Source organism: Tiliqua scincoides, chromosome 1 (assembly GCF_035046505.1).
Source record: "Tiliqua scincoides isolate rTilSci1 chromosome 1, rTilSci1.hap2, whole genome shotgun sequence".
Taxonomy (NCBI): Eukaryota; Metazoa; Chordata; class Lepidosauria; order Squamata; family Scincidae; genus Tiliqua; species Tiliqua scincoides.
In genome coordinates, this window is record NC_089821.1 from 214532085 (window position 1) to 214639857 (window position 107773).

General features: G+C 42.9%; 2 protein-coding genes across 4 annotated transcripts; one reads left to right on the forward strand and one right to left on the reverse strand.

Moving 5' to 3' along the window:
* Positions 1-2512: 2512 nt before the first annotated feature.
* On the forward strand, positions 2513-73193 carry TAB2 (TGF-beta activated kinase 1 (MAP3K7) binding protein 2). Of its 2 annotated transcripts, none has more exons than XM_066611287.1 (7): positions 2513-2735; positions 45650-45840; positions 49912-51412; positions 66150-66310; positions 67190-67283; positions 69723-69803; positions 71164-73193. In XM_066611287.1, exons 2-7 carry the CDS (start codon positions 45739-45741, stop codon positions 71310-71312), a joined length of 2088 nt encoding a protein of 695 aa, XP_066467384.1. In that variant the 5' UTR covers positions 2513-2735; positions 45650-45738; the 3' UTR covers positions 71313-73193. The 2 variants fall into 2 exon arrangements, with proteins under 2 accessions (XP_066467384.1, XP_066467385.1); XM_066611288.1 differs by having other exon boundaries at positions 71167-73193.
* Positions 73194-85334: 12141 nt separating this feature from the next.
* Positions 85335-105311, reverse strand: ZC3H12D (zinc finger CCCH-type containing 12D). Of its 2 annotated transcripts, none has more exons than XM_066615577.1 (6): positions 105065-105311; positions 99655-100084; positions 94673-94812; positions 94166-94400; positions 91913-92019; positions 85335-89590 (listed from the first exon to the last, which is right to left on the reverse strand). In XM_066615577.1, exons 2-6 carry the CDS (start codon positions 99945-99947, stop codon positions 88527-88529), a joined length of 1839 nt encoding a protein of 612 aa, XP_066471674.1. In that variant the 5' UTR covers positions 99948-100084; positions 105065-105311; the 3' UTR covers positions 85335-88526. The 2 variants fall into 2 exon arrangements, with proteins under 2 accessions (XP_066471674.1, XP_066471664.1); XM_066615567.1 differs by lacking the exon at positions 105065-105311 and adding an exon at positions 100853-100931.
* Between the last annotated feature and the right edge of the window lie 2462 nt (positions 105312-107773).

A 107773-nucleotide genomic window follows, 5' to 3' on the forward strand; every position in this document is an offset into this window, starting at 1 on the left:
AGACAAAAGGGCTCCTTCCTTTTGGGAACTGGAACCCTTGCCACAGAGTGACTTTGATGTTTACTTTATATGGCTGTCCTCTTTTCTCCCATCCTTTGCTCTGCTGTAGTAAAAAAAGGTACAGTAGATACTCATAGTACATGAAATTTTTGCCAAGTAATCAAGCTCCAATTCTCACTTTGCCTTATCTCCTGGTCAATCAGAGGGCAGAGCCTTTCCCCTCTGAATAGTTTCCTTTCTCAGCTGAGCTGTTGCTCAGCTCAGGCAGGCACCTCCTTAGTTGCTATAGTTACTTTCCAGGGACATTCCAACCAAAGTTAACCTTTTATTCTTCTTCCTTCTGCTGCAGCCTGGTTCTGCTTGGCAAATGCTTGCAAAGCAGGTCTGTTTTTTGAAACACCAGGATGGGACACTCCTTCCCAGGCTACAATCCAGTGCACCATTACTTCAGAATAACACCCATTGAAAGCAGTGGGTCTACTTCTGAGTAAAAAGGGTTGCAAATACCTCGTCTCTCTGCTGTGAATTGAATTGCACACTCTCGGTTATGTGTTATGGGTTGTATGTTGTATGTAGAGCTTCTGGCTTAACACACCAGACACCTTAAAGGTGTCTTTGATTCATGGTTCTCTTCATGTCCACCTTAAAGGTGGATTTGATTCATGGATCTTCTGCAGTGGTTCCCAACCCTTTTCACTTGCTTATCCCTTGGCAATAATTGTACCCTTCATATTAGCAAAATGTTTATAATAATACAAGCCCTCATCTCCTCTCTAGACCTCATGTATTTATCACAGTGTTTTCTCTTTTTATCTGTTTGAGGAACAGAAGACTCTGCCTTTGCATGGTTTTGCACCAGAAGTGTGCTGAGTAATTCTGGGTGATTGATCACTTTCCATATTATGTTTCAGTTTTTTTACTGGCCTGGTTTTCAATCACTGGTTCATAGATGACCAAAAACTAGCAATTGGTGGGGCTTTCACAGCCAACTAGCTACCTCCCTTCCTGTCTTGTTGGTCCTTGCAAGGCATTCTGGAGCATGACCTGCCTTTTTCTACCATTATTCCATTCTTTTTCAAGTACCCCTAAAGGTCATGTTAAGTGTCCCTGGGAGTATATGAATACCAGGTTGGGAAGCACTGTTTTACTGGTATGTTGTTTACAGAGCACTTACTCTGATAGTGTTTACAAAAAGGTGGTGAAGACCAGAATTTAAAAAGAGTAAAAATGTATCTTATGATCTTTTACTATGTTTTTAATAAATTGGAGACTACAGTTCTTGGGTAACAATTAGTGGTAGGTTATTTTTCAGAATCTGGCCTGGGGTAAAATCTGACAAAACTATAGTCAGACACCCCCCCCCCCAAGTTCAACATCCAACTTATCCAAGGGTCAAAGAAAATTCCATGATTGTTGGCTCAAAACCTGCCCTTGACTTATCTGTGCAGTCGACATAGGCGAGTGTCTGCGGTGTTTCTGGGCTGTGCATGTTTCTGTGAATGGCACAAGTTATTGGGAGGGCTATGCAGTGTGGTGTCACCTGGCAAGAGGTCCGGTGTTCTTCCTCTCCCCCTTGTGGCAAATAGGCTTTGGATACAGTGGTCCACCAACTGTTGTGCCACTGCTATGATGCTGTTGGGGCAGAGTGACTAGATACAATGGAGGACACGGTGCCTGTACCTTTAACCACTGTACAGAAGAGGGATTTTGGCAGGTGCTGCTGGACATGGAGGAGTGCAAAAAGCTGCACCTGCCAAAATTCCCTCTCTGATGCAGTGGTTAAAGGTATAGGCACTGTGCCCTCCATTGTACCTGGTCACCCTACGCTGCCATGGGATTGGGCTGCAAATTAAGTTTGTGGTGCCATATCTACAGTCCCTTGTAAGTGTAACATCTTCTCCTGATGGAGAAGAGAATCACAAAACTGCCTTGGTTGTCTCACTGGGAATGCATTTCCTCTCCATTCCACTGCACTGGCTTCATAGTGTTATGTTAGATTTAAACTGCTGGAGGAGCAAGCAGAGCATTAGAGCCCCATCCCAGGCATGTCTTCTCACAAGTAAGCTCCATTAGCGTTGAGGGGGCTCACTCCCAGGTCAGTGGGGCTAGGACTGCAGCGGACTCTCGCTCTCTCCATCTGCCCAGTGCTCCCAGCTGCAGTCCCACCCACTTTCCTTCGCGTAAGCCCCACTGACTGCGAGGGGGCTTCCTTCTGAGGAGACACGCCTAGGACTGGGCTGCCAGGGAGCGCGGAGGACCTCCTCCCCTTCCCTGCTGGTGGGAGAGCGCCCAGAGCTGCTCCCCGCGGGAGGACCGTGCGGCGGGCGCGGACCGCCGTCAGCCCGAGCCCCGCGCCGCTGAGCTCGGCAGTGCCCGCGTTGCCCGGGCAACGGGCGTTCTCTCCCCGCCTCCGCTCTCCCGTTCGCACCCGGCCAGATCTCGCGAGGCTCGCCGACGGCGTGGCCGCCATATTGTGTGACACTATTTTGATTTGGACTCGGCTGGCCGAGACGCGCAGCGAGAAGGAGGGGGAGGGGGAGGGCCGGGAGCGACTGGGAAGCCGGAACGGTTCCGACGCTCGCAGGCGCCCGCCACCGCAGCAGCCCCGGCACGGCCCCCTTCCTTCCTCCTTCCCTCCGCGGCGGCGGGAGGCGGAGGCTCCGGAGTGGCTCGCAGGCGCCCGCCTTGCCGGTCGGAGGCGGCGGCGGCGCGGGCGGCAGTGGGCGGCTGAGAAGGTAAGGCTGACCCGCCGAGGCGGCCTGGCGCGGCTGCTCGCCCCGCTTCCTCCGAGACGCTCGGCCCGGAGGCCTCCGAGGGCAGGGCCCCCACCTCGGCCGGGCCCACCTCCCATCCCCGGGGAGGAAGGGGCGCGACGTCGGCGCTGGCCCAGAGGGGCCCCCTCAGCGGTCGCCCTGCTGCGGAGCTTGAGGGGGTGGGGGCGCTGGTGGGGCGCGGGGGTCTCGTTGTGCTCTGTGGTGCAGGCTGAGAGGGCACGGCGTGCACAGGGGTCGGCTCTTCAGGCCAGGGACGGGGTAGGATTCGAACACAGGTCCCCAGTCCTTCCTTCGAGCAACCCGCCTAGGCTGCAGCCCTGTCCACGCTTTCCTGGGAGTAAGACCTGCTGCACACGGTGGGACTAATCTCCGAGTAGACATGCCTAGGATTGGGCTCTGGGGCTGCAATCCTATCCACACTTACTTGGGAGTAAGCCCCACTGACTACGATGGGGCTTCCTTCTGAGGAGGCATGCATAGGATGGGGCTCTGAAGCTGCAGTCTCATCCACACTTACCTGAGAGTACCTGAACGCAGTGGAACTTACTTCTGAGTAGACATGCATAGGATTGGGCTCCTACTCCATTGTATACGAAGGGCATGTCCTCAGAACAGCTTCTGGAGAAGCCACTATACAGTATTTTCCTTCTTTGATGTGCTAAAGGATGGGCTTGGGATGGTGGGTGTCAGCCTGCATCTTGCATTACTGCTATACTTCCCCTGCAGTGACCAATCTCCTTCATTGACTTGCAAAATGTCTGGTTTGGATGGACCCAAAATTTTGGTTTTAAGTGGAGAGGTTGGTTGATTTTTGTCTCCATAAGTCTGTATATACAAAGATGGTATTTAAAGCAGGCAGCTGCATTCCCTTCCCACTGTTAAGTTCTCAAACACTGGCAAAACTCTGGGGTGCCTTCTGAAGGCAACATTATTAGTCAATCTGTATCTGAGTTAATCTTCATTTGTATATACCCAGTTGATGATCATGATACTTTTGAGGAGGGAAGTGTATTGCAAATATGCATTGGTTTCATGCCTGTATTTTGGAATGGTAAGATTTTCCTTGTTCAGGTTAATTTTAGTTGGCTAAAAGGGATTTCTGCTTGTTGGAACAGCTGGTTTGCTTCTTTTATCATGCTGTTAGATCAAGTGTATCTTTTGGAGAAGTTCAACCCTAGTTAAAAGCCATATAAGTAAACTTCTCAACAATTTAAACTGAAAAATTGTAGTTAAGAGTCACTTCTTGCGTTTGATATGGGATGGGTAAAGCTGTGTTACTACGATTGACAAAGTGTGAATGGTAGTCTTCTAAACTGTGTGCAAATGTTTGAAAGTTTGGGGGGGGGCCTATGTTTTTAAAAGACTGCACCAGTAAGTGCTGTATTTACAATTGGCTTCTGCCTTTCCATTGGACCATTTCAGCGATGTGGAGAGGGGGGATTTGCTGCATGGGAAACAGTCTATCCTCCATATCTACTTTACCCAGGCTTCACGAACTGGAGAGGACACTGTTCCAGAACCACCATTCAGAGCGCAATACCATAGTCTTCTGAGACTGAAGGATGCCAATGTGGTGCAATTCTGTATATTCTTACTTAAAAGTAAGTTTAATAAGACTTACTCCCAAGTAAGTGTGCATTGCATTGGTTGTGTATAGCTGTGTAGTTTAGGGTAGTGACTTTTAGGATTGTAGGCACAATTAATGGTTCATTATTTAAATACAATTGCTGTGGTTTTAGGCCTTTGGTGGAAGAAATTATGAGTAGCCTGAAATATAGACAGCACCATAGACACCTTGTTTCTTCAATAATAACAATATTTATAATACATTTTTGGAGTTTACTAACAAGATTTTGAATTTTAATGGAAAATCGTTTTGACTTGTTGAGAGATCTGTTGCCAACTTGTGAAAGTTATGTTTTACTTAAATGTGGAGAATTTCAGTGTTATTACTTGAGTGGAAAGATGGTATCACTATCCTAAGACTGTAAACAATCTTGTTGCTTCTGCTGGTACTCCTTCCTTTTTTATACTTGAAGCAAGAAAGATTTAAACAGACCCAACATTTTCTTAGGCCGTAGAGTCATAGTATCTTAAAATGTATGCTGTATGAGCTGAGTAAGTATTGATACAGGACATAGAGCAGACATTCTTTCAGCTAGCAACCACAGGTTTGAGTACGGTTAGGAAAGATGTTAACCTCTTGCTCATCATTTGCATGTATCATTAACTTGAGATAGTGTTTGATCCCAGAAACTTGGTCTGCAACTCTTGATTGATTGGATTGTAAAGTGGTATAAACCATGCTTTTAAGAAGTGCACAGCATTTTTTCCTTGGTGTTAAAACTGGTCCTTACATACTTGTGCTGGTGGTGGGGGATGCTTTCAGGTTAGAATGTAACTTTCTGGGATGCCTAAGTCCAGAGAACTGCAGTTAGTTGCTTATTAACATATCTGCTCATAGTCTTTCATTTTTCTGATTATGGCAATACTTTACTGTAGCTGGAAGATGCTTAGTTTTGCTCTGTGTTCTTTCAAACATTTCAATCTTACCTGTTTAAAAAATAAAAGTTGAAGAATACAATGTATTTGGACTTTGTCTTGTGTTAGTGTGTCTTCTGCTTTTAAGCACTTGTAACTAACACACTTTCCAGTTTGTCTCTGTAACTATGAAGAAATATACTATTAAATCAAATGAATAAATGAATGTTTTGATTCTTAAAACCCACAACTTGAAAAAGTGGCTTGTAATCAAACTGATACTTGGACATAGGTTGCCAGTCTGTGTTAGAGATGCTTATGTTTTCCTTTTGTGTACTCCATTGCTGTATATGGAGTGTGAGGCAACCGGAATTTTTTGCGACGTGTATGTAGCCTCTGAGTGTGTTTTCTGATGTGGGGATATTCCATGCAGAATGTCACATATGAAGTAGCTGTTGGTTACAGAAATGCATGCCTTAGCACACCATAATCTGGAATAAAACACGTTATAATAAATTATATCTGCAAACCTAATTTTAACATTTGTTGGATGAAAGAAATTCCAGGTATGTGAAAGTTGTGTACTTCAGTAGTATAAATATTGTTGCCTTTGCCAATCTTGAATATCTTTTGTACTCACTATTTTTTATAATTGGCCTCAGATTTGTTATCTACTTGAAGTTGATTCAGAAGATGGAATTATTGACTGGAGTTCGCAGATAATACTTTTAAGAGTTTAGCCACATCCCTGAGGAATTAGTTCCTGGGGTCTCAGGACATTGCCTTAAAATCTAGGAGGCCACTTGGCTTTCATAATTTCTGTTTAGCACATCATTACTGGTACAGTTTAAGCCTAATATAATAGTTACTTTCTACTTAAAGTATTTAACATACTTTCTTAAAGTCCATTTTATATTTTACAATAATGAAGTGAAACTTTAGTAAACTTTGAAAGTATGTTAAGGAAGAAGTTTAAACTAGAGGAGTTCATAAGGTGACTTGGTAGAAGGAATTGTGGTTAGAAATAAAGGGATAAGCATGTTAGATATTGCAGCTTCAGAGTTCATTTCAGGTTCAAGATTGAGGGATCAAACGGACGCTTAAAGTTGCAATAGCATTCATTGTTCCATCACTGTTGGTGTTTTTACAGGAAATAGAACAAAAAAAAATTCCAGTGATTCAAAAGTTGCATGTTCTTTTTAGTTCTACTCAAAGTGCAAATATTTAAAGAGCTAGACAGAAGTTTGTTTACTTCAGCACATGGCATAAACTACATCCAATGCTTTTATTACTTCATTTGCACTACCTCTGTTTACTTAGCTAAGGAGCTAGATAAGAAAATCCAGCAAAGATCTGGCAAGATCAAGCTAATCCTAGTTGGTAATAAAAACAAAAATGGACAAGATAATTTTAGTCTAACTGTTCTGGGAAATGCCAATGATGGGAAACATTTCAATTAAAAAGAATTTTCATATAATATTCTTGGAGTGAAATGGATAATCTCATTAAAAATTAGAGCCTTTAATAGGTTCGTTATATACACACAGTAGACTAACAGCCCAATCCTATACACACTTTCTTGGGAGTAAGTCCCATTGACTCTAATGGGACTTGCTTCTGAGCAGACATGCATAGGATTGAGCTCTAATTTGTGTTAAGTACATACAGTTTTAAAAATATTTTATCATTGTTCACTTGAAAGTAAAACACATGCCTTGGTGGAATGTCTTTCCAAGTACAGGTACTTAGAGTTGTAGTTGGTAGCAATTACTTCCAACTATGTTGTGGTCATAACCTATACTGTGGTTTCTTAGTCATGTTCTAGTGAAAACTGTCAAGTAAACTGATTGTAGTTGATAGTTTTGAAGTACTGCATGCCCAGTAGTAGAGGATATTTTGTTTGTATGTAAAATTCCCTACAAAAAATTAGAATAAGAAATGGTTAGGGGTAGAGATTTGAATTGCTTGCATACATCCTCTCCTAGTAGATGATAGTTTAACAGTTCTACTCACTTCAAAGAATTATGAGTCGAATGCAAGAAAACCTGCTCTCAGGAGCCCAATCCTATGCATGTCTCCTCAGAAGTCTCATTAAAGTCAGTGGGGCTTACTCCCAGGAAAGTGTGGATAGGATTGGGCTGTCAGGCTTAATGTGCACACTATATGTCAATAACACTACCTTGCATGACCAATTTTAATGGGTGTTTGGAAAACTGAACCCCATTGATTTTTTAGCACACATACACATCAAATTTCACTTTCTTTAGTGATAAGCAATTTAAAAGTAACTCAGTCCTAATAACGTGTGGAATTAAGTCTACTTTTACTGCAAGGAAATGAATGCTTTAGAACAGTACTTCAGTTGTTGTGCTTAATAGTTAACATGAGGAAAACTTGTGTTTTGTAGCTGGAGGGCATGGCATCCTTACAAAAAAATGTCAGCGCGAAAAGACAATACTCTAGTTCTAACCTTTACACCAGCTACCTATAAGTATAATTCCTTTGGGTTGGATCCCACAGTTCCCTTTTTCAGGACAGAAAGGAAACTTCGGATTCCACCCATTGTCTGTACTATATCTGAATATAACATTCAAAATGAGAAATTCCTTATAATACACAGAAGACTTGTTAGTTTATTTTTGAATATATTTTTGTATTACTCCTTTTTAAAAACTTCAGAGTAGTTTACAAAAACTAAAAGAAAAAATAAGATGGACCATAAAACGACTTTAAAACAGTGATACCAGGTAAAATCCTTAAACATCAGAGATAAAAAAAAGCTAGATTCAGTTACCAACCAGACGGAATAAATGTTTTGCGAGTGCACTTAAAAACCATCAGAGTAGGGACCTGACAGACAAGTTCCATAATCACAGTGCCACTACAGAGAGAGCCCCATTTCCCTTTTCTACCAGATTCACTTGTGTATGGCAGGACAGAGAGCAGATCTTGAGAAGATGGCCGTGGGTGGGATCATGTAATTACAGGTGTCCTTAAGGTAACTTTATCCTAGGCCATATACCATAAGTGATGCCAGATTTAAATTTTAGCGTATGTTTAATGTATGCAGGCAGATTCGGTGGTACTTGGAAGTATGAATGCAATAGTGCAGGGTTTCTCAAACTGTGGGTTGTGACCCACTTTGTCAGTCCTGGGTTGAGCCTTTCCACCTACCCTTGCATTTTGCTAACTCCAAAGTGGAGGTCTCCAGATGCAATTGGAAGCTGCTCTGGGCCTCTGCAAGCCTCCAGAAGCAGCCAGAAAGTAACTTTGGATTCTGGGTTTGTGAAAGTGACCTGGTTTCTTCCAGAGGCCTGTGGAGGGCGGGGTCCCAGAAGGTGGATTGTGGTGCCCTTTGAGAACCCATACAGTAGTGCATAGGGTTGCAGCCTTAGTTTAGTGATAAGAACAGCCCTGCTGCATCAGGCCATAGGCCCATCTAGTCCAGCTTCCTGTATCTCACAGCAGCCCACCAAATGCCCCAGGGAACACACCAGAGACCTCATCCTGGTGCCCTCTCTTGCATCTGGCATTCTGACATAGCCCATTTCTAAAATCAGGAGGTTGCACATACACATCATGTCTTGTAGTCTGTAATGGATTTTTCCTCCAGAAATTTGTCCAATTCCCTTTTAAAGGCATTTAGGCCAGATGCCGTCACCACATCCTGTGGCATGGAATTCCACAGACCAGCCATATGCTGAGTAAAGAAATATTTTCTTTTGTCTGTCCTAACTCTCCCAACACTCGATTTTAGTGGGTGTCCCCAGGTTCTGGTGTTATGTGAGTGTAAAGAGCATCTCTCTATCCACTCTATCCTTCCCATGCATAATTTTGTATGTCTCAATCATGTTCCCCCTCAGACGCCTCTTTTCTAGGCTGAAGAGGCCCAAATGCTGTAGCTTTTCCTCATAAGGAAGGTGCCCCAGCCTATTAATCATCTTAGTCGCTCTGTTTTGCACCTTTTCCATTTCTACTATGTCCTTTTTGAGATGTGGTGACCAGAACTGGACGCAATACTCCAGGTGTGGCCTTACCATCGATTTGTACAACAGCATTATAATATTAGCTGTTTTGTTCTCAATACCTTTCCTAATGATCCCAAGCATGGAATTGGCCTTCTTCACTGCCGCCACACATTGGGTCGACACTTTCATCGACCTGTCCACCACCACCCCAGGATCTCTCTCCTGATGTGTCACAGACAGCTCAGAACCCATCAGCCTATATGTGAAGTTTTGATTTTTTTGCCCCAGTGTGCATGACTTTACACTTACTGACATTGAAGCATAGCTGCCATTTTGCTGCCCATTCTGCCAGTTTGGAGAATCCTTCTGGAGCTCCTTACAGTCACTTCTGGTCTTCACCACTCGGAAAAGTTTGTTGTCTGCAAACTTGGCCACCTCATTATTCAATCCTTTCTCAGTAGTTGTTAGTTGCATATGAAATATAGGTGGAGCCTCTTTATTCGCAAAATTATTTTTCTCGAATCTGACTCAATGCGGGTCCCCAGGACATGCATCGAGCCAGACTTGGCACCACCAAGACTTGGCCTTCTGGAGTCTATGCACAGCCTCCATGAGCCTCACAATGGTTTCCAGAGTTCCTAGAAGGGCACTTCCAGTTTTCACCCTTCTAGGACCCTTCTAGGACCTCTGGAGGCCATTTTGTGGCCCACGGTGGCTGCGTGCAGCCTCCACAGGCCTCGGAACAGCTCTGGACATGACCGGAGGAAAACTCTGGTCGTGTTTGAAGTTTGGTGGAGCCTGACTTTCGTGTGACTTGGTTTTACGTGAAATTTGATATTCGTGTGGGTTCCAGGAACAGAATCCTTGCAAATAATGAGGCTTCTCCTGTACTCTTACTACATTCCAAATGCTGTTGTCTTGGGTATATGGCTGTATTTTCCTCATGTGTTTGTGCAAATCTGATAAGAATGTTTAGAGTCAGGATTGTATTCTGTGGAAACCTGTAATGTATACTTATGTATTTAGAAGTTCAGTGGGGCTTTCTCCCAGGTAAATGTATTGAGGATTGTGGACTTTGGGCAACAAATTGCATATGGTAGTCATGCAAATAACATGTGGGTTGTAGCTGAAGTTCTTCTGTTTATGTAAGGGAAGAGGAACACATTTGCTTACCTATTTTTACCTCTGCAGGTCCCTGAACTGCAGGAATCCATCTTCTCTTATGGATTCCCCAGTCCTCCTGAGGAACAAAGTTTTGTGTGTGTGTGGGGGGGGGGGGGGTTTGCAGGAGACTGCCAAGGAAGGAAGAGATCAGTGAAGATTGCCTCTTTGTTGGGTAAATAGGAATGCTTCTGTGAACAGTAGATCTTAAGATGCAACCCATGTGAAGTTATCAGCTCACAAGAGTCGAATAGCCTACTATGACCTGTGCATATGTGCATCAGTCTCTTGTGGCATCTTGACATATTGGAAGAGCAAGAACAAAAAGCAATAGTTTGCCTGATCACCTGGAGGCAATTCTTGCAAGACTCAGGTGACCAGGCAAGTTCCTGCTTACAAATCTGATGCAAACAAACTTGGAAGCATTATGAAATTTTGAAGTCTGTCGTGCGCACTGGCTTGGTCGTGGGAGGGGGTTGCTTTGCATGAGAGGCAAGGAAGTGGGTGGGGTGTTTTCTCCTCATCTGTCCATATAAAAATAAGATGTTCTTGGGAAGAAATATGGAACTGGGAAGTGATTATATCAGACATTTTCGTATAGATTTCAAAACTATACTAGGAATTTACTTATTGACCCTGGCTACTGTTTCTGGTACGGATGTCCTGTGGAATAATAACTGGAACAGTGTTTTCAAAATGGCCCAAAATGGTTCGGTTCTAGTGTGTCTGTTGTGTAGTCTGTAGATGAGGCAGAAGGGGAGGCTACTAGAGTGCAAGAAGGTTCAATGTTTTATTTTTAAAAACATTAGCAGAGTTATTCTGTGAAAAACTGTTAGTGGCAGCAGAAGCAAGAGGCATCCTTATTTTCTGTTGCCACTGGCTCTGCAAAGTGTTGTCCAGCAGAGAAATTTTGTGTGGGGTGCAGTTAAGTGAATCTCTTCTGTTTCCCCTCCTTCCAGCTTTGGTTAAGCAGTGTGGGTTATCATCTGCTTGCTTTAACAGACTATAGAGAAAATTGGTTCTAATTCAGTTAGAGGGGAACTTTTGGATACTTTAAATTCCTGTTCTGTTTTGGAGATTGTCTTGTCCTGTTTCTCTGGATCAATTTCAAACTGTGTAGCCCACTGAGACATAGCTTGTGCTTGAGGCTATGCAGGTGGCTATTTGTAAATTGGAGCCATGCCAGTCCTGGCTGGTGAAAGCCAACTGACATAAACTGGGTTCTGAGCTGATTGATTATCTCAGTGTGGCTTTAATGAACAGTAAGGTTTCTGACAACTCAAATCTGCTGTTGTTGGTATGTATTAATGCGGATTTCCCAGCCAGGTGCCACCCTGTTCATAAGCTTATGAGGGTAGGGTGGTAGATGTTCATCTGGTTTCTCTGAAACCTAGGGAGTGAGTTTAGTTCCTTGATCTGTGCCATTGATCATGATATTAAGACTGTACATGTGATTCATTTACCAGAGTTAGGCATAGATACAGTAAACCCTTGATTTAATGGATAATTGGGGGAAGGGATGTTCATTAATGCCAAATGTCTGTTAAATCCCAATGCATTGAAGTCAGCAGACACATGCAAAAAACTTATGATTCGTTTAATAGAGAACGTTTCATTTGATCTTAGCCAAAAGGCAGAAGCAGAAAAAGCCTGTTTCTAGAGTGAGTTAAACTGAGGGTTCACTGTACTTTAATTTGTGATGCCTTGATTTAAGGATAGACTATTATGTGCTTGCAACTGTTTAGAAGCTGAAGCAGATGAAGGCAGTAGCATTCCTCCTTAGTGAGATGTATCACTAAGACCTTATTACATTAAAACTGAGAGTTAATGTTTAGCTGTTACAATTCAGATAACGAAAAGTGATCTCGTATGTTTTGAAGCTTAAAATATTATATAAACGAGTTGTGGTAGCAAATGTTTCTCACTTTTAAAAGGAGCAGCATTTAGAGCAGGAAGCTTTGTTTCAAGTTGTAATGTATGTATCTTCTAATGTGAAAATATTACAAGTACAATGTATTTTTCCTCTTCATTCAGTGATAGAACATTCAAAGTATCAAATTCCTACCTCTAATTTGCAGGTACCTTTTCCAGTTTTTGATGGTTATAGCTTATCCTTCTTAACATAAAATGGGTTCCATGATTATAAATTTAAAATACATGCATGTTTCCCAGGTTCTTATGGTGAAATTATTGATGCTGAAAATAGTGCTTGAATATTAGGGCACAGTCCTGACCCACTTTCCTGCACAGACATAAGGACAATGCAGCTTCTAGATAAGAAAACATTCCCTTACTTTGAGGACTCCATGAGTGCCCCCCAACTGCAGGATGCAGCATGCGTCCTATTGGTACAGCTATGCCAGTGCTGGAAAGTGGGTTAGGATGTGGCCTCAATCTCTTTGGGTGCAGTCTTAACCGCTTATGTCAGTGCTTTCTAGCACTGACAGAAGGGCAGTGTAGCTCTGAGGTAAAGGAACAAACGTTCCCTTTGAGGAAGGCTTGGTGAGTGACACCCAACTGCAGGATGTAGCACACGTTCCATTGGCACCACTATGCCAGTGCTGGAAAGTACTGACATCAGGGGTTAGGATTGCACCCTTAGTGATTCAAAGGATATGTTAATGACGATTAAATTACTTGTACCTAAGTTCAACCTTACAAATAAGTTCACCAAAGTTACTATTTTACAATTTCTGTTGAACTGCATTATATATTTCAGTATAAACACATGTATATCTACATTGCAACTACTTTGATATGCACCATTAAAACAGAAATTTCCAAGTAAGTGTTAATGGTGAGCCAATCCTGATCTGTTTTAGATGGATCCCCATTGCCACTAATGAATCATATTTATTTGCAGTTTTGTGTGCTGCTTGATTTTCTCATGGCGTTGGTGCCCAGAAAAGCCAATTGCAGCCCTCTTGTTGTAGAGACAAGGTATAGGGTCAGTCACTCATGGTTTGATAACTGCATGCTTAGTTAGTTTGCTCTGGTGCGCTCTATGCGCTGTGTTTTAAAGACTATTAGGAAGCTGTAGTTGAAACAGGCCTTTGTTGGTTCATTTTTTTAAAAGCATATTTTTCTTACCTTGACTCTGCTGCATTGCTTATCTGAACTCAGTTGAAAGTCCTGTTATTGATCTTCTAAGTACCTGAACATTCTAGGTCAGCGATTTTCAACCTTCATTACATGGCACAAAGTGGTAAAATTACCAAGACACACCTGTTTTTTAAGGGTATATTTTATCATGTAAAAATGAGCATTAGATTGTGTTTTTAAGTTCACTAACTTAAATTTTAATCATTGTGTTGAGTGTTTCAGTTTCGGTCCTCCGTTATTTATGACTTTTGTGAGCTCATCTTCTGCAACGGTTAATTTTGCTGACTCGCGCACACACTTAACACAAACAGGTCTCTCACTTAGTCTAAGGAAGATGCATAAAGTGATGGGAAATACTTTTTAGTGTTTTTACTCAGCAGTGACAAACTGTGGACAAAAATTTTATCAATTTAATTCTACAATCTGTCACTTTTGTCTGTTCAAACATTTGTTTTTCGCTTTTTAAATTCTGATTCCCCACAGGATAGTTTTTCCTTAAAGAAGATAAACCCTCTATATTCTCAAAACCAGCAAGTTAAAATAAACATTTTTGGTTGACAGAAGAGCCTAACCAGATAGCAAGTGAAAGGATTACCCCTTTTATTTTTTTGACAAAGCACACTAAAAAAAACACAACTTTTTTCTCCCAATACCAAAAATCCACAACAGTGTCTCTTCTGGGTTTTTGATTGGTCTGTCTTGCTGCCACTCATGCATGGTTGCTGTATATCAAATAGGTCCACCACTTCCTATTTGGATGGGAAGCTTAGTGCTGCTGAGCCACCTAGCGTTTCAAAGGTTTGGAAATAACCTGGTGAGGCAAAGAAGCTTCATGGGTCAAAATCTGTGCATATTCTTTTTCTAAGATCACAGAATGTCTCACATAGAAGAGAAACAACTAAACTTTTGGAGAAAGTAAGTAGCTCACACTAGTAGTTGTGTAAATGGGGAGCTCGATGGCTGTAGTTGGGTGGATTCCAGCTAAATGGGAGTACAATCTCCGAGAACATAAGAAGAGCCCCGCTGGATCAGGCCAAAGGCCCATCTAGTCCAGCTTCCTGTATATCACAGTTGCCCATCAGATGCCTCAGGGAGCACACAAGACAACAAGGCACCTACATCCTGGTGCCCTCCCTTGCATCTCCTGCAGCAGACTTGCGGACCGTTGACAGCACACGGGTTGAAAATAGCTGATCTAGGTTGTATATATCTTGGGAAACATATTTGCTTTATATTTCAGCAAAAGCTCTGTATCCTGTATCAGGGATGGCATAGAGCTGGTCTGTCTCTTGTATCACCTGCACTTTGGAGGTCACCTATCAGGGAGTTCTGCCTGGCTTCAGTCATTCACTGTTGTGGCTGTTACAGTGATTCTTGCAGTTATTTTCTGTTTTAACATATATCTTGTCTTGAGATTTTAAAGAAAGGAAAAAAATTTTAAATGATGGTGCAATTTTGTTTCATCACGTTAGTTCCTTCCTAGGGGCTTATAATTGGGTAAAATGATAACAGTAAAATGTTATAAGATATTGCATTTACATGGCAAAATGTTTCTTCAATAGGTCATTGCAACCATTTTTGTTAATAACAGTTTCTTATGTAATTTTATTTATTACTACTGCACATGCCTTAAGATTTAGAAGCTTTGCTCAGTGAAGATGCTTGTGCTTGGTTCTGTTTCCTATCCCACCCCATTCTGCTCCCAAAAACCTCCTTTTTTTTGGAGCAGTGCTTAGTGTGCTGTGGGAAAGGGTGAACAGGGAATTGTTGCATAAGTTGGACTTCAGCCCTGTGATACTTTTGTGCTGGTTCAGCTTCTCCAAAGTTTGGTGTGGTATGACTGTGCCTCTGCCACCCTTGCAAGAGGACTTGGAGGTGAGGTTGTCTTTTGTTATGCTGGTTTGTGGAGCAAGTAGGTGTGTTTGTCATTGTGCCCATTCCAAAATTCAGAGCAGGAGACAGAACCTGTGCACAGGCTGAGTGAAAGATCTTGTGTCATTGAGATCTGGAGCAGGCAGAAGCCTCTGCCTGCTTCAGATTTCGGCTTACATAAAATATATCTTAAAATTTCTCAGCATTTCATTTAGAACTTGGGAGAAGGGTTGTGTTTTGCTGGGCATCTTGCTTTGCTAAAAGGTCAGGAGCACTTACCGCTGCCAAGCAGATGTGTGAAGGCTTTCAAGTTTATCATTTCATTCTTTAAAAAGTTTTCATACTATAGAAAACTTTGCTATAGCCAACAGCCTTATTTTGCCAGTTTCTATGGAAAAGCCCACATCTGTGTTTTTAAACCAGCTCTGTTAAAATCAGCAGGTTAGCATTTTTGCTGGGAAAGCATTAGGAAATTGGAAAGGGTGAGATTGGAATCTTAACCTTACATTTGAGATATAATAATAGTTACATTTTTATTGCTTATCTTAACATTTAGTTAGAACTCATCCCAAAGTTGATTTCACATTTTTTGTGACACTATAGCAGTGGTTTTCAACCATGGTTTCACTAGTGTGCCGTGAGGCTGCTTCAGGTGTGCCGCGGGGCCAAGGAGTCAGGTGGCGGTGGCGGCAGCAGCAGCAGTTGCTCACGCAGAAGCGACCGCTCGGAGCCTCGCACAGCAGCAGGAGAAAAAGGGGCAACCGCAAAGGGGCTTGTGCACTCCTGCTGTTGCTGGTGCCTGCCCCGTGTGCTGATTGGGCAGCCAGCCAGGCAGCTAGAGAAGCCTGGAAGAGTTCACAGTGGGCGAGAACGAGGAGGGTGTGAGAGTGAGCCTGATGGTGGAAGCAGGTAGGAGCCAGAAGCAGCTGGCTGGCAAGGACCCTGGAGAGACCCTTTTCCTTGCCTGCAATGCCCCAAAGTGACCCTCCCTGTGTTTCCTCCCCTGGCAAGGCTTTGGCAGGATGGGTGCTGGGCCACAATCCTATCCACTCTTATTTAGGAGGAAGCCCCATTGACTATAATGGGGCTTACTTCTGAGTAGATGTACAGAGGCTTGGTTGGTTGCACTCTTTCTTGAATAAATGAGCAGGCAAGTGATGCTTTTCTTCTCCCCTACCCACTTCCTCCCATGCATCCCCCCATCATAACTGCAGTTAACTCCTCTGAATGCCCCATCCCACCCCTCCCTCTTCCCAACCTTCCAAAGTTCAAAACCAGTTGCTTACCATTCATTCTTTCTCCCCCTCTCCCTTCTCCCCCCCCCCAGTGAATCCTGCACTTGTTTCAGCCACAGCTCCTCACTGTCCCACCAGTATGCTCAGTCTCATCTCTCTTTGCCAACACCTCCTGGCATATCAGAGCATATCAATTGATAACAGTTTGAACAGACCTGCTTCAAAACCTTTCCAGAAACCACATACACCTCCCTCTCCAAGCTTCTTGGGAATTTCTTTCATTGTCATGTAATGATCTAAGGCTGCAATCCTAACCACACTTTCCTGAGAGTAAGCCCCATTGAACAAAATAGGACTTCTGAATAGACCTGGATTGTGCCCTTAGTTGTATTATTTAAATTAATTGTAACATAATAATGTAATTAAAAACTAGTAATGTGCCTTGACAACTTTAGTGCCTTGTCAGTTTGCAGTGAGCTGAAAGGTTGAAAATGGCTGCACTATAGTGTAGTCTCTGTATGTGTTTCAGTTTCAGAAGATAGTGAACCTCTCTAAACAAATTGACTGTGTTTGATCATTGAAGGCCTCTTTGCATATGTTATCTATGCAGATATGGAGGAAATGAACAACCACCTATGCAGTCATGCCTAAAGATTACTCATATGTATTTTGCTGCATGTGTTTGGAAACTGCAGCTGGCAGTTCCACTGTTTGGGATCATATAGATCAGCACTTCCCAAAATATGGGTCATGACCCACTAGCAGATTGCAAGCCTAAACACAGTGCTTCATGATCTGGCCCTTCTGCCCACTCTATTGCTGGTTTGGCTCCAAATAGGAGCCATAACTGAAGCCCCATTGCTAGAGTTTTGATTTTTTTGGGGGGTGTGTGATAATGAAATACACATAATGCCACTTTTTGCACTTCTTGGAGGGAAAAAACAAAACCTGCAAAAAAAAAAATTAAGAACACCTTTACCCATTGTTTACTGGAGCCTTCAGAGGCCTCCCCTGACCTGGCAACTCACTCTACAGACCTATATATAGTTTAGTTTTCGAAAACCATTTACAGTTTGCTTCCAAAAACTGGATGTAGCTTACTGAGGCTTCTTGGGTCTATTCTAAGACTCACAGAGGCCTGTAGAGTGGGTCAGTGGGCTGAGAGAGGCCTCCAGCACCACCAGGAGTGTTGCAACCCACTGCAGAGGTGGGTTGTGGCACTGCAAAGTTTGGGGACCCTTGACATAGATACATGGAGATGTATGACTTTCCTAAAACCTGTGGATATACAATATTGTGTGAAACACTTTTTTTTTTTTTATGGTGATAAAACAAGCAAGTTTAAATCTTCCTGGCTTTCAATGCACTTTGAATTTTCATTTAAATCAGATTGGAAATTCATTGGTGGCTACGCAGTGAATGTATAAGCACATCATCAGTGTGTATATAGCTTGTACATCATCTCTATAACCAAGACATTCAACTTATGTTTGTAACCTCAATTTCCTGTTACTAGTCACTTATTTATTTATTGAGGGGATTCATATTCTGCCTTTCTGTTCCCAAATGGGGAACCCAAGGTGGCTCACAGCTTCTTGTCTATGGAACGGTGGCAAAGAAATCTTCTAAATTGAAAAAGCAAATTAAGCCAAATAAAATGCAGTGCTGTATAATAAAATAGCCATTTAAGCAACAGTGATGAAACAGTCAAAGCAGCTGCAAAATCTTAACTTGCAGGTAGGTACGTATGGGAGAAAACTATTTTGTTTATTTCCTGTCTTTAGAGGTTTAAACTAGCACTCTGAATTGAATCTGGAAATGTACTGTAAACCACTGAAGGTGTTGTAAGGAGGGTGTCTTGGTTCCAATAGCCAGCTATTTATCTATTTATTCTAGAACAGGGGTGTCTAGAATCTATTTATTCTAGAACCCTGGCCCTGGGACCACTTGCAACTCTCAAAGATGACCCAGTCTCCAATGAGTTTCTGGCCCTTCGGAGACTTGCTGGAACCCACACTGGCCTGATGTAACTGCTCTCAGCATGACGGCCAACTGTTCAACCTCTTGCATGAACTGTGGGACGAGGGCTTCCTCCACTGCTTGCTGTTTCACATCTGTGATGCAGCAGAGGCAGCAAAGGAGCCTTGGGCCTTAAGCTATTTCAAGACTTTCATTCATTCATAAAAGTTCCATCTCTAATATATTCATTTATGTAAATTTATTCAAACTTGAAATGTAAATTTTTTCCCCAGCCCCCGACAGTGTCAGAGAGATTATGTGGCCCTCCTGCCAAAATGTCTGTTCTAGAATGTTGACTGTAACATCTTGCAGGTGTTTAATCAGGAATAACTTTGTGTAGCCATGTATAAGATCTCTTGATATGAATTTGGAGCAATACAACTTGATTGCTGCAGCTTGTTTTCAGGATACAGCAATTCTGAAGTAATTGTGTGTTCTAGTTTGTGGAGTTAAAGCAAGTGTTTAGAGCAGTGTTTCCCAAAATCCTGCAGGAAAGTTGCGAACCAAGTAACTGTTTGCATGGGCAAACAACAGCACTGCATGAATTGTGGTTCTGCTGCTTTCAAGGGTCTTTTTTACTTATCTGGGGGGGTAGTGCTGGTCTCCTGCAGGGTCCTGGAGGCTCACAGGCCCCTCTAATCTCCTCTGTGGCTGCTGTAAACAGCGCTTATCTCTGATCTAAAGCTAATTCCTGTCTTGGGGGGTTATTGAAAGTTACTTTGCTAAATATTTTAACTTTGTTCCTTACTATCAAGTGCAGACTTACCCTGCCTTCAGTGGCACATTAAAATGCATTTTCACATGGGAATGTGGGGGCAGAAATTCATCAAGTGCCTGTGCTGAAGTTGGTTGTATGGATAAGGATGGGAAAGGTGAGACTTTTTGTATGGTAGGACAGTCTTTGTTTTGAAGAATGTTGAAAACGCTATAGCACTAGAGGCCCTATAATTGCCTGATGTGTTCAAATCATTCAGTCTCTGTGACCTTGAAGATTAGTTACTGAAACTTATGTCATAGCAGAGTTCTTGGCATTCTTGTAAATCCAAGGTAGATATTTCAGTGCTTAAATTCATGTTCTGATGGTTGAATAGTTTATATATTGTTCTGTGACTATGTAGGTTTCTGAGAAGGCTGCATTTGTGGATAGCAATTAAATGGAACAAATGGAAGAGAAAGAACTCCCTCTCCCAGCATTTTGCAATCACTGAGTGTGGTTCAGATAGAACTCAGGAGGGTTATGTGAGTAGGAACTGGCTCCTTCCTCAGTGGCTTCCATTCAGTTCTGTGGAACTCTGCATTATGGTATCATCAGAGCCAGTGGGCAGATCTAGCCCATACCCCAATCACATCCCTTAGGGCAGTGATGGCGAACCTTTTAGAGACCGAGTGCCCAAACTTCCACCCAAAACCCACTTATGTATTGCGAAGTGCCAACACAGCAATTTAACCTGAATACTGAGGTTTTCGTTTAGAAAAAACAACTTGTACATTAACATCTTTTGTCTTTAAAGAAAAACACAATAACAGAGCTTTCAATGATACAAACTTTGACTTTTCAATAAAAAGTTGTATTTGGCCTGCTTTTGAACCATTAATGTGATTTTTGCTGTTGTATGCATGCTGATAATTTGTCTAACCTTGGCTCATACTTTGTAAGTTTGAGAGCAACATGTGCAGCACCACTCAGGTCTTCTGTTAGTCTGTTTCTGGTGTCAGATTTGATATCATTCAGAGCTGAAAACAGTTGCTCACAAGCATAAGATGATCCAAACAAAGCCATCCTAAGTGCTTTCATTGACTTAAAATTATTTGGCAGAGAATTCCACACTTTAAGGATTTCATTTTCAGAACTAACTGTGCTGTCCTTTGTCATCCCTTCTATCTTCTCAAATGTTTCACGCAGGTAAAGAGGGTACACGGTCGCTCTCCCCTACTTTAAAAGATGACTGGATTGCCCAGGATCCAATTAGACAAGGTTAAACATAAGGAAGTTACCAAAGTTACACTGAATAAGAAGGGCATTTCCACTCACTAGGGAGAAATGAACCTTAGCAAGTGTCGTGTAGTGGCTAAGAGACGTTAACTATCTGCAACAGGAGGATAATAATACTGACCTACCTGAGAGTTACTGCAGGTATGGACAAGACAATGCCAGGGCAGCATTTTTGAAGTGCTGCATAAATACTTATTAATACTTATTACCACCCCCTGTATAAATACAACAGCAAAGGAATAGGGCAGCAGGCACAACTGAACAGGGAATATGCAGAGTGATCTTGTGACACTTTACTCAGAATTCAGTTTACATTGAAAAAAGGCTTACTTCTGAGAGAGCCTGCACCAGATTCACGCCCAAGTGAAAGAGGTGGGGGTGGAATGAGGACAACTACAGACTTGGGGCCCAATCCTATCCAATTTTCCAGTGCTGCTGCTGCTGTGCCAGTGAAGTATGCACTGCTTCCTGTGGTGGGGAGGCAGTCACAGAAGCCTAGTTAATGTATGGGAACATTTGGTCCATCACCTTGGGATGCACTGGTGCTGGAAGGTTGGGTAGGATTGGGCTCTCAGGGCCTATCTACTCAGAAGTAAGCCCCATTATAGTCAGTAGGGCTTACTCCCAGGCAAGTGTGGACAGGACCGCAGCCTCAGGGCTCAAGCCTATGCCTGTCTACTCAGAAGTATGCCCCATTATAGTCAGTGGGGTTTACTCCCAGGCAAGTGTGGACAGGACTGCAGCCTGAAGCTTCCACCTGATGCCCAATTTGTGGGGATGAAGCCCCCAGGCAGCTAGTGAATGTGTCCAGGACAGAGACCGAGAGCCACTGAGGAGCAGCGACCCAGCTTTGATGGCAATGACATGCTCCAAGATCTAAGCACTGGATCTCTGCCTGGATGGCCTAATGCTGCTAGTTCATGGCGGGGGCAGGCTCTCCCGCGACCTCGAGGATTTTGCCTCGAGGTTGACTCCAGAAGCCTTTTCCATAACTGGATGTAGCCACAAGGCAGTGGAGGTTTGGGATCAGAGTTTTCCTTCTCTCAGATGTGCTGTCTTCCCAGCTCATGGAAAGAAGTCCCATCTTCCCGGTGGCTGTTCAGTCACGGTTTATAGCGTGGGGGAACCTCACAGAAGTTCCCTCACAGAGGAGGCAGCGATAGCCCACGGGGGTTGCCATAGCAGAGGTTTGCCCCAGGCATGGGGCTGCAGAGGTCCACAGCTGCTGTAGGGAGAAGGAGAGTGGAACTTGCCTGCACACAAGAGTTAGGATAAAAACCCAATATAAAGTAAAAAGTTATTTAAACACTCAAATCTCAGGTTTTTAAATTTTTTTCTGATTTAAAATTTTTGTTGTATTGTCATGGGTTTTGTAACTGAAGATTAGAAATTTATCAGGTAAAAAGACAGGTTAAGGAACCTCATTAGGGTTTGCTAATCCAGAAAGTGCTAATAGTCCATATTGTGATCTTCTGATATAAAGGATTGCTGAGCAAAAATGGAGTGTGCATTTCCACCCCACAAAATGTGCATGCATTGGTTGGACTCAGACTCTTCCTGTGTATTACTGGTGGATAATGAAATTGCCGGCAAGGCAGGGGGCATTTACCCAGTTGCATGGGGAATAATATTTGCTTCCTGTCCCCTTTCCTACGCACTGCTGTGTACAGTCAATCCTCTTTATAAGCTACTTTGCAGATAATGAATTCACATTTCTGAGAGGAGCAGAATTGTCACCTACTCTTGGTATCTGCGACTCTGTTCTCATTATCCCTGAATACTGTGCCAGTGCACTTGGGGAGGGGACAACTTGACACAGGGGGAAAGAGGTTGTGGGAGGAAGAGACTGGCTGCCTCACAAGCAGAAAGCAGCATGGGCATCATGTAGGGGGAGCGAATGAGATGCAGTACAGTATATGGCCTATGGGAGAAGGGATATTGGCCTGTGGAGAATTGGACACATTTGTGTCAGCTTCCAGACTTGACTCACCATCTTAGACTCCATCTTGTGGATTCCAGCTGAACCTTCACAACCCTGGCAACGATCACAGGTGAATGGTGAGAGGCCTCTGGAAGGCTGCCTCTGGGACTGGGCAAGTCCCAGGGAAGGTGCTAAGAGACAGGTGGAGGAGTAGGATTGATAAAACAACTCCCTTCCCACTGCTGAACTCTGAGGCCTCATTGGTGGGCCAGCAACCTTCAATGATTTGAGGGATAGTCAGCACAGAGGAGGAAGCATTAGATGTCGGAGAACCCTCACTGTCATCCAGCCCTCAGACTTCAAGTTAGGATTAAAGTTCAAAAAGTTCATCGAGCGTATGGTGAAGAGGATTCCTTGAAACCTAACCCCATTTTCCCTATATGCTCAATGATTCAGGGTCTGCTAATTCAGTATCCACTCGCTTTTCTAGGAACCTAACCTTAGTGGATAATGAAAACTGACTGTAGTAGCAAATTGAGACAACAGTGGCTCTAAATAAACATAGAGAACATGTATGGAAACAAATGGTAGGGGTTTTTGTAAACATTTTTGGTGCCTTGGAAATGCTGGCTTCCAGTGAGAATGCTGAACTTCAGAAATTTGATGTAGTAAATTCTTGAACTTTGGTTATGGTTCTCTTTGCTTTCTGTTTTGGTGAGTTCCCAGTCTTGCAAGATAGAGTAGTACTGAGCTGCAACTTGTTTAAATGGAAAGTGGTAAATGTACACAAAGTTTATCTATATTATGTTTTATTTTACATAAGAGTGAGTTTCCTAAATAAAGTCTCTCTTGCTAAGACCCTGTCATTTAGAAGCTCAAGGCATTTTGCATGTAGCCCTTAAATTTGATCATTTATTTGCTATTTTCTTCAAGAAGAGCCAGTAGAAGCTAAGTTTTGTCGGATAAAGAAAACCACAGTATTTCAAATGTTTGAGATGATTCCTTTCCACATAAGGAATTAACTATACCACCTCATTTAATGTAACCAACTGTTCATTTTCAACATGGTGGTGACTTATTTTATGGAAAGAATAGCAATTTTCATTCCTTATTGGGGAAAATTTTTTACTTTAAGAGCAAAAAGGAATAAGAAAGTTTTAAGACTACTTCAGTGAATTTGTATAACTTGGAACTTCGCTTCCAGTAACAATGCAAATATACTATACTTACCCAGCACAGACTACTTTCATTGTCCTTTGTCAGAAGGATTTTTCCCTTCCTTTCTGAAGAGTTCTATGGTACTCAGATGCCCAGACTACTTTGCAGATTTTGATAAGGCTTAATAAAGGTTAAGGTTTTTTATTGATGAATACTATTTCCTGTGTCTTGTTTACATGCAGCTGGATCAGACTGCAACTTGGGTCCAGATTGGAACATACGAGGTGTGTTCGGAAAGTAATAATAATATTTTCAAAATTCGTTTAGTGAAAAACTTTACAATTGAACATTGTCTCCTTCAAAGTTAGCACGTTGTGAGTGTACACAACGCTCCCAGTGATTTTTCCATTCTTCATAGCATCCCTGGAAGTCGTCAAGTGGGATGGTGTTCAGAGCCTGTGTAGTGGCTCTTTGGACATTGTCCACACTATCAAAATGGTGTCCTTTCAAACCATTCTTCATCTTTGGGAATATGAAAAAGTTGCAAGGAGCCAAGTTGGGGCTGTAGGGTGGATGGGGAAGCACCATGGTGTGTTTTTCAGCTTTAAAACTCTGACAGCCAAAGCACTGTGACTCAGTGCGTTGTCATGAAGGATCTAAGTTGAACCAATCTCAGAACACAAACATAAAAAACTTTGTCTCAAGCGTCCAAGAACTTGTGCAGATAGTGCAGCTTCTCCATAAGCTTTCCTCACCATTTCCAAAGTTTCTGATGCACTTCTACCCAATTTCAAACAAAATTTTATTGCGTACCGCTGTTCCAAACATGCTTGCATTTTTCTTAATACTTGAACAGGGCGTGGCAAAAAAATGTCTTGACAGGACTGGAATGCAACTGATCAGTGTTCTAACATATACCTAGCACCCTACCCCAAGTGACCTTGGCCATCTTCGCCCTTCTCGAGTGTAGGAACTTCATTCTCATTACTTTCTGGACAGACCTCGTATAACTGCTATATTGCTGATGGGAGCTGTTACTGTGGCTCCTCATCCACTTCTGACCCCTGTTCAAAGTGGTGATGTTGATTTTTAAAGCTTAACTGAATTGAATCTTGGATGCCTAAAGAACTGCTCTTCTGCATATGAAACAACTTGGTTATTAACATCCACAGGAGAGGACTGCCTTGGTGGCCACCCTCAGAATAAGCCTCAGATCATGGGACTAACTCCTTAGAGGTTTGCTTCCAGGCACCAAGATGTTTCTATTTCAACAGGTTTTTAATTGTTTCTGTGGTTCAGTGAATTCATGTTGCTATTGTTTGGACTTCAGTTAAATTTTGCTGGTGGTGGTTTTTCTTGTTACTGGTTTTATGTTATGTTCTGTTGCTTTGGGCTACATTTAGTGGGAAGGCAGAATGCAACTGTTCATAATGATTTAATAATAAATGCTATCACAGCTACTAGTTGGAGATCTAATAATGAGTAGGCTTGGGTTTATTAAATTATTTATATCACACTTGTTTGCAAGTTTTCCAAGGTGATTGACAATAAAACCAAACACTAAATATAGAATTGCGCATTAGACTACACCAGGGGTCTCCAAACCCCGGCCCGGGGGCCGGATACGGCCCACAGTGAGATTCTATCTGGCCCGCAGCCAGCCTCTTGTCCCCTGAAAGCCTCTGGCACACTTGACTGAACATGACTGGAACTGTGCTCTGGTTGCATCTGGAGGGTGTTCTAAGGGCCCGAGAGTTTGAATGAATGAGCCCATTCATTTATTCACACATCTAAGTTCCATCTCTAATTTATTTATATAAATAAATTATATTTATTTATAAATAAGGCAGGAGGTCTGGTCTAGAGGGTAGAGCCTCCGTTTGCCTGAAGATAACAGCTGAAGCTCGCCAGTTCGAGGCCACTGGCACTGTGAATGGTGAGACCTTGAAGCAGCTGACAAGCGGAGCCGAGTTTTTCCATCTGCTCTTTGGCCGCCCTTCAAGTGAGATATGAAGGATTGTCAGCTTGCATGGGAGGAAACTGGAGGCCAGAATGTGATACCAGATCACAAAAGGATCCATCTGAAATGTTGCAGTTCTTGAAAGACAGAACCTTCGTCAATTGTTAAAATCTGTATAGGGATTTAGTATAGCCTGCCTGTGTAAACCGCCTTGAAATAAGTCTGAGGAGAAATCTGAAGACCATGAAAGGCAGTATATAAATACCTGTATTGTATTAAATTTTATATTTAAATTTTTTTCCTGGCCCCCAACACTGTGCCACACTTTTTTGCGGCCCGCTGGCCAAAAAGTTTGGAGACCCCTGGACTACATCTTTGAACATCTTTGAACAAGGTCTAACAGTGATTGAACAGATTATAGATGGGCAAGATGGGCAACACCAAATTTTAAAATATATCTAGTAACTTGTTCATAAATTAGGGTATTGTCATACTTCCTGATAGCACATGGCTGTTGTGCCAATACACTAATTGTAATTTTTACTGAATTAATAACTAGAGCTGTAATACTTCTCATAGTAAGTTACTTCAGAACTTCATGACAAATGCAACTCTGAAAATTGCCTGACTGTAACAGAAGGTTGACCTTGCCCATTCGTATAGTCATTCTTGAGCATCCTCTTCTATCGTATCACCTGCCTGTCTTTATGGGGAACAGCAGTCAAATGTGCAAACTACAATGTTGCCAAGTTACAGGTGAGACCTTGATATCCACTGATTTGACTCACAGCTAGTACTGGGGTCTAGCTTTAAATGCCTTGTAACAAGGAAAAAGCATCAGAATCCCATTTCCTACCTTTGCACTGTTAAATAATTTCATTCCATTATTTACTCTATCTAGTGGCTGAATGTGGTATAGCATCTATACCAATGCATTCTGGGGTAAGAATGGGTGCGTGGGAAGTGGGTCTTTAAAGCTATTTTTCCACTGGTTTGGTATCCTCTGATTTTTTTTAATCTACTTTTTTAAATCCTCGTATCCAGTGGATAACAAGGCACAACCTGTATACTATTGTGGCAGTGGAGTGTACTTTGGGTATTGCAAATAGAAACTGCTGTGCAGTAGGTAACACAGGCCTACAAAATTGAGGGTCAGAAAAGTTTTTCCCAAACTTTATGGTGGTTTGATATGAATTTGGGGTGCCGATTCCAAAAATGGCATCCATTTTGCCCTATCATTTCTAATTTTGGAGATACGGCATAGCCTCTTTAGTGAATGGTTCAAGCAGCTTCCTCATGAGGAAGCCATGGTGTAGGCTTCCTCATGAGGAAGCTGTTTGAACCATTCACTAAAGAGGCTATGCCGTATCTCCAAAATTAGAAATGATAGGGCAAAATGGATGCCATTTTTGGAATCAGCACCCCAAATATACCCAGGAATTGGTGTAATGTTTAAGGAAGCAAAATGTGTGTTGGCCTGTGTAATTGACAACACGTATAATTCCAAGTGAAGGCAATGGGTGGAAGTATTACTTCCTTCACATTCAGAACCAGCAGTGATCCCCCCAAGTCATCACTTGTGAAGGTGGGCTGTCCTAACGTCCTCTTCTGTAGTGCTTCCTCTGCCAGAGATGAGTTGTTGCAATTACATGGAAAAGTGCCCCAGAATTTGCACTTAATTGGTATGGTTATAGCATACCATAGACTTCAGGGTGTAACTCATGGGTTTAGTTTTGAGTACTGAGTGCTTATTACTTTAAATAGCTGAAGTAATGTACCACTAAGATCTCTTCCCCATGTCACCTCAGTAGCGTGTGTTGTTGACTTGTATCTTCTCTGTACCAAGTTCATGTGCTGTGGAGGTGGAAAGCATTCTTGATGCCTGCCTCAAACTCTGAAGTTCTTTTCCATTGGAGACCTATCTAAAGCCATGCCAAAATATTTTCCAAAAGCAACAGAAGACCTTTTAGTAGAAATCAAAATATGAGTGTTCTTTAAAGCATTTTACTTGTCAGTAAAGGACATGATTTTTTTTTAAGGCTATTTAAAACCCTGTGGCTTTTTGGGACACGTGCATTCTGTATTCCTTGCTTGTTTAAAAGTCAGAGAAGGTGTAATTTGATCTTTGAGCCACGTTTGGTAAATACTAGTTTTGTGGGTACATTATGTTCTGCTCTTAAGAGAAAATCATTCTGCCAAATATTTGTTTCTTCTATGTGCTTAATTTTTTTCCTTCTCAAATTTTTAGCCTGGAATTAATGACCTACATATAGTCTCTTGTAATTTCTTATATGAAATTACTTCTTGGTTATAGCTGCTATATCAGTTGAAGTATTCTGAAAAAAATTACTACCTCTCAGTCTTCTGTAAAAGTCTTCACTAAAATCAAACCTACTGCTTTCTGCTTGTTAATAACGTCTTTTAACTGCCAGGATTTCTGTATAATGCTTCCTTTTCAAATTCCTGCTTAAAACCCACTGTTTCCAGTGGTTCCAGGGTAGATATCTCTTGGATCCTCTTAGCATGCCTCCCCAGCAAGAGGAGCTTCTCAGATATGGGAGGAGCTCTTCCTGGTTCCCCAGACTGGCCTCGCCTCACTGCAAGTGGCAGGGTTTTTACTCAATTCAGTTGAACTATCAAAGAGTCCTCCAGGCTTACCGTAGTAGATACTTGCCTATAAGGTGAAAAATTTGTGCCCAGAAATCACTGGTGAATTGTCCTCGTCTGCACTGTCACGCAGGCAGACGGAGTGGGTGAGGGGGCCATCTGTAGCGGCCCAGGTTGTGGCGGGCTGTCAAGGAGGACAGCCAGTGGCGCCTCCTCTGGGCCTTGTGTGGGGTTCCTGGCAGCTGCACCTCCCTTCTGCCTACACCTGACCAGTCCCCCATTGTGCTGGGAGCCAGAGGAGCTCTGGAGGAGACAGGGTGGTGTGGGGGCAGCCTGTTGGCCTGGTGTTCTTCCAGACCCTCTCGGAGCCCTCCACAATCCTGCCGCCTGCGTGGGCAGGGAGAGGAGCAGGGACATCGTGGCTGCTGCCACCCCTGCCAAACTGATGGAGGGCAGGGCGTGTGTGGAGAGCATCCTGCACTGCCTGCTCCTGAGTGTATGGCTGCAGCAGGTAGGGAGGAAAGCTATGCTTGACTTATCTGTGAGATCAGCTTATAGGCAAGTATAGGTAATTAACTTTGGGCTGGTTACCTCCTGTTCCTTTCCTGGCAGATTGGTGGGGCAAGGAGCAAGCCCAGGGATGTCCAGGCAGATGAGAGCCAGCAGTAATGAGAACTTCGGCTTACCTGCCTAGTCATTTCCCCCTTAACTGTGGCAGGGAAGGCTGTGAAGCCATGGAGAGCAGCCTGAAATCTGGCAGCCTCATATGGTTTCATTCTGTCCCCCACCGTGTATGTATCCTCATGCACCCTCACGCTCCCCCATTTGTGTCCATGATCACCTCTCCATTGAGGGAATTGATGCACAGGATAGTCTTTCTAGAGGGTATAATGTCAGCAAGAAGGGTTTCAGGCATCAAGTTTATTCCATGAGCAAGAAATTGTGCCTCTTCCATAAGAACTGGGATAGTGCTCCAAACTGACCCTCCCGTCTTCCTGAAGGTCTATTCCGCCTTCACTGTTCAGGAGACGTAATCCTCTCTGTTTGCCCTCCCTCTTCTCCTTACCTCATGTAAGAAGGAATCCTGGTTTGGAGGAAGAGGTGTCATGGGAGTTTTTTTTTTGGGGGGGGGGTCAGTGACAGAATGAGAGTCAACTCCGTTGGATCTGCCTCACATAGTCCAGTAGTTTCAGCTAAACTGGTCATAGGTTCCATGCTTCTCTAATTTAAATGATGTTTTTAATGGGACCATTTCTCTGCTTTTGAGAATGTTTCTTATCGCTTTCAAATGTGACATCTTGCACTTCAATTGTTCATGCACCGGAATATTTTAATTATGTCTGTCATTATGAAATCTGTTGTACAACCTGATGCACGCACGTCATGTATGCCAATATGTTTTTTGGTGGGGGGGGGGGAATTTAAGAGCAGTACTGCTGGATCAGTCTGAAGTAGAGAGAACATTTCTGCAAGTTTGGATGCCATAGAAAAATCTGGGGTGTTCTTTTTGGGGGAGGGGCATAGAAATTTTGCAAAACTGAAATGTATGCCGGAGTTTTCATATCAAGCCCAAACTATTTTCCTGCTTTTGCAGCATTGCATGTACCATTTGAGGCATAGTTAGGATATTAAAGAATGTACTATATGGCATACATATGAGATTCAAATGTAGAAAAGCTTTAGTTCTGTACATACGCAACTGCAAATATGCCCACAAGAGAGCAGCAAATGGCTGCATCCTATGCTGCCTAAGTGTGTGTATAAAATCTCAATATCAGTTTTTGCCATGAGAGAAGTAGGGAAAAAATGAAAGCAGACACTACAAATTTTGTAATAAAGTATATTTGGACAGAAACTGGCTCATGCACAAACTTTCAGATTGCTCCCCTGAGGCTTTGGTACTCACAAGCTTTTTGAAAAGTGGGTCCTGGTGCTAAAAACCATTGGGAACCATTGTACTAGAATATCCACTATAGTCATTTAAAAGGAGAGGTGAAAAGGTTGACTGGGCCTAGGTAAAAGGACAGTAGTTGCAGGACAAATGAACTCTTCACCAAAATAGAACAAAGGTCACCAGAAGAAGGCAAGCCGTGATCCACAAGTAACAAATGCCCTGTTTGGTCCTCTTTTGGCAGCACCCTCTAGGTACAGAACTACATCTTGGATTTGAGTACAGGTGAGCACTGCTTTGCGACGCTCCGACCCTCAACAGGGCCACATATGCAATGCTGCTGCTGGTCCCTGCATCCCCCACCCTCCAAAGCCAAGGAGCGCTCTGCCCACCTCCGGAGGCTTTTCTGAGCCTCCTTTTCTGAATTGCACGAGAAATGCAACTTCCCGTTCCTGTCGAAACCAGAAGTCACATCTCTCATGCAATTTGGGCATTCTGAGCCTTGCAGAGGCTGCACACGGTTACAGGAAGACTGTGTGGAATGAAGAATTGGTCCATTGGTCTTACCTGATGACTATTGCTTGATTGTTTCTGACTAAGCCTGGAGTCTCTACAGACATGGCACTGATATGCTATTTGAGGACAATATGCTGCTGTAGCACCGCATAAGTAGGGAGCATCTTGTATTGTGAGGTTGTGCAGGATTTCCTTAGCTGTTGCTATTTGCACAGCTTTGGCAGATTTAAGCAAAATTTATTGATACTGTTAATTGAGGATTTATATTGTACAACTTCCCCTTTCTCTAAGAAAGGTGCTCAAGGTGACTTATCAGAAAAGCACCCCATTAAAACTCTCGAAAGAATAAAACTAAGGATAGTTAAAAAGTGCAAAAGAAAAAAATGAAAAGTCAGCAAAAATCACAAACCGAAAGCTGAATGGAACAGAATTCTTCAGCCAGGACTGAAATTGAGTTATGGATGGTGCAGACCTTAGTTCCTGTAAAGAAGGTGCTGTTGCGGAGTTCATTTCACATATTACTGCTGAACCACCTTTGACTAATTATTGCACATGCAAAAACAAAAAGTCTCAGAACAGCTTAAGGGATTAGCTGATCAATGTGGGGGAAAATTCCAGGCTACTAAGGCTTTAAAGGCTAAAACCAGCACCTTGAATAGCACTTGGATATGTTAGTAACCAGTGCAGATGACAAAAAGACAGGTACAATCAGGCCAATAAAGGTCACAGTTGGCACATCAGTCTTAATTGGGCAAAAGCATTCCAGACTGTGGCTGACACCTGAACTTTCAGATTCAATGCTGGATCCAGGGGTATTCCCTGGAAATGTTTATCTCTGTGTAGTGCAGAATCCTGAAGTGCCCTTTCTCAAATGTCCAATCGGTCAGGAGCACATGGCTGCAGTGAGTTCACTTGTAGGTGAACATGATGAGTTATTCTGATTGGATTCATCAAATATGAAAGTTGTTGGTATTTGCTCTGATCTGGATTTTTGCAGGACTTTCTAGCAACAACATATTCTATATCCCTTTACTCACTAAAACTAGCTTTGATTGTCTGACAATTGCTTAAGCTCTGTTCAGATATCCAGCACAGATATGTAAATTGGATGTCCTTAAGTAGATGACTATGTTACAACTTAATGACAGTCAGTGGCGTCGCTAGAGGTGGCGGGCCGCACCAGGTGGCGTGCACTGGGGGGTGACGCGCTAAAATTGCAGTGGTTAGGAGTAACCCTATCATAGTATATACCGTTGGATGTGGAATTTTGAGCAGAACGCAATGCAAAAAACCAGAGTGAAATATCACCTTTCTATCAAAAGTTATGACCAAAAAACTGGAGAACAAAAAATGCATGGATCCCTATGGAAAGTGAAAGTGAGCTGTATCGTGTGTTGACTCATGAGTAAATGAACTTGCCTTAGTCCATTGGAAAGGGCAGGCTGAGAGGAATCCAATGACACCAGAATGGTTGTGATCCATTGAATGCAGCCCCCAAAAACACCTGAGAAGGAAGTCCCTCCCTCCAAGCAGGTGAATGTATTGAGCCCTATGAAAAGCAAAACTAAATCTCATGGTTGCATTTACTCTTGAGTAAGCAAACATGCCTTGGCTGGTGTGGAAGATCAAGTGAAGGAGAGTGCAAGGCTACCAGAATGGTCCTGATCCTATGCACCTGCAGCTAAACAAGTGCTCCAGAAGGCAGCCTTCCCCCCCCCACTAAAAAGGATCAAAACAGAGGCTTCTGCTGATAAGATGAACTTTTTTGAGACCTGCAAAGCCAGGTGGATCCTGACAGTGATCAGGTTTAAACAGAAGTTCTTAAATTGAACTGGGCACTAGGTAGGGCTGAAAACCTTCCTGATTTTTTGGGGGGGGGGCATTGCAGGCAGACTATAGAGGAAATTCACTTGGTGGAATGGCTGGCTTCTGCTTATTTAATTTTTTTTTTACTTTAATTATTTATACTTATTTATTTTAATTGGCCTGATGTCACTTCCACCATGACATCACTTCTGGTGGGTCTTGGACAGATTGTCATTCTAAAAAGTGGGTCCTAGTGCTAAAAGTTTGAGAACTGCTGCAATAAGGTATGAGTAAGTTGACACCCTGGGGGGTTGTGCGTGACACCACTAGTGACTAAAATCACGTTTTGGAGGAATAATACCATTGTGTTACATATCAGTGTGTAATTTCATGCAGAATGCAATGAAATAAACCGAATTGACATATCTTTGTTCTATCAAAAGGTACAGCCAAAAAACCAGTGGGGATGGGGTGATGGTACATCACCATGCCCACCACCTGGGTTGTTGCCCCGCCCACTGCATGGGGCGTGATGTGCTGGCATCCTGCACTGAGTGGCGCAAACCCTAGTGACGCCACTGACAGTTGTTTTGCCTAGGTGTATTCCTTCCACTCTGATGTTCATTCACAGGAACACTGTCACAGGAACACTGTCACTGAGGAACATTGTCAATAAGTAACCTTTGAACTGGGGATGATACTTTTGCCTAACATTGAAGAGAGCTGGAAGTTCATCATGAGTAAGGGAAAGTATTCCCCCTGTCCAACTGATTGGTTTCAATGAAGAACATTATTTGTCTTCTAACATCAGATGTGATGAGAAGTCTGACCTCTTGATAATGCGCATGGTTGCGGTGCAGCCAGCATTGCCTGAGAAGGAGCCATAGAATCACTTTTTAAAACCATGTTGGTGTACTGTTCTTTGGGAAATGGGCGCACACATGCACAGGCATGTAATATACCTACAAGTAATTTTTGCTCAAGATCCAAGTAGTACACTCAAACTTAAGAAAATACTTTAGTTTTCAAAACATAAAAAGCTTGTCAAACAATACAGCTACTGACTTGAGATGCCCTGAAGGATTTTCCAAGTATGTATACAATCTCTCTCTTAAAGGGTTTTGTCACTTACTGTAGTCAGAAGTATCTGAACATTTTGAACCCAATCCTATGCATGTACATTCTCTTGCACAAGCAGCCACTCGTGCAGGGAAGGTATATTTCTTAATGTGGTGCTTGAAACATGGGGCATAAAACTGATGGAGGTGTATAGATGCTTTTCTGTTAATACAGCCTTTTGACTGCTTGAATATGTCTTACCTGTTGAGAAAACTTTGACCCAACTTTTGAGACAGCCCCTTGCAAAGTCAGGAAATGAAGAGGAAGAAGACAATGTAACTATTGCAAACCTATATTGCCATGCACAGAATGCTAGATACTTTGCACTGTAGCAGAGGCTGGCAACGAGTCAGGTATGCCAATTAGAGATGGCAATGCAGTAGTTCCGTATGAGAGAAACCTTTTTGTGCGGAAATGTCCAACCAGTTTTAGGTCTGAGCCCTCATTACAGAACTGCAAACTTGTGAGACATACGTAATAAGGTGAAAAAGTGTGTGACAACAGCTTCACAGTGCTGGGGTAAAGCACTGCTTTGAAAGTTATGAATCTATCCTATTCTGATTGAGTTGCAAGGGTCTAGGAGGCGGAGGGAGTAGTAGGTGAAGTCTCGTCTGTACAGTTGGATTGTTCAGTGCTATATGTGGCTAATCACAAAAGATGAAAATGTTTACACGAGTGCTAAAATTTGGCTTCCTTGTGTTGAAAATCATAACTATAAGTTTTGCCGAAATGAAAATGAACAGACCTTGGAGATAATACTGTGCTTGCCAAAAAATATCTCTGAATTAGCGTGATGTGAGGCTTGTGATTGCAATTTAGCTATGTGATGCACAATCCTTTATATTGATTTAGATCAACTGGATAGAAGGCAGTCTCCTTTGGGGGAAGAACCTGCATGATGATTACCAAAAAACACCTTTAGTCAGCGGTTTTCAATCTCTCAGGGAGAGTTTGAACTGAAGTAAGTCTTGGTGGGGGTGGGAAGGAGGCAGTGACATGCTCCCCAGGATCATGTTGCTAACAGGACTGCAGGGACTGGGATGCACTCACCAGTCCCTGCAGCAGCCGTCCTGGAGTACAAGGAGCCCTGCGCGAGCGTCTGCAGGGCTCCCCAGGTTGTCAAAAGTGAAAGTGGAGCGATTGCACTCCACTTCCAGGAGATTAAGGGAGTTGGTAATATGCAGAGGAGGTGCTTTGACACAATGCATCTATGGTCCCTATCTCTCCCCAGCAGTATAGCAGTCCAGAAATAGCCACTTCTGTATCCTGTGTGGCCAGGGAAGATGCCAAACCTTAGTTCCCTACCATATGTCAAGCATAATGGGCCTACCTGAATCTGTGCCAGCTCTCAAGCTGGTGCAAAACCATGGAGGCCCATGTCAGGCTCCTGGGAAGGGGGCGGTAGGATCTTGTGGCAGCCTTTGCCACTGTCCTTGCTCCTTCCCAGGTCTGATCCACCTGCTTGCTCTTCTTCCCCCACCCTGAAACACCTCACCACTGAGCAACAGGGAAACTTACTTTCCGGTGTTCCAGTGATGCATTCGTCTGGTGCTAAGGCCCAATGCCTACTGCTGCTGGCCTGTCTGCTGGCATCAAAGTGCCTTATGGCACTTTTACTATGTCCAGTGCCAGCATTGGGCAGCGCCAGATAGAGCTGCCCGACAGTTTACTATTAAAGTAGCATGAGTCTAGATAAAATCAACTGGACAATCTAACATGCACTCTGGAAGAATTTATAAGTCAGTAGATGGATACTGGAGGAATTCCTGTGCAACAAACCATGGTCAAACCCCTGATTAAAACTGATACCATGACTGATGACAATGTGCAGCTATCTCACTTTTTCATCTTTTCATGGAGAGTGGTAGAGACCTTGAACAATGTCTGGCATTGTAGAAACTGGATAGGGAGAACAAGCTGAAACTCAATTCAGACGAGACAGAAGTGCTATATATTTGGGTGTTCTTCCAAACTGGGAGATGATCTGTGCGCCTGTCCTTGGTGCAGTCTCACTTTAAAGAACATGTTCAGAGTCGGGGGGGGGGGGCTTCCTAAACCAAGCTGCTTGTGGAGGCCTGGTGGCTTCTGTGATGAAAGCCTTTTATCAGCTTTGACAAGCCAGCTACACATTTTCTGGAGAGCTCTGGTCTAGTTATGGTTATCCACACTCTAGTTCAGCATTTCTCAAACTGGGTCAGGACCCTCTAGGTGGGTCGTGAGCCAACTTCAGGTGGGTCCCCATTGATTTCAACATGTACTTTATTTTTAATATGTTAGACTTGTTGCTACCGTCATATGGGACTGCATTTGGGGGAATGATATAGATCTACTTTTAACAGGCTATTATGTATGTGCTTGAACAATGATAGTCAATGGGAATTTACTCCTAGGTAAGTGTAGATAGGCTTGCAGTCTTTTGGATGTTTGGGCAATTTTTTTTAAAAGATCAGCAACAATGTGGGAAGGTTAGGAGAAGTGTTCTTTGTTATAAATTTTTAAGCCTCTACTTATTGTAAACTTTTAACTTACTAACTTAATTGATTGGATTTTGTCCATTTTCACAATGGAGAGAGGTGAAAAGCGGTGTGCCCCAAGGATCTGTCCTGGGACCGGTGCTTTTCAACCTCTTCATAAATGACCTGGAGACAGGGTTGAGCAGTGAAGTGGCTAAGTTTGCAGACGACACCAAACTTTTCCGAGTGGTAAAGACCAGAAGTGATTGTGAGGAGCTCCAGAAGGATCTCTCCAGACTGGCAGAATGGGCAGCAAAATGGCAGATGCGCTTCAATGTCAGTAAGTGTAAAGTCATGCACATTGGGGCAAAAAATCAAAACTTTAGATATAGGCTGATGGGTTCTGAGCTGTCTGTGACAGATCAGGAGAGAGATCTTGGGGTGGTGGTGGACAGGTCGATGAAAGTGTCGACCCAATGTGCGGCGGCAGTGAAGAAGGCCAATTCTATGCTTGGGATCATTAGGAAGGGTATTGAGAACAAAACGGTTAGTATTATAATGCCGTTGTACAAATCAATGGTAAGGCCACACCTGGAGTATTGTGTCCAGTTCTGGTCGCCGCATCTCAAAAAAGACATAGTGGAAATGGAAAAGGTGCAAAAGAGAGCGACTAAGATGATTACGGGACTGGGGCACCTTCCTTATGAGGAAAGGCTACGGCGTTTGGGCCTCTTCAGCCTAGAAAAGAGACGCTTGAGGGGGGACATGATTGAGACATACAAAATTATGCAGGGGATGGACAGAGTGGATAGGGAGATGCTCTTTACACTCTCACATAATACCAGAACCAGGGGACATCCACTAAAATTGAGTGTTGGGCGGGTTAGGACAGACAAAAGAAAATATTTCTTTACTCAGCGTGTGGTCGGTCTGTGGAACTCCTTGCCACAGGATGTGGTGCTGGCGTCTAGCCTAGACGCCTTTAAAAGGGGATTGGACGAGTTTCTGGAGGAAAAATCCATTATGGGGTACAAGCCATGATGTGTATGCGCAACCTCCTGATTTTAGGAATGGGTTAAGTCAGAATGCCAGATGTAGGGGAGAGCACCAGGATGAGGTCTCTTGTTATCTGGTGTGCTCCCTGGGGCATTTGGTGGGCCGCTGTGAGATACAGGAAGCTGGACTAGATGGGCCTATGGCCTGATCCAGTGGGGCTGTTCTTATGTTCTTATGTTCTTATGTCATGTGGGGGTGTTGAATTTTCCTGCTTGATGATGTCACTTCCAACCATGACATCACTTCTAGTGGGTCTCAACATATTGTCATTCTAAAAAGTGGGTCCCAGTACTAAAAAGTTTGAGAACCCCTCCTCTAGTCACTTCAGACTGGATTGCTGTATTGCACTGCGTTCTATGTGGTGCTTCCCATGAAAAGTGTTCAGAAACTTCTGTTGGTGCAGAAGGTAGCAATTGGGTTTTTCCCTGGAGCCATGGATCATATCACTTCAGTTCTTTGTGAATTGCCTTAGCTGGCAATTTGTGTTTGGTCTCAGTTCAAGTCTTTGACCTATATTCATTTAATCAGTTTACACCCTTCTTTTTTGTTCCTGAATGTTCACACAAACCAACTTACAAAATATAAAAATAGAATAAAAAATAAAACATAACACCACAAAATACACAAGTTTAAAAGTATAAAAACTATCAATAATCCCCCATGATAAAAGAATAAAAAAACAACGCAAGGGCTGTCCCTTCCCATGTTTGTCATCCTATAAACTTGGTCTGATTTCCTTTTGTCTTCTGAGGCACATCGGGGCCTTCTCAGTGAAGGCACCAACCTTGTGCATTGCTCCCCCAGTTTACTCCAACCTTGTAGTTAGTTCTTCAGGAGAGATTTAAACATCTGGCTTCTCCATTCTGTTTTTGGAGGGGTGTGATATTGCTTCAGTTGTGGATTTTGGTATATGTTTGCTGTTTTTATTGTGGGAATCACTTTGAAGTTCATACAACTTCATATGAGCAATGCCTTTGCATTTTTACTGGTGCTTGTAATTCTGTTATGAACAATAATACTTTCCTTACAGGTGTCATTATGGAATAATGTAGTGATACACTCACAAATAAGAACTTTTAACATTTTTTTAGTCCGTGTCGTATCAGATTCATTAAATGAACACACTTGTGTATGGAAGGTTGCAGGTGGCTGTGAATTAATAGATTGCATCCTGAGGTTTTATGTTGAGTTTTAATACCACTTGCTGCTAGCTTTTCATGCTTGAGTCCATGAGTTTAGTAGTTGTTGCTCATTGATTATGGGAAGTCACTCTACAAATTTACATAGAAACAATGCCTATTAAACAGTCATCTTGCATTAGAATAGCTTATAATCTTGTATTTTTAAATGTTGTAACTGGGGGCACTTATCTGCTGTTGGCCCTGCTTACAGTAAGATGGGGGGGGGCCTTGGTTCTACCTGTATACTATAAAAATGGAGATGAAACCAGAGTTGGCTGCAGGGTCTGTTAGATAAATGTAAAGTGCTGAGAGGCCTTTGGTTTTGTGCATATATAAACAAAAGTAGGAAGTCTGCAAAGATTTAAAGAATTTCTAACATGGGGCATAAGAGACATAATTTTTCCCTGATCTGGAAATGCATCAGCATCCCAGACCATGGCTTCATTTGGAAAGATATGGGAGTGCTCAGATATGGTGGCATTGCTCAACTCTCAGCTGATTTGAGGAAGCCCTGGATTTTCTCTTTTTGGACATCAGTTCTCAAAGAACTGTATCAAATTTGGCCTCAGCATTCAACAGTTCGCTCACACAACCCTGCAACTTTGAAATAAATTGAAGCAAATGAAGATCAGCTATTCCGTGATTTGCGAATCCCCCGCACACATCCCCCCACGCAGCCGTTACCTTTGTTTTTTTGTTGTTGCAATGGCAGCACAGGTGTTCCTTGCTTTACTGAAGATGCAAAGTGTCCTTTCCTGCACACTAGAGCAAGGCTAACAGTATTAACAGGAAGCAGGTGTTCCTACTTCCTGTTAACGTTGTTAGTCTCCCTATAGCCTGTGAGCAAGCAGGCTGCATGTTGCATCTTCAGTTTAAGCATATTTAAGCAAGAGACTATCCATGTTGCCATAGCGATGACAAAAAAACAAATAATGGCTATGTGGGGGGCCTCTATTTTATAGTGTCCCTTGTATCCATGGTTTTTGTATCCACAGGGAATCTGTAAGAATGGATCCCTCCACAGATATGGGAGCATCCCTGTACTTCTCAATTTGGTAATGTGCATCTTGTAATCTTGTGATAGGTGCATACTTTTTATGGATTTTGGGAATTTAAAGCATCCTTGTTTGATGCTTTCTTTGGTCATCTACAACTTAATAGTATGTAAGTTCCTTCCTTTTGAATACAGAAGTTAATATATCCTTGTGTAAATGCCTGCCATGCAGTTTGAATGCATGCTTTCTTAAATGTTCGTGTTGAGCAGGTGGAGGATTTGCAAACCTTGATTTGCTGCCTCTTGTGTTTTGATATGCAAAGTTTGAATTCAATCTGTATTAAAGTGCCTTTTTTTAAAGAAACCCTTTTAAATGTGATTATACAGGTGGAGCCTATTTATCTGCATTAGTTCCATTCCATGACTCGCGCTATTAACAAAAAACACATTGTGCTAAATGCCATAGTTAAGCAAATTTGCTGCAGCCTGACACTTCCGGATGGAAGGAAACTAAGGCAGCTGTTATCAATCCCCTCCCCTCTGTACTCAGCCCTCCAGTTGCCAGCTGCTGGCTTCTTTCACAGTTGGAATGAAAGCTGAGCTTTTAAGAGTCCAGCCCTATGTGCTTCTACTCAGCTTCTACATAGAAGCTAAGTAGAAGCTTCTATGTGCTTCTACTTATTCCAGTCAATGGGGCTTACTCCCAGGAAAGTGTGGAGAGGATTGTAAGCTATATCTCATGCTTTGCTTGGTGGGAAGGCTTGCTTGCGTTGGTGATAGCCTGCACCATGGGGGGGTTGCTTGTGTCGGTGATTGCCAAATTCTCCCCCCATGGTGCAGGCAAACACTAGCTGGGTTGTTGCTACCACACCTGCCCCTGCATGTGTGTGAGTGAGAGAGAAAGAGCTCCACCTTGCTGTATGTGTTCTGGTTACATAGGGTTTTCCGCCCCCTTCTTCAGCCTCTTTGCTGGCTCAGGGGCTCCAGGAATGTTACTGTTCCTTTGCAAGGGGAACCTCTTCCAGGGCTCCAGGGCTATTTCCTGCCTGGGCAAGGCGGAGCCTTTTTGCAGTGGTTTGGGCTGCCTGGAATAGGATCGAGATGCCAGCGCAGGAGGCAAAGGTGTGTGTGACTTTCAGAACCCCCACCCCATTCGTGTTGAGACAAATTCACAGATAAAAAATCTGTGGATAAATAGGCTACACCTGTGTATAGCATTTGTTTGAAAAACGCTTTATATTAACCATGACATTTCATGTTCAGTAAAGTTGTTTGGTTCAAAACTTTAACAGCTCACTTATTGTCATTGAAATGTCTGCAACACATTGACAGAAAGTTACTCTTGCACTGCACTGCTAAATGTTCTACTTGAGCTTTTTCAGTACTGTGACACTTGTGTCTGAATAACAAAGCATTAGATAAGCGCATCATTCTGTCTGTTGTACATTTTACCATAACAGCTTGAGAGGAGGTGATGGGCTACTCCAAACATGACCAATAAAGTGAGGTTAGTATCTTTGATTCAAGTTAGACAGCATCCTTTTGACAATGCTGTTGTAGATGGATGTATTTAATGATGTGGAGTAGTTCATCTTCTTGAAGTTTGAATTGACCTTAACACATCTATGGACTGATGGATAACTCTTCACTCACAAATACAGTGTACATCATACCTATAAGAAAATGGGGCAGTCGTTTCTACTAATAGGTATTTGTTACTTTGTTTGCATACTTTTGCACAAGTTAAAGCAAAAGCTTGATGTACAGGTGTCCCCCCATATCCATAGATCTGGTATCCACAATTTAACTTATCTGCAGATATGCCTGCGTCCCCCTCCCCGCATCTGTTACAGTACCTTTGATTTTTGTAGTAGTGCTTGCTAGAGGGAGAATAACTGTATTTCTTGAAGTGAGTAGGAACTTCTACTTTCTGTTAACATTCAGTTATTCTCTGTAGCTTGCAGGCTGTGGGGTGGTAGCATTTTTGTATTGAGAAGTGATACTGCAGAAAATAGTTTTTAGGCTTATAAACATTACAATCTCTTGCTGCAGATCTGCAATTTATTGTCAATATTTATACATAGCTTTTCCATTTTTTTTAAAAGAGCTCATTTCCTAGTGGCATAAGTAATGATGTAATCTCTGTAATGATCAATGGAGAGAGTAATTATCAATTATCAACGGAGAGAGTAATTATCAATTATTTTTCAATTATCAATTAATTGATAATTATCCATTATTGATCAGTTATCAGTGGAGAGAGTAATGATCTCTGCAGCATTTTCATTGACAATACCAAGTACAGGTGGGTCTTTCAGTTATAAGCTCAAGTCTTTTCAGTAAGCAGATCTGTTTTCTGGTTTTTAAAAATGTCATAGCACAACTAAGCTGTGGCTTAAGCAAAAGTCTTCATTTGTCATGTATCCTATCGCAACTGTGCTTGCTTAGCATGTCTCTTTATATTATTGTTCTATTGGTATGAAATCCTTGCGCTCAATTGTGCAGACATCTAGGAGACTGAGACCAGGAAGATTTTAAAAAGGCACAGTATAGGAGAAAATCATTCACAGTCTGAACTTCATTTTGCAGCAGTTCTCAGTACTGAAGGGACAAGTTGTTTGTTCAGCTGAATAATGGCTAGTCTCTCTTGATTGCTGCTGTAGCAAAAAAGAAAAAGCACATCTCTGGCTGTAAGTATGGTTTTTTAATCCAAGTGCCCATCCCTCCTTTTGATGCCAGGCCTCATTTAGTGGGGCTGAATGCATAATAAGCCAATTCATTTTCCCAACAGTGGGGGCAATCCAATGCAATTCAAATTGGAATGAGTTTTCCCCATGGAAATTGTGTGTTTTTCACTCAGTTTTAAGGTTGCACAAATCCATGTTCCAGGTCTCCAGTGGCAACTAGCTCTTCTGCAAAAAGATTCCATCTGTGAATTCTCCATGATCTGCAGAGAACCCAGACAGGGAGGGAAGATTTATTTGCCTTCCAGTTAGACTTTTACAGAAAGTGTAAGCAGGGCTTTAATGCTTCTGCAAAAGCCCAGAATGAAGGGAGAAAAATCCCTTTCTGCACGGAGTACAGTTCACCAAGGTGTGGGTTTTCTCCCTTTCTCTACTCAGTTGAGGGAAGTGTGAGTGAATACACAAATGTCTGGCTTTTATGTTGAACCAGAATTTGTGGAGCCCTATTTAGTGTGCAGTGGTTGACACCTCTTTGGTTTGCCCTGTCAGCTCTCTAGAATGGAACAGCTGCCCCATATTCATTAGTGAACAATGTGTGTCTTGTGATGGTTAATTTATTTAATATGTACATTCTGAACTGATGCTTCCCCAAACACTATTTCTAGGACATTGGCTGGATAAAAGCTTTTTTATTAGCTTTTTGTCTGACAATACGGTTTAATCATTTAACATTTTAGACTACAAAAGTTAGGAAACATTATTGCTTGTCATGTTTGCCGCAAATGGTTATTCACAGTTCTAGCAATGTAGGTTGTTCCTATGAATATTTGATGAAGAAACCTGGAACTCTTTCAGTTGTTGCTGAACTGGCTCATGGAAGTTCTGCTTTTCCAAAACATGAAGTTTTTTAGCCTGAATTTGTACTGCTCAACATTTTACATTCCCTGACAAACCATTCAGTTGGCCCATGCCAGGTATTCTTGAAAAATATTGTCCCAAATAGTTGTTGCGTAAATAACTGCCGAGTAAAAACATGGCAAAGTCAAATTGTTACATAGCATTGGATGGATATCTTGGAACAGTGATGTAAGCACTAAAAGTAATCTCAGTTGCCTTTTGGGGAGAGGGGCCTTTTGGGGGGCTGCTTAGATGAAAAATAAGATATTAATATATGGTACAGTATGACTTTGGAGAGGAACATCTAAGAATGGAAAAATGTAGCTTACTTTGATTCTATCACAGAACCTCATTGGGGAGAAGACATATTGGGTGTCTACTATCAGCTGGTACAAGCATCATTTCCAATTAAGCTAAGATTCATATCTTTCTGTCCTTATTACCCAAACAGCTGCATCTGGGAACATGCAGTGTGGCTGGTCAGTTTAATTGAGGTACTATTTGTATAAACTGGCTCCTCCCTATGGGGTCTATAACATTTATTACATTCATATTCTGCTCTTTCTTCAAGGTGTTTAGACCAAGGTGGTTTTATTTACAGGCTGTGCCTATTCACCTAATGTAGTTTAGACTGAGAGAATGTCTAGTCCAGTGTCACCCAGTGAGCTTTACAGCTAAGCAGGGATTTGAACCCAGATCTCCCCATCCTAGTCTGGCACCCAATCCGCCACTCATGTTTTCTGCAAATTGCGCAATTGCAGTAACTTTCTTCCAAACCACAGGTCTCCATGTAATTATACTGGTTGGCACCAGTATGCAATTTCTGGTTGGTTACAATCTCATCTGCAATTCTCTCAAATGTTCTTGTGGGGGCATGCAAGAATCTGATCAGGCAACAGAAGCATTAACAAATGTTCCTCATCCCTTGTTGCTGTTTTAATGTGATTAAATTTTGGTGAACTTTTTGCATTTAATGACATAGTTGCTTTGATGCAAGAATGGGTTACATTAACAGCCCAATCCTGAACTTCACGGCACCCACTGGAATAGCAGTGCCAAAGTGGCTGCCACGTATCCAGCAGGCGCCAGGAAGTAGTTGGAGGTATCCTTCTCCCAGGGAAAGCCCCATAATGGGACTCCTCAAGTTTGCTCCGGCTATTTTGCCACTGCAGACTTCAGAGACTCTGGGTAGGGCCTTCCAGATCAACACAGAGTTCAGGATATGGCAGAACAGAGTTTGCCGATCCTGCCCCATCCTCCCCTGTCTCCCAGAGGCTGCATTACCACCTGGCTGTCACACTTACCCCTCCCCCCCCCCCGCAGCAGTGCATCCTCCTCCTGGGTGCTGGGCCCAGCTCCTGACTTGCTTTGGCCCAAAGCCGACGCTCCCTACTCTGCGGGTGCCATACACGTGCTTTATGGCATGTTTACAGTGCTCAGCATTGGTGCTGGGCTGGTTTAGGATTGGGCCCTAAAATCCATACACTGAATGAGAATTGCACAAGAGCTTGCACTGATTTAGTGAAGTTAACTCCTTACCACATGTTTGTCAATTATATATTTTCTTGAAACTCTTTTCTGCTTCAAAACAAGAGTGGGGGCTGGAATTTGCTGTTTTGAATAAAGTTTAAGTCAGGTTCAAAACTGTGGCTTTGCTTTTAGCACATTCCATATTACCATGAGATGTGGTATAACTTGGGGCTTATGTTCGGAAAATGTTTTATTATCCTTCCCCCTCTATGCACCTGTGTTTCTTTTTTGTAACTGAACAGAAAACACAGTCTCCTGTATTTCTTTCCCACCTGGTCACTGGTGGTAATTCTTACACTTTGGAGGTATACCAATTTACAGGTCTGATATAACTGCCATTTTTAATAAGCTAAACACGTGAAAAGAGCTGATTTATCAGACATGGGATTGGGGAATAGTCTTTCTCTGACCAAATGTTCTGGAAACATTCAGATCACATAGGCTTTCCCTATCAGTGCTAAACAGACTTGAGCAATTAGGCATTATGTGATCAGCCATAGTTAATTATCTGATATTGTAGCTGTCCATTCTTAACAGTGGAAATAAGCTGGCTATTCTCTCGCATAATGGTCATTTTCAACTGTACATGTGAACTTATATGAAAAAACTTTGTAGCCTTTTGGTGCTTTCCTGGTTGCTTTGTCACAGCTGAAGGAGCAGGATCAGCAAGATGTTAAGCCTGCTCCCAGATCAGTGTTGCCTTCTGACACCTTCAGTCTCAGGCTGCGTTAGGCCCCCCAAAAAGAGTCATAACTGGATTATGTCATAAAGCAGAACCCTGTCCATGTTTTCCTTTTGTGTCATATTCCATTGTGTGAAGGGTTGAGCTACATGATAAAGCACTGCCTACATATTATAGTACAGTGCTACTCAAGGTGTGGTCTGTGTACTGGCTGCCAGTCTGCAGTGTGTCTCCTGGGTCTTCCTTCTCCCAGTTTCTCAGTCTCCGGAGGCTTGCCACAAGACCTGGGTCCATATATATCGCAATAGTGGACATGTTGAGAAGCGCTAGATTAGTATGTTGCTTCACACTCTTATGGGGGAGAGAGAGAATTGGGTGAGGATTCTTTCCACCTAATTTCCCTCTGTATGTAGGCATTACAAGCAGGCCAGTGCCCTTCAGAGGGTGAAGACGGGCATCTTTGGAGGCTTGATTTATGACTAAGGGAGCAACATGGTTTTGAAAAAAATCACAAAGCCTGTATTGAGAACTGCATTTGAAACATGTGATAGTTTTTATTGTAGCAGAAATTCTTTATATTCTCTTACAGAAAATGCTGGGACAGAAGAAATGATTGTTCATTCACACTAAGGCCTGGAACAGCCTATTCAACAAAAGTCCTGACAAGGCAACATACGAATGGCCCAAGGAAGCCAGCAAATTGATTTTCAGGTTTTACATGACCTGCGTCAAAAATTTCCTGAGGTACCTGAAGTTGTTGTGTCCAGATGCATGCAACAGGTTAGTGCTATGCTTCTACTGTTTATGTAGGTTCTGTAATCTAATGTAGATACTGAAAAGTATAAGTGAGCCCCAGTATCGGTGGAAGTTGTGTTCCTGCCGGCCCGCAGATATCAGAAACAGTAGATATGGGAGAATCCTGCCCTGAATGACTTTTCTGTGTCCTCTGGTCTACAGTCCTTCACAGTAACATGTCACTGAGCAAACTCAATTCTTATGTTGAAAACATCTAGCCCAGCCATTTTCAACCAATGTGTCACGGCACACTGGTGTGCCATGAATGGTCTATAGGTGTGCCACAGGAGTTTGCGTGGGATCATTTATTAATAGGGCCATTGAGGGATGCAAGGCCCCTACTGGCAATGTGGTGTGCCTTGTCAGTTGTCAAAAAATGGGTGGTGTGTCTTGACAATTTTAGTGCCTTGTCATTGTGCCATGAGGTGAAAATGGCTGGTCTAGCTTGAATGATAAGAAATTAAATATTTTCCCCAAAAGCACGTATCCAGGTTCATCACCTATTCTTTAGTCTGGAATCCCTTCTAGTTCCAAGTACAGATTGGGCATCCCTTATCTGGAATTCTGAAATATGGCACGAGTGCCAACATGAATTTTTTGCCTAAAGAAATAAAATCACAAACTGTCCCAAGAGGCATTCTGTTTTCTTTTAAAAAGGCAGCTGCTAGGACAACCACCATCTTTTCCATCACTGCAATTCTTTTAGCCCATTTCACATACCCTGAATGTTCATATCATCAGAATGCTTAACTCATCCCCCTAATTCTCTCACCCCATTTCACATACTCCTGCAGATCACCAGTATGCTTTATTCACTCTCCCATTTTCCTCACCCCATTTCACATACGCCTGCAGATCACCAACTTGCTTAATTCATTTCCCCACCCCAGCAGGAGTACTTCTACACTCATCCCAGCAGCTCTTCAGTCTTGAAGCTTCTCTAGGGCAGGGGTCTCCAAACCCCGGCCCAGGGGCCAGATGCGGCCCATGGTGAACCTCTATCCGGCCTGCGGCCAGCCTCTTGTCCCCTGAAAGCCCCTGGCCCACTTTGCCAAACATGACTGGAACTATGCTCTGGTTGCATCTGGAGGGTGTTCTAAGGGCCAGAGAGGTTGAATGAATGAGCCCATTCATTTATTCACACATCTAAGTTCCATCTCTAATTTATTTATATAAATTTTATATTTAAATATTTTTTTAAGCCCTCAAAACCGTGGCAGACATTTGATGTGGCCCTCTGGCCCAAAAGTTTGGAGACCCCTGCTCTAGGGCCTGACTAGAAACTTTCAAAATGGCGGTGTGCTGCCCAGGTTTGCCATCTTCCAAGATGATGGCTGCCAACATATCATGACCCACCAGAGATCGTGTCACATCCTGCCAAGTGCATTGCAGCCCATAGTTTGAGAAACAATGCAATAGGGCAGTGTTTCTCAAACTGTGGGTCAGGATCCATTAGGTTGGTCGCGAATCAATTTTAGGTGGGTCCCCATTCATTTCAATATTTTATTTTGAATATATTAGACTTGATGCTACCATTGTATGTGACTGCCTTGGAGAAACGTTACAGACCTGTACTTTTAACAAGCTACTCTGTACATGCTTTTAATAATGATAGTAAATGGGACTTACTCCTGGGCAAGTGTGGGTAGTTTGCAGCCTAGAATTGTTAAAAATGTGCCTGCTTGATGATGTCGCTTCCGGTCATGACATCACTTGCGGTGGATCCTGACAGATTCTCATTCTAAAAAGTGGGTCCCAGCGTTAAACGTGTGAGAACCACTGCAATAGGGTATTAAGTCTTATAGATATGTCCAGTTGATGCCTGAAGAACCATTAGGTCAGGGGTCTCCAAACAACCAAGGGGCCACAAGATTTTATCCTTTAGCAACTTTTTTTGTCCGAGCATTTGCTAACATTTGACACTCTTACTCATTATCTATAATTTCTTTTTAAGCAAGGCATTGTTTCTTTGTAATTGTCACATTTCTCTTTTGTTCTAAAGCATAGCATGCTGATTACATAAAAAAAATCTAAGGAAAATTTATTCAAAATTCAAAATGGGTTTTGTACTGAAAGGTTTCTAGACCCCTGCGTTAGGTGGAAAATACTTAGAACACTATTTCTCCAGATCAATTTCTTCATCCTTTTTGTGAAATTTCTCAGGTCTCTACTGGATAGATTGCTTTAAATCACTATGAAAAAAGATCTGTTTAAAGTTTCCAATTTGAGGGGAAAAAACACATTGATATTTTACTGAATGAAGCATAATTACTGTTGCTAGGACAAATAAAATGTATTGATTTGCAAATAAGCTGAACTCTTATATGATGTAGAAGCATAATCCAAATACCTAATCACCAAAAGGATGGGAAAGGTAAAATTATCACCTGAAAATGCGCATCTTCCAATTTCAGCTTCAGTTATTAACCCATAAGATTCCTTTCAGAGGCAAAGTGGATGCCCTCATCACAGCTGAGAGTGGGGTAGGGAGAGGTGACAGCAGTAGAATTGGTTTTGGAAAGAATAGCTCTGTTGTGGGCATCCTCCAAGTGCAGTTTCTTCCCCCGATTATATTATCCATTTGGGATGGGGGGAGTGCTGCCCTTTGCAGCTGAACTTCTTCTATATGTAACTCCACATTCTTCCTACATTCCATGACTCTCCCCATTTTTTCTCAAAAATGTTCCTGTCTTCGGATGCTGTAGCTGACTGGCTTAGCGATTCTTCCTATCACAACACTGTTGACATTTATTGTTTGTGGCTTTTTAGCTAATTAGCTGTTTCAGCAGTAACTGTACCGTTCACTTAAAGCATGCATCTTAAATAGTTAGTGCCTTGTGAATGGCTGCTGATACCTGTGGTTAAGAAGCACCTTTAAGTGGTGGTTATATTTAGTAAGGAGAGATCACTCCATCCCTCCAGTGAATGTTTCCTAGAATGTCTCTTAGATTGTGAGCCCTTTTGGGACAAGGAACCATTTTTTTCATTTATTTTGCTGTGTTAACTGTTTGTGAACATTTGTTGAAAAGTGAAACAGGCGTACCCCCTTATCTGTGGGGGTTCTGTTCCAGATCTTCCCCACAGATAGCTGAAACCATGAATATAGGCGAATGCCTGTCTCTGTGGTCTGGGGACCACACCCTCCTCACCTCCGGAGGGGTTTCTGAACTCAGCTATTGAAACAATGCAAAGTGACATTTTTAATGCCTAATAAGACATTGGGAGGCATGGGAAAGCCCTGGAGCAGGGGTGCTCAATAGGTGGATTGTGATCTACCGGTAGATCGCGAGGCAAAATGAGTAGATCGCGGAGTGCCGACCCCCCCTTCAGGTGCCTCTGGGAGGAAACGCCGGGAGTAAGGCCCATTGTACTCAATGGGGCTTACTCCCAGGTAAGTGTGGCTAGGATTGCAGCCTCACAGCCTAATCCTAGGCATGTCTACTCAGGAGTAAGTCCTGTTACTCAGTGGGGCTCAAGGTACACCAACATACATAGTACACATAAATGTTATATGTTATGATGGCGCGAACATTGTAAAAAAAAAACTCTGGTAGATCTCCGGGCCTTGCTGGGTTTCAAAGTAGCTCTCGAGCCAAAAAAGTGTGAGCACCCCTGCCCTGGAGGGTAATTTTGGAAGGGCATGCACGTGGGGTGTGTGCTGGGGGGAGGCCAGAACCTGATCCATGGATAACAGAATCCGTGGATATGGGGGCCCCCTATATATATTGTAAATATCAGGGATCTACTTCAGATAATTTAGTGTTTTTTTTTGTGCCCGGAGCTCACTTTTATCTCCAACCAGCAAAATGAGACCTACTTTTAACTTTGTATAATCTACTTTTTCAGCTCTCTCTCTCACACACACACCCCCGACCCCCATATATTTCTTTCTCTTTTTAAAGGGGTTTTACTAGTGTACACTACGTTAAGTAGGAGTGCAACCCATTTGCAGGCCCTAATCTACCACTTGATCAGTATTTCATTAAGTTCTTAAGCCTAAATATGGTGAAATCACATTACTTGTATTAATACACAATTTTTTGTAATTTCTTACAGAATAACAATAACTTGGATGCCTGTTGTGCTGTTCTCTCTAAGGAGAGCACAAAATATCTCTACGGTGAAGGAGACATTGGTTTTTCAGATGATTCTGGGATTCCCAGTCTGCGAAATCACATGACATCCCTTAATTTGGATTTGCAGTCCCAGAATGTCATTCTTCATGGAAGAGAAGGAAGTAGAATTAATGGAAGTAGGACTTTAGCTCATAGCATTAGTGATGGACACCTTCAGTCTAGCCAGTCCAGCAACGAACTGTTCAATCAGGAACCTCAGACAGCTCCAGTCCAGGTTCCACAGGGATTCTTTGGCATATCTAATACTGTTAGTACTTCAAATCCAGGGCAGCATTTTGGATTTCACTTGGGCAGCAAAGGAACATCTAGCTTGGCTCAGCAAACGCCTAGATTCAATCCCATTATGGTAACTTTAGCCCCAAATATTCAGCCTGGTCGGAACACTCCTACATCTTTGCACATACATGGTGTACCTCCACCTTCAAAAAACAGTCCACAAGGTAATTCTATCTACATTAGACCTTACATCACAGCTCCAAGTGGTACAGCTCGCCAAACTCAGCAAAATCCAGGTTGGACGTCTCAGTTTAGTCCTATGCATTCTCAACAGAACTACCAACCTTCACATCCAAATCCTTGGACAACTATTCCTACAGCCAGTTCCTTGTCACATACCTCATCACAACAATCAACACAACCAAACCAGCAAGGCCATCAGACCTCCCATGTCTATATGCCTATAAGTTCTCCTACTACTCCACAAGCACCTACAATTCATTCATCTGGTAGCTCACAATCTTCTTCCACTCAGAGCCAATACAATATTCAAAATATCTCAACAGGACCTCGCAAAAACCAAATTGAAATCAAACTTGAACCACCACAAAGAAACAATTCATCAAAACTACGTTCAACTGGTCCTCGTTCGTCTTCAAACTCTTCCCTCAACAGCCAGACTTTAAGTAGAAATCAACCCACTGTTTACATAGCTGCCAGTCCGCCAAATACTGATGAAATTATTGCACGAAGCCAGCCTAAACTCTACATTTCAGCCAATGCTTCTGGAGGAGATGAGCAACTTGTACGAAATCAACCCACACTCTTCATATCAACAAATCCTGGAGTTTCTGCTACATCTAGGAATATGTCTGGTCAAGTAAGCATGGGACCTGCATTTATTCATCACCACCCTCCCAAGAGCAGAACCATGGGCAGCACTGCCACTTCTCCTAGAGTGGTAGTTACACAGCCCAACACAAAATACACTTTTAAAATTACTGTTTCTCCAAATAAGCCCCCTTCAGTTTCACCCGGGGTAGTATCCCCAACCTTTGAACCTACAAATCTTCTAAACCTTCCTGATCACTTTGCAGAGACAGAGGGTATCCAACATCTAACTGACCCTGTTTTAGCTCATGTCGATAGGATTAGTGAAGCACGGAAACTGAGTATGGGATCTGATGATGCTGCCTATACACAAGGTAATATTTTTGAGCATTTGTACCTTCATTTTTGTCTCTGAATTAAAATGGGAAAAAAGCTCTTGTTGGACTATGAATGCAATGAGCATGCCACTGAATGATATTCTGAAAAATCTTCTAAATCAAATATTTCCAGTTGATACGTGTTAAAATCTCTCTGCAAGTGAAAGATAAATTACACTGAATATCTGAAAATACTGCATTCAGTTGTCTAGGTTGGAAAAAAACCTCTACTTTTTTCTTTGTTTACAGGAGTGGAATGGTGAAACTTCACTTTCTAATGGCATTTTAAAAAGAGGCTTAAGTTTTTACTGATTTTGAGAGAGATCAATGTCAAATTGGGGGATTAAAAAATATCTGTAACTCAGTGATTTTTTTACCAAGCTTGTATTCCACGTTTCCCTTCCATAAACAGAAGCATTTCTGTTCGTGCGAGGGTTGTAGTAGTTTTCACTAATCTTCCCTTAAATTTGATTGATTGGGTTTGTAATCTGCCTTTCTCCCCAAAGGCCTCTCAAAGAGGTTAACAATATATAAAAAACATCTGCAGCCCTCTGTGCTCCATGCAGTCCTGTTCTACAGGGACCCATGAAATGAATTTTGGTTGGTGCAGAGTGCTACTGCATTGAGGGAGGTGTCAGAGAAAATGGCTTTTGTGTGTTCCATGCACATATGCTAAGATGCAATGCATAGTTTATTTGCAGTTGGTGGTGAATTAGCTTTTGAAAGCTGGTGTATATGTTCATGAAAACCTTTTTTAAAAAATGTCTTATTGTAATGTGGCTTTAAGATTTGTTTCAGTTAACAGTGAAAGTCTTTACACCAAAGAGATTAACTTGATTTAATTGCGGAACTCAAATTTAAAACCACTGATTTACATATGTTGAGAAATATTCCATTTTCCAGTAAAATAGTTTACATATACAGGGTTCAAGACATGTGGAACAAGCAGAAGATTACTGCTTTTTCATTCTGAAGTGGTTTTGTAGGAGCTAAATGAGAACTCACTCTGGATACGATATTTGGGGTATGAGGATCCTAGTCCGAGGACCTATAATGAATTGGGAAGGCACCGGGAAGGTGCATGGTCCATGGATGGGAGTTAGGGAAGTATATCATTCAGCATACAGGTATCCCCACTTTCTGACCGTTCATTTTCCTATGAGCTCCTCTTTCAACACGCTTTAGTTATACCTGGAACTCATTCATTCAAAGTGTGAGCCACTCTTTTAGTCTCTCTCTACAGGTCTAAAGGCTAAAATTGCTCCATGTTGATTTGCATATGATGAGGTGATTCAGACCGTTTGGGGGGGGTGAGAGAGAGAGAGTCAACTTCAGCTCTGGGTTTATTCCCATTCCTGAAGGCGTTAATGAGTCCATTTGCAAAAATCTTTGTGACAGCAAGAATTTGCAAGCAAAAAAAGACATTTGCAGTTTGCTAGCTAAAAAAGCATTGGAAGCAACATTCAACAACTAAAAAAAGACTGGGTTCCGCTTTTCAACTTTTCAGCATTAAGCATTTAAAAGTCACTTCCGGTTTCTCTGTGAAACCGGAAGTCATGTGTTTTAAGCTGAACAGCTCAGTCTAGTCTGTGGCAGAGGCTTTGCGACAGATGTGAGGACTGCATGGAGACTTGCCTGCCTGGTGCAAAGGTTGCGGACATCACTTTTCGTCTAGACAGGCTGGTTAGACAATGCTGGGGAGGAGGTAGCGGTTGTGGTGCATGTTGGCACCAACAACGTGGGCAAGTGTAGCTGGGAGGTCCTGGAGGCCAGATTTAGGCTATTAGGTAGGAAGCTGAAAGCCAGGACCTCAAAGCTAGCGTTCTCTGAAGTGCTACCTGTTCCACACGCAGGGCCAGCTAGGCAGGCGGAGATCAGGGGTCTCAATGCGTGGATGAGATGGTGGTGTAGAGAGGAGGGGCTTAGATTCGTTAGGCACTGGGGAACGTTTTGGGACAAGCGGGGCCTGTACAAGAGGGATGAGCTTCACTTGAACCAGAATGGAACCAGACTGCTGGCATATAACATTAAAAAGTTGGCAGAGCAGCTTTTAAACTGATCCCTGGGGGAAGGTTGACAGGAGCCGAGGGCCATCCGGTTCAGGACTCCTCATCCCTATGAAATGAGGATGGGGAGGTTAGAGAACAACAAGACAAAGGCAGAGTAGGAGAAGAAACTGGGAATGGTAGCGTGATGGGATGTGATAGACGGTTTGGCACAGTGAGCGGATGCGGAGACAAAGGAGCTAATAAGCAGCCCATCCTGGGGCTTTCCGTGTACAAATGCTTTTATGCAAATACCTGAAGTCTGAGTAAAGATGGGAGAACTGGAATGTCACCAGACAAGGGAAAACATTGACATAGTGGGCTTAACGGAAACCTAGTGGAATGCAGAGAATCTGTGGGATACCGCAATCCCTGGCTATAAACTCTACAGGAGGGACAGGGAGGGGCGTGTTGGAGGTGGAGTGGCCATTAATGTTAAGGAAGGGGTAGAATCCAGCAAAGTAGAGATTGAACATGGGTCCAACTCCACCGTAGAATCTCTGTGGGTTAAATTACCAGGCCTGAGGAGCGATGTAATATTGGGAGCGTACTGTCATCCTCCATACCAGAAACTGGAAGGGGACCTTGAAATGAGGAGACAGATCAGGGAGGTGACAAGGAGAGACAGGGTTGTAATCATGGGGGACTTCAATTATCCTCATATTGACTGGATCAGTTTGTGTTCTGGTCACGAAAAGGAGACCAGATTCCTTAACATGCTAAATGACTGTGTCTTAGAGCAGCTAGTCATGGAGCCCACCAGCGGACAGGTTACTCTGGATTTAATATTGTGCGGTGCTCAGGACCTGGTTAGAGATATCAATGTTAAGGAGCCGGGGAATAGTGATCATGCTGCGATCCGTTTTGACATGCACGTCGGGGGAAGAATACCGGGCGAATCTCTCACAAAAACCCTTCACTTCCGACGAGCGGACTTCCCTCAAATGAGGAGCCTGGTTAGAAGGAGGTTGAAAGGGAAGGTAAAAAGAGTCCAATCTCTCCAGAGTGCGTGGACGCTGCTTAAAACAACAGTAATAGAGGCGCAGCAGAGGTGTGTACCACAACGAAAGACGGACTCCACTAAATCCAGGAGGATGCCCGCATGGCTAACCAGCCAAGTTAGAGAGGCTGTAAAGGGCAAGGAAGCTTCCTTCCGTAAATGGAAGTCTTGCCCTAATGAGGAGAATAAATATATCTGGACTTTCAGAAGGTGTTTGACATGGTCCCTCACCAAAGGCTACTGAAAAACTCCACAGTCAGGGAATTAGAGGACAGGTCCTCTCATGGACTGAGACCTGGTTGAAGACCAGGAAATAGAGAGCGGGTGTTAATGGACAATTTTCACAATGGAGAGAGGTGAAAAGCGGTCTGGGACCGGTGCTTTTCAACCTCTTCAGAAATGACCTGAAGACAGGGGTGAGCAGTGAGGTGGCAAAGTTTGCAGATGACACCAAACTTTTCCAAGTGGTGAAGACCAGAAGTGATTGTGAGGAGCTCCAGAAGGATCTCTCTAAACTGGCAAAATGGGCAGCAAAATGGCAGATGCGTTTCAGTGTCAGTAAGTGTAAGGTCATGCACATTGGGGCAAAAAATTAAAACTTCACATATAGGCTAATTGGTTCTGAGCTATCTGTGACAGATCAGGAGAGAGATCTTGGGGTGGTGGTGGACAGGTCGTTGAAAGTGTCGACCCAGTGTGCGGCGGCAGTAAAGAAGGCCAATTCTATGCTTGGGATCATTAGAAAAGGTATTGAACAAAACGGCTAGTATTATAATGCCGTTGTACAAATCTATGGTAAGGCCACACCTGGAGTATTGTGTCCAGTTCTGGTCGCCTCATCTCAAAAAAGACATACTGGAAATGGAAAAGGTGCAAAAGAAAGCAACTTAGATGATTGCTTGGCTGTTGCACCTTCTTTATGAGGAAAGGCTACGGCATTTGGGCCTCTTCAGCCTAGAAAAGAGGCGCCTGGGGGATATGATTGAGACATACAAAATTATGCAGGGGATGGACAGAGTGGATAGAGAGATGCTCTTTACACTCTCACGTAACACCAGAACCAGGGGACATCTGCTAAAATTGAGTGTTGGGAGAGTTAGAACAGACAAAAGAAAATATTTCTTTACTCAGTGTGTGGTTGCTCTGTGGAACACCTTGCCACAGGATGTGGTGATGGCATCTGGCCTGGATTCCTTTAAAAAGGGATTGGACAAGTTTCTGGAGGAAAAATCCATTACGGGTTACAAGCCATGATGTTTATGTGCAACCTCCTGATTTTAGAAATGGGCTATGTCAGAATGCCAGATGCAAGGGAGGGCACCCGGATGAGGTGTCTTGTTATCTGGTGTGCTCCCTGGGGCATTTGGTGGGCCGCTGTGAGATACAGGAAGCTGGACTAGATGGGCCTATGGCCTGATCCAGTAGGGCTGTTCTTATGAGCTCCGAAGTCCCTCCAGAGGCAAGGGGAGCTCTGCTGCCCTTGCCTCTGGAAGGGGCATGTGCTGTGGGGACCGCCCAGACTGAATCCTGATTTGCAGATACGGGATCCACAGAAATGGTTTACATATTTACCCCACCATCACTGTATTTGTGTAGTACTTTGCATATTCAAAGTGCTTCACATCTATTGTAGAAGTTCTCACAATAATCCTGTAAGGTTATAAGTAGCATTATCCCCATATTGCAGCTGGAGTGATGAGGCTGAGTGGCTTTTCTAAGGGCACCTAGTAAGAATTCATGGCAAGGGTGCTATTCAAACCAGGTAAGTTCTGATTCACCACTTAGTCTCTGACCCAATGAGCTACAGTCTCAGCTGTTCATGAGAGACTTGTTGATCTCAGTTGCTCTTTTACCAGTGTCCTATTACACACAAATATTTGGAGGTGCATTTTTTTTTTTAAATAAGTGCATCCCTGCTTCCTTATCTCATCTTTCAGAATTGATGAAGGTGCTGCTAGGGTCACAAAAACTGTGTTGTGAGATACGGTGGCACCTCCAGTGATACAGTATAGAGATGCATGTCTTAATCTTGTTCCTTCTGTTCCAAAGAAATGGGCGCTAAGAGGCTTATGTTGGAATATATGCTGGCTCATATTTATTTATTTATGATGTAGCCAACAGTTCTTTATTGCACTGAAAACTAATTGTGAGAGGTAACCTGCTCATCTTAGGAGATGGGGACTGAGAAAATCTTTTGGCCCAAGTCTGTTATCCAACTAACAACTCAATTGAACTTTAAAACTTGATTCATCCAAAATCTTTCCTATGTATAGGAAATGTTCACAGCTATAATTTTTCAACCATAAGGATGTGCAGTGGCTGCATTTAATTAGTCCTGAGGCATCAAAATGATTCTTAGGGATTCTAAGAACTATAGATAGAACTATACTAAGATGAGTATCAGGAGGCAGGAGGTCTGGTCTAGAGGGTAGAGCCTCCGTCTGCCTGAAGATAACATCCACAAGGTCGCCAGTTCGAGGCCACCGGCACCGTGTGACCTTGGAGCAGCTGACAAGCTGAAGCCGAGCAATTCCATCTGCTCTGAGCGTGGGAGGATGGAGGCCAGAATGTGAAGCCAGATCGGAATGAAACACCTTGAATGTAGTTGTTCTTGAAAGAAAGAACCTTCTTTGAAATTGTAAAAATCCCTATTTAATAGGGATTTAATAAAGCCTGCCTATGTAAACCGCCTTGAATAAAGTCTTGAATAAAGACCAAGAAAGGCGGTATATAAATACCTATTATTATTATTATTATTATTATTATTATTATTATTATTATCTGTAAGTACTATAGATTGCAGCTGTTCCATTCCAACATTTATCTAATACAAGGTGTGGTGTTGGTTGAATATCCTCACTTTGTTCAGGCTTTAAAAACATCTTCACATTGATGACAGGTGATATTTCTGTCAATTTCATATTTGTTAATAGGAAATAGACACTTAAAGTGGCAGGGAAAGTACAACCTTGAGGATTTGTGTGTCTGTCAAAAACCATAACAGTGGATTACATTTGAGTCAGAATTTTCTGTAAACCTTTTTTCAAGTGTATTGTTGCTGAAGAACAGTGAGTAGGCTGCTTTTCTTTTAGTTTATTAAGGGAACTTAGGGTAGGTGTAGAATACACACTTATTCTCTCTATTTAAAGTAACTTAGAGCAATTAATTTGCATGTTTTATGTTTTGTCTTATATTGATGGAGTTTGGCCTTAGGTGGGCCCCCAATGTGGTGCACCAGCAATATAATCCTATCACTTGGTTTCTGAGGCCTGCTCTCCACTTTTATTAACTCAGTTTAGGTACATATGTAGCCAAGTTAAGCTCAGGATTGTGCAAATGTTGGCTGGCCAATTTGTGGATATTAGATTTGCTATCCACTCTGCCCCTCTCCTGTGTTGGAGGAGGGGATGTTACACTAAGCTTCAAGAACTTACAACTTTGAGTGCCTCCATTAAGCAGTGCTGCAATGGCAAGTCTTTACGTTTCACCTGATACTGAGAAGGGTAGGAACTCATTCCTTAAGTTGCACTGATACCTTGAAGCACTTGAAATTTGAGTGATGCTTCTATTTTTTCTCATTCTTCTAATATATCACCTAATAATAGTAATGCTTTTCAACACAAGATGTTCACAAGATGGTTTACGAAGAAAATCAGGTAACTAAATGGCTCCCTGTCCCAAAAGCGCTCATAATTCTAAAGAAGCTGACCACCAGCAACAGCTGCTCTAAAAGATGCTGTGCTGGATTGAACAGTTGCTATCTCCCTGATTGGTATTAGAGGAGCTACCACTTGCAGAAGTATCTCTTTGCCCAGGTTTGTCTAGGTTTGTTTCCTCAAGAGCAGTGGTCCCCAAATTATTTTAGCACTGGGACGGACTCTTTTAAACGGCACTCTGTTGGGACCCACCTAGGTTTACCAGACTGTTAAAGATCTAGAAAGAAATGTTTGTTTGTTTATACGTAATAACTAGAAAAAAAGACCCTCAAACCCTCTATCTCCCTATATTTACACATGCTTACAAACTGCAAGACCTGAGCTCTTTGTAGGGAAATTAGCAGCTACAGTATCTGATTTTTGAATACTCTCAGGGCTTGAGGCAATTAGTTATCTGATCTTTCCATCACCTTTTGGCAACTCATCAAAAATCAGGTCATGACCTACCAGTGGATCCCGACCCACAGTTTGAGAACCACTGCTTTAGAGAATGTTAGCTAGCATGTGCATGGTTCTTTTTCCCTGCTCCACAACATGCAGAGTGGAATAAGAGAGGACACTGGCAAAGAAAGGAGTTGAGTTCCCCAAACTCAAAGTCATATTGGAAAAAATAGGGGTGTGAATACTACTTTGGTAAAGGAACTTCTTTTGTACTGTGAACCTTTCAAATTCTCCTTGATTTCAGAACTTTTTGCCAAGCTGTAAGAGATAAAATAACTTAAAAAGCTTGGCACAAAAAATAGAAAGTATAACCTTGAAGTCGTAGGTAAGAAGGTCTTTAACAGATTCAACAGATTGGAATACTCACTATTCCGACTAAAGCCTCAAAAGGCTGTTTGGGGTTCACTTCATTGCGCAACCCTGTCTTCTGCTATCACTTGTTCCTGTAATACATGCAAATTCTTTTTGAAAATTCCAAATTCCAGTTGCTAACTTGAAGAAAAATAAATAACTGTATCTGACTTTCAGTGTGGATTTTATTCAACATTAGCATCTTCTTAGATGCAAACCTATCCTGTCTCTGTTTGGAACCCTCATCTTAACCAGCCATTTTATATTCAGTATCATACAAGGAAGACAGTTTTTTGAGCACTGGCACTATACCAAGCAACCTATGCATTTACACAGCCATATTTTAACTTGTCTAGCATCTACATTCTGGAGCACTACATCCCATGAACTGCTTTGTTTTCCCAAATTTTTAATACATCACTTAATATTCACAATGAATAGCTAGGTCAGCACTATGTGCAATTTCTAGACATTCTGTGGGCCAAATGAGGAGCAACTAACTTGTATATTGGTACATCATAGTTAAAGATTAAGCAGTTAGATTACAGTGCTTCCCCCTTATCTGCAGGGGTTTTGTTCCTAAACCACCACTCCCTATGGATAGCTGAAACCACAGATAGGGGAAAATACCCATCCCAGTAGTCTGGATCCTCTGGAGGTGACAGGAGCTGTGTGTGGAGGGGAGCCGTCCATATCCATGGATACGAGAGTCTATTACTTTGAATTACTTTGTAATTCTATTACATTCTATTACTTTGAATTAATGGATGGCACTGGACAGTGGTTTTCCTAGCTTTCTGTCTTGCAGGAATACTTTCCACAATGACTTGACTAGCATTTTGCAGAGGTCTGAGATATTTAGGTCTCTGCAAGGCACTGTGTTCTCTTGGATCTTATAGCTGCCACCTGCGAACTGGTAGTGTGGACATACTAAAGGGTCTCTTGTAGTTCTTTGTTGCAAGGGTTCTTTGGTAGTGCTAGACACATCCTTCAGGGAAGGTTGTTTGTCTTTTCTCATCTTTTTCTTTAAGAAATGCCTATAAATTTCCAAAGAATTGTGGGCTTCTCTGGAACAAAGTTTGAAAACAATTGCTCTAAAGAACATGTGCTTCTTGGATGTAATTACTGCAATTTCCTATGGGAGAGTACACATTTATAGAGTGTTTCTGGAGTGGTCACAGGTTAAGTGAGTTTTCAAATTGTGCTACTACAGGAACTATAAAATGCAAACACTTTTTAATGCCCATAATGCCAAAATAAGAGATGTGTTGTCTGCAGACCTGACCAATCACCTGTTTCTGATTCTGAGACTAGCAATGAATTGAAGCAGTCCTAACACCAAATTCTGAAAATTGCATCTTGTTGAGAACTTTTAAGTGGTCTTCAAAATAATGGACATATTTGAGTTAATAATATGGTATTCTTCAACACCATTTCAAGATCTATAAGCATCTGTAAGTGCAAAACTTTTATTTGCTAACTGAAAAATGAGAAGCATTAAAATAGGGTTTATGAATACACTGAAATGTGTGTTTGGTGTTCCTAGTCTAAAAAGGCTTAAATAATTGTTTTTAAATTGACTGACATGCAGGCCAATCCTGAGCTGCCCGGCATGTGGGGCTCCCATGGTACCACTCTTGCTACCCTGGAACTTCTCCCCACTCCAAAAACCCACACAGCCACCGGTGGTACAACTTACTGCCAGTTGCTCCCACAGCATCTCCACTTGGCACAAACTGGCACTGGCCCCACAACAGCAGTCCCTCCCCCCCCCCCGGGGTCATGGATGTGCCTAATGACACATTTGCAACACTTAGCACCAGAGCTTCAGCCCTTAGGGTTAGGCCCTGAATTTCATATAGTTGCAGTGAATCTCCAGGGCTGAACTTGTTCACTAACAAGCCATAATTGGAAATGTGCTGCATATTCTCAATAATATTCATTAACTGTGCACAGTAATGCAAATTGCATTTCTGGATTAATAAATCAAATTTTTGTATTTAAAACTGGTTGGTATGTAGCTGTTATTTTTAAGCATACTTATTCTGAAGTGGTTAGTCACTGAAATAAAGAGCATCAAGATTCAGTGGAAAAAAATTGGATCTCAATTTGGCTTACTGTAAAGCAAACCCTCATGAGTCAAAATTAAGTTTTTTGGATTATTTAAAAACTGGATGTCTTTTTGGTGTCATTTTGTATTTCATACAATTGCATCTGAAATGCTCTGGAGATCTATGATAGGTTGAAAGTTATTCCTGAGAGCTGGAATTGGAAGCTTTTCCACAAAACCTGGGAGGCTGGCATAGGATTATGTTGCCTTTGCAGGCTGTGCTTCTGAATTGTCCCTTCTGGGTTTGGATTGCTGGTTGAAACCATAACACAGGCCAACACACATTTTGCTTCCTTAAGCGTTACACCAATTTCTGGGTATATTTGGGGTGCCGATTCCAAAAATGGCATCTGTTTTGCCCTATCACGTCTAGTTTTGGAGATATAGTAGTGAATGGTTTAGTGAATGTACAAGCAGCTTCCTCATGAGGAATCTGCTTGAAGCATTCACTAACGAGGCTATACTATATCTCCAAAACTAGATGTGATAGGGCAAAATGGATGCCATTTTTGGAATCGGCACCCCAAATTCATATCAAACCACCATAAAGTTTGGGAAAAACTTTTCTGACCCTCAATTTTGTAGGCCCTGTGTAATCGGTTGTTAGGGCAGCAGTATTTCATTGGGAGCAATTTAATGATTTCAAGGAATTACTTTGGTTTGAAGTCTTTTTTTCACATACTGAAGCAACTTCCTAAACACTTTTACCATAAGTAAGACAATTGCATAAGGAAGCAAGCTAAGAATAAACCTGTCACTTGCAGGGTTGCCACCACTGACTATATAATACATATTCTTGCTGCTGGTGGGGAAAGAGTGACATATGATGATATTGAAAAACAGTGCTTCTGCAGGATTTTAAAGGCTTTCTTGACTGGAGTATTTTGTACAGGACTTAACAGCAGGAGTAGATTTGCAATGCTGATAAGAGCTGGGAGAGGATGGACAGCTAAGGACCTCAGCACACAGTAGTTTGTTTTATTTATGCAAATATTTTATCCCTCACTTTTTTCCCCCTCAAAGGAGCCCTCAAGGAGGCTTATATCATAGTCAAACAGATTCAGACCTTAACAAATGTTATATGAATCTAGTAGCCATCCTAACAAATTAAGAACCCAGAAACAGTCTTCAACTTTCAGAGTTTTATGTTCTAAAGCCGCCCCCCCCAAAGTCTTACATACCACCAGTAAATTTTATAGATTTATTTGTGTGTAGGGGGGTGTCCTTGCCTTCTGTTCCATCTTCCTGCCCAGTTATACTTCCTACTTTTTTATTTTATTTGGGGGGAAAAATGACCCCATCAGGTTTTTTTCTTATCTTTTATTTTGTCCAAAGTAAAAAGAAAGACCCAATCTTTGGGCCTAGCTTTCCTGCTCAGTTGTAGCCTTTTGCTTTCCTCCTTTTAAATTTGAAATAAAAATCCTGACTCTGTTTGATGCTTCACATTCTCACCCTGCTGCTTATCTTCCTGCCCATGTACACCTTTTTCCTTTGTGTCTGAGCTTACCAAGTTTTTCCAATCAATTTATAAAATCAATACAAAAAACTCAAACACAAAAAACTCAAGATCATTAAACGTTAGAACTAGAACAACGAATCCATTGTGATCAAGGAAAAATCAATTTAATTGAAAGGCCTGTCTGAACAAAAGCATTTTAACCAGATGGTGAAAATAGGGACAACAAAGGGGTGAGATAGCCCTTAATGGATAAGGAATCTCATATAACTTGGGGGCTGCAGTTGAGAAGATGCTGTCACATGTCTAGATCAGATTCCCACCCCATGGTCTGAGGACCACAGATGGGCTGAGACCCTGAGAAGTGGTCAGCAAAGTCTCAGAAATAAAAAGTATATCCTTACAACAACTTCCAGCTTCTCTCTGAGCAAGTGCTCCCTCACAATGTGCACTTTGTGTGCACTCAATGTGCGACTCAACGTGCGGGGGCAGTAAAGAAGGCCAATTCTATGCTTGGGATCATTAGAAAAGGTATTGAGAACAAAACGGCTAATATTATAATGCCGTTGTACAAATCGATGGTAAGGCCACACCTGGAGTATTGTGTCCAGTTCTGGTCGCCGCATCTCAAAAAAGACATGGTGGAAATGGAAAAGGTGCAAAAGAGAGCGACTAAGATGATTACGGGGCTGGGGCACCTTCCTTATGAGGAAAGGCTACGGCGTTTGGGCCTCTTCAGCCTAGAAAAGAGGCGCCTCAGGGGGGACATGATTGAGACATACAAAATTATCCAGGGGATGGACAGAGTGGAGAGAGAGATGCTCTTTACACTCTCACAAAACACCAGAACCAGGGGACAGCCGCTAAAATTGAGTGTTGGGAGAGTTAGGACAGACAATAGAAAATATTTCTTTACTCAGCGTGTGATTGGTCTGTGGAACTCCTTGCCACAGGATGTGGTGATGGCGTCTGGCCTGGATGCCTTTAAAAGGGGATTGGACAAGTTTCTGGAGGAAAAATCCATTAAGGGGTACAAGCCATGGTGTGCATGTACAACCTCCTGATTTTAGAAATGGGCTATGTCAGAATGCCAGATGCAAAGGAGGGCACCAGAATGAGGTCTGTTATCTGGTGTGCTCCCTGGGGCATTTGGTGGGCCGCTGTGAGATACAGGAAGCTGGACTAGATGGGCCAATGGCCTGATCCAGTGGGGTTCTTATGTTCACATACCTCCAGAGAGGGCAGAGAATGGACTTTGCACTGCCACAGCTGACCCTGAAGTGTTGGCTGTGGCTGTGGGCAGTCTGTTCTCCACTCTCTCTGGTAGTCCGTGAAGCAATGCTTGACTGGGAGAAAAGACTGCCCACAGCCAGCAACCAAATCTGCAACCCACAAATATTCTATATGAATAATAAATCTCTAATAAATCTCTAATTATTACAAATCTAATTGTATTTGGGGGAGTTGGGGGTTTCGTGTGTTCGATTCCAGTTTTTTCCTCAGTGGTCTAGGGGCTCCTAAAGGTTAGAAATCACTGCCCTAGATCAGGGGTGTCCAAACTTTTTGGCAGGAGGGCCACCTCATCTCTCTGACACTGTGTTGGGGGCCGGGGGATTTACATTCCAAATTTGAATAAATTTACATAAATGAATATATTAGAGACAGAACTTATATGAATGAATGAATTTTACTGAGCTTTTTTGTAATACACATGAGATCCAGAAAAGCGGGGTTGTTACAATAATTCCTGACACATATTATTATTATTATTAACAGTATTTATATACTGCTTTTCAACTAAAAGTTCACAAAGCGGTTTACAGAGAAAAATCAAATAAGTAATGGCTCCCTGTCCCAAAAGGGCTCACAATCTAAAAAGATGCAAATGAATACCAGCAGACAGCCACTAGAACAGACAGTGCTGTGGTGAGGTGGGCCAGTTACTCTCCCCCTGCTAAAAAAAGGAGCACCCACTTGAAAAAATGTTTACTGTCAATATAAAGAAGGTAGTCCACTGGCACCTTCAGGCTAAAGCTGAGAGGTCCCTAACCTTATGTAGCATTTTTTTTCACTTATGATGCCTAACATTAAGGTATCTTACAAACAAAACAATAGACTGGAAGTTGATATGAATCACATGTAAGAGCTAAAGTAGTTTTCACTTGAAATATTGCCTTGTACCTCCACCTTGCTAGGATATTTAAAAAATCTGAGATTTCTAACATGATGAAAGATTATCTCATACCTTTTGGGCACCATTAGTTAGGGTTACCAGATACAAAGGGACACAATATAACATACCTCTACCTAGGGAAAAGTACAGAATAAACTTAAGAGGAGTCAGAGTGGGCTCCTTCCCCCCCCCCAAGCAGGAGCATGTTTTTACTCTCACTCCCCCCTCAATCCTGGCAACAAGCAGTAGCAAAGGAACATGATCAGTCAGGAAGCTGGTGGGCCCCTGCCCCCTCAGGACAGGAGTTTGTTTCTCCTCATTCACACAGAGAAGGGAGCTGCCTATCTCCCCCTCTCAGTCCCTCCCCCAGCCTGCACCCAGCACCAAACAAACTTCAAAGCTGGCAGAGAGCTATGCGCATTTCCCCGTTCACAAATGGACCCCCCACCTTCCTCCCTCTGCCAGCAACCCCAACAAGCAGTAGGTTTCTTCCCCATTCAAACATCCCATGAGTTCTTCCCTGCAGTGCCCACCTGCAACACTGAGCACTCACAGCCCAATTGGATCCACACTTTCCTGGGAGTAAGCCCCACTGACTCTATGGGACTTACGGCTGAGTAGACATGCTCTCCAGCTGCATTCAAACATCCCTGGGACTTCTTCCCTGCAGTGCCAGCCCCTGACCCCAAGCACACTCACAGTCCAATCGATCCACACTTTTCTGGGAGTAAACCCCACTGAGTCTGATGGGATTTACTGCTGAGTAATGAGCTCCAGCAGCATTCAAACATCCCACTATTTCTCCCTTGCAGCGCCCGCCCCCAGCCCACACGAGAAGCACAAATAAACCCAGTTTCCCCTCCCTTCTCAGTGCCTGCCCCCCTAAGCCAAACTCAAGCAGGACAAACAGACACAGGACTTCTCACCCCATCCGACGCCTGCACTCACCTGCAGCCTCCCCAACCTAATGGGAGGGTTGCGGATGTGTGGGGCTCCTGCTCTCCTGTGAGTGCTTAGCCTTTTCCTCGCTGTCGGAAGAGCAGTCATGTCGGGGCAGCGAGGGCTCTGGCGGGTCTCCAGCGAGCCGAGTGCCCATTGGAGATGGGGGGCCGGATTGGGGCCCTCTGCAAGTGGCCCGGGGGCCGGGATTTGGGCAGCTGTGCCCTAGATGAACATCAGGAAGCAGAGAAACATGGATCAGACTGGTATTAACAAGCTGTCATTTTGTTTCATTGGTATGTTCCCAAGCAACTGTGTGGAACATGTAATGGCTCATATGTCTACTATAAACATAGTTTATATGGCATATAGACTATACAGTAATTATTGGGCAAAGTGAAACTTTCTGATGGAATTAATGGTCACAGGGTTGCACTGTATTGTATCAGTGTTACTGTGAACAGAACAAAGCGTGCTGTTAAAGTGTTCTTAATGTTCTTCAGCTTTGCTAGTGCACCAGAAGGCTAGAATGGAACGACTTCAACGTGAACTTGAGATTCAAAAGAAGAAGCTGGATAAACTAAAAACAGAAGTCAATGAAATGGAGAATAATCTAACACGAAGGCGCCTGAAAAGATCAAATTCTGCTTCCCAAATTCCTTCAGTAAGTCATAATTTCTGGAAGTGATAAAAGTATCATTAAGCTTAAGGACATAAATACTCAACTCTTAGAGAAGGTTTATTTAAATACTATGCTTTTGTTTATGAACACATTTATAAACAGATGTTTGTTCTTAAAGCTCGGTAAGAAGAATTAAAAATTCTGTCATGTAGATTTTCAGTAGTTGTATGAAGGTATCAAAGCATTACAGTTGAGCCTGTTTGTTCTAAAGCAGTGTTTCTCAATGGTTGTCCTCCACTGTACCACTTTGCATGGTCCACCTATTGAAAGTACTGCCGGAAGTAAGTGGCAATGATGTCAACACCACTTCTGGATTGGGAGGCCGGATGCAATGCAACAGACACCAGGAAAAAACTCGGAGCGGATGGGAGCACACCCTGGAGCTCTACCAGCTGAGCCAAGCCTCCCACTGCTGTTTGGCATGTTGCATTGCTGGTCTCGCTGCCAGGCGGTGGGTTTCTGGGGGGGTCCCATAGGTACCACTGTACACGACCTTGAGTACCACTAGTTGAGAAACACTATTCTAAAGTGTGTTTCTAGGCCTACTTGTGATCCTAAAAGAAAGAGAGCCTTGGAGTTCCAAGGGTTCAGTATTTTCTAGGGTGACCAAATGATTAAGGAGCACTGAAAATTCTATCAGGTAGCTATTTACTCTATGTAGTAATTTGTCTGAATTTCAAACAGTTTTATTGGTCTTTAGGTAGTCTTTAGGGACTATCACTTGCTAATTTTCATGTTCTGAAGGAATTAGTATTAATAATTGTGACATAAGTGTAATCATACCACTGTCAACCAAAATTTAAGTTTTGTTTGCTTACACGTTAAGTAATCTAACAGACAGCATTGTTCTGTGTTTTTCAGCTTGAAGAAATGCAGCAGTTAAGAAGCTGTAACAGACAGCTTCAGATAGACATAGATTGCCTAACCAAAGAGATTGATCTCTTTCAAGCAAGAGGTACTATACTACCAGTATGAATAAGTATTTTGCCAAGTTAGTTAACCAACTTTGAAGGTTCAAGATCTGCAGAGTCTGCACAGGCTTGATAAACTTAATATAATTTTTTCCCCTAATAATAAAAAAGCCCATTTTTTCCTTCAGCTAAGGAGATGCTCATTTCCCTTGTTCTTGTTGATATGGGGTTTGTAGAAGATAAAACAGCCCAATCCTATGCATGCCTACTCAGAAGTAAGTCCCATTGAGTTCAATAGGGCTTACTTCCAGAAAACCATTCATAGAATTGTAGCCAAAGTCTGCACTTGCAGAAAAGGAAGAAGATAAACCAAGTGCTTTGAGGATCTTTACAAAAAACGGTTTGTTGTCTCTCAAATGACTCAAGACAGGCTCTGCATTTGTTTCTTAATAGTTTCCATTGAACTATGTGGGACAGGAGAAATAGGCTACAGTTGAGGATATAGTTGAGAGGGGATAAAATGTCCATTTTGCTCTACTCAGCAGAGGCAGATTTAGTGCTCACCCTCATGTTTCTTTGAGTTCATGCCCCTTTACATTTTTCTTATATATGGCTATTAATTCCCAAGAGGAGACAAAGTGCTGTGCTTCCAGTCAAGGTAGAGGTGGGTGCAAAACCTCCCCATCCCCTGCTGCCACCAACAGCAGTCGCATGTGGTGACAAATTCCCCCTTGCCTTGAAGTCAGCCACAGAGTGGAAGGAAGGAGCAGTGTATTTCTGATGCAACTCTTCTACTTTCCTTCTCCTCCATTGCCCCTGAAAGCCTGGAGTTCAGTATGGGGGAAAAGCTATTGGAGTAAAGTAGAGTTGAACCTTTTCTCCATTCCAAATGTAGCTTCTGGGATGGGTAATGGGTGGGGGAGAGTGTTTCATTTTTTCTTCCTCCAAGTCTAGCTGCTCTGCTTCATTCTTTGGAGCTGAGGCCCTAGGCCATGGCTAGATTTGGAAAAGAACACGTTATGATAGGTTGCATTTCATTGATTGGATTCAAAAGGCTCATGGAGGCATTAGTAAAGCTTATATCAGGGGGTTAAAAAATCCACGTTCCTTATATTTGCACAGAGACTAGCATGCCATAGTTTTAAAAAAATTTTATGTTAATATCTGCTAGTGCAGAGGATAGGTGATTACTTGTGTTTTTGTTGGAACTTAAACTCTGTTGTTGTGTCTCTGGGCAGTGGCAACTTGAACAGCTAACAGTGTTTCTGTCAGCTTTATTTCTATTCAGAATGAGGCAGTAAATTACCTCAAACAGTAAATTATTCTCAAACTTTTGAGCACAGCATCCCACCTCATGCTTCAAGGTGGGTTGCAAGGTAATGCTCAGTGCTATCCCCAAAACCTTACTTGGAGTCCCCAGACACTGCTTCTGAGTTGCGCTAGCCCACAACTCACTTCATTGACCTCCACAGGCCTCAGAATTCTTCCTGGACGTGACAGGAAGTAGTAGAAGTAAACTGGAAGGCACTCCGTGAACTGGAAGTAGCTTCTGATTGTGTCCGGGAGACATTCTGAGGCCCTCAGAAACCAATGGAGTGGGTCACAGGCTGGAGCAACCCAGAAGCAGCCTCTGGGGATTCCAAGTAAGGCTTTTGGGGGCAGCATTGAGCATTGGGTCACAACCCACAATTTGGGAAACACTGCCCAAAATTATGAATTCTGGGGGGGGGGGGGGGAATTGGCAACTGGCAGGAGCCAGATGCCACAAAAACTGCCAATGTGTCAGGTGCTGCTGGTTCCAGAATGGCAGCAAAATAAAAGTTAAGAGGAAAAAAAGCCTTGCTGCCACCACTTGCCCCAACAAACACTGCTGGCAGTAGAACTGTTACTACTAGTATAACTTCGGATAAAACCACTTTTATTTTTAGCAATGCTAAACATGCTTTTTAACATGCTTCATGATGGAGGAACAAAATTTAGCTTGATACCTTAAAGGCTTTAAAGTCTTTCATGCTTTTTTGGTTCAAAAGACACCCAGAACATGGATTAGAAACAGTTCTGAAATCATAATGATTTGGAGAAAGATGGATTCAAGTAAAAATTAGTATACTTCCTACTTAAATCATGTAAACGCTTCTCAGAGCAATTAAAATGTACTCTGTTCTCCTTAAGGCATTGTAAATAAAATAAGGGAGGGGAATAAAGACCAACTACCTTTACTTTATAACTTTGGTTTAGTGTCATTTTGTGTGCCCTCAGCTCTTCTCCAACCCCCCTCCAAATATTTCCAAATGGAAAATGTAACTTTTGCATGTTAATAGGTGTGCTAATAATAAATGCACAAAACTGGTAGAATTTGGACCTCAGAATTTTCTCTTAACTCAGAGGAATTTGGGTCTGTGTGGCCACATATTTCCAGTGGTTCAGTTTTAACTGTTTCTTTGTACAAACTTTTTCATTCATTGCACTTTGTTTTTTTCTAGGACCACATTTTAATCCCAGTGCCATTCATAATTTTTATGACAATATTGGATTTCTAGGTCCTGTGCCACCAAAGCCCAAAGGTATTGTATCTGCTGGTAATATTTGATATTCAAATTTACCTCTGGTATCATAATGGATTATTTTAACTGATTCACTGTACTATATATTGTTAATTTTTTTCAACTTAAAGTTGTAGCATGAGGTTGCCATATAAATTTACTGCTTATCCCTGGAGCTGGGTTTTCAGCTTGCTGAAATGTTTAATTTTTGTTCATCTTAGCAGTACGTAGTCAAAAGGATTTTCCAGTTCATAAGGAAGAGTTGACAAGAGAGATTTTTTGTTACTGTATTAATGTATAAAACCTTATTTAGGTATAGAAACCTTATCTAGCAAACATACAGTCAACATAATTCCACCGTATAAAACAGACAAGAATAAGTCCATTAATTTTTCTACAAGGTGAGGACATCGACACTCGCTTCACAGGACTTTACAATTCATTTTTAAAAGCCTGATACCCTCTCCAAGGTGGTTTTTTGTTATTGACTTGTGAGCTGAACTTTAGAAGGCGTAGCAGTGGCAAGAGGCAACTTACCACATAGTTCTATTATGTGCACTAACTGCGGCTGTACTTCAGTTGATCAGACCTAATCACAGAGGTCCATGTCTTAGTGACACTATGATTAGATTATTGTAATGGGCTCTAGGTGGTGCTGCCCTTGAAGATTGTTAACTAAAGTTGCCGTTAGTGCAGAGTGTGGCAGCTCATGTGGTCACCAGAGTTGGGCAGTGCAATTTTGTTGAACCACTGTTCCAGCAGCTATATTGGTTGCCCATTTGTTTCCGGGCCCAATTCAAGGTGCTGGTATTGGCCATCAAAGTCCTTCACGGGTTGGGACCAGGTTGTCTGAGGGACCACCTCACCCTGAGGTCATCTGAAAAGGCTCTCCTACAATTGCTTTTTCTGACCAGTGTTAGGATGTTGGCAGCACAAGGGCGAACCTTCTCCATAGTGGTACCACAATTAATGCAAATCCCTTTGGGGGAATTTAATAACTATCCCCTCCCTAACAGCTTTTTGGCAAGGGCTAAAACATTTTTATTTCATTTAGCTTTTAATTGATGGTATTTAGAGTTGGGCTTCCTGTTCTTGCTTATTGTATATTATTTGCTGCTCCCCCCTCCCCTTGCTGATGCTATTTATTGTTTCTCTCGTTATATTTGCCAAATTGATTCTGCAGACTCCCCGCATGCTATTCGTTTTAGGGACATTTTGTAAGCCATTTTGGGCATTTGCTTTGGCAAGGGAGAAGTGGGAAGTAAATTCTTTAAAGAAATTAATGTACAACTCAATATCTCCATATATAGAAGAGGAAAATGCTGCACAGGTTTCTGTTTCCTGCTGCTCTCATTTTAATAACTGTTCTCTTTCACATCAGCAGATCAAAGGTCCCTTGTCAAAGCACCAAAGACTGTACCTGACACAGAGGAAGATGAGGGCGCTCAATGGAGTTGTACTGCTTGTACTTTTTTAAATCACCCAGCCTTAAATCGTTGTGAACAGTGTGAAATGCCCAGGCATTTCTGAGCCAGGGAGGCTCATTTATCTTCTGTAAATCCAGCAGTTGACTATTGTGTCATTTCCTTGGGATAAATAATCATTTATGCATAGGATTTTGTAAAATTGAAGTGTGACAAGATGGTTTATTACTAACGTTAACTGTCATGCTACAGAGATAATACCTCAGTGTTGTGCTGCAGGCAGCTGAAATTCATCAGCTGGAAGGTAATCGCCGGAAAGACTTGATTGCCAGCTGCCTGAATCATGTACAGTATTACCAGAACCCCAGTAGGAATAACTCTCGTCCTGTTCAATGCTTGGGTGTTCCCAACCTTTCTCCGCAGATGTCACTACTGAATTTTGACAGGGGAAGGGATTAGATTGATAGGTTTTTTGTTATTTGTAAAGCTTTCAGTGAAACACTACATCCACCAACAGAATGGAAAGGAACAAGATGAAAATGTGTTAAACTGTTTGCTGCCACACAGGGCCCATGGATTGTGGACAAATTTTGCAAATCGGTGGTACTCTTCGCCTTGTCTTCCCAGAAAATGGCTCTGTTCTGTGAAGACACAAATCAGTACAATCATGCCTGAAGATAAAAAGAAAACTGCATGCTTTGTCTGTACCATACACACAGTGAAATACCCCAAAGCTTTTCCTACTGTACATAGCTCTAGAGCCTGCTTTAAGTGCCGTTCTTTTCTTCATCTTTTATTATTTCTTGTACTTCCTAATGTATAGCGTAATAGTCTTTGTTAACTTTCTTTTTCCCTTTAAATGATTACACACAATCATGACCTTTTTTAAAAAAAGCTTTTGATCTGAGAGAAGCAGTGCCTTAAAATATGAACATTGAATGATAAACCATGCACAAAATAGCTCCCCACTGCCTATTCCGTACATTGCTCTCGAAAATGCTGATGGTCTGTGAAGACCTGCAGATGCAGCATGGTGAAAATGCAGGACAAGTTGGAAGAGTTTATGCATAAAAGTAACTGTTCAAAGTAACTTAATTTTTGGTAGATGATTTTGGACAGATAAAAGGAAGCACTTCACTCAGCACTCTGTACACTGAGCTTTACGGTGGGTGACACAATGTAGTGTGTTTGTCTGGCAAAGAAATCCAAAGTTAAAGTATGTTTAACCCACCAATATATCAACATCTGAATGAGCTTGCTTCATCTGCTGGATGACCTGCAAACTCTTCAGAGGTACCTTTTCAAGAGGTAGTCCTGGGGAAGTACACACAGTAGCATAAAAACCTCACTGCTACCAATATCTGTGCAACCAGTTTCTAAACCTGAATTAGAACAAATTATAAAAAAGGCTGGAAAAGAGAAATGAAGCAGACTTGAACACTGAAGCGATACCAAGCATCTCTCTCCTTTTATTTTCATGGTCCTTTGTTTTCTTTAAAGGAAGAATTCAGGTGAACAGGAACAGGTATGACTGAAAAAAACCACATGGTTTTATTTTTATATGCTCTCTTGCATTCTACAACAATGATGTTGTAGTAATCATTAGTGTCTCTTATGATGAGGCAGGAAGTAGTGCTTCAATGTAGCAAGAGACACAATAGACTGTCACCCACTGTAAATATTTCCCAGTGGACATTTTTCATAGGACTTTTACAAGTGATCTATGTGAATACACAAAGGCCTTTGTTTTAAAGGCTTTGCATTTTTATAATGTGGGAATTAAATGACTATCCTAATAAATTAGTCAATAGACCCAAAGCACTTGCATTCAATGCATTTTGTTTATAAAAAGAGGCCTTGTTTTTCAGCTTCATCTGCAGTTCTATGTGAAGATTGACAAATCAGTTTTTACCTATTTTATTAATAAAACCTAATTTGGATATCTTGAGTTGATGGTTTTGTGATTTAGCTGGGTAAACTGTCTTTGTAACAGATAAGTTATTTATAAAAATTAAAAAAATATATTGTAATATATAGTGTTGTGGTTTTTTAAACTTTGTAATATAGCTATATAGTTGGCCAAACGATAACTGAAGGATGTAAGTTTAATTGTTCTTGTGTCTCCTCAAATAGAGGTCATGCCTCATCCACTGATTTGGCATCCACTGATTTGACTCACCATTGATATTGGGGTCCACTTTTAAGTGCCTTCTAACAAGGAAAAAAGCACCAAAATCCAATTTCCTACCTTCTTGCTGTTAAACAGCAGTGGCTGCAAGCTTCTTGGGGTTAAAGACAGCTTTCAAGACACATTTCTGAGTTTCTTGCTCCTCCATTGTCAGCCCAGAATGCATCAGTATTGAGCAAGAAACCTGGAAGTGGGTCTTTAAAGCTATTTTTCCACTGATTTGGTATCCACTGATTTTTTTCTGTCCATGGAGGGTTCTGGAACAGAACCCCAGTGGTAATGAGGCACAACCTTACATTTGTGAAAATTGTAATCTTTGGGAAAAACCTTGTTCCATTTTTTCCCTGTGAGAGAGTAAATGCGTTGACAGTTCAGGAATTTCTTAAAGCACACCAAGTAGCTATATTGGGCTGATGGCCAGTCCTATATTCCCCATTTTTTCCCTTTAGCAGCTTACAGAAGGTGGTTATCAAAGTTAAATTGTCTTTAATAATTGGGATTGATTCTGATTTCAACTTGGGAGATGCAAATTGTATAGAACTTAGTACTATTGGAGGACTTGAACATCCTAGAAAGGAAGAATTCAAAAGAAAATGGGGAAGGTTAAGGGGGGGAAATGCAATGTAGGAACCATTTTGATTGATCCAATCAGTATAGGATCCATTTTGAAAGTGCAGTGTAGGTTCCATTTTGATTAGGGTTAAAGGTGGGATTCCAGGTCTTAAGCTGAAGACTCCCAGTTGAATGCAGTGTCCTGCCATAATGCAACCTGTGTCCTTGGCATCCTCAGCTAATGTCAGTCTAGATTTAAGCCTCAGTGGAGGAGATTCCAAAGCTTTCCTTTGTAATTTCTCTAGTGAAAGCAGTTCTTTATGATTTGTACTAAATCCAATTCTCAGCTGTTTTAAAAACTATTTTCTGATTGCACTATAATCACTATTTGGGCTAAATAATTGTGTCCTTTATGCAGCATCCTATTCAAACTTCTTTCCACAGGGCATAGCCATTACTTCCTTCAGATTGTCCTGTTTGTGGGATAGAACATTTATCATTCACATAGGCTTGCATTGTGTTGCCCAAAGCTATGTATGTCCCAAGCCTTAAAATAGCATGAACTTGAGTGTCAATGTCTAGGTGACCCAAAAGCCACATTCTGAGAAAGTGCGTCTACCTAGTCAGTTATCCTCCATCTTTATCTGTGTATTGGTTTTCCATTTCTGTGTGTCTTGTTTTTCACTTTACATGACCTCCACAGCTCTTCATTTTATTGCTGTTTTGAATATTAAGTCTGACCTCCAAACTGTTTGCAATCTCTTCTCTAGTTTGGCAATCTCTAAAAACTTGGTAAGTGTTCATCTCTACTCCATACAAATAATACATTGAAGAGCATAACAACCATCCCGGTGATGTGCTGCTTTCCAGATGGTTCTCTTTCCATTTAGAGTTGCCTTTCTCCCAGTGATTCCAAGTGGCTCAGTCTCTGGCATCAGAGAATCTCCTCTCTTCATGCAGGCAGGGTCAGATAATCGCAGTCTTGATGGGGGAAGGGGTTCCCCAGACAGACCTTGCCTTGTGGACAGGGTACAATGTCTTTTAGTCAGTTAAAGTACTCTTCCTTTTTTACTGTGGGCAAGCCACACATGCTTTACTAGGCACAGCTCTCCCCAGGAAAGCCCTGATTTGGTGTACTTTAATTACAGCTACAGTGATCCAAAGATTGGCATTTCTATAGGAGCAGGCCAAGCAAACATGTACCAAGCGGTGCAGGTGTCATTTTCTTCCTCTGGTGTGTGGGAAGAAGGTAGCAAGCAGCATGGCAGCACTAGGTGACGGCAGTGGCCACAGAAGGTGCCAGGGAGCCCCCATTATCTGCCTCCATGCAGGCAACAGACTCCTGCCGGAGGTGATGAATGGAGCCTCCAGGCCACATTCATCCAGTGCAGCATGAGCAGACACCCAGCTCACCACTCAACTATCTTGTCCCCACCTCTGGCAACAGAAATGGTAGCAGAGGCCTGCTTGGAATTCAAGGCAGTGGTGAAGACCATGAGGCTCCATAGTAGCAACAGAGTCGCCTCCCACAGCAGCTCTGGACTGCAACCTGGCCCCTAACCCTGACTGGAATTAATGAGTGCCCCACCAGTGGGCTGACAGAGGAGTTAAGAGTTCAGGCCCCACCCATGCCCAGTGTGCCCTCCCCCCCCCCAGCAGAGAGTGAGGGATCCATACTGCTTGGCTGGGGCAGAAAGGGCCTCAGTGTGGCTGATAGTTATATGGAGGACCAGAGTGTCCCCACTGCTCCAGGGATCCAGACCCTCCATGTTTTGGGCAGGATTCAGAGTGAGAGTGCTGTACCATTGCCTCCTGTCCAACCAGGGACGCATCAGCGGGTTGCTCTGTAATGTGGCTTGAAGCACAGTCTGAGATCTGGCTTCTTGAACATGGGTCTTCACAGATGCTTCACAGTCTTTATGGATGGGGAGCTTGCATAGAGGGACAAAGCACAGGAACAGATACCCAAGGGCTCATCCTGGAGCTGTGAGAGCTTCCTGGCCTTCTATGCCTTCTTGCCAACAGTAGCCCATAAAGACAACCTCATCTATATGGGCACCACCTCAGCCAAGGCTTATGTGAACAGGCAGTGGGAGATGAGACCCTATCTTTGCACAAGAACATGTACAAGTGCTTCTTATGGGCAGAGGAGCCTCTCCTATCTGCCATGGCTGAGTATGTCCTGGGAAGGCGTAGCACAGCAGTCTATTGCTTAGTCACCTGCCCATCAATCAGCAATTGCAACCAGAGATGTCTGATCTGGCTTGCAGGTATAGTCTTCTGGAGATGGACCTCTTTGCTTCACCAATCAACCATCAGTTGGTAAAGTTCTTTTCCAAGGGTATCTACTTGGACACACTGCATCATCCATGACCAAAAGGGTGTCTATACTTTCCCACCTTTCTGTCTTCTCTCAAAGGTCCTCTGGAAGATAGGCAGAGATTATCCTGATCTCTCCCCACTGGCCCGGGTGCCCATGGTTCATGGACCTCCTGGAGATGTCTTGCCTACTCTATGCCATCTCACACAGAGGGAAGATATCCTATCCCAAGGCCTGGTCTTTCATCCACAGCCAGACATGCTCAACCTAACTGCATGGAGGTGGGAGTGGCAAGGCCTCCCTACACTAGACTACTCCAGAGTGGTCCTGGCCACACTCTAAAACAGATGGGAGTCAACCAACAGGATGTACAACACAACAGAGAGGTATTCACCAACTGGTGCACCAATAAGGTAGTAGACCCGAAAGCACTAGGGGTGAGTGACCTTCTGGAGCAGGCCAGGGTGGTGAAAGGGTTGAGCACAAGCATGGTCAAACTTCAGGACTTGCCCACAGTCTCCATACGAGGCCATTTGAAGGCTGTTATCCCATCCTCTCATCAGGAAGTTCTTGAGAGAAATAATAATAATACAGGTATTTATATACCACCTTTCTTGGTCATAAGAACATAAGAACAGCCCCACTGGATCAGGCCATAGGCCCATCTAGTCCAGCTTCCTGTATCTCACAGCAGCCCACCAAATGCCCCAGGGAGCACACCAGATAACGAGACCTCATCCTGGTGCCCTCCCTTGCATCTGGCATTCTGACATAACCCATTTCTAAAATCAGGAGGTTGCGCATACACATCATGGCTTGTACCCCATAATGGATTTTTCCTCCAGAAACTTGTCCAATCCCCTTTTAAAGGCGTCCAGGCTAGACGCCAGCACCACATCCTGTGGCAAGGAGTTCCACAGACCGACCACACGCTGAGTAAAGAAATATTTTCTTTTGTCCTAACCTGCCCAACACTCAATTTTAGTGGATGTCTCCTGGTTCTGGTATTATGTGAGAGTGTAAAGAGCACCCTATCCACTCTGTCCATCCCCTGCATAATTTTGTATGTCTCAATCATGTCCCCCCTCAGGCGTCTCTTTTCTAGGCTGAAGAGGCCCAAACGCTGTAGCCTTTTCTCATAAGGAAGGTGCCCCAGCCCCGTAATCATCTTAGTCGCTCTCTTTTGCACATTTTCCATTTCCACTATGTCTTTTTTGAGATGCGGCGACCAGAACTGGACACAATACTCCAGGTGTGGCCTTACCATCGATTAGTACAACGGCATTATAATACTAGCCGTTTTGTTCTCAATACCCTTCCTAATGATCCCAAGCATAGAATTGGCCTTCTTCACTGCTGCCGCACATTGGGTCGACACTTTCATCAACCTGTCCACCACCACCCCAAGATCTCTCTCCTGATCTGTCACAGACAATTCAGAACTCATCAGCCTATATGTGAAGTTTTGATTTTTTGCCCCAATGTGCATGACTTTACACTTACTGACATTGAAGTGCATCTGCCATTTTGCTGCCCATTCTGCCAGTCTGGAGAGATCCTTCTGGAGCTCCTCACAATCACTTCTGGTCTTCACCACTCGGAAAAGTTTGGTGTCGTCTGCAAACTTAGCCACTTCACTGCTCACCCCTGTCTCCAGGTCATTTCTGAAGAGGTTGAAAAGCACCGGTCCCAGGACAGATCCTTGGGGCACACCGCTTTTCACCTCTCTCCATTGTGAAAATTGCCCATTGACTCCCACTCTCTGCTTCCTGGCCTCCAACCAGTTCTCAATCCATGAGAGGACCTGTCCTCTAATTCCCTGACTGTGGAGTTTTTTCAGTAGCCTTTGGTGAGGGACCGTGTCAAACGCCTTCTGAAAGTCCAGATATATAATGTCCACGGGTTCTCCCACATCCACATGCCTGTTGACCTTTTCAAAGAATTCTATAAGGTTTGTGAGGCAAGACTTACCCTTACAGAAGCCATGCTGACTCTCCCTCAGCAAGGCCTGTTCATCTATGTGTTTTGAGATCCTATCTTTGATGAGGCATTCCACCATCTTACCCTCCAATCTTCTGGCACCGTGGCCGTTTTGAGGGACAAGTTAAAAGGGACCTTAGTCAAGAGATCTGCAACTTCATTCTTCAATTCCTTAATAACTCTTGGGTGGATGCCATCAGGGCCCGGTGACTTATTGATCTTATTGATTTTTAATTTATCAATGAGGTCTGAAACATCTTCTCTTTTAACCTCTATCTGACTTAACTCCTCGGTCAGGAGGGGCCGTTCGGGCAGCGGTATCTGCCCGAGGTCTTCTGCCGTGAAGACAGATGCAAAGAACTCATTTAATTTCTCTGCCATCTCTAAGTCTCCTTTTATCTCCCCTTTCCCTCCCTCACCATCCAGAGGGCCAACCGCTTCTCTGGCGGGTTTCCTGCTTCTAACATATTTGAAGAAGCTTTTATTATTCCCCTTAATGTTGCTGGCCATGCGTTCCTCATAGTCTCGCTTGGCCTCCCGTATCATCTTCTTACATTTCTTTTGCCACAGTTTATGTTCCTTTTTATTCTCCTCATTAGGGAAAGACTTCCATTTACGGAAGGAAGCTTCCTTGCCCTTCACAGCCTCTCTAACTTGGCTGGTTAGCCATGCGGGCACCCTCCTGGATTTAGTGGAACCCTTCTTTCTTTGCGGTATACACCTCTGCTGGGCCTCTATTACTGTTGTTTTAAGCAGCCTCCATGCACTCTGGAGAGATTGGACTCTTTTTACCCTCCCTTTCAACCTCCTTCTAACCAGCCTCCTCATTTGGGGGAAGTCTGCCTGTCGGAAGTCAAGGGTTTTTGTTAGAGATTTGCCTGGTATTCTTCCCCCAACGTGCATGTCAAAACGGATCGCAGCATGATCACTGTTCCCCAATGGCTCAGTAACGTTTACATCTCTAACCAGGTCCTGCATACCGCACAATATTAAATCCAGAGTCACCTGTCCTCTGGTGGGCTCCATGACTAGCTGCTCTAAGCCACAGTCATTTAGCATGTCAAGAAATCTGGTTTCCTTATCGTGACCAGAACACAAATTGACCCAGTCAATATGAGGATAATTGAAGTCCCCCATGATTACAACCCTGTCCCTCCTTGTCACCTCCCTGATCTGTTTCCTCATTTCAAGGTCCCCATCTGATTTCTGGTCTGGAGGACGATAGCACGCCCCCAGTATTACATCGCTGCACAAGCCTGGTAATTTAACCCACAGAGATTCTACGGTGGAGTCGGACCCACCTTCAATCTCTACTTTGCTGGATTCTATCCCTTCCTTAACATAAAGAGCCACCCCACCTCCAACACGCCCCTCCCTGTCCCTCCTGTAGAGTTTATAGCCTGGGATTGCGGTATCCCACTGATTCTCCGCATTCCACCAGGTTTCCGTTATGCCCACTATGTCAATGTTTTCCCTTGTCACCAGACATTCCAGTTCTCCCATCTTTACTCAGAGACTTCAGGTATTTGCATAAAAGCATTTGTACACGGAATGCCCTAGGATGGGCTGCTTATTCGCTCCTATGTCCCCGCATCCTCTCAGTGTGCCAAACCGTCTATCACATCACATCACGCTACCTTTCCCAATTTCTTCTCCTACTCTGCCTTTGTCTTGTTGTTCTCTAACCTCCCCATCCTCATTCCATAGGGATGAGGAGTCCCGAACCGGATGCCCCTCGGCTCCTGTCGGCCTTTCCCCAGGGATCAGTTTAAAAGCTGCTCTGCCACCTTTTTAATGTTATGCGCCAGCAGTCTGTTTCCATTCTGGTTCAAGTGGAGCCCGTCCCTCTTGTACAGGCCCCGCTTGTCCCAAACCGTTCCCCCGTGCCTAACGAATCTAAACCCCTCCTCCCTACAGCACCGTCTCATCCACGCATTGAGACCCCTGATCTCCGCCTGCCTAGCTGGCCCTGCGCGTGGAACAGGTAGCACTTCAGAGAACGCTACCTTTGAGGTCCTGGCTTTCAGCTTCCTGCCTAAAAGCCTAAATTTGGCCTCCAGGACCTCCCAGCTACACTTGCCCATGTCGTTGGTGCCGACATGCACCACAGCCGCTACCTCTCCCCCAGCACTGTCTACTAGCCTATCTAGACGAGAAGTGTTGTCCGCAACCTTCGCACCAGGCAGGCAAGTCACCATGCAGTCCTCACATCCGTCGCAAACCCCCCTCTCTATGTTTCTAATAATCGAATCCCCCACTACAAGAAGCCCCCGACCTCCCTCCCGCCGAGGAGTATCCCGAGTGCATTCGGTTGCGGGCCCATCCCCTGGAGAAGGTCAGATCTCAAATAGCCCTTCTCAAACCCCTTCATCTACACCTGGTCCAATACTGGGACCTCAATCTAGTACTGAAGACCCTCACATTCCCCCATTTGAGAACATGACCACCTGCTACCTAAGGGAGCTGTGCCAGAAGACCATTTTCTTGGTCAGGATTACATCAGCCAAAGGGGTGTCCGATCACCACCCTGTCAGTAAGGCTCTGTGCATGTTCCACCAAGATAAGGTAGTCCTGCAAACAGATCCTACCTTTTAAACCCAAGGTTAACTCCATGTTCCATAAGTAGAGGTGGGTTTTTCAGTGCTAATGAAATAAAATCACATAACACTACTTTCTACACTTCTAATTTTTGCAAAAAAAAAAAAAAAAAAAATTCAGACACCTCTACATGCATGTGGCTGCATCTGCTGAAACTATACCACCTATATCACCTACTTAATACACTTTTAAAATGATTATAGTTTATAATTATCATTTATAAAAATGCACCTTGAAATAAAAACACATAACAAACCAAAATCTGTGGGGAAAAAATAAAACTGTTTTCACCCACCTCTATCTAGAGCAGAGGAGAGCTCTCTGTATATATAGGTCCTGGTTGCACAGTTGCTCCCTGCCTGATATTGATGCAGTTACAGTTCTCCAGTTCAAGCAATGTCCCAGAGAATGGTATCTCTTGAAGCTTGTCTATGCCTGGGGAGCCTAGGTAGCCCACCCCCCAGCAAGAATCAGATAGTCTGACTGCCTGCACCAGGATGAGAACACCTGGAGCCACTGAGAAGGAGAATTCGCAGGTAAGCCCAAATTTCTCCATTTTGTGTGTATTTTTTTTTAAAGAGTATCTGCCTCACATCCTGCATTTTCTAATATGTTACTTATTATTTGTGTTGTCACAGCATTAGAAGAAAGCTCTGCAAGTCTGAGGGCCAGGCATAGCCACTTGTGGTCTAGAGGCTGCCTTGCAAAGCCCCAACTGTCATCATATAAAGACCAGAGGCTCTGGTATTTTCATGCTGCCGGGCAAAGAACATGACTACTTTTGTGGACTGCATAAGAAGTGAAAATTACACCCAGCCGTGTTTCCACTTTGCTGTTGGATGGACAATGCAGGCTAGGCTAAAAGGATCGTTTTGCTACTCTTTATGGTCATAGCTAAAATTGGGAAAGGAGCCACCTAGAAAAGAAGTCCTGGTAAATGACTCTTTCAAACATAAGGTTCCTGTCCCACAATGCATCTGTTCTCTCCCTTTCTGCAGGAGCAAGTTGTCTTCACGTTCAGTATGAACTGTTTGCTTTGTTGACTAATAGGCTGCCTGCCATTGTATTGGTGCTGGCAGATGCCTGACCATGCTAACCTCTGAAGCCAGGCCTGCAGCAGAGAGCTGCAGTAAATCAAGGGTGCTGGAGCAATAGGCCTGTATGCAGTGCATATTTTCCATTTTGTGTGTGTATGTGTTGCATTCTGCCTTTATATTTTAGGAGTACCTTTAAAACATAGCTGTACTCCTAAGGTCCTAAAGTGCGAAGTAACTCTGATTAGGAAGATAGTATTATGATGCTACCAAAATTCAGAACATTCAAGCTAAGTACAAGTCAAGCCTGAGCCTCACTGAAGCCTTGGCAGCAAAGCGTCCAAGCTTAATTGTGGTCCTGATACCACCATCAGAACCAAAACAAGATCCTGGAGGTCAGAATGAGCTAATTTGGGCCCAGTTTGAATCACGTTTCATTTTAGATTAGCCCATTCTGCATTAAGCCTTTGGAAGCTCACTCAGTGCTGGTTATGAGTTATGCATTCTGATGCACTGTGCAGGGATGGGAAGAGAGGGATGGCTGTTATATCTCCCCTTGGAACAAACTACATCTTAACATACTTGGAGAGAACTGGTTCTAGTGCATTCTTTGTGTGATGCCTACTTAGCACATCTGAAGACAAGTCTGCGTTCATATTTTGATTGGAATGTTTGGCTTGTAGATACCTATCCTACCTTTCCTTATGACAAACAAATATCTTAATTGTACTATAGGGGTTGGGTGGAGTTAATCCCTTAATTGTTCCTTTTGTGCTGAAAACTTGACTTCCTGTAAGGGACTGTTTGTCCAAATATCCCAAATTTACCAGGCCGGGTTGGTCGGGGGGGGGGGGTTAGAATCCGGCCTCAGTGCCACAGGCTGGTCTTACCCCACTCCTGGGCCTGGCCCACCTACTGGTCCACCCACCACCAACCCATCCCTGCCCTGGAATACTCAAAACGCCCTCCCCCCACCTTTCCCAGACCCTCACGCTGGCAGTCCACCATCAGGTCTATGCATAGACCTTCATTCTTGGGACTCAAAACAGTGTTTGCTTTTAAAACTGTGTCCTGTTTTGATTTAGTATGTATCTAGTAGTTCTTTGTATTCTAATGTTTTGCAAATTACTAACAGAGTTAGCAACAATTTGTAACAACATGGCTTTCTTTTTGGCCAAACCTATTAAGTTGGCAGAGCTCCACTGTGCTTTGCGTCCCCACCCCAACAAAAAGAAAATTATAAACACACACACACTGATGACTGCTATATTTTGCCCTTGTTGCTACTAAATACATGCAGTTTGCACTGCTAGAGTGACACTGGGTGGCATATGAGATGTACTACACTTCACATTTTACATGCAATCCCGTGCATGTTTACTGAAAAGTTGCACTATCTTCAAAGGGTTAGCAACTTACAAAGGTCAGATTGAGGTTTTGTATAGGCTTGTAAAAATAGCATACATTTCAGTGGCATGTATACAAACGAGACAATAAATAAGTTGCAAACAGCCTGTGTCTTACACTGACTGGTTGGCTGGCAACCTTCAGTCTTGAAAGACTATGGTATAAGCCTACAGCACCTGGTATTCCCAGGCGGTCTCCCATCCAAGTACTAACCAGGCCTGACCTTGCTTAGCTTCCGAGATCAGGCATGTGCAGGGTACTACTGTATCACAAATGTGAATTTTAGACAAGAGGTCTTTGCTCACCTGGTGTCCCCCTTCAGTATTTAAGTGCTCCCTTGTTTTATCATTCTAAAGTGGAAGTACTGTGACAGTCATCTTTGTCCCCAGAACTCCTGTGATGTACTGTTATCTTGTGTTGTATCCCTCTTGTTGCAGAGAGAAGTGCTGTGTGTTGTATGAGCACCTTCCTCCTTCATGCATCAATGCATACTGCTCAAGGGTCAAACATGCTCTGTGGTTTGCAAGGGTCCCAGTCCTTGTACAGCTGTACATTTTTACGATGGCTGGATGGGCAAACTCAGAAGGTTTATTGTAGAGATTTATATCCTGTTTTTCTACTCCAAAAAGTGCGCCACAAAGTCAGTGTTAAAAAAAAATAAATCAAAGCACCACAGTACATTTATACCGCAGTCAAGAATTAAAATAAGAGAAATAAGTACGTCTAGATAGGGATAATCAGGTTGGGGTATAATACCAGATAATAATACCACATAATACCAGAACCAGGGGACATCCTCTAAAATTGAGTGTTGGGCGGGTTAGGACAGACAAAAGTAAATATTTCTTTACTCAGCGCGTGGTCGGTCTGTGGAACTCCTTGCCACAGGATGTGGTGCTGGCGTCTAGCCTAGGCGCCTTTAAAAGGGGATTGGACAAGTTTCTGGAGGAAAAATCCATTATGGGGTACAAGCCATGATGTGTATGCGCAACCTCCTGATTTTAGAAATGGGTTATGTCAGAATGCCAGATGCAAGGGAGGGCACCAGGATGAGGTCTCTTGTTATCTGGTGTGCTCCCTGGGGCATTTGGTGGGCTGCTGTGAAATACAGGAAGCTGGACTAGATGGGCCTATGGCCTGATCCAGTGGGGCTGTTCTTATGTTCTTATGGGTGTTAACGAGGAGAGGGCAGAAACACATATTGTACCAGTTTCCAATGAGCCTCTGGCCCTCCAAAGACTTGCTGGAGCCCACACTGGCCTGACGCACTGCTCTCAGCATGAGGGCAACTGTTCGACCTCTTGCATGAGCTGCAGGCTCCCTCCACTGCTTGCAGTTTCAAGTCTGTAAAGCAGCAGTGGGAGCGAAGGAAAGGTCGATCTTGCTTTGTACAAGGCTTTTTACAGCTGGACAAGTCCCAGTGCCAGAACATCAGGTTACCAGTAGATCCAGTTTTCCACCCTGTTTCTCAGTCCTTTTCTACTTTCTGGTCTAGCTTTGAAATTGCTCTGTTTCACTTCCTACTACAGCAATTGCTCTCCCATTTTTAGAAAAGAAGCCATCCCGTTTCTGCATGGCTCATATAATGTACAGCTGTAGTTGTTTGGTGAGGAAGGGATTTTGTGGTTCCAAGTTCTTATCATGGCTATGTTTGCTTTATTGAAATAATGTTTTCCCTCTTTTCTGTGCTTCTGTATTGAAATGGTATTATCTCATCCTTAGATGACCTCCTGTGGGAAGCACACATTTCTCATTTGATGTCATCTCTGGTGCCAATAATTCTGTGTATTTTGGCAGTGCAGAACCATATCTTCCAAACACTTTTCCCCACTGCAGTTTCTCGACTGCTACTTGTGTGGTAGTAATTTTATGGATCAGAGTCTTTCATTAGTATTGAGTTTCCATGCATTAGCAGAGTTATCATAACTCTTCTGAATCACTGGATATTATCAGTCCTTGGACATGAGTTGGGGGAACATTTTCCCCATCTCAGGTGTCTTTTTTGTCTCATTCTAATTTTTCTACAAAATACACATATTAAAAGCAAAATATGGACAATTTTTTATCTGGACAATTCTGAAATAAAAACGTTAAATATTCAAATATATTGATCCAACTCCACTACTTTAAAAATGGTACTTCCACCTTGCTAGTTATGCCAAAATACAGATGGGGGGAGGCGGACATCCTTCAAGTGCAAAGTGCCGCAATTTCTACATCTCTTCCCTAATTCCTAGACCTCTCCACCTAATCTCAAGGGCTATTAAACTACAGATTCAACCTTGTGACCTTAACTGTCACACCCAAGGAGGAAAAATACTGAGAGGGTAAAGTTTTGAGTCTTAGATGGGTTTTTTGGTTTGGTTTTGTTCAGTGTGTAATAATCTGTAAAGTGTAATAATGACATTTTTTTGGCTGTCTGCTTTGAACTTTTGGTCAAGGGCAAGTTCTGTCCTCAAAGCATCTTATGACATAATACTGCTAGACTAGAAACACCATCAGTGAAGATTTATATCCATGAATGGTACTAACAAAATTCAGTGAAAGAAAGAGATGTGTAACTGCTCTAAGCAGGTCATGAAAGTGTAATCATGTATTTATCATGTAATCATCACCACTCTTCAATTTATCTCCAAGTCCTTTAGGCAGTTTAATTGAGCACCCCTGATAAACAGCTTTTCAGTTCTATTAAACATTGTAAAAGTTTGCAGCATCTGATTTATAAGTGGGCACATTCTTTTGTTTTCTCACTTAATACAGTATACGCATATAAGGGCTTATTTCTTATTAGAGAACTTCAGAACAAACAAAACAAAACCCAAGAATACAGTGGTCTTGTCCTGTTTAAAACAGGCAGGAATTGCACTCTTGTAACTGTATCCATAAAAAGCTATTTGATTTTGATATATGGATGTGATCTGGCAGAGCTGGTTCTATGGTAAGAACAAAAAAGCCAGCAATGCCAGTTTACCTGGAGATTTATCCTAAAAATCAGCTGCCCTGAAACACCATTATTGAGTTAGTTATAGGATATGGTACCATGCTCATCAGTCCAAGAGTGGTTTACAATATATCAGCCATTCGCAATTGAGCAGCACCACCTACAAAATTTGACTTAAAATGGCACCTAAAGGACCTGGGAGAATAAAGGTTTTCACCTGACACCCAAAAGGTGGAAAACTTAGCCTGGCAAGACTTCCTGGTGAGCAAATACTGAAGCCAGGGCACTGCCACCAAGAAGACCCTCTTTCCAGTCCCCACCTGCCTCATCTAGGTCAGTGGTGGGTCCAGAAAAAAGGCCTACATGAAATATCTTAACACATGGCCAGGCTTATGCAAAAGAAGGCAGTTCTTTAAAAACCAGGTCCCAGGCTGTGTAGGGCTTTGAAGGTTAAGTGCTTTGAATTGTTCTTAGAAATGGAAAGAGTTCCTGCAGTTGTGTTTAAGCCTGGTGAAAAATATGCCATTTTCCTGGTCTTCATCAGTTTGTCTATATTTTGGAACAACTATTGTATAACTTTCAAACAGTCTTCAGAGGTGCTCCCCCATTGTTGCCAATGGGACCTTTCACACTAGGGGGAAATAACATCTGCAGGATGAGGAACAGAGAATCCCAATTGGGATCGTGGAAGGAGAAAGGATTAATATCCCCTTCTTCAGTTCTGATCCAAATCCCTTTCCCCACTCCACTGTGGCTGATCGCTTTATAACAACAAAAACAAGCACACAAGTGCCGAATTGTGTAAGTTGTGTACACAATGGATTCAATATAATCCATTCAATTAGGTATTCAGCAACCCAGTGGTCTTGCATTGTGCCATTTGCATGGCTGCAAATACCATAATGTTGCACACAAAGCTTATGGTCAGACAAGACACTTTACAGGGTCTTGTTCTTGTCACCAAGTTACTTTGGTTTGCTGCTGCAACAAAGGTTATACTGTGGTGCATACACAAAGTGGGAGTGACTGATGTGTGTTTGGTGTATCTGGATTTCCTAGCACACTATGGGTTGGGACCCACTAGGTGGGTCGTAAGCCAATTTCAGGTGGGTCCCCATTCATTTCACTATTTTATTTTTAATTTATTAGACTTGATGCTTCCATGGTATGTGACTGCCTTTGAGGAAATATTACAGACCCATACTTTTAACAAGCTACAGTGTATATGCTTTTAACAATGATAGTAAATAGGACTTACTCCTTGGTAAGTGTGGGTAGGATTGCAGCCTAGGATTGTTAAAAAATTTTCCTGCTTGATGATGTCACTTCTGGTCATGACATCACTTCTGGTGGGTCCTGATAGATTCTCATTCTAAAAAGTGGGTCCCAGTGCTAAATGTGTGAGAACCATTTCTATCCGGGAAGGATAGAGTGGATAGAGAGATGCTCTTTACACTCTCACATAACACCAGAACCAGGGGACACCCACTAAAATTGAGTGTTGAGAGAGTTAGGACAGGCAAAAGAAAATATTTCTTTACTCAGTGTGTGATTGATCTGTGGAACTCCTTGCCACAGGATGTGGTGATGGTATCTGGCCTAGATGCCTTTAAAAGGGGATTGGACCAATTTCTGGAGGAAAAATCCATTGTGGGTTACAAGCCATGATGTGTATGTGCAACCTCCTGATTTTAGAAATGGGCTATGCCAGATGCAAGGGAGGGCACCAGGATGCAGGTCTCTTATTATCTGGTGTGCTCCAGATTGCATTTGGTGGGCCGCTGTGAGATTCAGGAAGCTGGACTAGATGGGCCTATGGCCTGATCCAGCGAGACTGTTCTTATGTTCTTAACCACTGTCCTAGCACATGCCCCTATGTGCTTAGAAATACATGTTTGCCCTGGACTTATTTAACACACTCACGTGTCACTGCTGTGGTTGTGGTAGATATTCACGTTGCACAAAATGTGAACCAGCTGAACATTGACAAGAAAAAAAAACTGAAGGGAGGATTCAGCATTTGAGAAAGAAATGACAAGTGGTGAAAGGGGTTAAACAGATTGCAATCGATGAGGCAGTAGTGGTCTAGGGAAGGAGAGGAGCAGAGGGTGAAGGAAGAAAGCAAGATGTGTTTGATGGATTGAAGAGCAGGAGGTTGTTTCTGGTGATGGCATGGCAGAACAGGCAAAAGCAAGACAGAAAAACACAGTGAAAGCTCAAGTCAAGCCCAGTCCATACACGACTGTTCTTGTCACCAAACTATTTATAGAAATGGATGTTCGACATGATCAAACTCCTGCTTACCATGGCTTTCTGCTGGGCAATGTGCTGCAGGGGTTCCTGTGGCACTGAACTAATGGCATTAAGCTGCTCGTGTCTAGAATATTGGTGTAGGAAGATGACATGGATTGCTCTGTCTCATATGGAAGGGCAGAGCAGGAAGTTTGCACGGTGTGTGCTTGCTCTGCGCAAAGAGAGCTGGGAGCTAAATGCTGCTGGGGCTCAGTTCCAGAGGGATATGAATAATACTCTACTGCTCTGTATGAGCTGGAATCCAACAGGTCATAAAACTGGGTCTGTGGATTTCCAGGATACAAAATGTCTCCATTTTTGCTGTATGAGTACAATTTGGCTGCAGGGGCTTTAGAGCGGTGTGGTCCCTTCAAGCCCTTCCTGACCAAGCCAGAAGGTATTTGTGAGGTCTGTATCACTGGTGTTTGCACCCTGCACAGCTGTGGGTGAGGCCTTAATCCTGGGACTTGTCCATCTATGCAGGCACCTGATCCTTGGAAACTGCATACTTGTAAGCATGGGCAGTCCAAACACAGATTGTGGTGAGACAAACGTGGACTGTGGTTGTAATTGAAGTTCTTATGTGAGTTGCCTTCCATGTCCTCATATTTACTACCTTCAAGTGTGTTTCCAGAGTAGGTCCTGGCACAGAGAGACAATGCAGAGAGTTGCTCCAATATGTCCCCTGCATGTCTTGATGGGCCTGGTTGTAAAACAGTAGATTCAGGCTGCCAGCCATCATCTTGTCTGTTTGACCACTCGCTTGCTGAATCCCTGATGTCGTCTTCCCACTGCAGAGAATGCTGAGGAGAACTGGTGGGAACTACCAGCAAGCTGGGTGCTGAGCAGCTTCTGTTGTCAACAACTTTGCCCCCTCTAGTATCAGCTGAACCTGATGTATTCTCATCTCTGTTGCTTTTGGGGGTTGAGCTCAATAATTCTCCCTCAGTCCTCTGAGATAGGCAGAAGGCTTTGGTCTTCGCCCGAAGTTCATCAGCCACAGAGAGATGGTCACCATTCATTCTTTCTGGGTGGTTGTATTTGCACTTGATACCATATGTACACTTTTTGCCTAGGGGAAGAAAAGAGAAGTTAATGAGCAAATCTATGTCAAGAACATTGACTGGGATGCATCACTAGGTCTCAGAAGCATTGTAGCACCTCGTAAGTCTTGCCTCACGAACCTTATCGAATTCTTTGAAAAGGTCAACAGGCATGTGGATGCAGGAGAACCCGTAGACATTATATAGCTAAACCTTCAGAAGGCGTTCGACATGGTCCCTCACCAAAGGCTACTAAAAAAACTCCACAGTCAGGGAATTGGAGGACAGGTCCTCTCATGGATTGAGAACTGGTTGAAGGCCAGGAAACAGAGAGTGGGAGTCAATGGGCAATTTTCACAATGGAGAGAGGTGAAAGGGGTGTGCCCCAAGGATCTGTCCTGGGACCGGTGCGTTTCAGCCTCTTCAGAAATGACCTGGAGACAGGGGTGAGCAGTGAGGTGGCTAAGTTCGCAGACGACATCAAACTCTTCCAAGTGGTGAAGACCAGAAGTGATTGTGAGGAGCTCCAGAAGGATCTCTGCAGACTGGCAGAATGGACAGCAAAATGGCAGATACGCTTCAATGTCAGTAAGTGTAAAGTCATGCACATTGGGGCAAAAAATCAAAACTTCACATATAGGCTGATGGGTTCTGAACTGTCTGTGACAGATCAGGAGAGAGATCTTGGGGTGGTGGTGGACAGGTCGATGAAAGTGTCAACTCAATGTGCGGCGGCAATAAAGAAGGCCAATTCTATGCTTGGGATCATTAGAAAAGGTATTGAGAACAAAACGGCTAATATTATAATGCCGTTGTACAAATCAATGGTAAGGCCACACCTGGAGTATTGTGTCCAGTTCTGGTCGCCGCATCTCAAAAAGGACATAGTGGAAATGGAAAAGGTGCAAAAGAGAGCGACTAAGTGATTGCTTGGCTGGGGCACCTTCCTTATGAGGAAAGGCTACAGCGTTTGGGCCTCTTCAGCCTAGAAAAGAGGCGCCTGAGGGGGGACATGATTGAGACATACAAAATTACGCAGGGGATGAACAGAGTGGATAGAGAGATGCTCTTTACACTCTCACATAACACCAGAACCAGGGGACATCCACTAAAATTGAGTGTTGGGAGAGTTAGAACAGACAAAAGAAAATATTTCTTTACTCAGCGTGTGATTGGTTTGTGGAACTCTTTGCCACAGGATGTGGTGATGGCATCTGGCCTGAACGCCTTTAAAAGGGGATTGGACAAGTTTCTGGAGGAGAAATCCATTACGGGTTACAAGCCATGATTTGTATGTGCAACCTCCTGATTTTAGAAATGGGCTATGTCAGAATGCCAGATGCAAGGGAGGGCACCAGGATGAGGTCTCTTGTTATCTGGTGTGCTCCCTGTGGCATTTGGTGGGCCGCTGTGAGATACAGGAAACTGGACTAGATGGGCCTATGACCTGATCCATTGGGGCTGTTCTTATGTTCTTACATTCTTAAGTCTCCCTTACAGGATCAATACCACTGATCCTGCAGAAGTGAGACACCTTGGTCACTCCCATGTGGCAGATAAAAACAAGCACAATCTTTGATATCAATCTTTATGAATCTGCAACACACTTGATGTATAGGAAGAATATGGTGTATTTTAGATACTCAGATCACTAACTGGCTTGAGGCTGACATGTTGCAAAAGGGGATGAACTTGTTTGCCCCCTTGTGGTGATTGTTACAATTTCAAGCTTCTGGTGAAGCAGTAGTAATCCAGCCTTCTATGTTCAGAAATGACATACTGTACTTATTTTTCTCACACTGTGATGGTCTCCACTATGCAGTGAGGGTGTGTAATATGCAAAGTGTGGAATCTTACTGACACAAGCTATTCTTTCACTGACTTAAGTATGAGACAATGGCTCACTCAATCATGATTTTAAAAGCAGCCAAGTTTATTCCCCCTGTGGGGAGAATCACTGCACAGAACTAAAAGTAGCAGCTTCCTTGTCCTTGTTGCTTATGCAAAAGCTGCTTCAAACTTCCTGCCTCTTTGCATGATGAAATGTGGGGTAGCTTTTAAAATTTTCAGGAAGTGGTGAAAGGTATAAGGTGACTTATAAAAACAGCTTTTGGCACTTCCATTGTATTGTCTGATTGTACTTCTGTTATGGAAAGGCTTGCAAGTTTCAGGTGCTAGAAAACTTGCACATGAATCAGTGGAGAGCGGGTTTAGATATACACGTTCCCCATTTGGTCCTTATACTGAGAAAAGTAGATGCTAGAATTGCCACTGGATATTGCTCTCACTGAGAATTCAGTTAGGTAGATAGGTAGGTAAGCAACTGGTAAATAACATTGAAAAAAAAATACCGTAAGGACAGAGCTGCCATTTTGGCTCAGGGATGAGTGGCTTTTTGCTGAGGAAACTGGCAAGAGAGGGTCCATTTCGGCCTAAGGGATCATCAGGAGGCATAAATCTAAAAACAAAATGATCACAGTTAACTGAACAGATAATGTGCTAGTTTCTGAATTACATGAACATTCTCAGTAGAGATTTTTAGGTATGATTTTAGTAGAATAATTCAGACTATGGTCTTCTAGATAGAAAAACATTAACAAAATATATACAGTTCCTCCTTTGGTGTAAACTGGTAAGAGACATGAAAATGCAATATTGTTATATAGTAGTGTTTTTGTAAAGCAGCCACCTGTATTATAACTGGGCAAAAAGAGGGCAGAATTCGTCGTTGGTGCTTTGGAAATGGATATTATCAAACCTTGGATGGAATATAAGCCCTTTGAAGCCATAGATAGGTCTGGGCAGGAGATGTGGTGTAGAGACTCCGTTAGCCCGAAGATAACATCAGAAGTTTGCCAGTTCAAGGACACCGGCAGCTCCCTGAAGGGCTGAGAATGGCGAGACCTTGAAACAGCCGACAAGCCGAGCTGAGTGATTCCACCTGCTCTTGGTGTGAGCAAGAAGCGTCTTGGCTGCCCTCCATGTGAGAGATGGAGCTGCTTGCCAGCCTGCGTGGGAGAACTGGAGGCCAGAAGTGAGACCAAACCAGGAAGATCTATTCTGAAATGTGGTTGGTTCTTGAAAGAGAGAACCTCTATGATTGTAAAAATCCCTTTGAGGGATTTAGAAATGCCTGCCTATGTAAACCACCTTGAATAAAGTCAGAGGAGTAATCTGGTGACCAGAAAGGTGGTATATAAATACCTAGTTATAATAATAATAATAATAATAATAATAATAATAATAATAATAATAATAATAATAATAATAATAATAATTATTATTATTATTATTATTATTATTATTATTATTATAGATAAAGATTTTTATAGTCAGTTATTTGCCTGATATTTGCAATCCAGTTTATTCATCTGATCACTCGTGTAGAATACATGTTCAGAACAGAAGAATATTCAGAAATGTATACAGCAACAACTGTAACAAATGCATGCAAATAAGTTGAAAGGTATGGAGCACAATCAAACCAAAGTAAAATGAAGCACTTTAAAGCCCCATTGCTTTCTAAGGGAGGCATTTTAGATGCATGCATAACTCTCCATTGAAATCAATGGGACATAAAATGCTTAACTGCTGGATCATGCCAATTTTGTTAAGCTGTATCTAGATATTTACTTAAACTAATTGGACAGAAACTCTTTCTTTACCTAGTGTATTTCCCAGGTCAATTTCCAGCCTTCTTAAGAAAAACAAACCTGCCATTAGATTATCTACCTCAAATGGCCTTATAAGGTCATTGGTAATGAAGAAAGTGAAAGGCAATCTTAATATGTAAATATCTTTTGTGGGTTTTTCCAATTCAATTGTCTTAGGGCACAATCCTAACCAGGTCTACTCAGAAGTAAGTCCTATTTTATTCAATGGGGCTTATTCTCAGGAAAGTGTGGTTAGGATTGCAGCCTCAGACAGTTTGTTCAAGCAAATCCTTTTCTCTAATGACCGGGTATTTGTAATTTTGAACTGCTAAATTTCTTTAAAATAGATCTGAGGGCTTATTTTCTCCTACATTTACTCCATCAGGGAATTCAAAGTGACATACACAGGGTTCCGAGGCAATTGCCCATCCTGACACTATGACTAGATCTCAGCTCAGGTAGCTTTAACAAGGTGGGCTGTGTTGCGTACTCTCAGATCGTGCCCTGGGATCACTGGGTTCCTTGAGTGAGGTGGTCTGTAATAGCGAAACACTTCCCTGTGAGCCAGCTTGCAATCTTTCCCTGCAGTGTGCAGTTGTGAGAGAATAAGTGTATATTCTAGGACAGTTTAGTATGCACAGTGCAACAATGGGGCCCAAAAGTTTGCTCTGAGTGAATTGTCTGTGAACCCTTAAGTATCTCCCAAACCTTGTACATTTTGACTTGACAAAAATGCAAGTGCTCTGCAACATGCAAATTGGTGTGGAAGGGGATTACTTGAAGGTAGGAAGTGTGAAAAGCAGTTCACTTTCTTGCTTCCTCTTTTTCTCATTGAACTGCACGGACATGACTATGAACGCAACGTAAAGCCTTTCAGCAAATAAAGCCCTGAAGTTTCCGTTTTGACTCAGAGAAATGTGTGAAATACTTGCAAATACGTGCATCTCTTACATGTCATTGACAAAGGAGTACATGAGCAGTCGCTGTTCAATGAACCATTTCCACTCTGGGTTTTCATTTTGCAGATCCCGAAAGTTGTCATTGGAAATGATGACCCCGTCTTGCTCGTAGGCCAGTTTAACTATATAGCGATCATCATAGCAGGCCATCCTCTTGCCTTTTATTTTGCGTGAAGGTGTATACACAAGAATTGCTTGCTTTGCCAGTTTTTCGAGGATATATTGATCTAAGAGTTAAAATAAGGGAAGAATTTTTTTTTAAAACAGAAGATTCCAAAAATTAGTGGAAATTCGGAAGTTTAAAAACATTTTTAAAATCATAGCAGTTGCAGCACCAGTGCTCCTTGCTCCCCAGATGAGGCAAACATGCTTTGCGGCACTTCTGCAACACCAAGAACCAGCAGTTTGCATGTACCGTCAGCGGTAAGGCCCATAGGATTGGACCCTAAATCTTCTATTACACTTAATACTGGAAATGTGATTTGGAACAGGTGCCTACCTGTGATAGTTGTATTAGATCGGGTTGGCTCCTTTCTCCAAGATGGGACAAAGACTTTGATGTATTGGTGACCTCTGTGCTTGAACCAGTCTACCACAAGCTGAATCCCCAAACATGAAAACACTTCCTTATTTCCGTGGCTGAAGAAAAACAGAGAAAGAGAATGTGCATTTAAGACACAAAAATTATATTTTAATTTCTAACAGTTTCTGCTTTTATCACCTGCTCAGTTTACAAGAGGTCCATCTTATAACACCATCATGTTCCTTAAGAATGTTTCCTGAAGGGGGGGGAGAGTGCTCTTCTCCTTCCCCAGTGTTCACAAGTCTTTGAAAGAACTCTGAATCATGACGGGACATTTTTCACATTAAACTAGCCCCAAAACTATATAGATGACTAAAAGCCAGGAAAAGCATAGGCAAGGCACAGAGTCAGCAGTGTATTTGATCAGATATTTGAAATAAAGTCCAGTTATTCTGAATTAGCTGTATTCAACTAATATTGAGATGTCACATAAAAAGGCAGCAAAGGGAGCAGTCCTGGAGGTGTGGTGCTTTATTCTCTAAATTTGTATCAGGTGTTTTCAAAACATGAACAATAAAATGTAAGTTTTAAAACCTGCAAATAAAAAAAAATGTGCATTCAAAAATGCCCCAAGTTACTGCTCCAAATTCAGGTATTCAATATACAGAAATTAACTTTCATATGTCTATCCTGTGTCATAGCCTGAGCTTTTGAAGTGGCTGAAAAAAGAGGGTAATAATACAAGGAAAATTTTTACTTATAAGTGTTTCAGCATTAGGATCTTGGGTAAAGTAGTTGGGTAAACGTTAATGAAAGTTTGTTTCCTTTTGGAAATGTGAGGCAGAGCATAATCCTGATTGGAACCATGGTTGGGTCAATTACTAATGCTCCTACATTCCTGCTGCACAGTCCAGCAGTTGAAGGAAAAACTAACATCCCCCCCCCCAATAAAAACCCATCCAAAACTCACATTGTGCATAACTTATCATTTTATCCCAAGTGGAGCAGAAAGTCTGCAGGGCAGCTTCTGTGGAAGCCAGTCAACTGATGTCAGAAAGAGAAGTCAGGCTGCAGTCTTCAGTAATTTGAAAGTAAGTCTCACTAAATTCAGTGGGACTTGTAAATATGAATAGGATTGGGCTGTGTGGCATCTGTTCAAACTGGCAATCTATATGGGGCATCAGCTTGAAGTGGGATGCACTAGACCTTTAGCTTTCAAAAAAAGAACTTGGGGTCTCCAGGTAGACCAACAGAATGGAATTTCACACAGGTGGAACAAGACAATCTTGGAGGATCTTAAACAAGTCAGAGCTTGAGGAAATAACCCATAAGGTAACCTACAGGCACAGTTCTTTAAGTTAGCAATTAAGTTGCATCCTAGCAGTGGTTGGCTGTAATGATTTGCCCTTTTCAGATTCTTGTTTTCATAAAATCTGATTGAATTGAGGGAATCAATTTCCTGACTTTTAGCTATGTCTGTAGAAGGGCAATAAACCAACTGGGTGTCTACAGAGCAATAAATGTATTCAGATAAACTCTTTCAAAGATCCTGGAATAGTGAAAGAAACTTGTTCTTTATGCTACCTTTCTATTACTGAAACTCTTAGATATGTTATTATTTCCATTATATAGTGCAAATTTCAATTATGCAGCAATTGCTTGTGTTTTATATGTTTATACCCCACTCCATTTTAGATCTTGAGACAGTCCCTACAGCATGGCTGTAGATCTTTTAGTATGGGTGGAGCCTAATTCTGTGTTCTTCTGATTGTATCACATGTTTATAGACCAATCCTATCTGTGTTTTTCAAAAGTAAGTTATGTTGATTTCCATGAGCTTGGTCTCTGACTAGACTGCTGTAATTGAAGCCTTAAGCTTGACAGTATTTTACAGTATGTATTGTGGTCAGCCTGTGAGGAAGTAAATATTCAGCAAGAAAACATGGGGAAAGTGTTAACTTCCCTCCCTACACACTCTGGTCCTGACCAAGTTCCTACCGTCACATCTGTGTTTTTTAAAACAGCAGTGAGAGTCTTCTGATGTTCTCACTACACAGTGAGAGTACTCCTTGTGTTAAGCAATGACAAGCTTGATGTAACATGTAGTTTGGCCCCTAGAGGTGGCTGTAAGTTTTGGTATATAGTTGGGAATCCCATTAGAGTGGTATAAATATCCTGTTCTGAACAATTATAACATAAGAGCAAGGTTCTATAGTGTGCATCTTCTTTTCCACTCTGCTGCACCTTGCCAGTTTTACAGTCTTGTATTTAAGGAAATGTTGGAAAACCACCAGCACTGTAGGTGGATTCCTGCCTGTTAGGCATGAATACAACAAAATGTCCACCTTTACTTGTATATCTGCAAGTGAAACCATGCGACTGCTAAGTGTAAAGGCAAATCTGGAAAAGCATCCTTGTGAGTTTTCCATCCAAGATATTCTGAACAATCTTTTTAAAAGCTCAAAGGTTCCTCCTTTCAGGAACCATTGTACCCTTGGCCCTTGCTAACTCTTGTACTTGGGTCACTGAGTTTCCCTGTGAACTCCAACGCTGTACCAACTTTATGGCTCTTTTTCTGATAAAAAGAGGGGAATCATTCTTTCAAGCCTCTTGAATATGTACCATAGACATTGAAATGAGTTAGGGATTCCAACCACCTGTTACCTAATCATGTAACAAGGTCACAAGAAGATATCCAGGTCTTGCTAAGGCATTGATTCCCAACCTTTAGGAGCTCACGGACTACTGAGGCATACATTGAAATTGTCTTGGACCACATGCAACCCTCTCCATTCCCACCACACAAAAAAATACCATTCAATTTGGTAGCCCATGGGGGAGTGCTTGGCAAAATGTCAACTGTAGGCGGGTCCATTCTCTGCCCTCTCTTGTGCTTCATGGGGAAGCATCTCAAAGAGTGAGTGCTCCTCCACAGACTGGACTGGAGAATGGACTACCTACAGCCACATCCAATACTTCAGTGGTCCGTGGGGGGGAGGCGCTCACTTGGCGAGACACTGCAAGTGATCAAAAGTTATCATCTTTTTTTTCCTGAGACCCCATGGACCACTTCTCAGGATCTCACGGACCACCTGTGGTCCCTGGACCTGGACCACAGGTTAGGAACCAAAGCGCTAAGGGCAATCAGAGGGAAAGAGAGAGAGAGAGCGAGTAACATCAGAAAAAGTTACAGATGGAAGCAGCTTTGTAAAAATGAGCAGCAGCTTTAAACAAGGACAAGAGGGAGAGGAGTGCATGCACAGAAATAATGAGTAGAAAAAGCAAAACAAAAGTGGGGCTGCCGTGTCCAAAAGATGAATAGAGAGTAAGCAGGAACATGTGCATATCCAGCAGCAATGCTACAAGGGTGCGTTGCTGGTAGCAGAAACAGATGCCCCTGCTATCAGCATCATGCAGGTGCAAATGGAAGAGACAGAAATTAGACTGACTACTTTGCCTTGCTACACAGGTAAAATGGACAATACAGAAGCCGGTCCTGGCAGTTGGCTGCCAAGCCCTTTTGGCACCATTTCACTGGATGGTTGTGTATTGTAACAACTTCACCATATCCGAAAGTGCTAAGAACATAAAAAGAGTCTGGCTGAATCCCTCCTGTTTCCTTGCAGAAAGAAATGTTTGCAGGATTATTTTAAACCATGGTAGGAGAGATATCACCTTGCCTAGGGAGTTTCCACCAGGGAATTGCTCTCCTAGCATGCCAAAGTGCTGGTGCTATCTGCATTTCCTTAAACAGAAGACTGTCGCTCCTCCCTGTGCAACCCACCAATCTCTGGCTTTATCATCAGGAAGTTTACAGCACGCATAGCAACCCAATGCTAAAACTAAGAACACTTACCAGTTTCTAAAGAATGCAATTTTCCTCCAAAACAGTCATCTATACTGGCTGCAGATGAGTTTATCAAAATCAGACAAATACTCTTTGAAAAGTGGATGTTACAATATTAAAAACAAATGGAGGGAAAAAATTCTGAAAACATTTCTCCCCCAAGGGAGGTACATCTACTTAATCTCCTCTCCATGTGCCACTATTTATTACGTTGGTAGAGCCAGTTGCCACATAAGCACATTTATATCTTGCTAGATGGCCACAGGAGCAACCGATTCCTTTCTTGTGTGAATGAGCCGCCATATATCAAATACCTTAAATAATCATGTTCATGTTGCCTCAAACGTGATAATGTGAGTCAGCACAACTAGTCAGCAGTGACTGCATCAAGGGGTGCACATGGATGTGTGAACTGACTCTGAGGGCTGAGAGCAAGAAGGGTGCATTTGGCATGAGGTTTGGTTAACAATTATTAAGAATATTTATATAGTGGATGCTCAGGTTGACCAGAGCAGTGATTTTCAACCTTTTTCATCTCAGGGCACACTGACAAGGCACTAAAATTGTCAAGGTACACCATCAATTTTTTGACCGCTGACAAGGCACACCACACTGACAGGGCTTACATCCCCCAGTGGCCCTACTAACAAATGATCCTCCCCCAAACTCCCACAGCACATCTGCAGACTATTCACGGCACACCAGTGTGCCACGGCACAGTGATTGAAAATAGCTGGACCAGAGCAAGGGTAGTCCTGATCTGCAACTTTGTTTCTTAGACATTCGCTTACCTCAGGTTTCAAATAAGCATTTATTTTACCTCAAGCATAAGCATTTTACCTTGAAGAAATACAATGCTTTGCACAGAGGAAGCAAACAAGTGGGACCATACACCCTACTCATGATTCACTGTCTGGGAGGGACCTGGTATTAGTTTGTAGCTGAAGTGCCATGCTGAAAATGTCTGCACCTGAACTCCATAATGTATTCCCCCTTCCCCCCCCCCAGTCCTAGACTTTCAGCTTATATTTCATAGGGTGAGGATAATTTCAGACTTGCAACCAAATACAGTAAAAAGATATGGGACTTAACAGAATGAAAAGATGCTTGCCTCATAGCGACGTTGCTGCCATCAATCACAATGGGTCTCAAGTCACTGGCAGGATCCCTTGCTTCCTCAGTAGACATTCGGAAAGTTGGCAAGGCCTTGCATGCTCTGTGGGCTACAGGTTGGGGATGTGCCCACTGTTTGGGTTCCTGAGGCCTACTTCCCATTTGAATCAGCTCTTGCAGCAAGTCATTATCTGAGGCACTTTGGCCTAGCTTGTCTAGTACTTTGCACACTTCCTCTTTGCTGTAGCCCAGCTTGCAGAAAAATTCCATCTTGCTCAGTTGTGCTTCCATCTCTGTACAAAGCTAGGAGATCCTGATAGGAGAGGTTGGTTGGAAGATGGAGAACAAGCTGTGGTCGTGTTTGCTTGTTTTATGGGATGCTTCCAGGCAATAGAGTTGATGGAATGCAGCCACTTCTTGCATACCCACTGTAGGAGGAAACAAAAGAAAATGGTTGTTTAGTTGATACACCAAGCAGACAAATAATGCCGTCTGCAAAAGTTTTCTAAGTGTGATGCATGTCTCCTGAAGGTGGAATTAGTAGTTGCCATAGAGTTTGGAATGCTTGCCTGTTTCCTTTCATCAATTTTTATATGCCTTTTTAAAAAAACAAAATCAGGATTTAAAATTTATATTTTATAGCAAGTTTATAAAATAGGCAACTATATTCGCATGCTTACACATGTGATAAGAAATCACTAATCTTACCAACTTCATTACATGAAACTATTAAAAAAAAAGTAGCCCATGAAGTGTGTGCCTTCAATGACTGAGGAGATGAATGGTTATTGATCAAACATAAGAACAGCCCCACTGGATCAGGCCATAGGCCCATCTAGTCCAGCTTCCTGTATCTCACAGCGGCCCACCAAATTCAGCACCTCATCTTCATCTGATCAGCACCTCATTTTCCCAATGAATGCAATTATGCCTGCATTATGGAGATGAGTGATGCTAAGGGTCAAGGAGGCCCCTGAGACCTACCAGGTTATGCAGGTATTTTGCATCCCAGGGTGCAAGGATGCAGTCATTGGTCCCTTAAGGAGAGTGAGCACTGATATCCAAGTTGCCTTCCTCTCATTGCTGAGATTCAAGAGTTTCAATTTTCTCTTGAGTGAAAAGAAACTCCTAAGGGGCAACACTTTGAATCTTTGCTCTGCAAAGCTCAAGACATTATTAGCTGCCTTCTGACTTACCAGAGGACTCTAGCCTTCGCTCTCCAGCCTTTCCTCAGCAGTTCTGAGCACAAATGAACCCTTCTTGTTTTAAATGTGTGTTCAGGGCAACCAATGTTCGTCAGAAGAACAGGTATGCGCCCAAGATAGGTGTGCAAGAGTGACGTATGCATGAGCCTGTACATCTGCTCACAGACACTTCAGGCTTATCGCTGATGAGAAACTTCTGAAAACAACGTAACCAAGGAGTTGCACTGGCTCAGTGTGGTTAGTGCAGTGCAGATATCATCGCTTTGCATGTGTGAGGCTAATCTCAGATGCCACAAATGCTGAGCACTACGCAAACATGGCAACTGTCCAATGATGCTGGAGAAAAGTGTTGTTGCCAACCACGAAAACAACTCATGGCTTCTGGTTTTGGGGTTATTGCAGTTTAAAAACAAAACAGTTGTGTCTGTGCAGGATTTTGAAGCCATTCACTTTCTTTTAGCATTATTGGTCTGTGCTATTTCCTGCCTCCATAAAATGATTAATCCAACTTGGATAAAGACTCTGCCTTAGAAGACAAAATTGAGGGGAAACAGATTTCATCCCAAATGTGCCATACTGTGCCGGATCTCATGGGCCTTAGCGTTTCAGGGCTGCAGGAGGCCAGAACCTTCAAGGTGCTGTTCAGGTGCGTGCACATCAAGTGCAGCCTTCTCAGATCAGTTGCTCTAATGTGATACCGTCTTGTCCTAGACTCATCATTCTAAAAAGTTGGCTGACCACCCACCACTTTGGCAATTCTTGCCAGCAATGACAGAGGAATGATGGGCAGCCCAATCCTGAGCTGCCCCGGCTATAAAATGGCTGCCATGGCATCCTGCGCACAGTAGGTCAGCCACCAGTGAATCCACAGGGGAAGGGAACTCCACTGGTACTGCCTCCCTCCCACCCTGACCTCTCCCTGCCCTCCCCTGTCTCCGCCCCCCAGAACACCTCCTCCCTGCCTCCCCCCACGCCCCCACTCTTCTCCGCTGCCCAGCAGTTTGAGCAACTGCGGAGTGACGGAGCACCGGTGTTCCACTGGTGCTAGCCCAGGGCTGGCTGGCACTGGGCTAGCTCCAGTGCTCGACTGGCACTAGGGGCTCGCAAATGTGCTTTATGGCATGTTTGTGACAGTGCGCACCAGTGGTAAGCTGGCTATTTAGGATTGGACCCTGCAGCAGTGAAAAGTCTCTGACTGCATTGGGCATGATAGGGGGAGGGGCAGCCTTTGTAAATTGGAAGCCTGTGGCTGGAGCCAAGTCTTTTATTGGTTTTTGTCATTTATATGCCATACCTAGGGATGTATAACAGCACTAATAATGGTGCCTGCTACTTGTTCACAGGCTAAATCAAGTGCCAGTCTAACAGGGTGAATCACTGGGACCAGATTGAACCTATGCGCATGGTCTTCACTCCCAGCTTGTTGCGTTCTGGGAGCAATTCAGTGGGACCGTCTCAGTTGTATGTCGTCGTTCCCCCATGTGCTTCCTGATGCTACATTGATATTTTTGTGTGTGGTAAGTAACAGATTCTGATAAAGAATGAGGTCAGAATAGATGTTTCAATCATACTTCAGAAGCAACTGCAAAATAACACGCAGAGGGTGAGCTCACTAATGTTTGCAAAGAGGTTTGCAGGCACAAGCTGTGAGCTGTGGTTTCCTTCTGGGCTGTCACTATGTTTAACTCAACACCAGAGCACAACATTAGGAAGAGCCCTGCTTCGTTCTGGTTTCTGTTTTAGAATCATCTGCTGGCAATGGATATGTGTATCTCTGCACATTCTTTTGCTGCTAGCTGAAGTGGGGCTGAAGACCCACACCTCTCAAGCACTCCAGAAAGATGGAGATGCCTCATTAACATTGATCCATAACAGGGAAAAGTGCTTTCACTGGAGCTCATTCATCAGAGATATAATAGTGCTATGTTCACATAACTCACTTCTCGGAGCAGTGAAAAGTTCTAGAGGTAGAACTGGCCAGACTGCGGCTGCCTTTGGAAGAAAGAGCACTGAAGAGTTATGCACCTTTGTAGTATTTGGTTTGTTTACGAATCAGCTGCTGAGAGGCAGCAAAGCAATCAAGAGGGTACATCAGTTATTGAGGCATTTCTGTAGAATGTAGAAAAGGTGTAGAAATGCCTACAGACCTGATGTACCCTCTTGATTGCTTTGCTGCCTCATTCCATTCCAGCCTCTCATTCCAGCCTCTGACTGTTCCTGGCTCAGATCAAATGGAGGCTCTTCTGTCTTAGAACACATGCCTCGGACAAACCAAACTCATTACTGAATGAAATTATTATTTATTAGAATATGTATATAGCACTTTTCAACAAAAAACAAAGCCCTGTTTCAACTCAAAACTGTTTGCATAGCAACAGGAATAAGATGATTCATGTCGCAGAAACTTACAAGCTTAAAAAAAAGATTGAAGGCAGACACCAGTAAGAGTGTGGGGGGGATACTATGCTGGGATAAATAGGAACAGATTTGCTTTGCTGCCCCTCCTAAATATGAGAAACACTACTTTCAAACACCCAGTTATGCAGGGGTAAAATTACTTATGTAAAAATGTAATAGTGTGTAATTACTTTAAATATTTGCTACATGCACTTGACAAGCTTGATGGGATTTCTGCTAGTTTTGCTCTGTCAGCCTTCTGTCTCTTGGGCCCATCTTCTTCTTCTTCCATTTTGGAAAGTGGGCTCCCCTCCCCCAGTATTATATTAATGAGATGGAAATTAAGAAGACACAGTTCTTGTTTCCATGGACTTCATTCTCAGCCAGCCATTTTCAACCACTGTGCCAAGGCACACTGGTGTGCTGTGAATAGTCTGCAGGTGTGCCGTGGGAGTTTGGTCATTTATTATTAGGGCCATTTGGAGGTGTGAGCCCTCCACCAACAGTATGGTGTGCCTTGACCATTTTAGTGTCAGTGTGCCATGAGACAAAAAAGATTAAAAATCACTGCTCTAGGCCATCCTAGGGTTCACCCCAGTCAAAAAGGTGCTGAAGGGTTCATAAGTACATTTGTATGCATCCACTTCTGGCCTCCCTTGCCTTTCTCTCTGCGATGTAAGAACATTAGAACAGCCCCACTGGATCAGGCCATAGGCCCATCTAGTCCAGCTTCCTGTATCTCACAGCGGCCCACCAAATGCCCCAGGGAGCACACCAGATAACAAGAGACCTCATCCTGGTGCCCTCCCTTGCATTTGGCATTCTGACATAACCCATTTCTAAAATCAGGAGGTTGCCCATGCACATCATGGCTTGTAAATGGATTTTTCCTCCAGAAACATGTCCAATCCCCTTTTAAAGGCATCCAGACCAGATGCCATCACCACATCCTGTGGCAAGGAGTTCCACAGAGCAACCACACGCTGAGTAAAGAAATATTTTCTTTTGTCTGTTCTAACTCTCCCAATGTGTATTTCTGATGTGTATTTCTCTCTTGCCTCTCCCTTCACTCTGGTTTCTGCCCCACTTTTGACACTGGGATTATAACTCCTTGATGAAAGAACCTGCTGCTTGCTTATGAGTCTGTAAGAGCCACTGATGGGTCTGTCTGTAGTTATCCCATTCCACATGGAACCTGAAACTGAAGCTTTTTCCTCCTTGGTCTTCTCCTGTAGAAGAGACTCTTGCCATTGTATGTTACAATTACTGGACAGTAGGGGAGGGGAGGCAGACAATGACAGAGAGACTCATTCTGTTTTCATTTCACAGTGCATAATGGACAAAGCCACTCTCGTGTCCTGCCCAGAGGTACTGTCTCTCTCTCTCCCCCCCCCCCTTTCTCCAGTAAGAGGATTCTGTTTGGAAAGAATGAGAATTGGGTGTTTGGATTCCTCCAAATCTGAGCATACTCACAGGTGCTTTGGCTTCTAGACATCACACCTGAGCAATACCCTTCCTCCTATCCTAGAGCGGTGGAAGTTAGCCACAATTATTCCAGTGGAAATGTTCCAAGGTATTCTTGGAGGAAAGGCAGGAAACAAATGTAGTAAATAAGACCACAATCACATGGTGTTAAGGGCAGAGTGCTGGGTCAGGATAAACCATTAATGCCCAACATTGCATATACACAACAGGGACCAAATGTGTACATCTGTGGGCAGGGCAAAAATGGGTTAAGCCCTGCTCACTCATCACCCACCAAACAGCATTGCTGAAATGGGTTTAAAACCAATGATCTGTACTCACAGAAAGTGCAGTGCCATTCCTTAGTGCACGGAGAGAGATGAGGCTCTTTGGGTCACTGATATCCAACTGCTCCGGCCTCAGGCTGAGAGTGCAATGGCAATGTTATTCCCTCCAGGAAGTGCAGCCTGTTTTTCAAGGCATGCCGCTGTTGGTGTCAGCTGAAAGTGCAATGTGCAAGTTACGGCCCATTTCATGAGAACATTTTTACTTCCTTAAATTATATCAATTGCCTCAGGCTTTGGAAAAGACAGCCCATGAAGTGGAAAGAATGCCACAGCCATCGAGGCACAAGCACAAAGAATATTTAGAGGGTGGTGCTTTTGGCTTTCATTGGAATATTGGTTTTTTTATATTACATAGAACTCTTTGTCTTCTGGCATTCAATTAATTTAATTGGTAAATGTTCTGCTTTCCCTTTCTTTATGGCTTCCTGGGGGAGGCTGTGACTGAGTACAACTTTTGACCGCATCCAGTAGGTCTCCTGGCTTTTCAGAAAATTGTTTTGTACCTTTCATAACCAATATCTATGCTTCCTGGTAAGGAAGGCATAGAGCTGCAGCTAGAAGAAGTAGCATCATTAACGCTGGTACTTGTGTGGTGCTCATCATGCAGCCCTGTGGATCACAGTTTTATGGTAATGGTTAGCTAGCTCAATGCAGACCAGCAGCCTACAGCTGCTGGAGGTCAGTGTGCTGCAAGCAGAGAACAGGTGCATGGTACAAAAACTCTGGAGATCAAAATGCAAAGGCAAATAAAGAGCAGGGTGGACAAAGTGCCTAGCAGTTAACAGGCATCTGCCTCCATGCTTCTGCTTTGTATTTTGACAGTGAGTGAGTGGGAAAGGCAGACTGCTGCTGTCACGTACCCATCTGGGAAGCCTGGCAGGAGTAGGTCCCCCTCTAGCATGACCAAGTTCCCAAAAGCCAGGGTCTTTTGGGCCCTGCTTTATAAAATGGGGGGGGGGAGAGGAAGGAACCCTACTTTGTGGGTTTGGATACTTAGGATCACCTTGCACTGCCTCATAGTCCAGTGAAAACAGCCAGGTATTCTGTTTACTAATTAGTTAGGGAAGAAGATGCTAAGCAAATAAATGCCACCACAATAAGGCAAACACAGATACAGTATTTTCAAATTACTCAGCAGTTCCTTCTGAATGCTGATTCATCATGGAAGGCTCTGAGGTGACCTTTATCGCAGAAGGTCCAAAATGGGTGAAAGGCAGAAAATAGGGGGCAATCAGGGATTTTCATTATGGAAAATATTAATTTTATAACTTGGGGCAAAATTTGAGGTTGTTCACCACACTGAGTTTTTCATATTCTTCAGAAGTTTCTGTCATTCTGGCTGATGAAATGATCTGTGCAATTGAAAAGTGTGGCTGCATGTGCAAAAACTGAATAAGCATATCTTAATTTAAAAAACAAAACAGAACTTAAAGCTTTATCGATCTTACTTAACCCATTTTTGTCTGGCCCCCAGGTGTACACATTTGGTCCCTGTTGCGTATATACAACATTGGGTAGAAAGTTTTTTTTAAAGGAGCCTTCTGCCAGATACACTATGAGTGCTTAACTTGAAGTTGGATGTACTTGAATTAAAGAGATTTAATTTCCATGTTTGTGCATGTTTTATGTGACCTTTAAACAGGCGTGCTCGAAATGAAGTATACTTTTGATCCTGCCCATAAGTTGTTATGAGAGCACCATTAAAATATAATTTCTAGATAAGGCATGCAAGTGGAGTGACCTCTGCTGCATTAGGTCAGGGGTGCCCAAACCCCGGCCCGGGGGCCACTTGCGGCCCTCAGGGGCTCCCAATCCGGCCCGTGGGGTGCCTACTGTCTCCAATGAGCCTCTGGCCCTCCAGAGACTTGCTGGAGCCTGTGCCAGCCCCACACAACTGCTCTCAGTGTGAGGATGACTGTTCAACCTCCCACCTGAGCTGTGGGACGAGGACTCCCTCCACTACTTGCTGATTCACATCTGTGATGCAGCAGTGGCAGCAAAGGAAAGGCCGGCCTTGCTTTGTGCAAGGCCTTTTATAGGCCTTGAGCTACTTCAAGACCTTCATTCATATAAGTTCCATCTCTAATAAATTCATTTATGTAAATTTATTCAAATTTGAAATGTAAATTATTTTTTCCCCGGCCCCTGACACAGTGTCAGAGAGATGATGTGGCCCTCCTGCCAAAATGTTTGGACACCCCTTCATTAGGTCAAAGATCTCTGCTTTTTGCAGATAAAGAGCTTCCCGTGTACAGAGGTAATACTAATGGGTTGAAATGAATACAGTAGTAGTAAGAGCAATGTTCATGTCAAACTTTAACTAGCATAAAAAGTCCCTATAATTTACAAAAACACCTTCTTCCATTGCCTGTCCTGCAAGTTGAGAACAATAGGAAGATGCTTTTGAGGGGAGAGTCCAAGACCAGGTGGGTTGGAACAAGGAGTTTACCTGAATCCTGCAGGTGTTCAATATATTCTGTTCAGCTTTTTATTGACTTTTCCCATGTTAACTCTTCTGTAAGCTGGAAATGTCAGTGAACTTTGAATTCATGCAAGTTCTATTTTACTGATTAAAGTGAATGCTACATATGATTAATTGTATGTATTATAAGCCAATCTGAGTAGCATCAGCTGGGAAAGCAGGTTATAAATGTAAATGTAATAAATGTAAATAAATACAATGAAATACAAAACATAAATGTTA

Excerpts from the sequence above, each read along its gene's own strand:
- ZC3H12D (XM_066615577.1), bottom strand. The coding sequence starts at position 99,947 with ATGGAAGCACAACTGAGCAAGATGGAATTTTTCTGCAAGCTGGGCTAC. Across the intron at positions 94,401-94,672 it reads ATCTAATACAACTATCACAG|ATCAATATATCCTCGAAAAA; the intron begins GTAGGCACCTGT and ends TTTAACTCTTAG. Across the intron at positions 89,591-91,912 it reads ATGGCAGCTCTGTCCTTACG|GCAAAAAGTGTACATATGGT; the intron begins GTATTTTTTTTT and ends TTCTTCCCCTAG.
- TAB2 (XM_066611287.1), top strand. The coding sequence starts at position 45,739 with ATGGCCCAAGGAAGCCAGCAAATTGATTTTCAGGTTTTACATGACCTG. Across the intron at positions 51,413-66,149 it reads TGATGCTGCCTATACACAAG|CTTTGCTAGTGCACCAGAAG; the intron begins GTAATATTTTTG and ends AATGTTCTTCAG. Across the intron at positions 69,804-71,163 it reads TGTGCCACCAAAGCCCAAAG|CAGATCAAAGGTCCCTTGTC; the intron begins GTATTGTATCTG and ends CTTTCACATCAG.